The 144179-nt window shown below is 40.5% G+C and overlaps 1 protein-coding gene across 2 annotated transcripts; it reads left to right on the forward strand.

Moving 5' to 3' along the window:
- Nucleotides 1-34490: 34490 nt before the first annotated feature.
- MUC5AC (mucin 5AC, oligomeric mucus/gel-forming) lies at nucleotides 34491-102243 on the forward strand. Of its 2 annotated transcripts, none has more exons than XM_072985636.2 (49): nucleotides 34491-34624; nucleotides 38274-38396; nucleotides 40166-40246; nucleotides 40600-40861; nucleotides 41041-41155; nucleotides 42494-42584; nucleotides 44203-44312; nucleotides 44533-44749; nucleotides 45316-45441; nucleotides 45567-45684; nucleotides 46896-47034; nucleotides 49336-49446; nucleotides 50667-50736; nucleotides 52183-52320; nucleotides 52438-52602; nucleotides 53850-53944; nucleotides 55464-55590; nucleotides 56638-56890; nucleotides 57824-57876; nucleotides 60457-60557; nucleotides 61714-61865; nucleotides 61970-62108; nucleotides 62210-62323; nucleotides 63659-63841; nucleotides 66008-66247; nucleotides 66771-66927; nucleotides 67928-68056; nucleotides 69295-69445; nucleotides 70876-70922; nucleotides 71024-71251; nucleotides 71924-83050; nucleotides 83231-83418; nucleotides 84616-84787; nucleotides 85107-85357; nucleotides 86927-87110; nucleotides 87619-87817; nucleotides 88991-89169; nucleotides 90371-90440; nucleotides 91287-91387; nucleotides 92373-92404; nucleotides 92934-93114; nucleotides 93907-94011; nucleotides 94714-94754; nucleotides 95074-95196; nucleotides 95311-95409; nucleotides 96456-96584; nucleotides 98490-98535; nucleotides 99727-99838; nucleotides 101082-102243. In XM_072985636.2, the coding sequence occupies exons 1-49, from the start codon at nucleotides 34552-34554 to the stop codon at nucleotides 101347-101349; spliced, it is 17715 nt and encodes a 5904-aa protein (XP_072841737.2). In that variant the 5' UTR covers nucleotides 34491-34551; the 3' UTR covers nucleotides 101350-102243. The 2 variants fall into 2 exon arrangements, with proteins under 2 accessions (XP_072841737.2, XP_072841738.2); XM_072985637.2 differs by having other exon boundaries at nucleotides 40190-40246.
- Nucleotides 102244-144179: the final 41936 nt, after the last annotated feature.

The following is a 144179-nucleotide window of genomic DNA, read 5'->3' on the forward strand; positions in this document are numbered from 1 at the left end:
AATGTCAACTCCTTCACATTTAGCTATCTAAGTTTGCTGCTGATTTTGTTTACCATTTTAGTATGGTATTTGTTTGATTTTTGTATACTTACTGTTTTTGGCTTTTAAATATTGTCTTCTACTGATGTCAAGCATGTCTCCAGACCTAAACCGTATTGGGCATCTGTGAGGCATCCTGAAACGGAAGGTGGAAATGTGCAAGGTCTCTAACATCCACCAGCTCTGTGATGTCATCATGGAGGAGTGGAAGAGGACTCCAGTGGGAACCTATGAAGCTCTGGTGAACTCTATGCCTGTGACAGTTAAGGCAGTGCTGGAAAATAAAGGTGGCCACACAAGATATTGACACTTTGGGCCCAATTTGGACGTTGTCACTTAGGGGTGTACTCACTTTTGTTGCCAGCCGTTTAGACATTAATGGCTGTGTGTTGCGTTATTTGGAGGGGACAGCCATTTACACTGATAGACAAGCTGTATACTCATTGACTTACATTGTAGCCAAGTGTCATTTCTTCAGTGTTGTCACATGAAAAGATATACTAAAATATTTATGAAATGTGAGAGGGTGTACTCACTTGTGTAATAGGATTCTGTAATAGGATATGTTGTATCTTTTTTTAAACAAAGTGCAAGAAATTATTGGTTGCAAAACTACCCTCGATTAGATGCCATTTGCCTTGGATATAGCACAGGATCAGGAAACAGAGTTTTTTTCCAGAAAAAAAAAAGCAAAAGTGTGCTGCTTATATACCGCCCCATAGCGCTTCAAGCACTCTCTGGGCAGTTTACAAGTTAATTATGCAGGCTACACATTTTACTGACCTCGGAAGGCTAGAAAGCTGACTCAACCTTGAGCCGGCTACCTGGGATTGAACCCCAGGTCGTGAGCACAGTTTTGGCTGCAGTACAGCGGTTTAACCACTGAGCCACAAGGCTCAATTGGTAAGTGTCAGAGAATATCCAGCCAGCACTAATGTCAGAACATCACTAGCAAATCATTAGGAATTGTTTAAATGATTAGAAATAATTAGAAAAATAAAACATTATAAGGCCTTAAGGTCTGTGGGAAAAACAGCTTGTGGTGACTGTAAATTTGGAGCAGGAAAAAAAAAGGAGCAACAGCTATCAAAAAGGAAGTTGAGCACTTCCTCAAAACTACACTTTCCTCAGATTTTCACTTCATGACATTAAAAACTGTTGAACTTCGGCAGAGTACTTGCAAGTAACATGATTTGCCTTTTTGAGATTATGTCATTATACCTACTTCTGTGCTTCATTGCACTCGAGCTCCTGTATGGTGCTGAGGCATAGACCTTGCTTTATATCATGAAAATAAGCAAACAGTGTCTATTCCCATTGCGTTTTCAATAAATAAATAAATAAATTCTCATTAGTGTACTTATAACACACAAAATATGTGGAAATCCCTGTAGGTCTACCCACATGAACAATACAAATAGGAGGTATTAAAGGTTTTGTGCAATCTACTTTTGATGCAGAACTTTAAAAACAAATTCCACAGACTTTCAGAAACAAAGTATGACCTATTTGGCAAGTATAAACACACGGCCAAAGAGCCCGAAAAAGCCACAACAACCATAACTGCTGTTCATAGCTTGTGGGTCATAGCAAACATCTACCTAAAGGAACCTCAAGAGCTATTACTAACATTTATCTAAGAACATTAACGAGATACAAGCTGGAACAAAGTTCTGTCTTGCCCATCATCCTCTCTACACACAAAACCAGTTGCCTATTGAAAGTGGTTGAGCAGGACATGGATGAAAAAGCATCTTCCTGCTTGTGCTCCTCTGCAACTAATCTACTGAGACACAATCTAGCAGGTTACTGGAAGACAAATTAGTAGACTTTAGGTTACAGTTAAGGGCCATGTTGGCTAGTCAAAAAGTTACTGTACATTGCGGGAATTACAAGTAGTGGTTGGCCATCTCAATTTCATGTGCAAAGTAGTAGCACCAGGCAGAGCCTTCCTTAAGCGACTTTGCAAGGCCATGAAAGGCCTTTCGAAGCCACATGCCTTTTGGTTGGGATGAAGGAAGATTTGGTTGTATTGTTGCATTTTTTTTAGGTAGCTTCAATGGGGTATCATTTTGGAAGAATACAGTTTGCCTTGGGGCAGACTTACAGGTGCATTCAGATGTGGCAGGTTCCTTGAGCTATGGAATTTATTTTAAGAGCAGGTGGTATGCCGGGGTATGGCCCAGGGAGTGGAATGATTTGGGAATTACTAGCGACCTTACCTTTTTGGATTTTTTTTTCCCAATAGTAAGGGTGCTTTGGCTTTGGGCAGGCATGTGGGCCAATTCCATGGTAACCATTTGGTGTGACAACATGGCAGTGATTCACATAGTAAATTCTCTCTCCTCAAGATCTGGAAGGGTCATGGGGTTGGTTCAGGCCTTCACGTTGTGTTGTCTATATTATAATATAATTTTTCAGGCTCGGCACGCGCCTGGTGTAGACGATATATTAACGTGTTTCCCCGAAAATAAGACGGGGTCTTATATTAATTTTTACTCCAAAAACACATTAGGGCTTATTTTCAGGGGACGTTTTATTTTACAGTCGTGTCATCTTCTTCTGATTGCTGCACAATGCGGCACAATGGTGGAGGGAAGGGTTTCACTTAAATGGGGATTATTTGGGGGGTACGGCTTATATTATGAGCATCCTGAAAAATCATACTAGGGCTTATTTTCAGGTTAGGTCCTATTTTCGGGGAAACAGGGTACCTGACACCCTGTCCCGTGAACAGATCTAAGACTGACCAAATGGGAGATGGAAAAATAATTTTTGGGGGGGGGGCACTGTTCCATCTTAAAATTATGCCGTGTTAGGGCTATGCAAGATTACAAGTTGATGAGGGGGGAAGTGGCTGGTGAGCTGCTTTGCCATTCGGATATGTCACCATTGACTAAACACTAGTTTTGGACTGTTACGTCAAGGGCTTTACATAAGGCCAGCATTGTAGGTTGGAAATTTGGGAGCCACTCTTTCCGCATTGGTGCTGCATCCATGGTGGCTGCCCTGGGATATGGTGATGAGCAAATAAAGAAGGTGGGAAGGTGGTCATCCCATAGATTTCAAGCTTATGTTCGTTCATTGCCACAGTAGGTTCTGGCGATGTTTCTTTTTATCTTGCATATTCAGAGTTGCCAAGGAGATGGTTGAGGAGTTATTGTTTGTGGCCACAGTTTAATATTTTGGGCGTCCAAGCATGCTTCCCTGAGGAAGGTGACATTTAACCCATCTTCCTGACTGGTGGAAAAGGAGTTATATGAAAGGGGAATGGTTTAAGGGAATCTCCCGGGTGGCAGTGCACCTAGGGTCTCGAGGCTCTGTGACTGATTCACCGAGGGAGGATTCCTGGTTTTTGGAAGACTGAAGACACACTGGACAGGGGTCAGTGTGTTTCGGCAAGAGGAACTCATCCTTGGTGGCCTGATACGGTTAAAGTGGTACACCAGAATCAGATGAATTCACATTACGATAGGCTCCCTTGTGAAAGGGGAATTAAAAGTTTAAATAGTTTAATAAAGTTGTGGCCCTAGTTTTATCCAACGCCTGTGTCTCGACTCTTTCTTCCGGGCTGGGCGGGCAATGTAAGCTTTGTGACTAAGCAGGCGTTTAAACTTGCATCTTACTGTTCTGAGAGCAGCACTCTAACAATAACATTATAATGGCTCCCTCAAATCAGTGGTTATTATATAAGTGACTAGAATATATTGGTAGAAAAAATAATGCAACAATTAATCTGTTTAATTAGTATAATTAGAAAAATATAAATTAGACTGTTTAACTTTCATCCTATGCCCAGATTTTGAGAACTGGAATATACAAACCCTACTATTAGCCACCTGTACCAGCTGGTGACTATCACTATATTTTTTGATAGTGAGTTACATTGCTAGTTTCATGATGTGCCTTTGCAGCTTTATTACATAATATATATTATGAACTGTTTCCCTACAGCTATGTGTGAGGGAGATGCTCCAGCTGTCCCTCGGTGATACATCTGCCTCAGCTCACGCCTCGTAAAGTACTTCATAAAGATCCCAGTGGCAGGGTAGCCCAAGGGTATGGACAGCAAGGGCAAGGCCCTCGGTGAGAAGAAAGAGGCAGAGGCTGTTGAGCAGTGGGGCAGAGGCTGAGTTGGAGAGACCCAAACTTAAAGAAGAAGAAGAGGAGAGCTCAGGCATGAACTTGTCACCCTTGATGGACTCTGAGGAGGAAGAGTGGGCAGAGGCTGCAGAGGGGCTGAATCCCATGTTTTGTGCCCTCAGGGAGGACCATCTGCCGGAGATCCAGAACCCTTGGGCCAGAGAATGGGTCCAGTTCCAACCAGCTAAGGCAGGGGTGGGCAATTAATTTCTATAGGGAGGCCACATGAAAAATCTGAACTGTGTTTGGGAGCCAAACCAACTTTACTTAAAAATAACATGAAATTGTAATTTTTTCACTGCAGGGGGGAAAGAAAAAAACACATAACACTGAGCAAACTCACCTGTCCTCCGTTCCCCCACAGTCTTCCTCTCCGACTGTCTTCTATCCCGCACAGGTGACATGATGCATCATCACATCGCCTGCGCAAGGATCGCTTCTGGCCTCTTGAGCCACAGGCTCCACATCCTGCGGCTCAGGAGTAACAGTCAAAACCCGCGAGATTCCGGCATCGGATCTCACGAGTTTTGCTTACTGCCGTGCTGGGTGAACGGAGCCAGAGCTCCAGCTCACTCAGCGGTGATGGGCGGGCTGGACAGGAGTGGTGACGGGCGGGCCGGACAAGATGGGTCGTGGTCCACACTTTGACCAGGTCTGAGCTAAGGGGAGAGGATGCAGGGGAGGTACAGCACTCCTCAGCCCTTCAAAGGCACAGATTCCTTCAAGGCCAAGACGTCCCATTGAGCTTCCTGGGCCCACACCAACTCTGAGAAGACATAGGTGGAGAAAGCAGCCGGAAGAGAACCTACAGCAGAGCCACCAGTGGCAGGATGAATTGGGGGAACTCGTGGATCTGCCTCAGCCTGGCATTACTGGCCTTTCTTAAAGAAATAGACCCTAGCCATGACCTAGACTAGAGTCTATGCTGGCCCAGTGACTGAAACCTGGTCTGAGCTGAGACCAAGTTGACACAGGTCAGAGAGCTGTGGGGGCTACTAGCGGTAATTTAGCCCCCCGATGGACTGTAATGGGGAAAACTAGGTGTCTGATAATTCATTGTACCCCATTCCCCAACAATAATAAAAACCAGTTTGAATAGTGATGAGAGTCTGGATTTCATGGCGCCGATAACAGAAGAGGCCCTTCCCACCACCCCCAGTATGGGTTGGGGTCGCAGTAGTCACACTGTCCCTAAATCTCTCACCATTTATCATCATTGGATTGTCCTGAGTTGTAACAAGAAAAGCTTTTCTTTATCCTCTTTCCTCACTATGCCTAATTTTATATACTTCTATCGTGCATTGCTTATTATTTTTTGTAAGTTGAATAGCCCCAAATGGACTCTTCCCTTTTCCTCAGAAGGGAGTTCCACCACCTCTTTCATCAGTTTGATTGCACATTTCTGCACCTCACCCCCCCCCTCTACCACCAGAGGATTTGGACACATAGCTGACACCAATCCCATCTTTCATTCTTTTCATGTGTCAGAAACTTGCCTGACTTGATCAGTGTAATAGTTTACAGCAGTGTAGCTCTTCTTTGGACACGCATGACTGTGCATCATTAAGTTAGCTCAGGGACATGGACATATTCCAAAAGGGGTGAGCATTATTCATTTCTCCAGTGCACTGATTTTATCCCACATTCTTCATTAGATGTCATCACTAATATTTTCAGAAATGATCTTGTTAGTGATTCTGAATGAGTAGCAGTAGCAGTTATGTGTTTCTCAGAAAAGGTTTCGCTTATACAATTTTTGTTTGTTTCACTACTTATTTATTTTATTCCACCTTTATCCTTAAAAAGGATTCAAGTCAGCTTACATCATTAAAAGACAACATTTAAAGCTAAAACTGAATAGACAAAGCTGCTTGCATCATTAAAAAACAATAAAGCTAAAAGAATACAGTCATGCCCCGCTTTACAATTGCCCCGCATTATGATGAAACCGTATTATGACGTTCTTTTTGTGATCGCAATTGCGATCGCAAAACGATGGTCTGAATAGGGTTTTTTTGCTTTGCGATGATCGGTTCCCTGCTTCAGGAACCGATTCTTCACAAAACAATGATTTTCGGACAGCTGATCGGCAATTTCAAAATGGCCACCGGGTAAATAAAATGGCTCCCCACTGTTTTCTGGGACAGATTCCTCACTGCACAGGCACCGAAAATGGCCGCCCTATGGAGGATCTTCGCTGGACAGTGAGTTTCCAGGCCATTGGAACACATTGAAGGGGTTTCAATGCGTTTCAATGGGCTTTTTATTTTCGCATTACGACGTTATCATTCTACAGCCATTTCACTGGAACGAATTAACGTCGTAATGCAAGGCACCACTGTATACAAAGGCGGCACACATCATTAAAAGGTCCTTGCCTCCTTGCGGAAGGATAGCAAAGGTTGGGCTGGTTTCACCTCCTTTGGGAAGGGGTTCCAACATTTGGGAGCAACAACAGAGAAGCCCCCCTGCTGTGTCTTGTTCTTCTCCTGAAAGTCATCACTCTGATTTTTTTTTTAAATTTGTTATGCTAATTTGTTGTGAGTAAAGGAAAATGAAGCATCGGTGACTATACAGATTAATGAACAAGCAGGGCTAAGAATAAAGCAGGGAATCTAGTATTTTGAAGGCCAAGTGCCCCCAGTGGTTATAACCCTGGGATATGGCAGAATTGTCCATACATGATCACTAGATGTTTCTCAGCCTTTACAGTTAGTTACCAGGGCCTTGTTGCCAGGGCCTTGTCTTTTAAAAGCTTCAGTGTTCGGTACATAATGTGCTGCTTAGCTACATTTACAGCGATGGAAAACAGCAATTGTGAAATGTGATCCCCTGGAATTGAAATAGGTGTGAAAAACAAGATGTATTTTTAACACAAAAGCACCCTGTGTAGCCTACAGTTTAAAAGGCAAATTCTTTTTCCACCCCAGTAAGAAAGAACACGGGCCATACATAACATTGCTCTTTTACTTTCTGTAATGGCGTTGGGTCTTGGCTTGAGCCTTTCCTGTACTATTATGATCAGCCAGATAGGACAAGGCCTACAGAGGACTGATACTTCCAGTGCTGTTTGCTCAGGTCTGTGAGTAAACAGATTAACCGTGCGTACGTACCGGTTTCCAAGTTAGTGACATTTAACTGGTTGTTGTTATCAATGAAGACTGGGTGTTTCCAAAGGAATGCTGTAGCCGCCTACCTGATTTGATTTCAGAAGTTCATATTCAGTAGCACTGTTGCTGTGGGCAATTATCTCAAATCCATCTTCGGATTTTAATTTACTTCCTTCTGGTGGGAAGGGGGGCACATAGTGGCTACAGGCATATTCTTATGAACTGTATCCAAAAAATAAAATAAAATAAACAATTTTATGTGCATCTGCATGAGCATTCTTTTGCCAGCAAAGGGCAAAACCTGGCATCTAACATTTATCTGCTGTACATAATTAAAACAATTTCTAGGCACGGGATTTATTTATTTAGTTTGGGGCCATAAATCCCATAATGCATCCTTATTCTGAGAACTCGACAGACCCACACTTTCCTAAATATAGTGTATCTGGAGAAAAGGCTTAGCTGGGAAGGTTTTGTGGCCTAGCATAAACTTAATTTCTGCGTAGTTTCATGTTCAGAAAGGAAGCTTTCAGATAGCAATGGGGTAGCTTCATTTTTGAACAGGAAGCTAGGACAGAGCTAGACCTGTGCAAGACCACAAAGTCTTCTCAACGAGACTTTATCTCAAGGTGAACTACATTTAAGTGTCTATAGGAGTGGATCTGTCAGGTGAAACTTCCCAGAATGGAAAACTAGATTTGTAATCCAAGAAACCAGAAAATCCCATGCCTAGCAATTTGAGCCCATTGTAATTCTCATGGCTCTGTTGCATGGAATCCTGGGGTTTATTACCTTGTGAGGTGGCTAAAATTCTCCTCTGTAGTTCAGGGGAGATTCTCTAGCAGAGAATTCTGATAACATGCATGGCTACAGATCCCAAGCTCCCATAAGATGGAACCATGGCAGTTAAAGCAGCATGAAACTGCTGACTGTAACTGTGTCGTTTACATACAATCTACAAATGTGCAGCCAGCAGAAACTTGTGATCAGCTTAGTATGTACCTTCCCATGCTCATCAGTTCATAAAGCAAAGTTAATCAAGCCATTCAGCAGAGTTTCCTGATGGGAAAGCTGGAATCTTGACTGAAATACAGAGAACCTTAATGTACATTCTTATGCAGTACCTTTTTTTTGCCAGAGCTCCTATTTCTTTTTGTGCTCAGCTTTCCCCCCTCTTCATGGACATTTATTCTCATGCTATTGATGTGTTGAAAATATATACTATGGCACAAAACATGATACTGACTGAAATGTATGAAAGAATGTTGGGGGGAGAGGACTGAAACCAGACTGAAGCATTGATGTATACTATGCCATATGAATGAAGGTTTATTAAAAGATATATGACAACGTGGGAGCAAATATGCATAAACCTTTGTAGTTCAGTTATGGATGTGCATTTCATGTGGCCACTTTACAATGTTCCTAAGTAACAATGCATTTCATAGTAAGCATTTCACAAGTATGTGCTCAAGATTCCATTGATCCTATTATAATGGGGTGAACGCATAGGCTGAAATCCTGTTGGTGGAGGTGCATTGTGCAGGGAAGATGATGTAATCAACTGAAACTGCGCAACAGCCATTGCAAGGCAATAAAAAACTTCCTGGAGCACCCCCTCCAGTTTTGAAGATCCCTTAGGAACGTGGTGGTGCTGCGGGTTAAACCGCAGAAACCTCTGTGCTGCAAGGTCAGAAGACCAGCAGTTGTAAGTTCGAATCCACGCGGCGAAGTGAGCACCCGTCGCCTGTCCCAGCTCCTGCAACCAAGCAGTTCGAAAGCATGTAAAAATGCAAGTAGATAAATAGGTACCACCTTGGTGGGAAGGTAACAGCATTCCGTGTCTAGTCACGCTGGCCATGTGACCACGGAAACTGCCTTTGGACAAATGCTGGCTCTACGGCTTGGAAACAGGGATGAGCACCACGCCCTACACGAGCGCAGGGGGGTGCCCCGCCTTCCCCAGCCAGTCCGCAAGGCTAAAAAGGTTGGGGACCGCTGCTAGCAAGCAGAGACCTAGTCTTTTGCCTTCTAATCTATAGGAGTATATTATAAATTATTGTTAAAGATATTCTGAATGATGAAATTCATATGAATATTCAGAACTATCAGAAGATGGCATTGTTTGGTGAATTGTGAATATTCCCAAATCCAAATGCACATCTTTACTTAAAATATGTTTTTACTGGTTAGCACCATTCACAAAAAATGAGTCTGAGGGATAGCTAGGTTTTGAATCACACATTACCACATCAGACTGGCTTTCATTATCACCTATCCACTCTTTATATGGTAGTGCATAGGAATCCTCTGAAATTTCTTCCATCTCTCATAGGACACCAGATGATTGTTCTGCCTGCCCTATATCAACAGTCACAGTCATTTTTCAGTTCTCAACTCTCACTTTGCTGTCAAGTTTCCTTCTTTTCTGATACCGGCAAGCCCAGTTTAGCAACTAAAATCACAACTGCAGCTCAGAAAATACCAGATTACTGAATCAGCTCTTAATACCTATTGTTAGATGAATGACCAATGACGCAGAAAGCAAAATCCCATAAAAACTTTCATGGTTGGTATAATGAAGTTTAGACCTTCCATTTAATATATCTTATTCACCTTTTCCAGGAAATGCTGCTGATAATTTTTTTTAAAAAACTTCTTAGGCACTTCTCATACATTATCCTATGTAACCCTGCAATCCTGAAAAAAAGAATTGGATTGACTAAAAGTAGTTTCTAAACATCTATGCAGAGAAGCATAGAATGAAAGATTTTAACATTTGGTTGTATGATGGAACAGTAGCAGAGGGAGTTATTAAAAAACCTGTATAAACGTTATGTTGATGTAGGTATAATGTACATTAAATGCTTCATTTGATATTTGACAACTATGATGAGATGGGTAAACTTTTGTCTTTGATGGTTTTCATGCTTGTTCATTCAATATTTGTCTCTCACCAGAGCAGCTTATGTCACTCCCATTTGAAAGGGTTTTTGTTTTCTCACTGCTTACACTATTTCTTCATGAATTGTCAGCTCTTTTCTAGAAGGAAGGCCTCAAAAAAGAATATTCTAGAGGTTTTAGGGATAGCAAAAGATGGGTACAGGAAAGGTACATGTGTTAAATGGCTAGAGTTAATGAAGGCAAATAAACTCAGTGTTAAACTAGGAGTTAAGTAGAGCATATATTCCTTATGCTTAACCCATTTTTCCTCAAGATATCCTCAAATACATGTGCTTCAGCAATGAGGCTTCACAATTAAGCCTGTGTTTACCTTCCAGTGATGTGGGACGTGATGGTGCTGCAGGTTAAACTGCAAAAGCCTCTGTGCTGCAAGGTCAGAAGACATGCAGTTGTAAGATCGAATCCACGCGACGGAGTGAGCACCCGTCGCTTGTCCCAGCTCCCGGCAACCTAGCGGTTCGAAAGCATGCAAAATGCGAATAGATAAATAGGTACCACCATGGTGGGAAGGTAACGGCGTTCCGTGCCTAGTCGCACTGGCCACATGACCACGGAAGATTGTCTTCGGACAAACACTAGCTCTATGGGTTGGAAACGGGGATGAGCACCACCTCCTAGAGTCGGACATGACTGGACAAATTGTCAAGGGGAAACTTTACATTTATCTTTATTTATAAAGTAAATAAAAAAACCACTAAAAACACATTTAAAATCAACAATGGACAACAATCCATTAAAAGAAAACCCCCTCAGATCAGTAAGGGAAACTCTGCCTGAACAGAAAGGTCTTAGTCGGCTTGGTGAAGGACACTATAAGCAATAGATGTCTTAATTTATCATTTGCGGGAACATGTCTGAAAAAACATGACTAATGTATCAACCAACTTGACCCAACTGCAGTGGAGCATATTCCTATCCTGCACTCCTGGGATGTGAAATCCAGTAGGAGGGGCAAACCCCCTTCCCATTCTAGCTCCCTACGCACCCCGAATATCATATCCAGATGGTTGGCAGACTCAGTCCAGGAATAGTTCTAGGTTCTAGGGATGCAGGAGGGATGGAGAAGCCAAAAGAGAAAAAGAAAAAAGCACTGGTGCTACATTTAAGGCTGCAATCCTAAAAATAATTGGACTGAATAAATGTTATTTCTAAACCTCTGTGCCGAAAAGCATAGGATGAAATGTTGGTGCATGGCCTGATTAAATGGTTTTGAACTATGAAAGCTTGTACTGATTGGGTTTTTTTAAAAGTTGTCTAATAAATGTATCACTTTCTCCTGCATTTATATTGTGTAAACACCACATGGCTTTCTTTATTGCTTTAATCTACAAGCATCTTGTTCTTTAGTATTCAAATGTATAACTATTTTCTTGCTTGATTTCCTTCTTCATTGGCTAAAATTTTAACACTGCTAGATATAATGAATTATTGCCCATGTCCTTCATAATCAGTTAGCTGATGGGACCTAATGGCTTCTTTGGACAATTTAATTCGGTTGCGTTCAATATGTAGTATGTGGGCCCATCTGGCCTTCCCCTGCATGCCTACCTTAAAAAATATTCCTTGTTTAAACAAAATATCTCAAAAACGTCCCCTTACCTTCTCCTGGGTGCATGTAGGGCCATTATGCCACCTTTTAAGGGCCTTTCTAAACCCTTGTCCCCTGAAACATCCACCAAAAAAAAAAGGCATCCTGCAGAGATCTGACATATAAGGTAGCAAAGTGTCTGTGCTTGTTAATCCATCGCTCCCAAACATTTGTCTCTGTGTCTCTGTGCCTGCTATGAGGTCTAGAGATTTCTCCATCTATTTCATTGTGGGCACACTTTCTATTTTGCTCGAAGAGAGCTAATCATACGCCTAGTAAACTGAGAAATAAAAGGTGCCATATTGGTTAGAAGGCATAAATGTGGTCTGTGAATAGACTGTGTGAGAACGTGAATCATCTTATACTAAGTTTTGATAGTGTGTCACAACGTGTGTCCTTAAACTGAGTGGATGAATTTGTTACTTTCATGTTCTCTTCTTGTTGTTTTTAATCTCAAATTCTTGGCAACTCATATGAGAAAGAATTTGTGAGTTTAGTAAACTCCTGTTAAAAATGAACTGAAACAAAATTCTCATCTACTCAGTCTTCTAAAGTCTTGAGCTACAAACCAGCCGACAGCCTGGGACTGGAGAAGCAAGCAAGCAAGAGTGCATTTTTAACTGCATCCCACAGCCCATTTCTTTACAGGTCCTCCTCCTCCTCTTCCTCTTCCTCCTGGAAATATGTGTCACAGATTCTGTTTACATGTGGTGTTTCTAGCACCCAAGCCATAGGTTGAGCTGCTCATGCATCAGAAAACTATTTCACCTCACTTTCCTGGAAACCATCCCAGTTGCCTGGGTTAAAGGAATTCCCCAAAATAGTGAAGTGAAAGAATAACCACCCTCTCCTGACTCATCCAGCTCATTACCATTTAGTAAAGCTTCCCTCTGTATTCCTCTACTGACTCATTTTCAAATAGTCCTTGCATGAAGTGTGGACTTTTATATTTCATGGTTGTTTCGGAAGGAGAATGCAAGGCAGTGGGGAGAACACATCAACATCAAGAGATCTTTATCTTGACCTATTTCAGCACACTTTGCAGAAGGTGCTTTCACAGGCTGAATAGGTACAATGCACATGGGTTGATGCCAACCACCACGAGCATTGTCTCGAATGCCCAATATTTCATTAAGGACTGCTTTCACACCCTGAAACACAGCTAACAGTTTAAGTGCCTTGTTCTGAGGATTCAACAAGCATGGAAAGTGACTTGCCCTCCAAGAGCTAAAGTGGACTGTGACAATGGTCCTCTTTGCTCAGGCCCCCCACCCTCTATTGAAGTTCAACTGGTGGCCATTGTTATTCCTTGACAGACCGCTCAGATCTCTCGGCTGCTGTTCCAAACATTCCCTAGAACTGACTGTATATTTTAGATGTTATTAGGGGTTGTCTTGCTAATCTCTTCTTGTCACACTTTACACTGTAACTCAGTCATTGCTGATTGTATAAGACATGTCAATTCCTTTGGCACTCTTCATTCATTGATTCGTTTGCTATGTGGCCTTTCCCCAGGTTTCTCAAATATCAAGCTCTCCTTATTAATGTGCCTTATCAGACAAGTTCATATGTACAGGCAAAATCTGTTCCTACATCCAGTCTTGTGTGCTGTTCTATGTTATGGTTTTTAAATTTTGGTTCAAAGTTGCTTGCAAGGAAAAACAAGTGAGATTTTGGCTTTTTTTAAAAAAGAAAATTGGAAGCAGTTTTTGCAATTCTCATTTTTCAAAGTATGCACATTGTTCAAATGCATCCATCTACTGAGTAAAGCATGCTTGTAGGAACATTTTTTTCTAGGATTGCTTTCCAAATATGCACAGTAAAGCATGCTTGTAGGAACATTTTTTCTAGGATTGCTTTCCAAATATGCACAGTCTACCAAATGTAGCTCCAAAGTCTCTTCCCCAATGTGAAGTGTCTCTAGTCCGCTTCTGGAATGGATTCCTCACACATCACTAATTCATACTAGCTAAACTAAGAAATAGCATAAATCATAAACTGCAAGCAAAGAAGAAAACGGTGCACACAAATACTGAAGAAAAGGGAGAGAATAGAGAGCTTTCCTATTTTCAGCTGACGGTGCAGAAATTGTCAGAGACTGTTTAACCATTTGGTTGCTGGAAAGGCAGCAAGTAATAATCCATTCCAAATGATTGATGCTACAGATGGTAAGAAAAGGTGGAACAGTCAGTCTTAACCTGTTAGTTTATTTGCTTGCACTTCATTATAATAATAATAATAATAATAATAATAATTTATTGTCATTGTAAGTATATACACATACAACGAAATTCACAGACACCCAGAGACCAGACACATGCACACACATAAAATTCCCAAACACTCCCCACCCACTAAAAGTCCCCCACTAAAAATACAAACATCTACACCGCAGGCCAAGTTACACAGTCCAACTAATTATTCACTATTGGTGGTCTTTAAGCTCATTATTAATTGCAATTATAGCTCTGGGATAAAAACTATTGAGAAAACGTGTGGTCCGAGTCTTAATTGTTCTATATCTTCTGCCAGATGGTAACAGTTCAAAAAAGTTATAAGCAGGATGGGAAGAGTCTCTCAGGATGCTATGTGATTTCCTTAGACAGCGGGATGTGAAGATGTCATCCAGGGTTGGTAGCTGGAGCCCGATGATATTCTGGGCAATTTTAATGGTTCTCTGTAGAGCTTTTTTGTCCGCTACAGAGCTACTCCCAAACCATGCCAGAATGCCATAGGTTAGGACACTCTCAATGGTGCTACGATAGTATGACAGAAGCAAATGCTGAGATAAATTTAACTTGCCGAGCATTCTCAGGAAATACAGCCTCTTCTGTGCCTTCTTCATTAGCATGTTGGCATTTATAGTCCATGAGAGGTCCTCTGAGATGTAAGTACCCAGAAATTTAAAACTACCAACTCTCTCCACTTCCTCACCGTTTATGTACAGTGGTAAATGTACATATCTCTTCCTCCTAAAATCAATTATGAGTTCTTTAGTTTTTTTGATGTTAAGTGTGAGATGATTTTCTTTACACCAAAGTATCAACCTTTGTACTTCCTTTCTATAAGCAGACTCATTGTTCTTATTTATGAGCCCCACCACTGTCGTATCATCCGCAAATTTAATAATTGCATTGGTGTTATACAGTGGGGTGCAATCATGTGTGTACAGGGAATAGAGGAAGGGACTTAGCACGCAGCCCTGGGGAGCTCCTGTACTTAGTACCAGGGTAGAAGAATGGTGAGATCCCATCCTTACTGACTGTGGCCTATCTGTCAGAAAATCCTTTATCCACATGCAGATCTCCTGAGGTAATCCCAGGTTGATCATTTTAAAAAACAACCTATTTGGTAGAATGATATTAAAAGCAGAGCTATAATCCACAAACAACAGCCTCGCATAAGTTCCCTGATGTTCTAAGTGGCTCAATACAGTATGGAGTACAATGGACACAGCATCATCAGTAGATCTATTTTTCCTGTATGCAAATTGCCATGGGTCCAAAGAAGGTGGAAGACTAGCCTTAATGTAATCCAGCACCAATCTCTCAAAACATTTCATAACAACAGATGTTAAAGCTACTGGTCTGTAATCATTGAGAGATACCACAGCTGACTGCTTGGGGACTGGCACTATAATAGATGTCTTCAGGCAAGTGGGGACTGAACACTGCAACAAGGATAGATTGAAAATATCCGTAAAAACTCCAGCTAATTCTGCAGCACAGCCCCTAATAACTCGTCCCATGATTCCATCTGGTCCAGCTGCCTTTCGAACATTAATATTCTGGAAAGCGCGTCTCACATCTGAAATCTGCAGTACTAGTGGCTGTCTGTTGATGGTAGATTCTAGTGATGTATTATAGACAGTAGGTGCTGGAATAATGGTTGTTCCTGTTTCCACCTCAAAACGGCTGAAAAATTGATTTAACTGCTCAGCCAAAAAATCACTGCTGCTACACAGACTGTTTTTGTTACTCTGACCAGTGATTTGTCTTAGGCCGTGCCACACTCGGCGAGTGTCAGAACTTTCAAGGTGTTGTTCAATTCTCTGGCTGTACATAGCTTTGGCATCCTTAATGCCCCTTTTCAGTTTAGCTCTAGCCTCTCTGTACTGTAGTTCATCACCAGAATGAAAAGCAGCATTTCTGGCTTTTAATAAAAGGCGCACTTCTCTATTTAGCCAAGGCTTGTTATTAGAAAACACTCGTACTTGTCTGGTAGTAGTAACAGCATTGATGCAGCTTTTGATATAAAACAGTACTGTTGAGGCATAAGTATCAACATTGTCCTCCTCAAACAGTGCCCAATCAGTGCTCCTAAAGCAATCTTGAAGTTGCTCAGATGCATCCACTGGCCACACTTGTATTTCTCTAATTATTTAACGAATCTATGATTTACCAAGAATGATGGCTTTAGCTAGCCTCCAGATATTAAAATCTCACTACTGGGCACACTTAAGGCACTTACAAGGTATAAAAATAATTATGTACCATCAAGTGAGTTCTGAATTATGGTGACCCTTTCTAGATAGAGAATGCTCTTAAATGGTTTTTCATTCCCTTCTTCTGGGGATGCCCTGGGACTGTGCAGTTTGCCCAGGACAACACAGGCTGGCTCTTCTGGTAGGCACAGTGGAGAATCAAACTCCCAAACTCTGCCCCACAACCAGATAGCAACAGGAATCCCTTCAATCTGGTCCAGAAATTACAAAGTACAAACCCTCCCTGTATCCAGTTTGTTTGCATGCCTTTTCTTGATTCTTTAGTATTTGCTGCAAGGTATTGTTTATCATGAATGTGACCCAACTCTGGGAGGCAGTGGAAGACAGGAGGGCCTGGCGTGCTCTGGTCCATGAGGTCACGAAGAGTCGGACATGACTTAATGACTAAACAACAAAATTGTTTATCTCAGTGCTTGGAAATGCTACTTTCTTGGACTACAACTTTCAAAATCCACTAGCCAAAGCTTTAATTTATCACAGTGTAATATGAATGGCACTTTAAGCCACCTAACTGATGAGCCAAACACGAGAATCCTTCTCATTATATTCCATACAATGCCATATGGACTTTTCATAATTGAATCAACAATTCAAGGAAAAACCTAACTCTGTTTTTCTTAGTACTTACATTCTACAATGATCTCGAGAATAAAATTTAAAAATTTAAGAGCACTATTTGGGGCATTATGTGAATTATGAGTACAGTCATGCCCCACTTAACAATTACCCCATATAACAACGAATCTGCTTCACGACGATGTTTTTGCGATTGCAATTGCAATCGCAAAATGATGTTTTAATGGGGTTTTTTCTCTTTGCGATGATTGGTTCCCTGCTTCGGGAACCGATTCTTCGCATTACGACGATCAAAACAGCTGATCGTTGGGTTTTCAAAATGGCTGCTGGCTGCTCAAAATGGCTCCCCACTATTTTTAGGAGGCATTTTTCACACTACAGGCACCAAAAATGGTCGCCTCTATGGAGGATCTTCGCTGGACAAGCAGATATTCAGCCCATTGGAACGCATTGAACGGTTTTCAATGCATTTCAATGGGCTTTTTTATTTCGCTTGATGACATTTTCGCTCTACAGCAATTTCGCTGGAAGAATTAACGTCATCAAGTGAGGCACCACTGTAACTGGATCTTTTCAAATAATGGAAATATTTTGAAACAAGAGGTTCAGATATTTATACCACTGTAACACTAAAGAAATTCCCTGCTTACCTAATCCTGCCAGGACACTACATCCATCTATGCTTTGTTTCAGTTTTCATGCTTTTCTTCTCTCAAACAATAGCCAGACAGAACCTTGCATAATTCCATCTTCTTTTTAACTTTTCTTCCTTGGCAAGGCTTTTTGCTCCCTTTGGATAAATTAGTGTGAAGATATATGCTGACTCAGATGAGAAGTCTCTGAGCCACATATTTTGGGGGATAATTTGTGACCTGGCACATTGGTTCTGACATTTCTGACATCCTTCTGACATCTGTGCTAATAGATTGGAGCTCTCATAGGAGGATATTTTGTACACAAAACAAGCAAACCCCATTATGTCTGGCACTTAATATACAGAATTATCTCATTTAAATTGTTGGAGAAGATAAAATACTGAACTGCATACTTCATGTGATAACTTCACTGATGGACTATGCAGAATAATATACTATGATGGGCTGTGTTTTGTTTCAATGTGTACATTGCCACAGTTGATCTGAGACAAGGCTGCTTGAAACACGTTGCAAAGCATCTAAGAAAACATAGGTTGAGGAATCTGTCCTCCAAATATTGGGATGGTGAGAGGTTGTGTTGTAGGGGAGGACCAACCAATGCTAAATTCATTCCCCTTGAAGGAAACTGGTGATACCTTTTATTGGACCACTAAAAATAAAACAAAAAAGCAAGCTGTGGATAAAATGTACTTCCTCAGGCTCTAAACACACCTCCTTCGTGGATGGTGCAAAATAATTTCCAGAAATTGATGTTTTTGCACCATCCATGAAGGGGGGCATGTTTAAAGCCTGAAGAAGTGGATTTCATTCACAAAATATTATTTATTTTATTTTTAGAGGTCCAATAAAAGCTATCACCTAATCTTGCATTTGTGCAATCTTCTGGACTGCACCAGCCCTTTCCTTTCCTATTCCTTTTCCTTTCGATCTGATATCAACTGGAATCTCTGGGTTTAGACTATCCTCTAAGAACCAACTTCTGAGACTTACTGAAGTCAAACCAAACATTTGTTCGCACTGGGAGGCTTTTCCACCCATTTGCTTTAATGATTCACACTCACAGTGAGACAAATGAGCATACAAAGGTGTTCCGAATCATCTAGCCCCACACCATAAAAGCAAATTTACCCTTTCCCATACTCTCAGGCGCCATGGAAAAGAAGAAAGGTGCGGCCTGTGGCAGATCATCCACAATGGTCTCACCATCCCCCACCTAAGGATCCAACTCCTGCTCTGATATTCATGTGAACTGTGTTCAGTGTCTGTCTGGATCATGGTAACCTGCCATGCCTACACACATCTCTACAAAAATATCAGGGGAAATGGAATGCTTGCAACCAGCTTTGACACTTTATCAAGAATCGTACTGAACTCCTAAGTTGAACAACTCAAACCATCCCTTTCTGTCAATATTAATATGAGATAAATTTTGCGTAAATGGCCACCGGCACACAAGATTGTGTACTGTGCCGATAGTTGCCAAGAAAGCCGCCTTCTCACAGAAAGCCATTCTAGAACTTTCTATCTTTTTTTTTTTAAAAAAAAATCATCATACAAATGTAGCAACTCCCTGCCCCCATACAGAAATGTGAAGGGTTTATATATATATATATCTGCTCCTAACTGCTCTTCTTTAGTTCTTATTAAATGCAGCTCAAGAAAAATTAAAGGAAGATAAGGCTATCAGTAGCTGACTATGAGTTATGAAAGTTGTGTTATTACATCCAGCGGCAGAGGCAACACTACTGGGGTTCTTAGGTGGGAAAGTGTCTAAAAAGTCCAACATTTCTGCTGGACACTGGAACCACAAGGATGCTAGAGTGGGCTGAGACTAACATCACTGCACTCAGCCATTTCAGGGAGTTTGGGGATACAGAGAAAGACTTATGTCCCACTTCTATAAGATGTGTATTAAAGTGCATATAAGTAGTGTTGTTTCGAAAGCTAATACAAACGTGTCTGTCTGTCTTTTGATAACCCTTTACTTGTAAGACCTTGTGCTTCTTAGATTGGTGTGCAGTTAGCCCTATGTAATAATGATCATGTGCCATCACGTCAATTATGACTTCTTGTGACCCTTTTTCAGGGTTTTCCAGGTCGAGAATACTCAGAATTGAGTATTCCCTTTATCTGGGAGCACCCTGGGATTGTACAGCTTCCCCAAAGCCACACAATCTCACAGATGGCACAGTGGGGAATCAGACTCCCAAACTCCATCTCTGCAGAGCTATCTAGCCAGCTAAATCCCTATAACACATCCTACAGAGGTGCTCCTGGTTAGTAGGAAGAGAGATGAGGGAATAGGGATACTACCTGTGCTGGATGGGGTTACACTCCCCCTGAAAACTCAGGTCTGCAGCTTTGGTGTACTCCTGGATTCATCCCTAAGCTTGGATGCCCAGGTCTTGGCGGTGGCTGGGAGTGCATCTGCACAGCTAAAGCTGGTGTGCCAGGTGCACCTGTTCCTTGAAATGTCGGATCTGGCTACAGTGACACATGCCTTAGTTGCATCCTGTTTGGATTACTATAACACACTCTATGTGGGCCTGCCTTTGAAGACGGTTCAGAAACTTCAGCTGGTGCAAAACTCTACAGCCAGACTACTGACTGGGGCCAGCTACAGGGAGTATATAAAGCACCTGTTACAAGAACTGCACTGGCTTCCAGTCCATTTCTGGCCCAATTCAAAGTGCTGGTCATTACCTACAAAGCCCTATATAGCTTGGGTCCAAGCTACCTATGCGCCTTCTCAGAGATTAAGATCAGCAGAGGAGACCCTCCTCTCAGTTCCATTGCCAGCACAAGCACAGCTGATGGGGACAAGGGAGAGGGCCTTCTCTGTGGCAGCTCCCAGGCTATGGAGATCAGGATGGCCCCTTTCCTGTAATCCTTTCAAAAAAAAAAGCTGAAGACCCATCTCTTCATCCAGGCATTTAACAATTACAACTGAATCCCTGAACCCATTTTAGAAGATAATTTTAATCTTTTTAATATTTTCATGTTTTAATCTTTTAATTGTATTTTCAATCATATATTGTTCAGTTTATCTTTTAATAAGAGCTCGGGCATGTCATGAGAATGGCTGATGGTTGGATTCCAGAAGATCTCCTATATGGAGAATTAGTGCAGGGAAATCACCCCAGAGGGTGACCACAGCTGCGATACAAGGATATCTGCAAGCGGATCTGAAGGCCTTAGGAATGGACCGCAACAGATGGGAAACCTTGACATCTGAGCATTCAGCCTGGAGGCAGGCGGTGCATCACGGCCTCTCCCATTTTGAAGAGACACTTGTCCAGCAATCCTGAAACCAGCAAAATCAGGGAGCTGGACAGGGGACAGATTGTATTTGTCCTCAGTGTGGAAGGGATTGTTATTGTTGAATTGGCCTTCTCAGCCACTCTAAATGCTGTTCCAAGCGCACATTACCATAGTCTTTCAAGACTGAAGGATGCTTAATCTAATCTAATTTATTTTTTAATATTTAAGTTATTGTGTTTTTAAATTGTGTGAATTATAAATGTTGTGAGCTGCTTTGGATCCCTTGTTGGGAGAAACGTGGCATATAAATAAAAATAATTATTAAAATAATAATAATTATTATTATAATATATAGTTTTAGGCTGTTGTTTTAGCCTGTAACACATTAATAGGGTTAGAGGCATGCATAGGTCTGAGGTCTGTTCCTTTTCAAAGTCCTGGTATGTCATGATGTAGATCTCCCAGTATTACAACAACAGTATATATTTCTGTTATTTTCAGGTTAACAGAAGAGCGTTCAAAAGTTGTGTACACACAATTGCTGATAAATGGCAAGAGAAATACTGTAATAATTGTTGTTGAAGGTAATTTAGCCCGCAGACAGCTTTCTGGTTTTCAGGCCATAGAGCACAAAAGATTTTAAGATGGATGAGAAAACATTCAATATATTTAACAGCCCTACAGCTCAAGTTTCACAACATTTTTGTCTTGTTTTGTGTCCCAGCATTCCAAGGTATGGACTTGCACAAACCCCTGATCCAAAAGTCATCAGTATGATGCGTTTTTACAAACTGATCATATGAATTGCTACGTCATAAAATAAATCCTTTGAAAGGAGAAGAAAGACCAGTTTCCATTTCAAAGCAATATTGCCAAACTTGATGGAATTCAAGTATTGCACTTGTGTGGTGTTAGGAGACACATAATACGTCAGCAGTTTTATTTTATTTTTTTAAATGGGTGCCATCTGGGTTGCTTCATGCAAAATACCCTTTTTGGGGTATTCTACTTTGACAAGACCTCTTTGTGTTACAAGAAATGAATGTGAATGAGACAGACTTATATTGGTAGATGTTCGTCTTCTGGGTCCAACAATTTGTCCATAGATCTATAGTCCCATTATATAGTACATGACTATCCTATCACCTTTCACGCACAGAAAAATAACCAGGAGTTCTCTGGCATACTAAAAACCAAAGCCAGACTCCTCTTGTGGAAATTTTAAAAATGCATATGCAATGGTAATCATAAAACCAGTTTCCACCATTTAGCTGTGTGAACAGCGGTGCATGGGTTGTGAAATAGGTCATGTGACAGATGAAGTGCCAAAGAGTAGAAACCCCTTATTATGATGACACATAGATCTTATTTTCCCACAACAGGATTCTTGCTTGACCATTTTTATAGCCTCTGGAGAAGAAGCCACCTTCTTCAGAGACATGGAATGCAGTGTCTGCAGGCTGATTTTTAATGCAAAGGTGGGGAAGGGGTGTCCCTCCAGAAATTATTGGACTCTTAGCTCCCATCAACTCTGACTGGTAGCTGTGCTGGGTAATGATGATTGGAGTCAACATGTGAAGAACCACGCAGTCTCAACCTCTGTTTTGATGCATTATATGTAGTATGGTGAGTTTTCTGAACAAAATCTGCTTCAAAACATTGGGGCAGCCAAACATGTCTAAGACTGAGGCCCATCTGTTTGCCTGAATCCAGGAGTTCTGTGAGCATGTTTAACCCAATAGGAATACAGAGCTCACTCGACATTTCAATGCACAAATGTTTGTGAAATTGCCAGGAGCATAAAGACATTCAGAGATGGAGCCTATATGGGTGCCCACCCTCCACTAATCGCTGTGTGCAAGGAAGGGAATGCCTTATTATGACTTTAAAAATTCATAGAGTAAACAACATAGAGAATGAAACACAGTGTATAGGGCCAATGGTAGAGATGGACATGGATCAGAAAAATTGTGATTCATTTTGATTCATGATTTGTGAAGACTGATGAATCACAAATTACAAATTTACGATCACAAAATTACAAATTTAGTTTTTTTTACTTTAAAACACTATAAAATGCCCCACCAGCACCTAGAGAAACCAAATTCACAGGGAAGCTTCCCCTGACTGTCCTCTACAAGCTAGGCAGGTTTGGTGAAATTTGAGTTTCAGACATCTGAGTTATATATCCACAAAGAGGACCCTCCCAAGAAAGTTTCCCCCAGGCACCTAGAGAAACCAAAATCACAGAGAGGCTTCTCGTTTGGTGATGATTGGGTTTAAGGTATCCAGCTTATGCAACCATAAAGTGGGTCTCCCCAGGAAGGGGCCCTTTAGCTGCTGGCTTGGGGAATCCCAATCTTCCCTAAACATGAAGGGATTGTACAGGAGATTTATGAGATGCTTTGTTGTGATTTTGGTGTCTCTAGGTGCCTGCGAGAACTTTCCTGGGGGGAACATTCTTTGTGGGTGTATAACCCAGGCATTTGAAAACCAGACTTCACCAAACTTGGAGTGATTGTAGAGGAGAGTTGGAGAATGTTATCCTGCAATTTTGGCATCTCTGGGTACCTGGAGTTGTTTTATAGCCAAACAAATTGATGAATCAAAAATAACTAAAAATTCATTGAGTCGTATTCATTGGGGGCATTGAGTCATATGAAAACAAATGGACAAATTAGCAATTTTTGATTGAATTTGGCAATTCGTTTTTTAAATTTGTGCCCATCTTTAGTCAATAGTCTTCAAACTCTGTACCCAGCAATGGTTGCAATGCCTGCCACAGATTGATAATAAGGCTAGGAGTTTTTTTTTACTCCTGATTTGCTTCCCTTTTCTTAATGAAGGAAAAAAGAGGCCCAAAATTCAGTTACAGGACACATGGCATTAAGTCGACAGATGCAAAACATGGCTGCCTGGTAGCACAGGAGCTAAGGGCCAGAACCCTACAGAAGAATATGCTTTGGCCACACAGTTTCATGCAATCTCCAGCTTGCCATCACATAAGTAGGGGCTGCCCCATTGAGAGAAAAGGGCTTATGCTTACTGAGTAGAATACCTCCTTGTACAAGTTCAGAAAATCATGATCCCTCATACCATTGACCATTTCACAAGTTGATCTTGTGAACTGGGTTCTGGCCATTATTGTTGCATTTTAGAAAAGGGAAAGAGAAGAAAATTGAGGCACAGAGAGTAACAATACAAAACCTTGTAAATCTCCAGAAGAAAGAGATACCAGGTTATGGAAGAAATTATGGAATAATTTTATGTATCCAACTTTCCTATTATTTTCTAATGCTACTTTATTAGTTAAAAAAATCAGCAGCATTCTAAGAACAGCTATTTATTTCAACCAAACAAAATAAACTGATTTCTAATATATAATAGTCAAGCAAATAAAAATAATATCAGATTCTTTGTCCCCCAATCCTACCCCCTTACAGCAGGTAATGGAATATTTTTCAAAATGTTGTATTATAGAACATGTTAGCTGGGAAACCAAATGAGGCAATATGGAAACACCATATTTATTTCTGTACACAACTTCTGACAGGATGAAGATCACCTGAGATTTCTGTTTTAGACTCATTGACTGTATTTCTGCATATGAATAGATATAAAGATAGACTACTCCTAGAAGGAAGCACAAGGGCCAGTCAAAAGAGGGAAAAGGGATGACTGCAAGCCAGGCTTCCATCATGCCTGGATCTAAATCCTATAGAGAAACCTTCTAATGATCCTTGCCCCTCTGTTGATGAAGACATCAGAGACAGAATAGCCATAGTGGTTCACCCTTCTAACAGACTCGCAGACAATACTATATTTTATTGTAACAATTGAATGACATATGAGAACCAGGTTTTGTCTGACAAGCAGCATGAACATAAATTAATAAACAAAATAAATACTTCTAACTATTGTGTTTCCCTGAAAATAAGACAGGGTCTTATATTAATTTTTGCTCCAAAAACACAGTAGTGCTTATTTTCAGGGGATGTTTTATTTTTTTCATGGACAGCAATCTACATTTATTTCAATACAGGCCTGTCATCTTCTTCTGGTTGCTGCACAATGGTGGAGGGTGGGGTTTCACTTAACTGGGGCTCATTTTGGGGGTAGGGCTTATATTACGAGCATCCTGAAAAATCATACTAGGGCTTATTTCCAGGGTAGGTCTTATTTTGGGGGGAAACAGGGTAGTGACCTAGTTAATAAATAATGAATAATTAAACAATTTAAGAGCATTCAATATATTTGCATGACATTTTGAAGCCCATCTCTGCTCCCGTTGGTCAATGGCAGACTGAATGACTCATTGCACATATCTAGAGCATTAGCTCCTATCCAAGAAATATCCCAGGCTTTTATTATTACAGTAAGTGCTAACTGTTGAAGGAAAGTGATAAAGAGGTCTAAGGGGGTCTCCTTTAACATTTGCAGACACACCTGAAATGCAAATATATGTCAAAATGTTTTTCATTATGTGTTATCAATGCTGCCTTTGTTCCATGCCGTTCTTCAGTGCTTTATCTACAGTTGTCTGATTGAGATTGCATTTCTAGTTGGTTTTGTACAGTAGTTTTGGAGTTCTTTGGGGGTAAAAGATAGGAAGTAGCTTTAAGCAAAAGGTCTATGCTCCCAAGCACTGTGGGAATGGAAACAAATGAAACTTGCTGTACAAATAACATGATTTAGCCGGAGTTAAACACTTTGATTTCAGTGGAATATCTAAACACATTGAATTCTCCCATTGAATTCAATAAGAACTTTAAGTTTTTATTCTTTGATTTGACTGCAGAATTTCTATCATAAATTTTGTAAAACCTATATGCATACACAATATAGAGTCACTATACTTTCATTCATTAGCAATGGACAGAAAGCCTCATTTACCCAAAAGAGGGGACAGAACTAGATTATTTTCTTTTAATTCTTTCAGGTGCAAGGGTTTCAATATAATATCTGCTTTGAGAACTAGGAAAGTTCTGTTCTTCATGACCTTCAGTCTAGACCAGAGTCTCAAACTTAGCCATCTTTAATCTGCATTTTTAAGTTGTGAGTAGGAGTCTAATGCGCTTAGCATTTCTAGAAGGGAAAATATTTTATTCATATTGTTGTTATGTGCTGTCAAGTTGCTTCTGCAATGGCAACTCAAACAGTTTGCAATGCCTGTGAGATGTGCATCTCTTCAGTGAAATTCCATGGCAGGAATTTGAATCCTTTTCTCCTGATCCGTAATCTGACGCTCTACCCACCACATTGCATTGATACTCTATTTTATCCCTATGCTAAATATGGTGGCCATGAGTTTGTCAGTTACTCAATTTTGCCACAATACAATTGTTACAAAACATGTTCCAAGGATCTGCTTTAGAGAGCCTCAGTTTGCTTTCACCCTTTACTTTGATTTGATCTCTGCACTTCAAAGGTTCAGAAACATGTTGGAATCATAAATTTAACCCTGAAGGAAGCCTGGAGGGAAAGAACTAGAAACCGGGCCTTCTCGGGGGTTGCCCCCTGCCTATGGAACAACCTGAAATTCATCTGGCATCCTCACTAGGTGGATTCAAAAGAGCATTGAAGACCTGGCTCTTCCACCAGGCTTTCCTGGAGTACTAGGATCATGCCCTCCCTTTTTACTATTCTTTTTGCTATCCTCTCCTTCCCCCTTTCCACCACCTTACTGCCATCTGTTTTAATTTCTGATTTGTTATGTATTAACGTATTTTTATCATGTTTTTAATATTTATTTTTCTCCTTATATTGTTGTTAGCCACCCAGAGTGGCCTCGTTGCCAGATGGTGCAGGATATAAATTCAAATAAATAAATAAATACTGAAAAACAGTAAGTCTTGTAATGCATTTGAAATATACATTTTCTTTAAAGCTGCTTTTTCATTCTTGGATTTTCCATTGTACACACAAGAAGCTTAACTTTCTTCCCAGCAACCCCATCTCCCCATCTAGCAAGAATCTAAAGGGAAAGATTTAATTTTGAAAAGCAATTGTAAGGTGGGGGGGGGGGGGAATTTTCAAAAGTAACTTCACAGTACATAGGATATCACAGGATATGAATTTTAGGGGTCTTTCAGAGGGCATATTATTTTTTTTCACTTGGTAACAGAAGATCATAGAATTTATCAGGTCTTTGTCTTCACTATCCTCTTGTCTAGCGCTTCAGTGCTTCAGTGCTGTACTTCCTCTCTGAAGCTGAATGGTCCCACCAAGTTTGCACTTGTCTGCCAAATTCCCATTGATTTCGACTACAGTTGATGTGTGCTTTCATATGCTTTGTTGGCTGCTGTCGTAGTGCTAACATTTGAGAAGCGTCATAATGCTAAACCCTGCCCACCAAGAACAAATGATACAAAATTAAACCTTGATTTTATGAGGAACCAAAAAAAATTATTAGGGTGAAATTTTACAAAGTGAGATAAGAGGAACATTGCCTGCATGGCAAGGAAATTTCTGATAGAATAAATGAACAAGCCATTTGTTAAATTGGAACAAATGCTGCATCTGGAAGATGCCCTCCACCAGGTTAGGAGAATACAAAGGAGCCCAAGATGGAGGGCTGAGTTAGAAACTATGAATATAACCTAATCCATCTCTGAGTGTCCGAGTGTGTGACTAGGACAGGAACTTATACTGAAGCAATTCTGTATTTCATATCATAGGGCATCTATTTGGCAACAACAACAACAAACTCTTGAGATTTCAGGCCAATCCATCCAATTCCATTAATAATTTTCCCATCTGACTGATGTTCTTTCCAGCTCCAGCCAAATGGGAAAGTCGTCAGTGAAAACTGAAGCATGTTACAAATAATGTTTCTCAAAAATTAGGCTACTTCCCTAAAATATGTGCTTTAGCTGTTTTTAGCTTATGTAGCGCTAGTCTAGATGTTTATTCATCATATGACATGGTATGCTACGTTGTATTCTTCACACTTCAAAGCCTTTGTCCAGCATCACATGGTTGGGGATCTGCTTTATTCTGGTAGTTTGAATTGATCATGTGCTGTTGCCTTAACTCTAATGCAGCGTTCACACACTGCCCTTCAACTCCCACCAAATCCAGGAGAAACCTTGTTCAAGAGCTAGATTTGTCCTGCTAACCAATCAAATGAATTACTATCTCCTGGTCCGAGCCTGCATTTCCACAGTCAAAGCTCAACAGGCAACACAGGTGGGCACTGCATTGTTTCAACACTGCACTTCTGTAGATGGAAGTCGTAGCTCCACAAGTGGAAGCACAGTCATCCGGTTGACACTCCTCCTGATGGATGTGGGGAAAAAGCTATCCTTACCAATTTCCCCTTCACTTTGCAGCCACTTGCACTGCCTGCCACACAGGTCTAAGGAGTCCTCAGTTTCATACCTTTCAGAATATATTTAGGAAGAGTAGAAAAGAATGCAAAGAGGGAAGGGAAGCTGTGAAAATGTTTCTTACTGATGCTCACGTCTGTGAGTGGGGGCGTCCTCTGAGTGGATATCAGTCCAACTCGGCGAGTGTTCTTGCCCGCTATCCGTGACAGTAAGATTTACCAGTTGTGAACAGGAAATAATTGTGCAATAGCCCCTGACTCATTGTGAGTTGTCTTAAGCAATAGGGCTAGAGAAGAAAGCTGGAAAGCTGTAACAGGATGCCAGTTCCCATGGTGAATACAAACTGTGGGCAGAGACCATGCCACTGTGTCTGTACTGTGCCTTTTACATTGCTATATAATTTTATATACATGCTACAGTGCCAGCAGAATATTAAATATTTGTCTGCTCCAAAGCAAGTTAGCATCTCAGTATCTTTACTTCCCAATGTCAGTTATTTAAGTCATACTGACTGTATTTCATTACACCATAAAAAATGGCAATGCAGTTGAGCAATGTCTTTTCCTCCTCTTTCTTTCATTCCTCAGATTCCTTCTACCATGAAGATGACGATCTACATACATAAACAGTCACCCAGTCTGCCGATCTCTGATAATCTGTTGCATAGATACATGAGAAATATTGAGGTTGTAGGATCTGGATATCGTATTAAATTCCAGCAATAAATGTGCTTAAAACTCAGACTACATTGTGCATTGTTTTCCAGGTGAGCCCTATAGTGGTGGAATTATTTCTTGAAGCAATAAAGCAGACTGATAGCATTTTAAAACAATTTGTGTAACAAGCCTTGGGGCTTTTATTTTGTTTTGTCTGTGTAGTCCTTTACTGTGTCTGGTGGTAGTAAGGTTCACAGGGACTGCCTCCCTTGTCCTGTCATTAAGGCATGATGTTACATGATGATCCTATTTGGCATTCTTCCCAGATGCATCTTGTCTTCTTCTGTCACATTTGTCTTCTTTAAATGGTCCAATAATAGTTATAGATAACTATGCAACTGAAATGATGAAGCAATCATCTCACATTACAAGTACCCGGCTGGCAAATAATCCCACCCATGTAAGTGGTCTCCCAGATGGCCGAGCAATTTTCCCAAACAGTTTTGGAAGAAAGCAGTGGAGGTTGTGATCAGAAATAACTTCCCTCCCCATTCTGTTGATGCATGCCTTTCTTATGCAGAAAGACACTAGCTGGATACCATCCAGGATGTTTTACAATGAGACTTCTGACCCTAGCTTCACAAGGGACAAAAAGTGTAAACAGGTGTGGACTAAAATAGAGTGGGATTGCTTGAATAACGTGAAATTTCATTGCAACATGATGTGCCCTTTGATGCACTTGACAACTAAGTACTAAAGGAAACCTATAATAATCTCACACAGTTTTGATAACAAGGTTTTCCAGCCATCACTGTCAAAGATGTGTAATTTCAAATCCTTTCCAAGAGTTTAGAAAGGATCAAGCAAAAGGACCAAAAGTGGTTAGATTCAAAGAGCAAAGGATATGATATTGAGCTAATGAATGAATCATGGGCAGCCTCATCAATTTTGACAGCATCAAACCTGTACCAAGAAGATTTAACCCAAGTTCTTCTTCTTGGCAGACTGGTACAACTCTGTGCAGCTAAATCTCAAGACTACAGTCTTAATGATAGAATAGCTTTTCATTTCATTCTCATGATGCAGCTACCAAAGTAGCTGTGCTAGTCTGTCTCAGCAAGTGGCAAAAAGGAAAATGAAAGAGAAAATGGCTATATATTATAGCACTTCAAAGACTAACGTATTTATTTCAGTGGGAGCTTTTGTACACAATCCAAATTGATTAATATATGCCAGCTTTCAGCCATGCATAGGTCTTTATCACACTGGGAACCACAGAGCTGTGGCTGATGCAGAAGAAAAGAGAAATTCCAAAACTCCAAAACTTAGATCCGGTGGGATTTCACCTCCAGATATATCTCCCCCTAATAACTTTGAGCCAAAATAAAAATGTAGTTTGAATGAAATTGTTCCTTACCCATAGCTCTTACCACCTTTGAGAATAGTATTTACAAGTTAATATCTACTTTCCTTTCCATCACATTAAAATGAAGGTCTTATCCATTCCCAGTGTGTGTGGTCACTCATTACACTGCAGAAATTAGCACCCCAAATTTACTTTTTATTTGTACCCAAGTGCAAAAAAATGGGTCCTTAGAGGGCAATTTAAAGTGCACTTTAGTTGGTGTAGTTTCACTCAGGCCATTCAGGAAAAACACATAATCACAGGTGGGCATACTTTGAAATGAAGAAAGGAAGTGAGGAAAGTGAACAAAATGTTTCATTAAACTCACCTTATTTATTTATTTATTTATTTATTTATTTATTTATTTATTTATTTATTTATTCATTCATTCATTCATTCATTCATTCATTCATTCATTCATTCATTCATTTATATTTCTATCCCGCCCTTTTAGACAAAGTCTACTCCGGGCAGGTTCCATCAAACATTGTAAACCAAAACAGTTAAACACAATTCAAAATAATAATAATTTAATTAGTAATGCTTGCTAGTGCTCAAGATGGGAAAACAGAAATTAGAATAAAAATAAAATCAAATATTGACAGGAGGGAAGGCCTGCCTAAAGAGCCAAGTTTTTAATTTGGTAGTTTGGTGGTTTTACGGTGTTGACCTGGGATCCAAGGCAACCTGCGTAGCATAACCATTAATGCTTGTTCTTAGATGGTATTTACATCCTTCCAAGCTTCATTACAAATATTTTTGTTAGAGATCTGGGGAAGGTACTGGGTACTACCCTATGTGGTAGAATGGTGGTGTGCTAACACATTTTGGACCCGAAGATATACTGAAATAAATAATTATGTTGTATTTAAGTGCATTAAATGATTTATAGGAGAATATTGTTATAATTGTGCTAAGAGCTTTGCTCATTATGAGCCATGAAGCCAAAATTTTAAGTACTATAAATTGCCGTTTTACCTTTAGCATCCTTCCATCACCAGCCGTGTCTTATTCAGCTTTCTTCTTCACAAATCTTAAAGGGTGGTGCATTGAAAAATACATCAGGCCACTTGGCTTTGAAATTTAACAGATGCATTTAAATAGTTGACAAATTGTGTGATGATTGACGTCAGAGATATACTAAGATGTAGGGGGAAAATGGGAAAGTAGGAATTGAGAGTATTGTAGTTGTTTGCAATTTGCTGGTGCTGTGCAGATGTCTTCTGATTTTGTGGGTTATGCTTTATAATTAGAATCAATTTAATATCGCTGATCTAAAATTTCAATTGAACTTTTGAAAGGATGTCTAAATGTTCAAGTATAATCATGGTTGGTATGGATTGGTCTGGGTGTTCTGGTGCCGTGAGGCTATAGAGAGTGCATAGTAGTGGAAAAGGCTGTATGGTACCTGTTAGTGGTTCTTTTTTCATGCTGTGGGGCAACATTTGTGTTGTTCTGCATTACAGAAGCTAGAGAAAAGTATGTAAAATGCCATGATTACTTACAATTATTTGATTCATAGAAATTGTGACCATGATGACTGTGAGTTGTGTAAACATAGAGTTTATCTTCCTGCCTTGTAGGAGCATCCAAAGACAAACAGGCAAATAGATAGACAAATCATATAGTTTTGTTCACATTGGAATGAGAGACTGCTCTCAAGTGAGTAGCTTTCATCACATATAAGAGTTTGGATGGGTTATTTTGTCTTGTTTGGAGTGTTCTAGGAACAGCAAGGCATGCCATTATGATTTGCACCTTTCCAGTCATTTGGAGTTCTGTTGACAAAACAATTTACAAGGTAATTTGTGACAATGTCCATATTTGTCTGAACCCCATTCTTCCAATCTGATATTTTGTGTAACTATAATCCAGCCAATAGGTTTTTCCCAGAGGTGTAATTCATTAGGCGGAATGTGATTGATGGTCTTCACAGAGTAATTCTTATGTACAGTACATATATTATTATACCAGTGATTGCAGTTCAAGGAAAACATTGTTTTCTTTGCCACTTTGAAAAAAGGAAAAAGAAAGAAAGTTGGGTGAGGTTCATTTCCATCACCAGCTCCCAGTTTAAACAAATTCTACAAGCATAAAGAAGTCCTCATGAACAAGAGTATATTTTACCAGCTGGAGCCAATGAATAAGTGAATATTTTTATTCTGCAAGGAATGCAATATATTATTAAGTCAAATGGAAAAAGATAATAGTTTCCTGAAAAAGAAAAAAACACAGGCCAGATACAAAAGAGAATTTACTTTGTTCTTAACATGATGAACCTTTCTTAAATACCATTCTGAATAAGTACAGAGCTGATAAATATTTCTGCTCTACAATGTAGGAAAAAGTACTCGTGAAACTGTATGTGGAAAAGTAAATTTAATTCATTGGAGACACCTTACACGCCTATATATGCTATACCAAATGTTGTTAGGTGCTGTCAAGTTTCACCTCACTTCAAGTGACCCTAATAAGGTTTTAAAGGTATCTGAGACATTTAAGGAGTGATTTGCTACTTCCTAGTGACTTTCCCTGATTGAGTAGAGATCTCAACAACAGATCCCCTGAGCTCTAGCCCCATCACTCTACCCATTACACTACACTGCAGTGGCCCTCACACAGGCAAATCCTGCTGTGAGGGGATCTCCACTGGCACCCTGAATGGTCGACCTGAGGCCATAGCTCCTAGGCCCCTAATAGGCAAAGGGGAGGGAGGACAGTACCATTGAGGGATCTGATTGGTGAGGGCCTCCTGCAAGGGAGAAGGGGAGGCTGAGATAAAAGAAGAAGACAGAGAAGACACAGAGGGTTCTTTCAATGAAACAGAGGGAGAGACGGAGACTTTGGAGGAGGAGGAAAGATGGAGAGAGTCTGTCGAGGCTTGGGTTCTCCAGTTCTGTGTTTCAGTTGAGAGCTACTGGGAAGAGGTGTTCTGAGCTGAAGTTCTCATGCCCCACCCACTGGATAGAAGAATGAGGGATCCCAACCAGGAGGACTTCCTCACCTCCCACTTTCAGAGACCAAGAATCTCAGGGCACTCTGTGCCTTTAACAAGTGACCCTTTTGAAAGGAGATTCCCTGAAGGGTTAGTGCAGGGAGCTCAGGACAGTGTTCCTGCTTCTGTTGGTTCCTAGGTTGCCATAAATTCTGTTCTTGGTCATTCTCACATCTGGGAGCCCTTCAAAGTATTGCCAGTATATCATCAGCACCAGCCGAGATAGAATCAGTTGCCTCCAAATATGTTAATCTGGAAAGACATCCCTAAATTTGGAAAACACTTCTGTAAGTTTATCCAGAGCAAAAGACTCAGAACAGAATGAAATCCCTGGAGGTAGTATTAACATTGAAGTGTGAAGAATCGAAGAGTTGTTTGTTCTAGTTTTGAACGCCTTCCCCGATATGTACCAACCCATGCCTTGAGATCAGCAAGTGAAGTCCGACTTAATATTCTGCCTATTGCCTCTGTGAGGACCATGAAGGGGAACAAAAGACCTCTTCAGTGTTGACCACCACTCTCTGATGCCCCCTGTCAATGATGGTGTAACTGACCTTCGTTCTCTGGGGTTTTTACCATCATTAAATTGCTCCCATGATCTTGGCCGATGTTCACATTGGCCTGTGTTGGTTGAGGGCATGTTGCTATGAAACAGCTTTGCAGTATCTTCATTTTTGTCTTATCTGGCATTGTTTTAAATCACTGTCAATTTCCTTTCGCTCGTTCCTTTGGGGAACGTGACACAAACATTTTATGTACAATTTTTGAATTCGGAAACCTTTATCCTGCTAACCTGGCATTTCCACAAGCAGACAAACCAACCCCAAACCTGTCCTGAAATGATTCCAGCTGTAGACATGAATGATGCCATTCCATGTCTGGGAATATTTCTTTTTTTAAAAAAAGTTGATGTAGGTCAACCATTCCCCATACTACCACACTAGAGAAAGATACTCAAATCACATGTGATCTAAAGCTCTGCTTCACATCATCAATGGAGAACATTAACCCTATGGGGACAATGGTCATTGTTGTTTGTTCCTTATGAGTTCCTTCATCAAAAAAGGAAGGGGGAAAAAAACCTCTCAAAAATTACTCCTCCTCCCTAAATGCAAATACAGTTGCCCGGCCCCTAATAGAGTAAAAGACCATCCTCTGTTTACCTGTGCACCTGCTGAAGCCATCGAAGCCCCACCTCTCTGGGAACTTGTGAAACAATCTGGGAACTGAGCCAAAATCCACACTCCAGCTATATAAGAGTCATCAAAAGACAGGTGCCTCCTCAGGAGCCTGTCGTTCGGTACATGCTGCCGAATTCCAGCCAGGATGGGGACAGGCAGGGGGTCATGGATACCACTATGGATACCATTGCTAATGATCGCCTTAACACACCATAAAGGTAGGATTCTTTGACAGAACTTCATTTCCTTGTGCATACAGTGTGTGACTGACTTCTCCTCTAGTTCAAATGACTTTACAGTGGTTTTGTTTGCTTTGCCTCATTAAAAGCTAATCAGGAATTTAAACACACACTAGTTTTGAATTTTTATAGTCACCAATACACCCGCTCTAATACTGGTGTGTTCACATTTTACAGCCGCAGTGCCCAGAATAAATAATTTGATCTTTGCAGCTGTGATATCTGCAGTATCTGGTTGCTGAACCAGGGACTGGGAGTTTAGTTTCCCACTGTGCCTGCTGAATAGTGGCTGGACTTGATGATCCGTAGGGTCCCTTCCAGCTCTGCAGTTCTAAGATTATGATGATTTTTATATTTTTGAGGGGAGGGCACAACCTAATCAAGGAAAGAAACCCAATTGAAAAAGACATGAAAATTAATTCTAGCACGCGCCAACCTGATTATTTTTTAAAAAATAAAATAAAATAAAATGAGATTTGCAAAAATATGGTATTTTGAGACTTATAAACCTGATAGATGGGTCAGGCAAATGGGAATTCAGCAAGCAAATGGGAATTCAGATTGCTTGCAACAACTATTAGGCTGTGTTGGAGAGCCCTTTGAAATCAGTGGCAAAAAGCCTATGTTGATTTCAGAGAACTAAATTTCCATTTAAATTCAGTTGAATTTGTGATAATCATAAAAACAGGAGCACCAAGGTAAGAATAGTTTATGCCAATCAAACTTCTGTTCTGTATCTTTTGTGCATTCTGAAAGAGGGCACCTAATCTCCCCCAGCCCACACCATTGTGATCTATGGAGTTCAGCTGGACTAGAAAAACATGGTAATACTTTGAAGAAAAGCCATCCCTTGAAATGAGGCAGCTCTGTGTCAACTCCACACACATAAATGCTCCCTTCCCCTTTTAGTGTCTCTTATTGAGATCCATTTTAAGGGGACTTGGGAGGACCAGATTGACTAAATGTATTATCTCAAGTCTAAAGGAAAGGTGGATGGAAACTGCACACATTGAAATAGCACCAAAACACACACATACACATAAACCCCTGACCACAAGGAAAACCAGAGCTAATTATTTTCTCTGCAGTGTATTCATAGTGATTGTTCTTTTGTAAATACTTTCTCCTTCCCCTTCACACTCTAAACAATTGTAAATAACTGCTGGAACTGGATGGTCACACCTATAAAAACTATCTACATTATCACTAGGTGTGATGAATAGTATTTCACAAACAAACATGGAATGAGCCGTACTGCAATCGTTCATTCCTAATCTGCCTTACGTTATCAGCTCTTGACTATCGTGGAGAGCTAACATGAAATTCAGCATAGTTGTTTCAGGTAGAACTGTACTCGGTATACACTAAATGCAGAAGCATGTTTAATGGAACATCATAGTGTCATCCAAAAGATACCAGAAGAGGCAAATGCTGTAAACTGGATCAGCTGGATTGTGTTTTAACACAAGTCTTCTTAAACATAACAGCAACAGCTTTCTTGCAGCAAGTATATATGAAAATATGTTTTCATTTTTCTTATTTTGATTTATGGTTAATGTGCCCAGAACTTTGTAAGATTTAATGATGCACTCCAGGTTCGATCAAACTTTTCATCTGTATCTTTAAGTAGTGATTTAATAGTTCAGTGAAAATGATAGCTCAGATAGTGCAGGCATTTAAAAAAAAGCAAATCTCAACATTTGGTGTACTGGGGGATAGCCTGAAAATAAAATGAGCTTGTCTAGCTATCATAACGTTGTTTGAGAGCTTCTGACAGTTACCTTCAGGGGTTCCATGAGGGATTCTGGGATTTGTAGTCAATAAAGTAACTTTTCCAAATTTGTGATTCTATGTGAATCCATAATGTGGCTCTTTTTGTAACACTATCTCCCTTCAAGAAATGGGAATTGTGCATGAAGGGATAACAAAACCTATCAGCAGATTGGGAGCATCTTTCACTTAAGGAAAGACTAAATTGGCCTTTAAAAATGTGGACAAAGAAAGGAGCCAGAGGCAATTTTTTAAAAAAACATTAAAGGGGTCTTCAACACCCTCTGTAACATTCTGAGTCTCCCAAAGGCTTTTCCAGGCCCAAAAAGAGCCCTGGAAAGTTTTGGAACCTGAAGGGAGCAGGAGATAGGAAGTTTTCAATCCATTTAAATTAAATCTTTCTGTTGGTGGATTCAGTTTATGTTGTGAAATTTTATTCCAACAGGAATTTGCTGATCAGATTGAATGGCTGAAATCCTATTGCTTTGGTACTCAAGCAGAAGGCACAATATTCAGCCATCAGCAATAAAGGAGTCACCACTATGATTCTCAGGGCACACATCCACACTGACCTGGTGCACACTCAAGAATCCCAGCAGAGATTCTTTAATTGCAGTTGGAAACAAGTAAAATTGATACCTTTTGCCTTCCACCTGAGTAGCAAAGCAACAGGATTTCAGCCAATATCATATTCTATATGATTTCATATATGTATTAGTCTTTAAAGTCCCACAGAATTCTGCTGTTTTTGCTGCAACAGCTCTATACCTATGGAAACTGTTAAAATGATTGAATCATAGCAGTTAAAAATGTGAAGAAAAGTTCATTTCACTCTCTTACTAATAGGGAGTCACCAAATAAAATTCACTGATAGTAGATTGAGTGCAAAGAAAATACTTTTCTATAATGCAATACCTCAAGAAAAATGGAAGGTCATTTTTAAAAAGTGCTGGGGTTAAAAACTGAAGGAACACACATTTACTAGCTACCATTCTTCAGATCCCAGGCAGCTTACATTTCCCAGAATCCTGCAGCCAGCAGGCGTTGATCATTTTCCCAATACAGACTTGGTCCTCACAGACCTCATGGCTGCAGGTGCTGACTCCCCAAGAAGTTTGGGAAACTGGGCTTTCTCAGCAGTGGCACCTTCCTAGTGGAACGGCCTCTCACGGGAGGTATGGTAGGAGCCATCCATTAGCACATTCAAAAAGCTCTTAAAAACTGTTCAGAGGGACTTTTGAGGAGGCTCTTTCCAAGTAGCTGGGGCAGTGGACAAAGGAGGAGAAGAATATTGCAATTTTTTATTTGGTTCATTGCCCCCGTCTAGTTTTTGTCCTTTCAATTTGTAGCATTGTCTAGTGTTTTTATTGATTATATAATTTATGCTTTTGCTGTACACCATGCTGAGTAGCAAGTGGCTAGATGGGTGGTATATAATTTGAATGAATGAATGAATGAATGAATGAATGAATGACATACAGAAAATGAAAAAATATTCATGGAACTTCGAAAGATATCAAATCTGTTTCCTCATCCATAACTAGGAATCAGACTATCCTACCTCTTGACATGCAGGTTTCATATAATTCTTAGTATTAGTAACGAAGATTGAAGAAGCTGCTCTTTTCAATGACAACTCCCAGAATTCTATCCACATTCATACAATTCTGGGATTTTAGCAGCTATTGCCCAAAAAACTCTGGATAAACTCTGGCCTGGATAAAAAAATATTTTAATTACTGGCTGGAATCCAATTGGACAACAATAGGATTCTGGTAATTTTAAAAAAATGCTGATAAATATCATAATGAAATCCATAATCATTATTTCTGTCTTGCTCTTTTAATTTTTGCCATAGCTTATTCCCAGTATGAACAGCAGCAATCCCAGTATGAGGATCAGCAATTTCAGTATGAGGACCAGCAATACGACCAACAGCAAAATTATGAGGAACTTCTGTCTGTGCAGCCGACACATGACCGTAGGTATTTTTAATGTTAGTCAGTTTGAGAAATGGGCAAAATGTGTGAGTTGGTTTCTCTCTGTCTATGAGCTATACAGAACCAGATGCTTGTTGACACAATCCCTTTCATACTAAGGAAGATATGATGTCCAAACATGTGCATGAAAATATAACTAAGCACGAGCAATCTCTCTTATGGAGTTGGGGATCAGCAGGGCACCAGTGGCTCTCCCAATAAAATGGGCAGCAGAATGTGGGCAGGGAAAAATACAGTAGGGGAGGAAGCAAGCTGGACAGACAGACTGGCAACATCTAACAATTTACAGGGGTTCTCCTCCCAGTGGGCGTGCTGGGGTAGTCGGACATCGAAAGAATGAAAGTGTAATTTCAAAAGCAAACATGGGAAAAAGAGGAAAAAATATATGCCTGCCATCCTGCATAGAGAAAGCAGGCGCTTACAACCCCATGCAATACCAGCTTTCATAGTGTCATCTTCCTCCTCCTGGGATATCCTAATGGATGCTGCAAAATAGAGGCATCATTGAGAAAAGGTGTATAGCAGGATTCTCCATGTATGTCCAGAATCTGTTTACAATACCACTCAATTTCAACAGCTGCTTCTTCCTCCATCCTCTCTGTCTCATAGATTTATGTCCTTGCCTAATGGCTAGCAATTGTGTGATAATACTGGAACACGGGCTGAAACACTGTTGCTTAGCTTCATAAGGCAAAATTAGAGTAGGCCCATTGTATCAATGAGGTTTTGATGCACCAACTCCTCTGTAAGGTTCCATTGATTCAAAAGGGCCTACTCTAGTTGGAGCCTCTAAGCTGAAGCTGCAGCTGGAGTAGACGCATTTGAATCAATAGAAGTTATAAAGGAGTTGACTCACCAAATGCTCACTGACAGAATGAGCAACTCTAATGCAACTTACTACACTAAGCAACAGAATGTCAGCTAAAAACTGAACATTCCCCTTTCCATGCAGTAATCAATTTCAAATCCTGCATTAATACTTTTTGATGTTTTAAAGTGACAGTGGAGCCTTTCAAAGTGCTGATTTGCTTACCTAGAGAGGGTGATAAGGAGAGCTCTCAGATACTGTATAGGACAGGAAATTCTGTGTACATTAAGATTATATTAATTTTCTTTGGTTACAAACCACACAAACATGCACATACCACACAGATATCTAATCTGGAACAATATTTACATATTAGAGGTGCGCAAATAGACTCTGAGAGCTTGGGTGTATAAGTGGAACACCCATGGTAGTGAGTAATGTTGCTTTTTCTTTTATAATGTCTACATCCATCCCAAAAGACTTACAAATATTCAGCATATCTATATATGAGGAATTCTGAGGATTAGAAACTTTGGCTTTTAAGGAAAGTTTAGTGATCTAATAAAAGGTGTTGCCATACCTTGATTCTGAATTTTATTTATGATGTATAAGACTAAATCCTTCCCTTTTAATAACACATTCATATACTAATTTTATTTAAAACATTTTAATGTGCTCCTGAATAATATCTGTTTATGTTGCTTGTAGGCAGTGTCACTGTTTTTTCAAGAACAAATCATAGGCTGTCTTCCTTACCTAATATGCTTCAAAATGGGTTCACTTTAGCTAAACAACAATAGGTTTGATAGAAATGACAGAGAAAGGAAAAAGTGAAGAAGTTCAAGTTTGAAGATGTCTTACCTTCTGTTTGTTATTATTCTTTAGGAGAAATATTGTACTAACTGTAATTATATTTTTTTCTCCTTTTTAAAATCAAATCAGCTCCTTTTGTTGTTTCTACCTCAGCTCCTATAAGTAAAGTGACCCTCATCCCTTCAATGAGAACAACTCTAGCAGTCAAGGGTAAGTTGGCCAAAGATTAGAATTATGAGTTTTAGATCTGTACCCTTCATGTCAATTATTTTATTTTCATTTCACTCACATCCTCAGATCTTCAGCAACAAATCCTCCAAAACAGAAATTTGGAGAATGCGGGCTGTCATGTATTAATGAGAAAAGGGCTGGAGACGAGAGAAGGGGATATTAGTGGTGGTCATAGGGATATGTGAAAAGTCATAAGATTGAGATCAAATTGGGGGATATTATATGGCTCCAATGAAGGCAATTTCGAAGATAAATCAAAATCATTGTTATTGAATGGAAGGATGGGAGGCAAGACATTGGATGAAGCCTTACAGATTTCTTTGAATCCACAGCTGGAAATCCTGCTCACAATGAGAGGGTGTGCAGCACATGGGGGAACTTCCATTTCAAGACCTTTGATGGAGACATCTATTATTTCCCTGGGATGTGCAATTACATCTTCTCATCTCATTGCAAGGCCTCCTATGAAGACTTCAACATCCAAATAAGGCGCGCTGTGGTTAACAACGCTACCGTTATTCGCTACGTGACCATCAGACTTGATGGTGTGGCCATTGAACTGACCCCAAACGTTGTTACAGTCAATGGAGAATCGTAAGTTCACAATCTTAGTTTCGTTATTTCACTGTTAGAAATTCCAGTAATGCCAGAACAAAGGGGGGAAAGGAACCACAAAAAGATGTTGTGCTTAGAAGTTTAAATTAGGTATTTGTGAAAGAGATGTTTTCTGTATGTCATCTTCCACATCAACTGCAATTTGTTTTATTCTCCAGTGTGAAGCTACCTTATAGCCACTCTGGAATCTTGATTGAAAGAAGTTCAGGTTACTTGAAAACCACTGCCAAATTAGGCCTGGAGCTTATGTGGAATGGAGAAGATGGACTTTTGGTAAGGATCAGTTCCAGATATTACAAAGAAATCATGGAATTTGGGGTTTTGGGAAAGACTTACTGACTAAGTGGCACATGTTAGGAACAGATCATGGCATTGCCCCCCTGCCCCTTTATTGGCGTCTTGCACACGAGAGCTGTATAATAACTATGTATTATCCTCCAAACCAGTAGTCCCTAACCTTAGGCCTCCAGATGTTCTTGGACTTCAACTCCCAGAAATCCTAGCCAGCAGAGGTGGTGGTGGAAACTTCTGGGAGTTGTACTCCAAGAACATCTGGAGGCACAAGGTTGGGGACCACTGCTCTAAACAACAACTGTAACATGAATTAGTGTACATTTATATGTGCATGCTTAGCAAGCTGGCGGTCATTATGAGAAGCTGCAATTTAGATGTTATGATATCCAGGAGGTTTCAGATTAGGTAAAAACAAATTTGCACATCCCTAGCCCTGAACATTGCATAATGTATCATTCTCCTTTCTTCTTTATAATGAAGAAGAGAACCTAAAATTGTTTTTCTCATGTCATCATTTTTAGCTGGTGGCTGTTTGTGGAAAATTCTTTAGTTAAAAACAGTTTGGAATATGAAAGAACAGGGACTGTTCATCACTTGTCTTCTAACTGTTGTTTTTAGGTGAAGTATAAACAAAATGACAGTATATCTGTTAGAGAGTCTTGTGTTTTTAATTTCATTGGCTGATAATAAAAACCAATCAGAACTTAAACATATAATATTTCCCGTTGGCCCTTTGAGCACTTGAATCATTTGCTTGGTCTGGTCATTGCCTGCATTTGGGCATCACCCTAAACCAGTGGCTCCCAACTTTGGGTCCCCAAATGTTCTTAGGCTATAACTCCCAGAAAGCTTTACCACTAGCTATGCTAGACAGGATTTCTGGGAGGTGCAGGAACATCTGGGGACCCAATGTAGGGAAAAACTGCCCTAAATCATAGTTTATCACAGTGAAACAGGATGCAGAAAATCTCAGGTTCACACCCTCCCCTCTTCTCTGCTGGGATCTGATTTGGATTAAAGATAGATTGTTGTGTCACCTCGCACCAACAAACAATGGTCAGTGTTAATCATGGATTATTTGAACCAAACCAACTTTAAACAATGAGTTATGAAGTATATTGTTGATGCAAGCCATAGATATATTAGCCACAGTTTGGGATTTGCATAGTACTGAAACACAATTAACTGAAATCAGGGGAAAAGATTTCAAACGCCTTTTTGAAGCTATGACAGCCATCAACTCTGATTTTTATTTACAATGCTCATTACTATACATGTTCATTACGGCTGCATTGTGTTTCTTTTATCTTGATTTAGCTGGAGCTGAATGAGAAATATGCTAATCAGACTTGTGGTCTTTGTGGAGACTTCAATGGAATCCAAGAATACAATGAATTCATTTCAAATGGTGAATACAAAAGCAACACATGCAGATGTTTTTATGGCTTTTAAAAGTGGGATACTTATCAGTTCGTTTGTACAATAACAATATTTACCTTGGCAAACACTGTAATGAAGACTGATTTTATAGCTTTGTAGCAGCAGCCCGTGTTTTAAAAGGGTCAGTGCTTGTCTGTTGAAGTGACTCCTTACAAATATAGTTAATATTTGCAAGTTAACTTGTAGAGTCTTTGTTTCAGTTCAAATATTGTTAACCTGTAAAATTTTTGTCTCACTTCACTTCTGTGTGTCCTGTTTTTTTTGTAATTAATTGTGTATAAATCCTACACAGTTTAAAACTTGACTTCTTTTGAGAAACAGGATCCTCCCAGTTTTAGTCATTCATCCATCTATTTATATTGCACTATATTTTAAATCTGCCTAATTAGAGAAGTCTGGAAGGGTTGCGAAAAAGTTCAGAAAATACAACAGAATGCAATGCAATGCAATGTGTCTTTTTAAAAAAAGGAAAAATATTAAAATAAATATAATATATAAACATCTAAAACTTGGACATCTAAAATGCCTCAAAGAAAAGAGCACCAAAGAAGTAACAGTGTAAGCACCAAGCAAACTTTTTTAGCAAAAACATTTTATAATGGGTCATCATCGCTAGGAAGATAAGAAATAATTTAGTGAGCACCAGGTCCATAACTGTGTGCGGTGAAGATCCTCCTTCAGGATATTGTGCCTTGCAGTCCAGATTAAGCTAGATCCTACTTCCCTTGTGAGCATAAAAGTATGAGCTTGGATCTGGCAGGATGGTCGTCTTAAAGCAGTGGTTCCCAACCTTGGGTCTCCAGATGTTCTTAGACTTCAGCTCCCAGAAATCCTGGCCAGCAGAGGTGGTGGTGAAGGTTTTTGGGAGTTGTAGTCCAAGAACATCTGGAGGCCCAAGGTTGGGGACCACTGTCTTAAAGGACATTTTTCTGCAAGGTTCATTTATGAGGCATTTCAAGAAAAGCACCCCTCAGGCTTGACAATCTGCTCTTGGTCACATGCTCCTGTCCATCTGTCCTACATGTACAGCATTTCTTACAGGGAACTGAATGTGGATCTCAATCAAGTGAGATTATAATGAATCCATTTTTTATGGGATTACCAATTAACTGAGGCAGATCTGAGTGTTTCTACCTTCCTTTCAGGGAGTTGCATTAATCACCTTTTGGTGATTATGATGTGAGACAAATATCGCAGCATTATAGATATGAAAGGGTAAAGACACCTTTGGGCCTCATGAGAGATGACCTCTTTAAGATGTCACCTCAGCACATGGTAACTAAATAATACCTATAATTAGAGAAAACTGAACACTATGCCCTGCATGGTGGTGAGTAAGATAATGGCACTCCTCCATCTCCATCTTTCTAACATCACAATTCTTCCAAGAGTCCATTTGTTTACCATGTCATGTGTGTTCATGCTCTCATTCCTGATTCAGTCTACCAAATGTACCTGGTCTAAAGCTAACAAACATGCTGCCAGGTTCAACCCAGATGGGCGGGCTGCTTTCTCCATCTAGTCTCACATTGTGTACAAAGATAGGGTGGTTATTTTGAAAATAACACTGTGCAATATTTGTGCAGGGTTCAAGCTGGATCCGGTGCAGTTTGGCAACATGCAAAAGATGGATGGTCCCACAGAACAATGTGCAGATCCTCTCCCTTCATCTGCAAGCAACTGCAGTCATGAGTTTGTAAGGATCTTTGTTTTAATTAATCCTATTTAAGGGAGATATTGTCTTCTCTTTGTCCTTGGGGTATGCCAAATAAATAGTTTTTCATACATGTGTGTGCAATGCTCCTATGAATAAGTGCTAACTTACCAAGATTATCAGTCAAAATCAGTAGTTGCTCAACAGTTAACAGTGGTGGATTAAGCCTATTGTCTTAAAGCAATTGATTTCTTCCTTCCAGGCTACTCTCTGTGAAAATATTCTGACTAGCGAAGCATTCATGGGCTGCAATGCACTAGTGGAGGTGCAGGATTATGTGGATGCTTGCATACAGGATCTCTGCAGGTGTGAGGCATCTGCAATTGATGTCTGCGTCTGTGACACCTTTGCTGAATATTCCAGGCAATGTGCCCATGCGGGTGGATTGCCGCTTGAATGGAGAACTGAAGACCTGTGTCGTAAGTTTGCCTGAAAGGAACTTTCACCTCTTGGGGCATCCCCTGGTATCAAATTCATGGAATCATGAAATCAAAAGTGGGTCATCTAGTCCAATCCCATGGTCAGTGCAGATCACCTCCAGCACAGGTGACGTTCATGTTCTGTTTCATGACACACAGAGACCCTACTAGGGAGTGCTTCCCTTTCCCCTACATGATTTATTCCATTGTCAAACTGCTATTACCATTAAGAGGCTTTTCCAGGATGCAGCCAAAATCTACCCTTCTGTAAACCTCCTTAGATTTAGCCCTGTACTTTGTGGTAGCAGAGAACAAGTTTTTAAACTCTTCTGCGTCATAGCTCTGCAGCTCTGTGAAGAGTGCTATCACATCCCCACTGTATTTTTTTTTCAGTCTTTCATCATAATGCTTGGTTTCCATGCTCCCTGCTGCATGAAAAACTGCACAGGGCCACAACCTAAGCCAGACCATGAATATGGCTTAATCCATTTAAATCTGTGTGTGCGTCACACACCTACCCAATGTATGAGGCTATGTAACATGTCATCATTTATTTCTCCTTGCAGCCAAGACCTGTCCTTACAACATGGAGCACCGAGAATGTGGATCCCCATGTTCTAATACTTGCACCAATCCTGAAAGGTCCCAGCTCTGTGAAGATCACTGTACGGACGGCTGCTTCTGTCCCTTAGGTGAGTCAGCATCCATGCTTGCACCTGACTTTATATACCAGCATTTGATTGTGTCTTCTCTAGCTTTAAAGAAATAATGAAATCTACAAGAACATAATAATGTTAACCGTATCTCCTTCTTTTAGGCACTGTGTTTGATGACATTAACAATTCCGGCTGCATTGCCCTGGAGAACTGTCCCTGTACTTACAATTCAGAAACCTATTCTCCTGGGGCTTTCTTCGCATCCCAGTGCAGTTCATGGTAAGAAGCATTTTGACCCCATTCATCATGAGTTATTTGGATTGTGGGTGGAGAGTCGTTTTAAACAACGTTATTTGAAATAATATAATGGGTTGAGAATATAATGGGTTATATATAATTAGCCAAGGTAAATTACGCAGACCGTACAGAAACACTTAGCTAATTGTGACTCCCTGATGAGGTGCTGGAAAATGGCTTGCTTATAAGAGGGGAAGGGGGATAAAGAAATTCCAAGGGGTACCATGACAGTCTGAGGCTGTCAGCATCTTTCACATTCAATTCATTTTGTTTCTGGTATTCTTAAGTTTAATTCTGTTTATTAACTATTTACTAAAGTTAGCAAGACAAGAAATTCTACTTGTGCTTACTTTTAGTTTAAAAGATTTAACTAGTTTTTTTTTTATTGTACTTTCACATTCTGGATTGAACTGTTTGTTAAAATGGAGCTGGATAATGATAGAGTTGGGAGGCACTGGTATTTATCAATAAAGGGAGCATGGTGCTGAAAAATTTAGAAGCCACTGCCTTAGAGAATACAGATACAGTAGGGTGCTATCTATGAATATATATTCCTTTTATTTTATAAAAAACAGGTGTGATTTTAGCTCCTTAGAAAACAGTGCAACACAACATAGTACCTATAAAAAGTGATTTATTTTCTGAAAAGACTAGAATCTATAACCTGACAAAATAAATGGAAGCCAGCATGTTGATTGACCTAGTTTTATTTGTACTATTTTTATTGTTTTGTTTATGTTTAGAATTATAGAATAACAGAGTTGGAAGGGGCTTATAAGGCCACTGAATCCAACCTATTCCTCAGTGCAGGAAATCAAAATCAAAATATATCTGACAGACAGCTGTCTAAATTTCTCTTGAATGCTTCCAGTGTTGAAGCACTCACCGCCTCCCAAGGTAACTGGTTCCATTGTTGGACTGCTCTAACAGTAGGAATTTTCTCCTGATATTCAGTCAAAACCTGGCTTCCTGTGATTTGAGTCCATTATTACATGTCCCACACTCTGGGATGATCAAGAGCAGATCCTGCCTTTCAAGTATTTGAATAGTGCTATCATATCTCCCCTCAGTCTTCTTTTCTCAAGGCTAAACATGCCTACTTCTTTCAGTCTTGCCTCACGGAGCTTGATTTCCAGTCCCTCTGTTTACATTACCATCAGTTGACAGAACATTTCTCTTTTTTTCTCCCCCAGCAAATGTACTGGAGGTCAGTGGGCCTGTGTTAGTCTTCCATGCCCTGGCATGTGCTCCGTTGAAGGTGGCTCCCACATCACCACACTTGATGAGAAACGATATTCTGTCTTTGGTGACTGCAGCTATGTTCTAACCAAGGTAAATTTTGTGGGAGAATTTGACTGAAGGAGCTGGTTTAGCTCAGTAGGTTGAAGCAGCTGGCTGTGGAGCCAAGGGTCTACACTTTGAATCCCTGCTGTGTCTCTTCGTAGAGAGGATATCTGGTATCACCTGGAGCATATGTGGCTTACTGTATGAGGTTACATGCCCTGTCACTTGTGTGGCCATGGGGAAGCTGCACAATTTCCATGCACTACAAGAGGTGCTGTTCTCTTGTGGTCTAAAAATATATAATTCCTGGAAAATCAGGGAGTTGCCATAAGTCAAAACTGACTTATTATTGTTGTTTGCGGTGGTGGTGTTATTGTTGTTGTTTGATTATGATTATTTATAGCAATAGTAGTATGTGAAGTCATCTTACATCAAGGGCAGGTGAAGAATGGTCCATGGACTGCATGCATCCCCCTTAGACCTAAATGTGCATTCCCTACTCCTGGACCCCAGAAGCATCCACATAGAAACCCCAAGATTTTTCCATTTTTATTTTTATTTAAAGTTATGCCCATCTCCCCTTGTGCCTTCTAGGTGGCATGGGGTAATTTTGCCATGTTGGGAGGGGAGGTCAACTGTTTTAGCTGAGAGGGAGAAACGTTTTTGAAAACTGGAAGAAGGTGGTGAGGGGAAGCAGAGAGCAGCTATTGAAACAATACAGGCTAGAGAGAGATGCAAAGATGGAAAACCACTGTATCATTGTAGGAGTGGGGGAAGGAAGAGAACCCTGATTACCCCCATTTCTGTTACAATGGTCCCCTGGGTTAAAAGTACAGAAAGCCAGGTCAATGAAAGGGAAAACATCAGCTGTCCAGGACTTGATCCTGGATGAGCATGCTGACTTGGCCTGTATTATGGAGGCCTGGTTAGAGGAAACTGGGCAGTTAGTTTCTCCCAGTTCTGTCCATCTGGGTTCTCTATATAGCAGCAGGGGGGTGGGTTTCTGTAACCTATAATGATTCTGTTCCCCTCACCATGTGCCTTTCCCCACAATTTGCTGGGTTTGTATGTGTATACCTGAAAGTGGGTGCGCAGGAGAGAGTAGGCATTCTGTTGGTATACTGCCCATCCTACTGCTCAACTGTCTCCCTTCCTGAGATGGCTGAATTGGTCTCAGAACTGATGCTGCAGTCCTCTAGGCTTGTAGCATTGGGAGACTTAAGCATCCAAGCCAGGGCCACCTTCTGCATGTCAGCCAATAAATATTTGCAGCTCTTTTATGAAAAAGTATTACAACTACAACTTTTTAGGAGTTCCATTGGTGGAACACAGTAACTGTATCATCCATTGTTGTTTGAAAATTGCAGTTTATTCTACAGAGTGTGAAAACAAAAGGTCTCGTGGTTAAAAAGATGAAATGGAGTCTCCAACATCCTGAATTCTAGCCCCTACTTATTATCCAATGCAGCCATAATATGAATGACACAACCACACAGACAGGCGATCATATAGTTTTTCTCCTTGGAGTTATAACAAAAGCAAGTACTGTAGGCCCCTACGTCATCCTCAAGCAGTAATACATTAGAAGCCATGAACTAGGCAGCTATGTGCAAGTACTCCCCTTAATATTCTTTAGTGGAAAGGCTGTGGTTTTACCAGCAAAGAAAGCACGTGCAGGAAAGCTGATGTGAGGACACTAAAATTCAGACCCCTCTCTCAGTAATGAAGCATGCAGAATAACTCTGGCACTTTCCCCAGCCTTCCAGAAGTTATTTTACAGGGTTGTTGTGATGCTGTATTGCACCATATGTTCCTTGGAAAGAAGAAAGAATGTAAAGATACAAAATAAGGGAAGTCTCGAATTCAATCCCTGAATCTTGAGTTAAAACACTCAGGTACCCAATAATGGGACGTGGTGGCGCAGTGGGCTAAACCGCAGAATCCTCTGTGTTGCAGGGTCAGAAAACCAGCAGTCGTAAGATCGAATCCACACAATGGAGTGAGCTCCCATCGCTTTGTCCCAGCTCCTCACCAACCTAGCAGTTCAAAAGCATGCAAATGCAAGTAGATAAATAGGTACCACCTCAGTGGCAAGGTGAAACAGCATTCCCTAGTCATGCTGGCCACGTGACAATGGAAACTGTCTTCAGACAAGCGCTGGCTCTATGGCTTGAAAATGGGATGAGCACCACTCCTTAGAGTTGGACACGACTGGGCTAAAAATGTCAAGGGGAATCTTTAATTTTACTAGCCGATAATGGAAACAACATCTGCCGGTGGTGCTGGACAGCAGACAATATCAGGCTAAAGGGAGAAAGTCTTGCTAATGCTATGTTCTTTCACTTGCAGGTCTGTGACAGCAACGTCTTTACTGTACTGGGAGAAATTCGGAAGTGTGGCCTGACAGACACCGAGACCTGCCTGAAAGGCGTAGCCATCAGCGTAGCTGGAGGCCAGACAGTAAGTAGAAAAATCAACAATTCTAAATCCATGTCTTAAAGGTACATAGCACACTGACATAAAGATGTACTATTTTTGTAATCCATTAGTGTAGGAAGTATGATATTCTGCACAGGAGAGTAAATCCACCGTCACTACAAGAAGAATTACTAACTCAACTAGAGAGAGAGAGAAAAACCCACATATGCCATGACTTACACAAATGGAATAAAAGTATTGGAATCCTCACTTGTGATTCAATTCCTCAGTGGAAGAAGAAGCTTTCAGATTTAACCTGAAAATAGAATTATTCCTATTTGATCTCCTACCTACCATTCCTGTTCCTAGCAAGAAAGTTATACTAGAGACTTGAAACAAACCAACTACCTGGACAGTTCAGTATATGAAATTCATTCTCCTGGTGTGACCCTTAGCTGGTTCTACTTTCACCTTTAAGATTTCCCACTAGCAGTCCTTCAGTATCAGAAGCCATAACTTCTAATGAATTCCTTTTCTTTTAGTTACATATGCCTCTTCACAGATTTTATATGCAGGACCCCAACCCACAATTTGAATCTCTCCATATTCCAGTTCTTATAGACTATGCCCCATTTCTTCACTTGTTTATTTTCTTGGCTTCTTTCCTCAGGCCTGCTCCTTCATCATCATCATCATCTTCCCTTAGGTTTACATTCCTTAATCTACTATGTATCCCATTAACGCCTTCCTTTGATGACCTTAGCTTTAAGCTATCAACCTCTTGGCTTCTGTTGACTTCTTGTATGTCTTTCATTCTTAGCATGCTCATAAAGCCAATGTAGTCCATAAGGGTCTATGCAAAGGTTTTAATCACAGAAAATTGACAGTTATCTCTTCCGCCACAAAAACTCTTCCAAACATTCTAGTATGTTTCAATATGTTTCAAATTGATTACATGTCTATATGCTTTTTTGATATTTCAATTGTATTTTGAGCTGGATTTGCCTTTTAAATACTGTATTGTCTACACTGCTTTGACTGCCTTTATTAAGAGAAGGATGGGATATAAAATGAATGAATTAATGAATGTCTAAAACTCCATCACCACAAATACACCGCAGTACAGATTCTGTTGACTTGCATGTCAAATTAGGAATGTGTGAATACTTCTCACAGTGGATAATGGAAAACACAGTACAGTAGTGCTTCTTTTTTCTAAATATACCTAACCATTACTTATCTTGCCATTTCTCCTCTTCCAGGTAGTTGTGATCAAGTCTACTGGGGTTGTGTATGTGAATATGATCCTCAGTCAACTGCCTGTCTCAGCATGTGAGTACTTTTCACTCCACTCTGTTTCTGCTGTGCTTTAGATATTTACTCTATATAGTGCCAGGTACTATTATCTTCAATCATGGCTGATAATAATTTATGAAAGAGGTCTAACTGCATTAAGTTCTATGTTCAAGTAAGCTTTCCAATAAATTCTAAGTGAGAGACACGATCTGTGCGCATGCTCATTTGTGAAATGAAATGTATACAAAAGTCAGAATCCCACAGGGTTTGCTTGGCTTAAATGGGCAATTGTGCAAGTGACCCAGTCTATGTAGCCGGCCATCCATCATGCTTCCCTCCATATTTCAGTCGGGAAAATAAATGTGTGCCAGGTCACATCACCACCCCACAATGGGTGGTGAGCTAGAAGGAGGAATCATCTTGTGTGTTTGACATGTGTAATTTACTACAATATAATTTTGACTGGTAAATCTGATAGGTGGAGTTGCTCTTGTCGCTAGATAACTGTATGTTACTGGAAAGCTGGCTGAAGCTGGAATTCTGCCTGCTATGGTGTTGCAAACTGTCATTGAAGAGAGCAAGTCTGAATGTAAAGTTTGCCACATGAATGGCTTTCTTCTCTTTGGTGAAAAAAGGGAAACAGGAGAGAAAAGAATTATTTAATGAAGGAACTAATTCATAATATCCATACTATGATGTTTCCAGAAGCTGTAGAGCCGATTATCATCCATGTACTTTAAGTGTGAAGGAACTATTCATTCATTCATTCATTCATTCATTCATTCATTCATTCATTCATTCATTCATTCATTCATTCATTCATTCATTCATTCATTCGCTGCCTTTCTCCCCATAGGGTCCCAAGGCAGCTCACAACAGATAAAACAACAAAATTAAATATCACATTTTAAAAAAAAAAAATAAACATACTGTACATTAAGATTAAAAACTGAAGTATAAAAATGATTCAAAAGCATTTAAAAACCTGTAAGTTAAAAAAAATCAGCATTTTCCAGACAACATACTGTTTAAAGGCCTGCCTGAAGAGGAAGGTCTTTGCCTGACAACAGAAGAACAAGAGGGAGTGGGCCAACCATCCTGGCTTCTCAGGGCAGTGCGTTCTGAAGCCTGGGAGCAGCCACTGCGAAGGCCCTCTCATGTCTTCTCTAGTTATTTCCATCAAAATATGGCAGTATGCTAACCGTGGTCTAAAAATGTACAGCTCGACTTCAGAATGCCATTTCTTAGGAGTTTAAACTTAAGTTTAGTGCCTTCCTTTTAGGACAAGTTTGCTTCCTAACCACAGAAAACTATTATGCTTGGTATAAGCAGTTGTTTTCTGCTTTAATTATTTCAAGTGCGCCTCTCCCTTATCACCTCATCCCGTCCCTGTGGTAATTACAGACCATATGAACCACAGATAGGCCACAAATGAAATCTTTAGTCCCTCTTGAGATTTGCTTACTTCTGTTCTGTCTACAGCCAATGTTACCATCTTCAAACCATCATCATTCTTCATCGTTGTACACACAAATTTTGGTCTCCAGTTAGAGATCCAGCTGGTACCTATCATGCAACTCTTTGTCCGCGTGGATCCATCCTACAAAGGGAAGACATGTGGTAAGTGAGTCAATGAGTTATTCCTGATACATAGAGGCCATCTTCATTGTAATTATTTTTATTTCTATAAATCATGCCTTCTATGAAGGTTTAAAAATCTACCTGGTTTTGTCTTAGGTCTCTGTGGAAACTTCAATGATGCTCAGGCAGATGACTTCAAGGCTGTCAGTGGGGTGGTAGAAGGAACCTCAGCTGCTTTTGCCAATACCTGGAAAACACAGGCGGATTGCCCCAACATCAAAAACATATTTGAGAACCCATGCACTCTCAGCATAGAGAATGGTATGTAACATGAGGAAAATGTTTTGCTACTTCCCTCACAAAATCCCAGTATGAAAACCTTGGCAGTATCATCTTTATTATTGGCAAAGAAAGTAGAGACTCTGAATTATCGGTTCTTGCATGGAACGGATTAACGTCGCTATGCGGGGTACCACTGTATTATATTATATTATAGTAAGATGCCCTCTTCCTTCCAGAAGTTCAAAGTAAGACACAAGGGTCAGAATCCTATTGAATAAACTTTATAGACAATGGTTAATTGTGTAAGTGCTCCCCTCCCCATTTGGCAGAGTGTCCATCATACAACTGGTCACACAAAGAATGTGAAATCAGTTATAACCTCATTTAGAGCAAGTGCCCAACCAGTCATATGACATTCTATACAGTAGGGAACACTTATTAAATAACATGTATTTCATCCACAGCTTTATCCTAAAGGATTCTGGTCAGGATTGTTTTCTCTCATTTTATCCTTCTAATCAAGTGGGTCATCTGCAGTGAGATCTATTGCACTGATAGATTGTGACGGGCTCAGGCTTGTACCCAACAGTGGCCACCTGCCAGTGGAAGTCAGCTTGTACAATGTTAGATGTCACTCTTTTGGCAGAGCAGGGATTTGAAGCAGATTTTACATTGGTCCAGTATTAAGAGCAAAAATTGTATATAAATGGCACAGTCCTTACAAAATAATTCCACATTATCTAGACAACAGGGAACAGAATAAATGCCAGAAGTAGCCCAAATCCTTGAACTAATGGGCCCTTGAACTAATGGAATTTGGTGATTCAACTCTTCCATAAGATCCAATAACTCAAATGGGCCTTCTCTAGCAGTGATTTATTTTAGTAAGTTACATTTAGAGTAGGCAAACTTGCATCAATGGAACTTACAGAGGACTTGATTAAATCTCTGTTGATTCAAAGGATCTACTCTAGTGCAATTTACTATAATAAAGCCGTAGTATTTTGACCAAGGATTGATAGACTGTAGCTATGTCTACCTTTCAAAGCTGTTCTTGTGAATATGCATATATGCAGGCATTATTTAGGGGCAATTGAGTCTTCTTCAGAAATAGTTTGGCAGAACTAAACCTTGCACCTGTATTTTCCTACACTTCTAGACTAGCACCCATACATGATTGTGATTTAGTTCCATTGCATTGGTTAGAGTCATTGCAAACTGTGCCCCTGATAAAATATTGCTGAAAAGAAATGAAGTAAAATCACACTTGTCTTCTTTATTTACAGAAAAATATGCTTCCCACTGGTGTGGGCAACTCACAGACAGCAAAGGACTCTTTCAGAAATGCCATTCTGTCGTTGATCCAGCTGTTTACCATACGGTACATTAAAGCCCTCCCCCCCCCTTTGAAATGCCAATAAGAGTAAATTCTACAGAGGGAAAAATAAGTTAACAAACTGGTTATGACACTTTAATGATTTTGCAAAGCTTTTGCCAAGTTTCTGAAGTGTCATTAATACTCCTCATTAATCCCTACCCTTTGTAATCCAACATATGCATTTCTTGCTCTATTACTAAATATAAACATCTCATGTTTCTCTTCTGTACACTGGGCCCCATTGTTTGCCAAGTTATGGCAAACATGTGAACATGTCAAATGCTAGCTCAGAACATCTACCTTTGGCACTTCCCTGCAAATGTATAGAGTGAGTCTTACAGGTAAACACACCTGCCAACCTGCTAATGTCTTAAAGTACTAGGATACATGCACTAAAAAAAAAACCCCACCCAATAACCTCGCTGATTTGCAACAAATTTAGGACCTAGATTATGTGACAAAGGTGGTGCATGGAGTGTGGCATCTCCCCCTAACATTTCAGGGCAGGTGCTCCACTGCTCAGTCCTTCAGTCACCACCCGTTTTAATAGGTGCATAGCTACCACTAACTTGCATCTCCCTCATGCAGTGTTGTGGAAGTACCTGGCAAATGGACTGCATAACACAATTGCCCTGGTTAGTCATTTGAGAAAGGGTAATTGGAGAGGAGGTTTTAGCCCTGCCTGCTAAAATCGTTCACTATTTCAATGGGGAGAAGTATTTTTGAAGAGGAAAGCCTCTATGACCTGTGCAATGTCTCCATATAATTGAGGATGCTGAAAAGCACAGTTGTCAATTGGAGGTGATCCATATGTAGTCAAGAGGCTACGTCCTTTTTGGTCTGTCCTTCATATGGAGACGGGATGTGGTGGCGCTGCAGGTTAAACCACAGAAGCCTCTGTGCTGCTGGGTCAGAAGACCAGGAGTCGTAAGATCGAATCCACGTGACGGAGTGATCTCCCGTCGCTTGTTCCAGCTCCTGCCAACCTAGCAATTTGAAAGCATGCAGAATGCGAGTAGATAAATAGGTACCACCTCAGTGGGAAGGTAACGGTGTTCCAGGTCTAATAGTGCTGGCTACGTGACCATGGAAGATTGTCTTCGGACAAATGCTGGCTCTATGCCTTCGAGATGGGGATGAGCACCGTGCCCTAGAGTCAGACATGACTGGACTAAATGTCAAGGGGAACCTTTACTTTTACCTCATATGGAGACAGTGACAGGAGAAGGGTGGGATTAGAACTCTCTCCTTGTTGATGCTTTCAAATTAGCCCTTTCTTAAATGTCTGAATAGGGCTGTTGTTGTTATATTCAGCATTAGACATCCCCTTTCAATGAATATAAGTGAAGAACTAAACACTATGATGGCATCACCACAATTTTGTATTAGGAAATGTTACTGTGGAGGTATATAAGGGAGATACAGGCAGATGGCACCCACACATCTCCATAACACCACACAAGTGTATATTAAAGGCACATTTCCACATTATTTGTTAATGTCAATGGATATTTATTCCTAGAACTGTATGTTTGACACCTGCAACTGTGAAAGGAGCGAAGACTGTATGTGTGCTGCTCTCTCTTCCTATGTCAAAGCATGTGCTGCCAAAGGAGTGATGCTGAGTGGATGGAGAACCAATGTCTGCAGTAAGTTTTATATTATTCAAGGAGACTTAAGATTAAACTGCAACTGGGAGTGTAACCAGACAGGCTTTTAGTCTACTGTGTGGTCTGGTGAGGAGATAGGTCGGTTCACTCTTTTTTCCAGTGATTGCATGATGTAATCACTAAAGCGATCAAATTGTCCCTAGTGCATTCCTATGTTCACTTTTCTGAACCCCTGCCAGAAACTTCTACTTTTTTGGTGCTAGTTGGATTGCTCCAGTTTAGCCCATTCCCTGCACATTTGATTCCAGGACATGGACCCAAAGCAAGCCTTCCTGCTGTCAAAGTTCCTTCCTATTGGAATTTCAGAAATCATGAAGTAGCTTAATAAATAAACCACTTCAGGATATCAGCAAATTGAATACTTTCTCAGTTCCTTGGCAGAGGGGCAGAGGAAGTGAACTGAAGACTGTAGTAGACCATCGCTGATGCACTGCAATGCCGTACTTTTTTCAAAATTTCATTGTCTAAAGGGCCAGTTGAGAAACTGTCCACAGTAGATTTGGCTACAGGCAATTTCTTGATTGAACCTTCAGACAAAGCAAAGAACATTTTAATGTGTGTTTTTTTAAAATTAAAAGTAATGTAGTGTATCAGCAATGGTCTACTACGATCTTTTTTTAAAACAAAAATCACTTCCCCTGCTCCTCCACCAAGGAGCAAAGAAAGTATTCAATTGCCTGTATCCTGAAGTGGCTTGTTTATTAAGCCACTTCATAATATTGGAAAATCCGGTTGGAAGGATTAGGACCAAACAAGTTTGCTAGAGTTCCAATATGCCTTTAGGATGTGAGGATCATGCCAAATGGTAACCAACCCCAAGTAACCCCATTTAGCCTGCACCATTGTCCAAAAGACACTCTGTAGAAAAAAATCTGATCATGAAAAAATTAATGCAGTTTTCAAAGTTTCTACACATGTAGCAAACATTTTTGGATATTTGTTGAACCTTGCCTAATCTAGTACTTTTTACTTACAGAGACTGTTGTCTCAATCTCTACAATAATTTGTTCTTCCCCTCCTCTCAAGGCAAATATCAAATATGTCCCAAAACCATGACTTACCGTTACATCATTGATTCCTGTCAACCTACCTGCCGATCTCTGAGTGAGCCTGATGTCACCTGCAACATTCAGTTTACACCTGTGGATGGGTGTACCTGTGAAGACGGGACCTACCTGGATGAAAATGGCAAATGTGTGCCTCAGACTAGTTGCCCTTGTTACTACAAAGGGTCTCCTATACCATCAGGGGAATCTGTTAGTGAAAATGGCATCATGTGGTAAGAGATTATTTGAAATAAGCAGTGTTATGAGGTGACAGAATCAATTAATGTCTGTTTGTAGGAATTCTTTGGAAATCAAGCATTGTAAAGAAGCATTATCTACAAAAGGGAGGGGGGGACAAAGAAGATTATTTGCCTATGCTTGTGAACTATCCTGTCACATTTCAGGGCTACTTCTTTCAGAGATCAAGTAGGCTAAGGCATCTTTGGCCCAGGTATTAATTTGGACAAATCTTATTTTTGTAAATAGGGATAATGACAAAATGAAGGTTCTACCCATTTATTTGGAAGTGCTGGCTAATAATAAAATGTTTTGTACTTCAAAATATATTTCTTAATGCTCAAAACTGTTTGATTTTGAAGCTCACAGTGTTTGAGGAGGGCTGTTCGCAGGCTGTTTCTGAAAATGGGGTGGAAAATTTGGTTTCATCGTTTTTATCAGCTTTGCTCACTTTTGCAATATGCATAGAAAAGTGAAGTAATTAAATAGGAGTTGGATTGCAACAAATGGAGAGGAATCAAGTACATGATTCTGTTTCTACTGCCAAAAAAAGTTTCTATGGAAATTCTGTCCATGCAAATGTTGAAGTTTCAAAAAATAGTAGCAAGAAAATCCATGTCCTTCAACATGGAAAAAACTTTTGCTTCACAGATTCATAGGACTAGCAGCAAAACAGCTGGACTGTAAAGGTTTGTAATCTACTGTTGTTCAAAAGCCTTCAGCTCAGGCCCATGGGAGACAGATTCTTTGGTAAAACCACCAAAGTGGTATTTTAAAAGAAAGCTCTTAGCTTTTGGGCACAAGGTGATCTTTTAGCATTCTGTGTTCTGCAGGGTTTGCTGTTATTGGTGCCTTTAGCTAGGAAAGATGAACTGCTTTTAATCTTAGTTTGGATTTTGAATTTAAGGAACATTTTTGCTCTTTTACAGTACTTGCACACAAGGAAAACTTCAATGCATTGGAGAAGTAAAACCGAAACCAGGTAAAAAAAATCACTATTTTATTTCCCTTTTGTTTGATATCTTGGCCTTTGGCCTGTGGCATCCCTCAGGGTTTTGTTTTGTCCCCTGTGCTATTTAACACGTACATGAGACCACTGGGAGAGCTTGTCTCAAGTTTTGGAGTTCAGGGTGACACCCAACTCTCTCTCTCTTCTTGCCATCTAAATCTAAGGAGGCTGTTTTAGGTCTCAATCAGTATTTGGTGTGAATAATAGACTGAATGAGGGTGACTAAACTGAAAACCTAAACAAGATGGTGGTACTCCTGGTCAGTTGAAAGGCAGAGCAAGGAACAGGGATGCAGCCTGTGCTGGATGGGGTTGCCCTCTCTCTGAAAACACAGGTATGCAGGTTGGGTGTGCTCCTAGGATTTGTCTCTGAGCTTCAATGTCCAGGATTCAGCAGTGGCTTTGCATAGTTAAAACTAGTGTGCCAGCTTTGCCCATTCCTGGAGAGGACTGATCTGGCCACATTGAAACATGCCTTAGTGTACATCCCAACTGTATTCCTGTAACATGCATTACTTGGGGAAAATGCCTAGAAGTTTCAGTGGGTCAAAAATGTGGCAGCGAGATTGCTAACTGGGACTGGTCATAGGGATCACATAACCTCACTGTAACAGCAGCTCCTCTGGCTGATGATCCCTTTCCGGGCACAATTCATAGTGCTGGTTTTAACCTATGAAACCCTAAACAGCTTGGATTCAAACGATCTCAAGAACCGCATCCCCCTAAATGACGCAGCCTGGGCTTTAAGTTAATTAGGGGAGGCCTATCTTTCAGTCTTGCCACCTTCAGTGGTGCTTTTGGGGGGACATGACAGACGGCTTTCTCTGTGGCTCCTCTCATGCAGTAACCTCACTCCCACAGGAGGCCAGGCTGGCCCCATCTTTGCTGTCCTTCAACAAGCAGACAAAGACCTGTCTGTTCCGGCAGGTTTTCCTTTAGTATCTGACTGTCTGAGAGGATTTTTTTTTTTAATGGGTTGTTGTGCCTTCCTGCTTTTAAATGTGTTTTAATATTGATTTTATTTACCATTTTAATATAATATTTGTTTAACTCTTTTAAATATTTGTATACTTACTATTTTTAACTTTTAAATATTGTCTTTTTAATGATGTAAGCCACTTTGGTTCCTTAAGGAGAAAAGTAGAAAAATATTTTCAATTAATTAATTAATGCATATTATTATTATAATTATTCCTTATTTTGATGTACATGATATGTCCATGGAAGCAATTCCGTTGCCATGGCACAGCTAAGGCACAGGTGTACTGAACATACATTTTCATCCACATTGTTCATTCAAGCATCACCAACTGAAATCCTGTTCTCTCAACTACACCATGTAAGAAGGTTGATGATGCTGTCAGCTGCAGAAGGTTTTTGCGAATTAAACATTTCTCTCTTCTGTCCTGAGGGTCCCCACTTTCTGCTGCATAATTATTTTCTTCATCAGAAAGCCTTGGGAGCTAAGGGACAGGAAGAAGTCTACAATTACTGAAAATTACCATTGCCAAAAAAATAATCATCCTTACACAATATAGCTGCATGAACACAGTTTCAGCCACTATCTGTTATTGATTTGTTTATGAGAGCTGTTAATCAAAGGCAAAAGAATGTTTTTCTTTCACCTGTATGTGTGGAGAATGTACCCCCCATTGCCACCTCCCATGCTTTTCCAAAAGGCCCCCATTCTCTGACATAGTTTCCTTGGAAACACAGGAGATTTCCATTGAAAAATTGTAATTTTTTAAAATTTCTTTAACTCATATGCCACCCACACTACCTGAAGGTCTCTGGGCAGCTTACAACATTTAAAATACAATAAAAAGGCAAAAATAATTAAAATGCAATTAAAATATATACGTACTCTAAAAATTCCCATTAGACCCACAGCTGATATTATTTCAATTAAAAGTCTTCTGGAACAGGAAGGTTTTGACCTGGCATCGAAATGTCATCAGCGTTGGCGCCAGACGAATCTCAGTCGGGAGGGCATTCCATAGTCTGGGGGCAGCTGCCAAAAAGGCCCTTTCTCCCTCTTATCTCCTTGAGAGACGGCTCTTTCAGAAGGGCCCCCTAGTTAGATCTTAACTGCTGGGTAGGTTCATATGGAAGGAGGCGGTACTTCAGGTATCCAGGGCCCAAGCCGTTTAGGGCTTTATATGTCAAAACACATGATTTTTATTATGTTTTTATTATTTTATTATTGTCATAGCACATGATTTCCTCTATTCCTATCTTGCATTTTGTGTGTTTTGTTTTGTGGCTGGTCACTGGAAGGTAAACTTGGGCTTAAACTGCTACTCTGATGACTGAAGCATATATCTCTGAAGAAATCCCATTTTTGGAACAAAAATAGGCCAATAGGAAGGCATACACATTCTTCTTAATGTCCAGCAGAATCCTACGGAATATTGTTTTGATTCAGCCAGATGGATAGCTCAGTGGCTTAGGCATCTGGCTGTGGAGCCAGAGGTTGGGACTTAGATTTCCCACTGTGCCTCCTTGTCAGGGGTTGTCAAGCTGAGAGATTTCATCAGATTCTACTTTCTTTCAGTGTGTGATGCTCCCATGATCTACGTTAACTGTGACAATACCACATTTGATATCACGGGAGCTGAGTGTCAGAAGAGCTGCCAGACACTTGACATGGATTGCGTAAGTGGAGAACCACAACTGTTCCTTACTTAACCAGATTGTTCAGCTTATGTATTAATGGCAACTATGATCATTTCTTAACTGCCTAACACTGCCTACAGCCACAAAGAACTAGGATGGCAGATGATGACAGACAATAATGAGTGCTAACTTGCAGAACAAATATATTAACAGCCCATTGGGGCAGGGAATGGGGAAGAGGGGTGGTGAATGTTATAAATTTTGATTCAGACTGTTAAGTTTGTGGGAAGGTATCTCAGAAGATCCCTCAGTTGGCAGAGAAAACAGCAGTGCTGTTCTTGTGAGCTTTTAAATTCCCCTTATTGTCCCATTCACTGGAGCAATAAGCCAGGCAGAAGGTAAAGTTTAAACAAACTTTCAGAAAAACATTTAGAAGACCTTGTCTTAAGGCATCAGCACATGGGCCAGAGGGGAGACATATGGCCCACCCTCAAGAAAGAGATGTCAGTATCCTGAGATTTAGAAAGGACTGCTACCCTGTTTCCCTGAAAATAAGACCTAACCTGAAAATAAGCCCTAGTATGATTTTTCAAGATGCTCATAATATAAGCCCTACCCCCCAAATAAGCCCCAGTTAAGTGAAACCCCATTCACAAAAGATTATTGTACATGAAAAAAAATTAAATATCCCCTGAAAATAAGCCCTAATGCATTTCTGGAGCAAAAATTAATATAAGACCCTGTCTCATTTTCAGGGAAACACAGTAGGTGGAGACAAGAAGCAGTGAATCTTTAACTTCAGAAGAGGCAATAGGATAGTGAGAGATAACCAATACTTACAACCTACACTTACTTCCAAAATGCCCCTTAGGAGGAAGGATGATCATTACTCAACATACTCTGATGTCCTGTTTATTTAGGTTTTCAAAAACATGGAAAATCACAATCTAGAGATTTACCAGAACATTATCAAGAACAGCTATGTAATGGAATTTCTCGGGGGAGGGGGGAATACACTTGAAACAATTTGGTATATAGTCAAAATGGCAGACTGAACTGGATCTCTGTGGTGATTCAGCTGTGGCAGCTGATCCTAATTTCAGTTCATCTTGAATCTGTTCAGTAGCTTAAAAACTTTGCTTGAGTCTCACTGATTTGTGAAATAACACCTTCTGTTCACCCTGTTTTGCTACAGTACAGCACACAGTGTGTCTCTGGTTGTGTGTGTCCTAACGAACTAGTATCTGATGGCAAAGGTGGATGTATAGCTGCTGAAGAATGCCCTTGTGTCCACAATGAAGCTACATACAGTCCAGGGGAAACCATCAAAGTGAAATGCAACAATTGGTACGTATAAGGCAATTGGTTACAAGCTAAACTAGCCATGTTGAATTCCTCCATCTCCAAAGAAGGAGGACATACCAAATCCAAATATATTTCTATCTGTGCAGTACTTGTAAGAACAGAAAGTGGGAATGCACCGATGAACCTTGTCTGGAAACTTGCTCAGTTTATGGAGATGGCCATTATATCACCTTTGATGGCAAACGCTACACCTTCAACGGAGACTGTGAATACACATTAGCCCAGGTATTAAACCTTTCTCTCTATATGTACATTTGTATAACTTAGCACGTTTGGTATTGAAATGGAAACTGTTTCTGAACACTAAATAATACTCTTTTCCATAGGATCATTGTGGTAAAAACAGTTCAAATGAAGGATCCTTCAGAATTATCACAGAGAACATCCCTTGTGGTACCACCGGCACTACCTGCTCAAAAGCAATTAAGTTGTTCATGGGAGTAAGTAATAACACGAAAAGCAAACATAGAAAAATTACATGTGGCGTGTGATTGTGTTTTATTTATTTATTTAAATTGTTCTGTTTTTCAACAGAAAATCCCTCGGGTGAACACAGATTAGCTGGATTACAAAGGCAACCACCCTTTCCTATTCCAGGCTCCAAGTTATAACTAGTTCTGAGACACAGTGGTGGGTTAGAATGATGGTCAGGTTTCCAATATCAGCAGCAAACACACACACACACACACACATGCACGCACACGTGCATGCACACACACACACACACACACACATACAAGCAAACAAAGAAACTGTTCTTTTGTTGCTACTAATGGCAACACTGGTCATTGGAAGGAGTTCTTAGAAAATTTCTTGTCTCCAGTCTCTTTGCTCACAGATGGAGAATTTCAAGAGACTATTTCTGTCACAGCTCTAGTTAAAACACAGAGAACCCTGAAATAAGTTCTTTAAATATGAAACAGCCACCCTGCCATTTTCTTGGCAAATTGTTTTTGAATCTAGTCCAAATTTCACAAATGCTGTGATTTGCCATAGAGATTTGTTCTTCAGCAAAGAAAGTAGGTCAACCATTCAAGGGAGCTAATGCTAACCCTGGGTGTGAAGCAATGTTTTAGAACTCAGACAGGATCTTCTTGGAGAAAAGTTCCTGTACATCTTAGTAACACTTACTGACAGAGTAAGTTCTGTAAGCATCCTATGATATTCTAAATATTTAGTTAGGCATCCTTCAGTCTCGAAAGACTATGGTACCGTGCTCTGTATGGAGGACTTGGAACAGCGTCTAGTGTGGCTGAGGAGGCCGATTCGAGAGTGACAGTCTCTTCCACACTCTAGACAAATCCAATCTGTCCCCTGTCCAGCTCCCTGGTTTTGCTGCTTTTGTGACTTCCTCTTTGCCTCAGCCTGCTGGGCAAGGGTCTCTTCAAATTGGGAGAGGCCGTGATGCAATGCCTGCCTCCAGGCTGAACGCTCAGATGTCAGGGTTTCCCATCTGTTGAGGTCCATTCCTAAGGCCTTCAGATCTCGCTTGCAGATATCCTTGTATCGCAGCTGTGGTCTCCCTCTGGGGCGATTTCCCTGCACTAATTCTCCATACAGGAGATCCTTTGGAATCCGACCATCAGCCATTCTCACGACGTGCCCAAGCCAACGTAGACGTCTCTGTTTCAGTATTTTTAATAGTTTCATCCGCTCATCCAGAATTTGCTGATAGCAGAAATGCCCTGTTGAAGAACTTCTGTGCAGCTAGTAGCTCTCATCTATCTGTCACTCTGCCTAATCTATCTACTGGTTGTTTAATTTCCTTATTTCAGAATTATGAATTAATACTTGCTGATGAAAAATTTGAAGTGATACAGAGGCTTCCAGGTGGAGGTGAAGTGCCATTCAAGATCCGATTCATGGGCATCTACATGGTGGTTGACACCGCATTTGGACTTGTTCTGTTGTGGGATAAGAAAACCAGTGTCTTCATCAAAATTAGCACAAACTTTAAGGTGAGCTCTGGATGACAAGGGACAAGAAAAACAGCATGAGGCCCACCCTTCATTTCTGAAGAATCCAGTCAAGGTTGTACTGAGATGTGTGTTGTCTTAGAAAAGAAGAAGCAGTACCTTGGAATTTGTGTAGCAAATTCTCAGAAGAAGCAAACTTTGAAAGCTAGCATTTTAACATTCCAAATGTTTCAGTTAACTGGTTTATCAAACAGATCTTGTGATTGCCTCACTTCACAGTCCATTTAACAAAGGCACTGAACAGGAAGAACAGTTGATAGCTCTAGTTCGAAATGTTGAAGACAGATATAAATGCAATTATTGCCATTGATATTATCTTGTTCTATAGAATCTTGTTCTAGCTAGCATTTTTATTGAGGAAGTAAATGTTGTTCTGCATGATCAGTGCAAAGAGCTGGTTATAACTGCTTTATTTTTATAGCAATAAATATACATTATAGTTAATGTCCAAAATTCAGAGAACATTCACCTTCACATGTCAACATCTATGCCTATTTTCTCACTGTTCTGACTAATTTAAGGGAATGGTAACAATCATGTTTTGCCTGGCCATGTTGCAAACCATGTGTTGACAAGACATCAAACAGGCCTAGCTTCTCCTTGCTTTTGCTTTTGCCTGACTGAGAGGATGTTCATCCTCCATTTATGGCTAATTACAGTTTGACACATTATCAAAACTGATAAACTATGATTATCATTAGACTGGCTTTTGAAGCTGGCTTGTTCAAACTAAACATACTTACATTGAATAATACTTTTGGATGTGGACAACCTAACAAAATATGATTAACCAGAAATGCATGTCATAACTGCCAAAATCCATGGCAATGTGAAAACAAAATAGTGGCAGGCAGAAGCATCTTTATTTTTTTAAAAGCAATAAAGGAATCTAAAGTTCATTCAAGGATCAAAGTGTGAAGCTAATAGGTTTTTTTTAATGGGTGTGTAAGTTATATAAAGATCACCTAATTCCACAGAGCAAAACCACTTTTTCCACTTTGTTTTCATTTGTTATATAATGGCAAGCAAACTGCAGCTGTTTGTGAGAAAACTGGCATAGTTACACAGAGCAATGGTCAAAGGATAAAATAAAGAGCAGTATGAGAGAAGTGGAACTTAATGTCTTTCAAAATGTTTGTCTAATCCTTGGGCAAAGGGAATAGCCATGCTCAAGTTGCATGTGTTAGATGTGCAGGCAGAGCTCTGAAATATCCGGGCTTCTCCATTTATCTCAAAGGAGACAGCAAATCCAGCTGGTGAAAGTTTGACATACCATCAGTTTTCCTCTATGCAAATGAGTTGAACCAGGCTTTGTGTGCGCAACACCTATTGGGGACTAAACCAGAGGGTGCACAACTATACTGTAGTTAGGCCTGAGCTAAAACTGGCCACAATTTTTGTTGACTGCAGCTTACATACTTTTGGAATTGCATCCAGAAAGGACCTGCATGGTAGATAGTTCCCCATCTCAGCCTCCATAGTGGTGAAATAATGATAGTTGCAGGTGTCTTCAACACATCACAATGTGAATAATTAAAGGAGTGCCTGTCCCTTTGCCACGGTATGTGGCAGTGAACCAGGGTGGAATTTTGAAGCTCCACTCCCCCCCCCCAAAAAGGACTACTATCACCACTGCTTACTCTGAAAGAGATCTGTCCCCACTTCCTATAATGAAGAAGGTGACAAAATAAATCAAGTCTATAGACAACAGGGCCGATCCTGGCCCAAGGTAAAATTCCTTCCTAACCCCATGAACTAAGAGCTAGCCTTCTCCCATAGCGTCATGAATTATTGAGGACTGGGAAGGTAAGTTAGTGGTGACAAATGGCCTGGGCCACATATGGAACTCATATGGACCAGAAAGAAGGGGTTTCCTCATTCTGCCCCAGGAACCAACGGCACTGCCAGTTGGAGCCCAGGGTCTATCACGGCTACACCACATTTTCCTGTGAGAGAGGATGCTGGCCAGGTCCCTTTTATTGTGGTGTAAAAGTGCCCTGGCCTTTTGTGAATGGGGATGATTCCAAACTTGTAAAGAATGCTGATGTCTAAAAAAGAACATACACTTCAGTTTTGAACATGCATTGTCTGTAATCTCAGAGAAACAAATGCCCTCCTTCTCACTCATTTGCTCTTGTCTCTGTGCAGGGTAAGGTATGCGGTCTCTGCGGAAATTATGATGGCAATGACCTTAATGACTTCACCACTAGGAGTCAGTCTGTAGTAGGAGATGTGCTGGAGTTCGGTAACAGCTGGAAGGTGTCTCCTGCGTGCCCATCTAGTCCAAGCCCGAAGGACCCTTGTACAAGAAACCCATATAGGAGTTCCTGGGCCCAGAAGCAATGCAGTATCATTAACAGCCGGACATTCGCTTCCTGCCACTCTCTGGTATGGACACATTCTCTGTTGTTAGGTCATGTCAGTAGTATTTCCCAGCGGTGATTTTATGTATCACTGAAACAATTCCAACCATTAATTTGTAAAAAAAGAAAGTCACAAGTAAATCCAGAGTCAGTTGGTTTCCCCATACAGTAAAATTCGAATATTAACACACTTAATAAATAACCAGTGTGTGTCTCGTGGGGGTGCCAGCTGATCACAATTTTTCCTTTTGTGAATGTGTAAAATATCCACATTGCTTCCTCGATGAGTTCCTTCCCATCTTTTTCACATCTGATGGACATTCTGGAAAGGATCCTGCTCTTTACTATCAGAGCAACTTATGTTTGGGTGGAATTCTGTTACTGTGGCAAACAATGTGATGTGAAAAGAAGAACAGAGACTCGGTCACAGATTCTCCATGTTGAGTTTGCCAGAGAAAAGAGAATGGGAAAGAAATGCCCATCCTTCTTTAATGATAGCCCACCAAGACACAAACAGAAATTAAACTGGGCTCCTAATTTCCTTACAGGTTGAACCCACCAAGTATTATGAAGACTGTGTGTCTGATTCTTGTGCTTGTGACACTGGGGGAGACTGTGAGTGCTTCTGTACAGCTGTTGCTGCCTACGCTAAGGCATGCAGTGAGGCTGGCACCTGCATTTCCTGGAGATCTCCATCCATCTGCCGTGAGTATATCTGCTACATTTTTGAATCAGAATAAAGGCGTGTGCCAAAATGCATTGAGGATTTTTGAATCAGAAAAAGAGATAGTTTACATTTTTCTACATCCTGCAACCTAGTCTTTTATTCTGATTTCTGATGCCATTGGATATCAGTTCCTTGTGTTTCTGCCCTGGCAGATCTTGAAATGCTGACTGGGAAATTCTTGGAGCTAAGCCAAAAAGTAACTTTACCAAGCTCTGGTTCTTGGAATATGCTAAAACTCAAGACCAGTTCTTTGGAACTGCTGGATAGCTAAGAGGTTTAAGCATCTGGCTGCAGAACTGGAGGTTGGGAGTTCAATTCCCCACCGTGCCTCTTTGGCAGGGGATGGACTCGATGAACCATAGGGTCCCTTCCAACTCTGCAGTTCTCAGATTATTATTGTTTATTATTATATTTCAATGCTCCTATGAGTCTTCCTCTCTCTCATGTCTCCATCTCACACTATTTGGCAAAATATAAAACGATGTTGTTTGAAAGTTGATTCTCCACTCCTGGGATATTAGGAATTTTTGAAGCACCTCTTTTGAGGAAATGTTTGTCTTCACCAACAATTTTAAATATGTTCAGTCCTTTTATGAGTTAAGGCTCATATTGGCAAGATTTCAGCCAGTGCCTGTTGTTTCAAATCCTGCCGTTTCATTCAGTGTATAACTGAAAGTCAGATGACATACAGTGCAATCCTAAACAATTGCTGAAATGTACCAGAAAGCTCACTAAAGTAAGCCCACTCTACACAGAGGTTGACTCACCAAATTCACACTGGTTTAATGGCCTTACTCTGGCTATGACTTGTTATTGGATCTCAGCAAGTGTGCTGAGAAGTCCCATCTTAATTGGATAAAATTATCAAACTAAGAATGAAAACTTTAGTATTCATTGCATGAAGGAACAGTGAAATGACAGAAGGCCAGCACAGCTTAAGGATATATCTTGACTTGGTATTATTTTCTCTCCTTTCAGCTCTGTTTTGTGATTACTACAACCCAAAAGAGGAGTGTGAGTGGCACTATCAACCATGTGGTCCTTCTTGTCTGAAGACTTGCAGAAATCCATATAAAAAATGTTCGCATGATCTACAGGGCTTGGAAGGTACAAGGATTATGGACTTTACCCTTAATTTACAACCAATCATTGTCAGAAACTAAAAATCCTACTATTCTATAGCATTTGGTCTATTCATTGTGATTTCACAAAGTTAGAAATTTGACCTCAAGGGAACAAAGATAACTCAAGGAGCTTTGTGACAACTATTGACAGTTGAAGACGAGTGAAGCTGCTTGAACTTTCTTCATCCCAAGTATTGCTGAAATTGGGGTATAAATAGTAATAACAAGAAAAGAGCGCCATCTTGCAGGAAGTTTCAAAGTCTGTTTATGGATTAAGGGTTTTTTAAGTACATCAGTTGTATAATAAGTAGAATGTTTCATTTTCTGGAAACTGATAAGTTCAGTAATCACATTACTAAGACTAAGGATTAACACATGTGCCATGTATAATTTGGCACACGCATAACATCAGCTTAGAGTTTTCTCCTACCTTGAATTGATATTCTCAAACAAAAAGAACTACATTTATCTAGCATTTATATAATGTTTATGATACAGAAATTACCTTCTCAAATCTTATGTTCTTTCCACTATTTTTAATGTCTCACGCAAAAGAGAAAACAAAAAGAGAAAACACTTTTACTGCATATTGCCAGTCAACATTTTCACCACATTATTTCTAACAACACAGCAGTTTAGCAACTAAGACAGGGGAAAGCATACTGATGTTGACTAACCTGGTTTTAGCAGTAGATTCTTTTGTGTGTTTTTTTAATATCAAGGAGTAGATTTGAAGTTGTTCTGGTTAGTTGGGCATTGTACACTATAAGTACCTGTTTAGGAATATGGAAAGGAGTAGTGTGTGACAAGATGCTCAATTTCAGAAGAGTAAAAATGAGAAATATTTCAAAATTTCTCATTAGGAAGGAAAAAGAAGATATATTTATTTCAGTGTGTTCTTATGATCAATGTATGCTTTAGAACTGTGAGTTTCATTTGTTATGGAAGCAAGCAGACAGATTAATGTCTAAAAGAAATCAGAACAACAAAGTGTTGAATAACTCAGTAGTTTAAGTATTGGCTGCGGAACCGAAGGTTGGGAGTTCAATTTCCTACTATGCCTCCTTGTTGTGGGCTCAACTTAACAATCCATAGGGCTGTTTCCAGCTCTGTAGTTCCAGGATGATGATGATTTAAACCATCTTAACCTCTGATCTCAGTACAAAGTACTGTAAAGGATTAAGTATCATTACTTAGACCTAGTGTTGTTTCTTTCTGCAGGCTGCTACCCGAAATGTCCAGATAATAAACCCTATTTGGACGAAGATGACATGGAATGTGTTGCTCTTGACCAGTGTGGCTGCTTTGATAGCAAAGGACAGCATTACAAGCCAGGAGCAAAGATGGATTTTAAAAAGAAGTGTGAATCATGGTAATGCTTGTTTTTAAAATACGAATTTATTTATTTCTGTGTTTAGTTTTGTTATACTACCATCCCTAATTTTCTCCACTGAGTTCAAATCAGTATGTAGTACCAAGCTCTCCTCCTCCTCCCCCACCCCCATTTTATTTGCACAGCAAAGACTGGCTCAGGATCACCTACTCAGTTCCATGGCCAAGTGGGTATCTGAATCTAGATCTCCCTTGTCCTAATCCAACACACTGCAATCCCCTACACAAGATTAAAAATGGTGATAGAAATGTGACATAAATTAGCATTCGCTTCCATAATGAAAGTGGTGGTTTAAACTCTTCTGTGGAGACGAATTTCTGGAAGTACATAAGGGTAGAGGTTCCAGTTCGCTAGCCATCCTAACTCCAATGTTCACCTCTCTCTCTTCTGGTAAACTGATGATATCGGTTGTTCACTGTCATTTCTCTTTTTCTGTGAAAGTATACATTATGGTGTGTCCTTTTTGTGTATCTGAGAGGCAGGCTGAGATTGATCATGTGGTTTAGCTGTAAAAAATAATGATAAATCAGCTTTGGGGACAAACCTATGGAAATCAAATGGACAAGTTTGATTAAGCCTATTAACACCAATATGCTGGAGTGAAGCTATACATTCAGTTGGGGCTACGTGTTATATTGGGGTCCTTCCAATATATTATTCAGTCAATAAAAGCATCTATTGGCAGGAGAACAATTTTGGATAGAGCCTGTGATGCAAGGTGAGAAAAATCTGTTATTTCCTCCTTGGCCTGCATCATCAGCCTGCACCCTTAAGCCATTTGGAGCTGCTAACAATGTAAGGCCACAGGTTCCCTCCCCAGAAGTAACAGCAACTTGGAGGGCTGCAGCAAAGGAATAAAAATTACAGTTGTCAAATGTGCTTTGCAAGGACTACGATCACATTTTTAAAAAGAAAATTCACTTTAAGTCTTGCAATTCAACCAAGAGAAATAATGCATACATTTTAAACCCTGGTGCAGAGGTCTGGTGTAGAGAGGGGGAATGGTTTTTTTGTAAGGGAATGAGAGAAACTTTGTATCCTATTTAAAAAGATTATCGCCTCTCTTGGGGCTTTTGAAGAGTTTCTGAAATCTAAAGGGAGAAATCCTATACATACTTTTAAAGCAACACACAAGAAAAATATCAAAATGGAGCACATTTCATGTTTGTTAAAAGTAAGCCCAGAACAAAAATTGGAAGAGCATTATGAAGTGTGAAGAAAATGTAATCTTATTTGCCTTGAAGCGTACTTTCCCCTGGAGAATCTGAGGGTACCTTTCTGTGCTGTATGCCTTGAACTGCATCTACATTATCTAATGGGTGTGCATTAGATAAGCGGCATTCTTGCTGCCTTCTGTGGTTCCTAAAAATGTTAACCACCTTCAAATGTGTGTTTGTGCTTCCTTACAGCTATTGTTCAATGGACAGCAAAGAGGTCTGTGAATACGATGAAAAGGGTATGTTGAAACTGCAAGTTTCTATACTTGATATGGGATGAGTTGGAACAACCTCTTCCATTTTAGGAAGCATAACCCTGACATTCTCTTTTGAATCACAGCATGCTACTGCACCTACGACGGGCAAATATACCAGCCTGGGGATACCATTTACAACACAACAGATGGTATTGGAGGATGTATTTCTGCAACCTGTGATAAGAATGGAACAATAGAGAGGAACATCTTTCCTTGCCAAACATCTACTCCTGCCGCCACCACTGCCACTCCCACCGCCACTACAGTATTTGTATTTTCATCAACCACCTCACCAGCAACCACTACTCCAGGTAGAAATCCTCATGTCTCTGTTGTCACATGCTTTTTTCCCAATTAAATGAAATTCATCTCCAAACCAGGAACATGATGTTGACTACAGTGCAAGAGAACTGGAAAAAAAACTATTATTTCTTACCTTCCTTTGTAAATTTCTAATATATAGGTAGTACAAAGACTCTTGCAGAGTGCAGGCAACATACAAGTCAAATAAATAAATAAATAAATAAATAAATAAATAAATAAATAAATAAATAAATAAATAAATAAATAAATAAAATACTATCTAATGTCACAAGAGGCAGAAAAAACTGTGTATTGCTTCACTACAGGATTTCAATTGTCTTCAGCAATCTAAGTTCCTTTGAAAGAATCAAAGACACTGAATGTAGATGAAGGGGTTGACAATTCCATTCAGAAATCTTCAACCTTCCTCACAGAACAACATTTCTCAGGGATACCTGAAAAAAAGAGAGCAACATTAAACCAATTTCAGTCTATTATTTAGATATGACTATAGGGCTGTACTACCAAATTGAAAAGTGGCCATCCCAAAGGAGCTATAGGGAAAACCATGGCCTGTCTCAGCAGTAGCCTCTGAAGTTAGATGCTTGACTTGAATAAAAATAAAATATAATCAGGAACCCAGATTGTACTGATTTATGTTTTTCTTCCTCCATCTACAGTGCCTTCAGCTACTTCCCAGTGCGTTCAGGAAGCTTGCCGGTGGTCACAGTGGTATGATGGGAGTCAGCCAGGTTCTGGAAATGATGAAGGAGATTTTGACACCTTGGATAATCTGAGAACTAAAGGATATAAAATCTGCAAAACTCCAAAAGCTATTCAATGCAGAGCAGAAAAATTTCCCAGTACACCATTGAGTGAACTAGGCCAAAAAGTGGAATGCGATAAAACAGTGGGACTGATCTGTTACAACAAAGACCAGCCTTCAATGAGCTGCTATAATTATCAAATCAGAATCCTGTGTTGTAGCTTTGTACCATGTGGTTATATTCCTCCATCCTCACCTGAAATTACTACAGTCCCTTCAACTCCTAAAACAACCACAACACCAACTACCACATTGGCTACTACAATTATTTCTACAACTCCAGTTACAGAAACCACGAGAATCTCAACTACACTCCCAACAACAGTGACTACATCCACTGGGACTGTGAAATCTACCACAGAAACTGTTCCTCCTACTACAGAAGTAACCAGTCCAACTCAGTGTAAACCCATATGTAAATGGACAGAATGGTATGATGTGTCTTTTCCTACATTGGACAATAAAGGGGATATTGAAACATATGACATTATTAAAGCTGCAGGAAAAGGTATCTGTAAAAAACCTGAACGTATAGAATGCAGGGCAGAGAAATTCCCTGAGAAGAAAATTGATGAAATTGATCAAATAGTCCAGTGCAATGTGTCACTTGGCCTTATTTGCAGAAATGAAGATCAGACAGGAATACTGCAAGTGTGCTACAACTATCAAATCAAAGTCTACTGCTGTGATACAGTTTGCTTGACCACTACTCCAGAAACTACAGTTGCAGACACAACAGTTTCAGCAACATCTTTACCCGTTACAACTTCAACAACTACTTCAGTAGTTACAACTAAACCAACTACACCGAGCACTTCATCCATTCCAGAAACCACAACACTTACAACAACTATTCCTAGTACTAAATTAACATCTACTACTGCTATACACACAACTACCACAACTCCAGAAGCTACAACAGAAACAACCAAACCTTCTACCACTCAATTTACAACCTCACCCACAACTAAGATAACAACTCCACAGATTACAACGGTTACAAGTGCAATACCAACAACTTCTGAAACAACAGTTCTAACCACAACATCATCTCCAGTTTCAACACATCTACCAACAACAGAATCAACAACAATTGTGCCAACAACAACAAAACGAACAGAAAGTACAACACCTTCAACAACACTTCCCTCTACAAGTGAAGCATGTACCGAAGAAGTCTGTGAATGGTCCCAGTGGTATGATATTAGTTATCCAGGATCTGCACCTGATGATGGAGACTTTGATACATTTAAAAATATAAGAGCCAAAGGATACAAAGTTTGTCAGACACCAAAGAATGTTGAATGCAGAGCAGAAAGATACCCTAATACACCACTAGCAGAATTAGAGCAAAAAGTCATATGTAGTAAAACAGAAGGATTAATATGTTATAACAAAGACCAACTTCCACCAATTTGTTACAATTATGAGATCAGAATTGAATGCTGCAAACAAATTGTAGTACCATGTTCAACCAGCACAAAAGTAACACCAACACATCCAACTTCAACCTCAAAAATAACTAGTACAATTATTACAACAACAAAGGCAACAACACTTCCAGAGACTACCACAACGACATTAGCAACTCCCACTACACCAAGATCAATTGTGACACAAATTCGAACAACTCAAGAGCCATCTACCGCAAAACAAGTAGAGTCAACAACAACCATTGCAACAAAGCCTCCAGAAACAACTGTCACTGAGAAAACAACTCCACCAATGACCACTAAAATCTCAACAACTAGTACAGCACCAACACGAACAACCAAACTAGTGACGACTACAATACCTGAAACTAGCACAACAAAGCCAATTGCTAAAACCACTACCACAAGACAAACAAAGGAACTCACAACTGAAACTAGGATCACAACAACTTCCAGACCAAAAACAAGTCTGTCCACTACGACATCTCCGCCAATTACAACACAAAAGATAACTACGTTGCAAACATCAACATGTGCACCAGTCACCTGCCAGTGGTCCCAGTGGTTTGACATTGACTACCCTACCACTGGACCAAAAGGAGGAGACATTGAAACGTACAATAACATCCGGACAGCAGGAGGCAAAATCTGTTCCAAACCATTAGACATCCAGTGCAGAGCTGAAAATTATCCAGATCTAAGCATTAAGGAAGTGGGACAGGTTGTTGAGTGTGATGTTAATTTTGGACTGATATGCAACAATGCAGATCAAACAGGGAAATCTAAGCAGTGCTTGAACTATGAGATCAGGGTATGGTGTTGTAAAGAGAATCCAGAATGCAGAACTACTCCTGCCCCACCTCTCCCCACCACCACCACGACCACCACCACTGCTGCTACTCTTACTACACCGACTACACCAGTCCCAACCACTTCCACCACAGTGGAAACCAAGCCAGTGACAACAACAGCAGAATCCACCATGACAAAGACAACAACTGCCACCACCACGGGTACTACCACCCGAGAGAGTAGGGCCGCCACAACATCTACTACCATCAGTACCTCAACTCCAAGACTGAGCACAACACCTTTACCCACTACTACCCCAGTTGCAACTACAAGGACAACAGAAGGGACAACCACAGCCACTACTACTACTCCAACAACTACACCAGTCCCAACCAGCTCCACCACAGTGGAAACCAAGCCAGTGACAACAACAGCAGAATCCACCACAACAAAGACAACAGCTGCCACCACCACAAGTACCACCACCCAAGAAAGTAGGGCTGCCACAACATCTACTACCATCAGTACCACAACTCCAAGACTGAGCACAACACCTTTACCCACTACTACCCCAGTTGCAACTACAAGGACAACAGAAGGGACAACCAAAGCCACTACTACTACTCCACCAACTACGCCAGTCCCAACCACCTCCACCACAGTGGAAACCAAGCCAGTGACAACAACAGCAGAATCCACCACAACAAAGACAACAGCTGCCACCACCACCAGTGCCACCACCCGAGAGAGCAGGGCTGCCACAACATCTACTACCATCAGTACCACAACTCCAAGACTGAGCACAACTCCTTTACCCATTACTACCCCAGTGGCAACAACAAGGACAACAGAAGGGACAACCACGGTACCAACAACAACAACATGTGCACCCATCACCTGCCAGTGGTCCCAGTGGTTTGATGTTGACTATCCCACTTCTGGACCTAGCGGTGGAGACATTGAAACCTATAACAAGATTGAAGCGGCAGGAGGCAAAATATGCAGCAAACCCGAAAATATTCAGTGTAGGGCTGAAAGTCACCCCGATTTAAGCATTGACCAATTGGGACAAGTGGTCAGTTGTGATGTCAAATCTGGACTGGTGTGCCACAATGCGGACCAAACTGGGAAATCTAAGCAGTGCTTGAACTATGAGATCAGGGTGTTGTGTTGTACAGCAAATCCAGAGTGCATAACTACTCCTGCCCCACCTCTCCCCACCACCACCACCACCACCACTACTACTACTACTTCTCCACCAACTACACCAGTCCCAACCACCTCCACCACAGTGGAAACCAAGCCAGTGACAACAACAGCGGAATCCACCACAACAAAGACAACAGCTGCCACCACCACCAGTGCCACCACCCGAGAGAGCAGGGCTGCCACAACATCTACTACCATCAGCACCACAACTCCAAGACTGAGCACAACTCCTTTGCCCACTACTACCCCACTGGCAACTACAACAGAAGGGACAACCACGGTACCAACAACAACAACATGTGCACCCATCACCTGCCAGTGGTCGCAGTGGTTTGATGTTGACTACCCCACTTCTGGACCTAGCGGCGGAGACACTGAAACGTACAACAAGATTGAAGCGGCAGGAGGCAAAATCTGCAGCAAACCCGAAAATATTCAGTGTAGGGCTGAAAGTCACCCCGATTTAAGCATTGACCAATTGGGTCAAGTGGTCAGTTGTGATGTCAAATCTGGACTGGTGTGCCACAATGCGGACCAAACTGGGAAATCTAAGCAGTGCTTGAACTATGAGATCAGGGTGTTGTGTTGTACAGCAAATCCAGAGTGCATAACTACTCCTGCCCCACCTCTCCCCACCACCACTACCACCACCACTACTACTACTTCTCCACCAACTACACCAGTCCCAACCACCTCCACCACAGTGGAAACCAAGCCAGTGACAACAACAGCAGAATCCACCACAACAAAGACAACAGCTGCCACCACCACCAGTGCCACCACCCGAGAGAGCAGGGCTGCCACAACATCTACTACCATCAGCACCACAACTCCAAGACTGAGCACAACTCCTTTGCCCACTACTACCCCACTAGCAACTACAACACAAGGGGCAACCACGGTACCAACAACAACAACATGTGCACCCATCACCTGCCAGTGGTCACAGTGGTTTGATGTTGACTATCCCACTTCTGGACCTAGCGGTGGAGACATTGAAACGTACAACAAGATTGAAGCGGCAGGAGGCAAAATCTGCAGCAAACCCGAAAATATTCAGTGTAGGGCTGAAAGTCACCCCGATTTAAGCATTGACCAATTGGGACAAGTGGTCAGTTGTGATGTCAAATCTGGACTTGTGTGCCACAATGCGGACCAAACTGGGAAATCTAAGCAGTGCTTGAACTATGAGATCAGGGTGTTGTGTTGTACAGCAAATCCAGAGTGCATAACTACTCCTGCCCCACCTCTCCCCACCACCACTACCACCACCACTACTACTACTTCTCCACCAACTACACCAGTCCCAACCACCTCCACCACAGTGGAAACCAAGCCAGTGACAACAACAGCAGAATCCACCACAACAAAGACAACAGCTGCCACCACCACCAGTGCCACCACCCGAGAGAGCAGGGCTGCCACAACATCTACTACCATCAGCACCACAACTCCAAGACTGAGCACAACTCCTTTGCCCACTACTACCCCACTAGCAACTACAACACAAGGGGCAACCACGGTACCAACAACAACAACATGTGCACCCATCACCTGCCAGTGGTCACAGTGGTTTGATGTTGACTATCCCACTTCTGGACCTAGCGGTGGAGACATTGAAACGTACAACAAGATTGAAGCGGCAGGAGGCAAAATCTGCAGCAAACCCGAAAATATTCAGTGTAGGGCTGAAAGTCACCCCGATTTAAGCATTGACCAATTGGGACAAGTGGTCAGTTGTGATGTCAAATCTGGACTTGTGTGCCACAATGCGGACCAAACTGGGAAATCTAAGCAGTGCTTGAACTATGAGATCAGGGTGTTGTGTTGTACAGCAAATCCAGAGTGCATAACTACTCCTGCCCCACCTCTCCCCACCACCACTACCACCACCACTACTACTCCACCAACTACACCAGTCCCAACCACCTCCACCACAGTGGAAACCAAGCCAGTGACAACAACAGCAGAATCCACCACAACAAAGACAACAGCTGCCACCACCACCAGTGCCACCACCCCAGAGAGCAGGGCTGCCACAACATCTACTACCATCAGCACCACAACTCCAAGACTGAGCACAACTCCTTTGCCCACTACTACCCCACTGGCAACTACAACAGAAGGGACAACCACGGTACCAACAACAACAACATGTGCACCCATCACCTGCCAGTGGTCGCAGTGGTTTGATGTTGACTACCCCACTTCTGGACCTAGCGGCGGAGACATTGAAACGTACAACAAGATTGAAGCGGCAGGAGGCAAAATCTGCAGCAAACCCGAAAATATTCAGTGTAGGGCTGAAAGTCACCCCGATTTAAGCATTGACCAATTGGGTCAAGTGGTCAGTTGTGATGTCAAATCTGGACTGGTGTGCCACAATGCGGACCAAACTGGGAAATCTAAGCAGTGCTTGAACTATGAGATCAGGGTGTTGTGTTGTACAGCAAATCCAGAGTGCATAACTACTCCTGCCCCACCTCTCCCCACCACCACTACCACCACCACTACTACTACTTCTCCACCAACTACACCAGTCCCAACCACCTCCACCACAGTGGAAACCAAGCCAGTGACAACAACAGCAGAATCCACCACAACAAAGACAACAGCTGCCACCACCACCAGTGCCACCACCCGAGAGAGCAGGGCTGCCACAACATCTACTACCATCAGCACCACAACTCCAAGACTGAGCACAACTCCTTTGCCCACTACTACCCCACTGGCAACTACAACACAAGGGACAACCACGGTACCAACAACAACAACATGTGCACCCATCACCTGCCAGTGGTCACAGTGGTTTGATGTTGACTATCCCACTTCTGGACCTAGCGGTGGAGACATTGAAACCTATAACAAGATTGAAGCGGCAGGAGGCAAAATCTGCAGCAAACCCGAAAATATTCAGTGTAGGGCTGAAAGTCACCCCGATTTAAGCATTGACCAATTGGGACAAGTGGTCAGTTGTGATGTCAAATCTGGACTGGTGTGCCACAATGCGGACCAAACTGGGAAATCTAAGCAGTGCTTGAACTATGAGATCAGGGTGTTGTGTTGTACAGCAAATCCAGAGTGCGTAACTACTCCTGCCCCACCTCTCCCCACCACCACCACCACCACCACTACTACTCCACCAACTACACCAGTCCCAACCACCTCCACCACAGTGGAAACCAAGCCAGTGACAACAACAGCAGAATCCACCACAACAAAGACAACAGCTGCCACCACCACCAGTGCCACCACCCGAGAGAGCAGGGCTGCCACAACATCTACTACCATCAGCACCACAACTCCAAGACTGAGCACAACTCCTTTGCCCACTACTACCCCACTGGCAACTACAACACAAGGGACAACCACGGTACCAACAACAACAACATGTGCACCCATCACCTGCCAGTGGTCACAGTGGTTTGATGTTGACTACCCCACTTCTGGACCTAGCGGTGGAGACATTGAAACCTATAACAAGATTGAAGCGGCAGGAGGCAAAATCTGCAGCAAACCCGAAAATATTCAGTGTAGGGCTGAAAGTCACCCCGATTTAAGCATTGACCAATTGGGTCAAGTGGTCAGTTGTGATGTCAAATCTGGACTGGTGTGCCACAATGCGGACCAAACTGGGAAATCTAAGCAGTGCTTGAACTATGAGATCAGGGTGTTGTGTTGTACAGCAAATCCAGAGTGCGTAACTACTCCTGCCACACCTCTCCCCACCACCACCACCACCACCACTACTACTCCACCAACTACACCAGTCCCAACCACCTCCACCACAGTGGAAACCAAGCCAGTGACAACAACAGCAGAATCCACCATAACAAAGACAACAGCTGCCACCACCACCAGTGCCACCACCCGAGAGAGCAGGGCTGCCACAACATCTACTACCATCAGCACCACAACTCCAAGACTGAGCACAACTCCTTTGCCCACTACTACCCCACTGGCAACTACAACACAAGGGACAACCACGGTACCAACAACAACAACATGTGCACCCATCACCTGCCAGTGGTCACAGTGGTTTGATGTTGACTACCCCACTTCTGGACCTAGCGGTGGAGACATTGAAACCTATAACAAGATTGAAGCGGCAGGAGGCAAAATCTGCAGCAAACCCGAAAATATTCAGTGTAGGGCTGAAAGTCACCCCGATTTAAGCATTGACCAATTGGGTCAAGTGGTCAGTTGTGATGTCAAATCTGGACTGGTGTGCCACAATGCAAATCAACCTGGGAAATTTAAACAGTGTTTCAACTATGAGATCAGGGTGTTGTGTTGTACAGCAAATCCAGAGTGCATAACTACTCCTGCCACACCTCTCCCCACCACCACCACCACCACCACTACTACTCCACCAACTACACCAGTCCCAACCACCTCCACCACAGTGGAAACCAAGCCAGTGACAACAACAGCAGAATCCACCACAACAAAGACAACAGCTGCCACCACCACCAGTGCCACCACCCGAGAGAGCAGGGCTGCCACAACATCTACTACCATCAGCACCACAACTCCAAGACTGAGCACAACTCCTTTGCCCACTACTACCCCACTGGCAACTACAACACAAGGGACAACCACGGTACCAACAACAACAACATGTGCACCCATCACCTGCCAGTGGTCACAGTGGTTTGATGTTGACTACCCCACTTCTGGACCTAGCGGTGGAGACATTGAAACCTATAACAAGATTGAAGCGGCAGGAGGCAAAATCTGCAGCAAACCCGAAAATATTCAGTGTAGGGCTGAAAGTCACCCCGATTTAAGCATTGACCAATTGGGTCAAGTGGTCAGTTGTGATGTCAAATCTGGACTGGTGTGCCACAATGCAAATCAACCTGGGAAATTTAAACAGTGTTTCAACTATGAGATCAGGGTGTTGTGTTGTACAGCAAATCCAGAGTGCATAACTACTCCTGCCACACCTCTCCCCACCACCACCACCACCACCACTACTACTCCACCAACTACACCAGTCCCAACCACCTCCACCACAGTGGAAACCAAGCCAGTGACAACAACAGCAGAATCCACCACAACAAAGACAACAGCTGCCACCACCACCAGTGCCACCACCCGAGAGAGCAGGGCTGCCACAACATCTACTACCATCAGCACCACAACTCCAAGACTGAGCACAACTCCTTTGCCCACTACTACCCCACTGGCAACTACAACACAAGGGACAACCACGGTACCAACAACAACAACATGTGCACCCATCACCTGCCAGTGGTCACAGTGGTTTGATGTTGACTATCCCACTTCTGGACCTAGCGGTGGAGACATTGAAACGTACAACAAGATTGAAGCGGCAGGAGGCAAAATCTGCAGCAAACCCGAAAATATTCAGTGTAGGGCTGAAAGTCACCCCGATTTAAGCATTGACCAATTGGGTCAAGTGGTCAGTTGTGATGTCAAATCTGGACTGGTGTGCCACAATGCGGACCAAACTGGGAAATCTAAGCAGTGCTTGAACTATGAGATCAGGGTGTTGTGTTGTACAGCAAATCCAGAGTGCATAACTACTCCTGCCCCACCTCTCCCCACCACCACCACTACTACTCCACCAACTACACCAGTCCCAACCACCTCCACCACAGTGGAAACCAAGCCAGTGACAACAACAGCAGAATCCACCACAACAAAGACAACAGCTGCCACCACCACCAGTGCCACCACCCGAGAGAGCAGGGCTGCCACAACATCTACTACCATCAGCACCACAACTCCAAGACTGAGCACAACTCCTTTGCCCACTACTACCCCACTGGCAACTACAACAGAAGGGACAACCACGGTACCAACAACAACAACATGTGCACCCATCACCTGCCAGTGGTCGCAGTGGTTTGATGTTGACTACCCCACTTCTGGACCTAGCGGCGGAGACATTGAAACCTATAACAAGATTGAAGCAGCAGGAGGCAAAATCTGCAGCAAACCCGAAAATATTCAGTGTAGGGCTGAAAGTCACCCCGATTTAAGCATTGACCAATTGGGTCAAGTGGTCAGTTGTGATGTCAAATCTGGACTGGTGTGCCACAATGCGGACCAAACTGGGAAATCTAAGCAGTGCTTGAACTATGAGATCAGGGTGTTGTGTTGTACAGCAAATCCAGAGTGCATAACTACTCCTGCCCCACCTCTCCCCACCACCACTACCACCACCACTACTACTACTTCTCCACCAACTACACCAGTCCCAACCACCTCCACCACAGTGGAAACCAAGCCAGTGACAACAACAGCAGAATCCACCACAACAAAGACAACAGCTGCCACCACCACCAGTGCCACCACCCGAGAGAGCAGGGCTGCCACAACATCTACTACCATCAGCACCACAACTCCAAGACTGAGCACAACTCCTTTGCCCACTACTACCCCACTGGCAACTACAACAGAAGGGACAACCACGGTACCAACAACAACAACATGTGCACCCATCACCTGCCAGTGGTCGCAGTGGTTTGATTTTGACTACCCCACTTCTGGACCTAGCGGCGGAGACATTGAAACCTATAACAAGATTGAAGCGGCAGGAGGCAAAATCTGCAGCAAACCCGAAAATATTCAGTGTAGGGCTGAAAGTCACCCCGATTTAAGCATTGACCAATTGGGTCAAGTGGTCAGTTGTGATGTCAAATCTGGACTGGTGTGCCACAATGCGGACCAAACTGGGAAATCTAAGCAGTGCTTGAACTATGAGATCAGGGTGTTGTGTTGTACAGCAAATCCAGACTGCATAACTACTCCTGCCCCACCTCTCCCCACCACCACCACTACTACTCCACCAACTACACCAGTCCCAACCACCTCCACCACAGTGGAAACCAAGCCAGTGACAACAACAGCAGAATCCACCACAACAAAGACAACAGCTGCCACCACCACCAGTGCCACCACCCGAGAGAGCAGGGCTGCCACAACATCTACTACCATCAGTACCACAACTCCAAGACTGAGCACAACTCCTTTGCCCACTACTACCCCACTGGCAACTACAACAGAAGGGACAACCACGGTACCAACAACAACAACATGTGCACCCATCACCTGCCAGTGGTCGCAGTGGTTTGATTTTGACTACCCCACTTCTGGACCTAGCGGCGGAGACATTGAAACCTATAACAAGATTGAAGCGGCAGGAGGCAAAATCTGCAGCAAACCCGAAAATATTCAGTGTAGGGCTGAAAGTCACCCCGATTTAAGCATTGACCAATTGGGACAAGTGGTCAGTTGTGATGTCAAATCTGGACTGGTGTGCCACAATGCCGACCAAACTGGGAAATCTAAGCAATGCTTGAACTATGAGATCAGGGTGTTGTGTTGTACAGCAAATCCAGAGTGCATAACTACTCCTGCCCCACCTCTCCCTACTACTGCTACAACAGCCACTACAGTTCCTGTTACCACGTCTGTTGCAATTAGTACTTCTGCACCAATAACTACACCAAAAATAACACCAACCGCCACAACTCCATGTTTCTGCAAAATTGGAGAGCTTCTAGTTAAGCCTGGTATGTAATGAAGTTGTTATTTATTGAATTGAATAGTTCTGCCGAATTTAAAATCTCTATCTGCCTCTTTTCAGGCAATTGGACTATATCCTTCTGAAATGTAATCCCAGATGTTGAATACTTACCTTGCAATGTACATAGGACTTCACTTCTCTTATCATTTTTTGTGTGTTTTTGCAGGTTCAACTATTTACAACAAAACAGATAGTGATGGTTGTATTTACCATGCCGTTTGTGGCAAGCAGTGTACTGTTGAGAGATCCAAAGGGCCATGCCCATTAACAACACCGAAACCAACTCCAACAGTACAAACCACAACTCCCACTACCGCCATAGTTGGCTGTCCTGATAATAAACCACCCATGAAGGTACCATTTTCTTTTTCATCTTCTTTTCAACTACTGGCTGTTAAGAATTAATTCATAAATTTATGGGTTATGAGCATGTAGCCACCTCCAAGGGCAGGGTACTCATCATCATAATCTTATTGGTGGAGTAGTATATTAGATGGTGGTATAACCTCAGTGACACAATTTGAGGAAACAGGCTAAGTTCTCCTCCACATTATTGTATGGAAGAACTTGACAGGCTACGTGCCCAGCAACCTATAGAGTTACTGAATAGTAGGGTAGTGGGGCAATGATGACTGTCTCTCTTATCATTGAAGTTTTTTAAAAACCAGTAAGAGCACTCTTTTCTTTATGTCATCTCTTTTCCCTGACTCAGTTCTCTTCATTTTTGCTTCTCCCTACGTTAGTGGCCACCAGGACCTTTCATTTTTTAAAAAATAATTTGTAAAGTTCTCTTTCAGCAAGAGGTCTTACCTGTCTTTTGCTTTTAAAAAACTTTTCTCTTCAAGGTAATTACTTTTCTTTTTTTAAGTTATTTTTTTACCTAGTTAGTAGTCTCTCCCATTGTTAAGGAGAAGCTCCTACATCGTCTGTCGGTAGTTTTGTTTCAATACAAACATTTCTCAGTACGTTCCTGTGGTAGGTATGCAATATGCTGGCCATTCAACCTCATCAGCTATTTGACAAGTACTCTTCAAAAGCTTTTCAAAATTAGAATGGCTGACAATTTTGTTTCTTACATTAATATTTGATTGTCACTTCAGGTTCCCACATTAAATAAAGCACCATATTATATGGCTATATCTCTTCTCAGAAACATTGTAAATGGATAGCCATCCTTGAAAGGGGCCAGAGTAGGTGTAATTGACTACAAACCTGCATATGTATGTAAGCCAGACAAAGTAAGATGGCTATTTTAAGAAGCTACATTCTGCAGATAGGAAAATTCAGAGGTGATTTTGGGATTTTAAATGTGTAATACAGGAGTGTAATGGAATAACTAGGTTGTCTTGTGCCCCTTGCTTGTATTCTTGAGAAGAGGATACAAATCAAAAGAACAAGACCAACACATGTGCTTCTGAAAAGGAAGACGAAATATGGACCTCTTTCCTTCACACACAATAAATATTTGTCTCACTTTAATGGGACACAGATGTGCATAGTTACCCAGGCCTAATTGAATGCTTCACTAGTGACATGACTTCCTCTTTCCAGGTGGGTGAGACACGGATAGCAAACTGCGTCAATTCAACTTGTGAAGGAAACAACAAAATTGCTGTAAGCCATGTGAAATGTCCAGAAGTACGGCACATTGAATGTGCAAATGGATACCCACCAATAAAAGTCTTCAGTGAAGATGGTTGTTGTTACCAGTATCAATGTGAATGTAAGTGCAAATGAATCCCTAAAGTGAGTCTTATGGCAGTAAGGTCATATTTTTTATCATAGGTCATAGGTTGCAGGGGGAGGGAGTATCAAAAGAATGCTTACCTTTGGACCTTAGAAATGCAGAGCTGGACGGGATCCTATCATCAAATCCTGTCCCAGACAAGTGGGAACCAAACTCCCAACCTCTGGCTTCACAGCCAGAGACCGAAGCCACTGAGCTATTCAGCAATCCACGTGATTCACATCATTGTTAAAAAATTTTGTTAAAGGCTTGTTGGTACCCCCCATCACTGACTTCCACTCCCCTCATTTTTCAGGTGTCTGTAGCGGCTGGGGTGATCCTCACTACATCACATTTGATGGAACGTATTACACCTTCTTGGACAACTGCACTTACGTGCTGGTGCAGCAGATCATACCTAAATATGACAACTTCAGAGTTCTAATAGATAATTACTTCTGTGATGCAGAAGACGGTCTCTCCTGTCCTCAGTCTATCATTGTGGAGTACAATTCTTCAGTCGTAGTACTAACCCGCAAAAACTTTAATGGAGTAGAAGCCAACAAGGTAAATATTGTGCAAAATCTCTTAAGTACTTTCTTACCCTTCATTCCCACATTTCAGCTTAGAGAACCTTTGGCCCACCTTCCATAAATCCTTGCTATTGGCCTTGCAAACTGGGGCTTCTGAGGATGGAAGGCCTTCTGAAGGACCAATGGTTCCCCAACTCCATGACACTTAGCAGAGAAGAGATCTTTATAAGACTGGGCTTATTTGAAGAAAATACAATAGACTGTATCCACAGATCTGGATGGAGTAGGTGGAGGCTTCATATCCTGTGTGCTTAGCAATGCTCACAACCAGCTCCCCAAATGTTCCTCCCGGGAATGCGAGACTCTACTTAATAGGTGGTCTGTGGTACAGGGCATTAAAGAAAAAAATTGCACAAAACCAAGCAGAAGGATTTCTTTTGAGCATTAGGGGCTTCTGGGTTCCTTCCTCTGTCCTGAGAGAGTTAGAGGCAACATCTTCTAACAGAATATCTTCTGTATGCAGATCTGAGGGAGCAATACCTTAAACTCTTTAACAACTGAGATCTAGAACATTTCCTCTTTATGTGTAGTTTTATTCCTGCTAGTTGGCAGAGACTACTATATATCCTATAGGACTGCAAAATTATTTAAACGAGTCATGGAGAGACAGAACTTACTGCCTGCTTCACAAATTCTCCAAGTTAATTTCACATCTTGTTAATTTTTTGGAGAATGCTTATTTTTTATTTTATTGATGTTATTGTATTATGCTTCTGCTTGTTTATGTGCATTACATTAGATTTCAAATACTGTTTTCAAGACTAGTTTAATCTATGTTCTTATGTACAGCCTGAATGGCTACAAAACAGTAAAGTATGTATGTATGTATGTATGTATGTATGTATGTATGTATGTATGTATGTATGTATGTATGTATGTATGTATGTATGTATGTATGTATGTATGTATGTATGCATGCATGCATGCATGCATGCATGCATGCATGCATGCATGCATGCATGCATGCATGCAAAGAAACACATCAAATATAAGACAGGTAGATAAGAAAAGTCATGCTATGACAAACAGACATCTTTCACCATTTGAGGAGCACTTCTCAAAATGTGCTATATAATCCAATTTAACCCTTCAAAGGATACTTAGTAGGAGCACAAGAGATGGCTGCTCTCAGGTTGTGTTCCTTCATAACAGAGGAAGACAAGGTCCATCAATGCTGTTTCAGTAACATCAAGTATATACATTTTTATTCTGACAAGACTGCTGGCATTCATGCTAGCTTGCCGCTAGAATAGTTTTTAAACAGGTGAATACTGATATTTCTTTCTTATTAATAGATTTTTATGATGTAATATGAAATTTTATTTGTTATGCTTTCATTTTCATTTTAATGATGACTTTTTTATTTTCTTTGTATTTTATTGTTGACCGCTTTGAGTATGATTGTAGTGAAAAGAGAGGAAAGAAAATTAATGAACAAAAACACTAAATGTATAAAATAAACTTGTGCAAAGGGGGTAAATATATTACTTTTACAGTAAAAGTTAAAGTTCCTCACAGATGTAAAAATCAATCTCATTTGCAGATCTACTTCAACAATAAGATTGTGAACCCAGGATTCCACAAAAATGGCATTTTTATCTCCATGGTGGGAGTCAATATGCTGGTTGAGATTCCAAAGATTGGGGCTACCATGATGTTCAGTGGTTTAATCTTCTCAATAAAACTTCCATATGACAAATTTGGGAATAATACCGAAGGACAATGTGGTAAGAAAGTTAGATTTGTAGTCAATTACCAGTTTAACAATCTTTTCCAAACAATTGTTTCCATTTTGCAATGGTTGGTTGGTTGGTTGGTTGGTTGGTTGGTTGGTTGGTTGGTTGGTTGGTTGGTTGGTTGGTTGGTTGGTTGGTTGGTTGGTTGGTTGGTTGGTTGGTTGGTTGGTTGGTTGGTTTTTCTTTCATTTCCTTTTGTTTTGCTTTGTTTCATTTGTTTGCTTGGTTTTTTTTTTTTTTTAGAAGTGCCACTGTCTTTTGCCCTTTTTGTTATAGCGCTCTCAAAATTATATCTGTGTTTCATTATTCAATATTCTGGATACTGATATAAGATTAGAACAACACCAGAAATGTACTTTTAAAGAAAAGAGAATATTTGATTAGTGAGCTCTTCGTAAAACTGTCAAGAATCCTTCAAATTTCTGCAATTTTAGCGTATCATTTGACCTGAATGTGAAATTAGCTTTCTTGTCTGATCATGTTTTTCCCGTCCATTCAGGCACCTGCACCAATGATAGAAAAGATGATTGTCGCTTACCAGATGGCAAAATAACCAGCTGTTCCCACATGGCTCCCTACTGGAGAGTCCCAGAGGACAAGAGAGACCACTGCTTTGGACCACCACCTACTCCTGGACCCACAACAGGCCCACCACCAACCTGTCCTCCAAACACTCTCTGCGATCTGATCTTAAGCGAGTAAGATGAGATTTGCTTTTCTAGCCTCAATTTACTTTTTCCCAGATGGAAAATATAATAATTACAGTAGCCTACAAAAGAGGAAGAGAAGTGTGTGATTTTCTCTTTAATGAAGAGGGTTGATCGTCATGCAGGGGAATTCAGTGAGAGGGGGATATTCTTCAAAGTAGTACTGAAGTCACATAAGCCTCAGCTACGGATCTTGTCCTTTGTTTTCAACATTGGGCACTTTAAAGTTTCAGTTTTATGTACATTTTCTTAGGTTAAGCCCTGCTAAAATGGGTTTTGATCAGGCATAAATAGTACTAGATTGCATTAAGAAGTACAACTATTTGAAATATAAATCCAGTGGATAATCTAAACACTCTTACCTCCAGCAGCAAGGGCCCAATGTCTGGAGTGAGATGTGACTTCACATCAAGCCCACAAGCATATACCCAGGAACAAACCATGAAAAATCAAAAGACCACAATATTACAACATCCCCACTGTTATTAGAAATTGGGTTTTTAGAAACGTTATATAACCATAATATAGGCAGCAAAAGAGACACGACAAACACATTTGTATTGCACATTAAAAACATATATACATTTCCTGGAGAAAGAAGCACTTCTGCTATGTGTTTAGGTATATTTTATTCTTGGGGACAATGCTGGGTTGTATGTCCTTATAAGAATTTTCTCCAGAAGCAGCTTCAATGCAGGACAGTGGGGATGGGAAAAGGCTGCATGGAGATGCCACCTCCTGAGTTATTTCTTTCCTCCGGAAGAGATTGGGAGGGTGCAAAGGGTAATCAGGGAAGGGTTTATTAGGAAAACTCACCTTCTGCTCCTTCTTTTCATGGAGATCTCAGCTGAGTTAAAGAGCCTTCTGAGAACAGAGGGACAATGCCGAATAAAGCCCACAATTCTGTACCATAGTCTGTGAAGACACAATTTTCAGACGCCTACACTTTAAATGAGTAAAAGCTGGCTTTTGCCCTAGTACTCTTCGATACAATCTCAATACACATTTAAGTTCTGGGAATTTCAGATTCCCAGCCATTCTTTTCTCTCTTAAAAATAATCTATGGGCCTCGAAAATTCCCATAAAATGAGATTACAGTTGTACTATTAGTTTTGTTTTGTTTTAAATGTATTTTCATGTCAAGCATGTCTGGTACCTTTACAGCATCTTCATAGATTGCCATGACGTCATACCCCCTGAACCTTTCCACAAAGGGTGTCTCTTTGATGCTTGCCACATGACAAATACCACCATGCAGTGTTCCGGATTGGAGATATATGCCTCTCTTTGTGCCTCTAGAGGCATTTGTCTTGATTGGAGGTCAAAGACCAAGGGTCAATGCCGTAAGTTCTGGAGTGTCTAACCAATGGCACAATCCACTTATAAATTATATGGGAATTCTTTAAATGCTGCTATGTCACAGTAATGGATCAAACTTGGAAAGTACAGAGAGGACACATTTCATTGTGTACTGGTGGCAGTATGAAGGGTGTTAACCTTATAAATGCTATCCAGAGCCTAGATGTGGTTTCTGATGTATTTGGCTATGAGATAGCATTCCCATCAATAATTACAAGGATCCATCAAGTGTCCCCATTCACAGGAAGCATGCTTAGTAAAAAGTGAAACCAAATGCAGCTGCAATGGCAATAGGAAAACTCCAAGATCCATATTAGTCCAATAGAAAAGCCTCCCCCCCATCCTAACAAAAAGGACAATACTAGGTTTAGCTAAAACAGCAGGGTCTACACAAAATAAAACTGGGGTTTTATTTACCAAAATTTCATCCCTTTCAGTCACTAGAAAAGCTGCCTAATTTGTTTTCTATTCAGTGTTTATTTTTTTTGTTTTAATTCTAGGCCATCATCTTAAATTATCTCCAGTTTTTAAAATAAAAGTCTAGGTCTTTCCTCTTCATTTTCCACTGAGAACGGAGACTGCACCCATTGTGCAGAGTGGAGACAATGATGACTTCACAGCTGATTTTCTATTTGCAAAAAGGGGGAAAACCAAGCCTTTTTATGTTTTCTGCTCTCAGCTGTCATTCAGGATATCTTGCAGACACCTAATTTCAACAGGAAAGCAGGGTGTTCTTTTGCTCTCTTCCCTGCCAATGTCTCACTTCATCCTCCCACCAACCAGTCATCTCCTCCAAGCAGGTTTCTGTAAGAAGCTTGCCTGATCTAGAGATCTCGAAAGCTTGCACCCATTTTTCTGCCTTTGTGGTTGGCCCATTAAAATTAGCACACCAATGTGGATAATAAAAATTATTATATGACCAAGAGGCATGTACAATTACAGGGTGTTTCACTGAACACTTTTTCCTGTGATTGCCATCTAGCACAAGGTTGTTGTTGACTGTGCTTATTTCTGTTTGCTTTGTCTTACTTTCCCTCCCTTACAATTTGAGTAAATTTAAATGAGTGAGCATATGTGGAGGAAAGGAGAATGTGTTTAGTATACACAGATTTAGCTGCATATGCATAATATAAGAAAATATATTTTTAAGTTTTTACGTTTGTTCATTTCTCTTGACACTTACAGCATACACATGTCCTGAAGGCAAAATATACGATCCATGTGGTCCTCTCAACCCTCCCACATGTCATAACAGGTAAGAGGATATGGGTGGTGGTGGTATTTAATCTATTTTACTCTAGCAGTTAAGGCAAAGGATAAAAACCAGACTTGGAATTTGGGGAGCTGTAGCCCCAGAAAGTACCTAAGCTCTGAATTGAAGCCAATGTTATATAGCAGACAGTATGCCAGATATGAATCAGGGAGAAATGGTTTAAAACTCCTGGACTGCCATAAAACATACCCTCTGATCTTGGGTTAATCATCACCTCTCACTGGGGCACATTTCTCTGAATAGTAAAAGCATGTTTTCACAGATTTACACCACTTTATGAGGTATTCGGTGTGATGTAGTGATGGAATAGGACTCTGGAGACCAGGGTTCAAATCCTCACTTGGCCATGGAAACTAACTGGAGGAGTGGAACTAGTAAAAATATATCACTTACCTTGAGAAAATAGGGTTGGTTCTGACTTGATGGGCACATAACCAACTAACCAACGTTATTTTGTGAAAAGATGGAGTAAATTAGAGGTTAACTAATGATTGTATTACTACTTTAAAGACATACTGTCCCTTCCACTACTATTTAATATTAAATAGGATTATTGTGGCTTTCATCAAGTAGCAGCTCATGGTCTAGACAGGGAGAATGACTCCCCCTCACCTTCAGAACAATGCATCAGCCCCCAGCCCAAGGATCACAGGGCACTCCTTTTACCTTAGCAACAAGTGAAAACATTTCCTACTAAACTCTGCTAACCAAGTACAGTATGTGTGTGCTCTTTTCCCTTTATCCTTTTTTTTGTGTGTGATAAGAATTAAGGGACAGGTGAGGTGTCTGAGTTGTGAGGATACTGACTATGCCTGTTTTTCATCGTAGTGCAATTTATCACAATGGCAGTGGAATAGCTGAAGGTTGCTTCTGTCCAAATGGAACCCAACTCTTCAGCAACTACAGGGATATCTGTGTCTCTCAGTGTGGTACGTATTTTTTTTAAAAAAAAAAAAAAAAGACGAAGTGACCCTCTACAGCAGTAAGAGGTGGGTGGGTTTCCTGAGCATTCTGCCAATAAGGGTGTAGCCCAGGTCAGTTCAACCAAGGCTGTAGCAGCAAAATGGATATGTCCTGGGAAACCCAAGCACAAGGGGTTTCCCATTAAAAAAGAACAGCAGTTACTCATTCATGGCAATCTTCACCTCAGTGACAATCGCAGTATTATGTATGGAGAAAGGGTATTTGACAACAGTTGCTGCTCTGCACAATGAAACAATTAAAATAAGCTGTTTTATAGCTTTTGGTTCTCATAAGGAACTGAGTGGGAAACAATGCATCTCAGACTTCAGGTGGGATTTTTTTTTTTTAATGGTAGATGTGAATGTTTTGTAATTATTGAGAATAATGGGCAAGATTTGCCCCACCCCTAAAAAAAGAAAGAGAGGGGCAGTGAAATGCAGAGAAACTTTTGCTCAGAGTGGCAGGATTTATTAGGCGGGATAATAAATAAATAAATAAATAAATAAATAAATAAATAAATAAATAAATAAATAAATAAATAAATAAATAAATAAATAAAATTAAACAAGGCATCCTACCAAGTGTTCTTTTTACCTGGGGAATACTGTACGGTACACAGTGGCCTTTCCAGAGTATTCAATCTGTTCTAGATTGAATGCCTTGCAGGCTGAACATCTTCCAGTATTAGTTCTGCATTAAAACTTTAATCATCGCTTCCTCGGTTACTTTATTATGGACTGCTTCAGGCACCTTCCTCAACTAGTTCAGACTCAACAAAACTTCCAAATCACCAAACACCATTACAATGCCATTTGCCTCAAAAAGACTAAGTTAACTATATTAGATTTCATGATATGTCTGCAAATCGGTGACCTCTGTGGTAGCTAAAATAGACCCAGGGTTCTTTAATACCATCAGTGTGCAATATCTCCATTCTTAAATTTATTTCAGGTTGTACAGGACCAGACGGGATGCCCAAATCAGTAAGTATCAAAAACCATAATATCACTTGAAATTAAGAGGAGTAATCTCAAAGGTCAGGGTAGGGTAGTGTAGTGGATAGAGTGTCAGACTAGGACTCGGGTGACCTGGGTTAAAATTCCTGTTCAGCCATAGCTGAACTAATGGGGGAAGGAGAGGTAGCACTGGCAGTGCCACCCCTTAACTATCTCATATACCTTGAAACCCCTGCTAGAGTTGCTGTAAACTAGAATGGATTTGATGGCAGAGAACAATAACTCAATTTCTTTGTGAAACTAAACATTTTTGAGATTTATGTAAGTCTCAGAAGTTGTATTGTGTCTGTACATGACAGCAGCAAAGGTTTCTGTCATTGTACCACTAACAGCCATTAGCAGCAGGAGCACAGAAATGGGAGATGCTAAGATTGCAATCTTAATATAACTCTTTTGAGTATAATCTCCCAGTAGGCTATTTAGGAATACAGTAAATAAGTCTGATTTAAAACAAAACAAAACAAAACAAAAAACCCCAAACCATTGTTTTTCACAGCCTGGAGAAACCTGGACCAGCAATTGTCAAGAGTGCACTTGTGAAAAATACTCTCTTGTGGTGCGGTGTACACCAAAGCAATGCCCAATATTATCTACTCCAGCATCTTGCCCACATGAAGGATTTGTACCTGTTCCAGTAATGACACCTGAAGACAAATGCTGTCCTCATCTAAGCTGTGGTAAGTATATGTCCTCATTTGCTTGAAACAAAATATGTATTTGGCTAGATCTAGATTTAGGTGATTTAGGCAGCTAGGCTGCTGGTGGTGGATGCCTCTGTTCTACCTCTCTCACCACAACAATCCTTTCCAGCCCCTCTCTCAATGCTACAATGAGGTCTAGGGACCTTCCTAAGTGGGGGAAAAGTCAAATTCTCCTAAAATAGTTGGAGGTGTCTTCTCTCTCTCTCTCTCTCTCTCTCTCTCTCTGTGTGTGTGTGTGTGTGTGTGTGTGTGTGTGTGTGTGTGTGTGTGTGTGTGTGTGTGCATGCGTGCATGTACGTGTGTGCATGTGCATGTATGTGTGCATGTGTGGAGCCTCCTGCACAACAAAGGAGCCCTTCCATCTGTTGAAGATCCAACTCATTGTGTATAATGGAAACACACCTTCCAAGAATTATAGGAATCTTAGTCCTAACCTGACTGAGTTAGAGATACTGAGAGCTATGGCGGAGGAAGTGAGATCAGCAAACCAAAGTGTATCAGTCTAACTTAAAGGAAAGTTGGTATAAGTAAGAGTAGATTAAGAATTCAAAGAAGTTTCTCTCTCTCTAATTGTTGTTCCCCATGCAAAGACATACCTCTTCAGTATAGACTGAATTGCATTCATCTAATCACCACAAGATCCACAACAATAACACTGGGCAGCATGACTGTCTTCAGTATTCACTGAAGTGCTGTGAAAATATCTTGAACTGTTTATTTAATTCATGGTCTCTTCTTTCTCTTCCCATTTTGCCTTATATTACATAGTGTGCAACACTACATATTGTTCCAAATCTATTGAGGTCTGCCCAACGGGATATGTCTTAAAACAGCAAAATCTGCCAGGAGGCTGCTGCATTAACACAACTTGTGGTAAGTATTGTGCCACAAGTAGAGAAGGTTGTATTGGATTTAGTCAATCTTCTCTTTCTTGTTTTGTCTCCCCCACCCCATACAAACAAACATGCACGTATGCATAGGCAGAAAACATAGCCAATCCCATGAAATTCAGATGAAGGAATTCGTTTGTTTTGTTCTCATTTATTCCTTATCCATGACATTCTCATGTGTAAATCACCAGGCTATTCTGTTCTATTTCTGCTATAATCTATGATGTTTTTTTAAAAATAATCTTCCTCTGAGTTCTCATATGTATACTAAATATATTTTTAAATTGCAGGTTTTTTTTCCTTTTCTAACACCCATTTCTAAATGTATTTTCTCCCAAATTGTTAATTTTTGATAGGCTTATGCTGCTATGACTTCTCATTGCAACATTTGTAGAAGTGAGAAATCTAGCCAGCACCCGGTAGAATTATTTGGAGGCTTCCAATGTCAGAATACGAGCCTGTCTAAAATTTTCCCTCCCCCTGCATGCTCTGAGATATTTTACCTGAACAATTCATTTTGTAATGCACATGACCACATTTATCAAGGATCTTTCCTGAACCATGAGAAACTAGAGCATGCTCCTCCCTCTGTGGTATTTCATGGTTCGTTTACCTCCTTATTCTATCTCGACCACTCAAGAGAAGACGTGTTATTTAATCACAATTATACCTTTCTCTCTTACAGAGAAATTACCAGGTTGTGTTGACCATGATATCTTCTACAAGGTAAGTGCATCCCATTTCCATTTTATAACAGATCAGTAGAGATGTAAAATATGTGTGGAAGTTTTTTTTTTTTTTTTTTTTTTTTTTTTTTTTTTTTTTTTTTTAGTAAGCCTTCTATTGATAAAAGACTTTGAGGAATAGAGATTTTACTATCTTGACTTGACTGAAACTATATGTTTTAAGCTAACAAATTCAGCCAGCTGTGTTTTGTCCATCCAAGAGACAAAAAGTATCGCTCAGCTTTTATGGCATTTCTGATTTGTAATTTATTATAATAAATAGAAGTATTTGCTAAAGTTTCTCTGTTGCATTTCTTTAGCCTGGAGCACTTGTTTCCAGAGGCCTTTGTGAAGAATGCAGATGCTCTGTTGAAGAAGACCCAAAAACCAACTCACACAAGGTGGAATGTGTGTCACAAGTCTGTAACAGAAAGTGTTCACCGGTGAGGAGCATGGTTTTGTTATTTAATTGTGTTTATTCACCCACACAACCAGTTTGCCTTCTGAAAGTTGATACCCTTGAACTTATGAAATTCCTTCTATATTTTCTCAAACAGGGCTATGAATACAAAGAAATACCTGGACAATGTTGTGGCAACTGCACTGCAGCAGCTTGTGTGTTGAAACAAGGACTCAATGGTGTACATATTATTCAGGTAGCTAAAATATTATGGATACTGTCCATCTCTCATGCTTGTCAGTGTCATGTGTCTTGTGCAAGATTGTTAAAAACAGGAACAGATTTTAACTTAAACCAATAAATATTTCTCCTTAAATTCTTTTCTTTTCTTTTCTTCTTCTTTTTTTTTTTTTTTTTTTTTTTTGTTGCTATCTTTGACACCCTGTTTTGCTATCTCTGACTCTTTCTATTCTACCTGGTTGAACAACCCTTATTAGGAGTTACATCTCGTCTGTTCTTGGTCTGTGAAAATGACAGTGCTGATAGTCAATCAATAGCACAGCCTCATTAGACTACAAATCCAAGTTAGCGGGTAACATATAATATCACTGACACAGGCATCTCAAAGACTTGGAGATCCTTCTCAGTCCTGCAGGATTAGATCCTTGAGAGGTACCTGCTCTATCCACTCCAGATAACATTGTTTAAAATACAATATTTTGTAGATGGCACAGGTTCTCCCTTCAGACATGCTAACATAACAAATTATTGGTCTTTGATGGGAGCCTTCCTAAGTGTTTGAGAATACAAGTTCACCTCAACATATCTAAATGGATACTTGATTAGATCACATATTTGTTTCAATAAATCCAACAAAAATTATATTGTTGCAGGTAGTAATCCCACAATGCTAGCTGTCAAGGTATTGACAACTTGCTCTTGGAAAAAACAAAAGCAATATGGTATTATAGTTTAATAATGGCTATTCAACAGACCTGAGTGGAGATAGAAAAGTGCATTAAACGTCTAAACCCAGAAGAATGGGAGAACATTCTCCTCTACACAGAGGACAGTTTTCTACCCTTTGTATATCATAACATGTTAGAAGTAATACCCATAATTCCATTGATCATCTCTTTCCAATTTGGGGCTCTCCAAATGTGTTGAGTATGATGTCCATAATCCCCAACAATCATGGCTACAAAGGGTAACACTAGTCTCAGTGATTTATTCAAAAACTTTTAAGGACATAAAGAAGACATGCTTACTTCTAATGCCATTAAAACTCTTGTCTGTTTTCAGAGGGGAGAAACTTATTACCCACCAGGAAACAACTGCACCTTCTATGAGTGTGATTTTATTGATGGCCAGTACGTTCTTGTCACTACCAAGAAAACATGTCCTACATTTGACCCATCTACCTGTGAACATGTAAGTCTACCTGACCAGCTGTATGTTTGTTCGATCTGCTTCCCAATGAAAGCAAAGTTTGCCCAAGACAAGGGGGAGAATTGGTGGCTATATTAGGATGGTCACAATAGGCAATGGATTGGATCCAGACTAAGTTTTACTAAACATAAATTCTGCTGAATGTAGTAACAATTAACTCATTTTTCCCACTGATTTCAGTCGAATCACAATTCAGTTAAATGAATCTGTGTCCTGTTCTCAGTATCTAAACAACTGTGAAAAGAAATTCAGTTTATGATGGATTAAGAAGCAAATTTCTTTTTATCCCACATGCTCTTCTCTACATACTCCCAGGCCACTTATAACTTTTTAAATTCCTAGTATCAAGTAGGAGTCACATACTCGGTGAAGGGCTGCCAAATCAGTGCTAGATTTACAGGCAGACTTGAGCCTTGAAGTGTCTCAGTTAGACTAAAGCATATGAATTGAAAGATAATCTTTCCCCTCCCAGGAAAGCTTTGGACTCTCAGCATCATCCTACCACAGATGTATTATGAACAGCTTCAGCATATCATTATATTAAATCTTGCTAAAAGTGGCTAGTAACTCTAGTAACGACTTTAACAGTTCTGTTCTGGAATGCTGCTTCTCTCTTTTCTTCCAAGCCAGCCTTCATGGAAGCTGTTTGGCTTCTGTATTTGAAAAAGTCCAACCAATTGAGAGTTGTATCCCTGTATTTAAGCATACTGCAAATGAATTTGACTCTAGGTGGAAGCTGAGGTCCACAAACCACTCCTGTCAAAGCCTTGTCATTGGAAAGCGACTGCCGCCTGTAAAACTCAGTATCGCTACTTTGAAATAATTGCCTTAGTTTGCTGGCTAGGTTCACTGAGATAGTGGAGTGATTGTATGCTAATAAAACAAGGCACGTGGTATAAAACAGAATAATCGCTAGAGAGTTTTGTTTCCCTCTGGTTGCGTAACTCTTGTTACAGTATTTCCATATTATTTATTATATATTATTTATATAAATATTTTTAATCTATTTGTTTGTTTCTTTATTTGATTGATTGATTTTTATCCCATCTTCTTCCCCTAGTGTGGACCCAAAGCAGCATAGAAAAAAATTAAAATCAACAATTTATTGAAACAAACTGATTAAGATTCAAACTATAAGATATGCACAGTTAAAACTTTGTTTTAAACATATACCTTTCAAAAGACCTCCCATCTCCAATTGCCTCCTGGCTCCCCAAAAGGTTCTCTAAAAAAACAGATTTTCAACTGATGGTGGAAGGAGAGGAGAGAAGGGGCCAACTGCTTCTCCCAAGGGAGGAAGTTCCATTATCTGAGAGCAGCCACAGGAAAAGCACTCTCTTGGGTCTTTACCAGATGCACTTTTGAGAATATTGAGACTGAGAGAAGCTACTCCCCTGAATATCATAGGTGCTTGTATAGGAGAAATGGTCTTTCAGATATCTCACCATTTAGCAAACAAATCTCAAGGATAGTTAAAAGCAGCAAAACTTTAAAGTTATTTGAAAACATCTTAGTGGCAAAACATGTATAGCTGAAGAGAACAGTCACTGAAGAGTTTTAAGAAAGTTAACCTGACAATAGGCTTATGTAGATACATAAATTGAAACAGTATTTATTTTATTCTTATTATGTATTAAAATATGTCTATCCGACCCTTCATCAAAAACATCTCAGGGGAGATTACAATAAAATAATGAACAACTGAAGGGGTCAATACTGTATGGTTTTGTTCTGTTGGTTCAAATGTTATTTATCTGCCTTTGCCTGCACCCCTCTAGGAAATTCTGATTCCATCGTGAATCTCCCACTGACACAAAAAAATAGTCCATTTGTTCAAGTAAATATGATTGCTTTGGCTATAAATCTTAAACTATTTTGTCCTTCTAGGAGCATATTTCTGACGATGGCTGCTGCAAGGTGTGCACTGGTCCACGTAAGTCATGCTAAAACATTAAAATTTATCTCAAAATGTCCCTGCCATGTACCAGAATACATCTCCTGTAAATGCTAGCTACATCTGGAAAGTAAGCAAATAAAAATTACTTGAGCAGTGAGGAAATGTTAAGCCCTGTCCCTTTGCAGCATAGGCGCAGGCTGTAGAAGGAAAGCCTAAATACAGATGTTAGTAACAGCTAGCATAGAGCTATTGAAGCAAATGATGAATGGTAAATACATTCGTATGTAAATCCCGCTGCTTCAATGATCTTATTCTAATTGGGGCTACAAACTGGAATTACCATAACATTTAAGAGAAGTCCCGGGGTATTCAGATATACAGCACAGGCTTTCCTGTTCCTAATGTCTAATTTATTCCACTAGACATGCAAATTCAACAATCTTCTCTATAAGCCCATCCCTCCCCATTCTGACTTTTAGACCATGTGGTGTTTAGATACAGAAGGTGTTACAGTAATTGTTCCACTGGTTAGACATAGATAGGAAACCTCTGATGTTGATCAGCTCCTATCTCGATCAGCCCCAAGCTTGGTCGATGGTCAGAACTGACAGGGGTTTTAATCCACCAATCACTGGAGGGCTACATTTACATACCCATATTCTAGCACAGGGTGGGCAACCATGGCAGAGCCAGAGACCCACTTTCTACATTAGGAGGTAGCTCTGAGGGCCTAACAGCCTGTCAAAAAATACAACTCTTCACACAGAGACACATACACGCCTAATGAAACCAAACATGGCTGCATGTCTCTTTTCATTTTTGAAAAATGGCTGCTAGGAATGATTAAGCAGCACTAGAGGGTTATAACCATTGAACCACCACTTCTAGAGGCTTCAGGGGTGCAATTCATTTGTTTTGCTAGGAAAAAAAAATATCTTCAAACCATATGTAACCCCCAAGACTTCACTTTGCCCAACCCTGTTCAAAGAAGTTAACACAGATTCCCATCTTTTCTGCATTTCTGAAAGCATAAAGAAAATCATCCTGCTAAGTTCTCATAAAATTAGGTGGACCCTATCATTTATCTTCCTCCTGCATCTCCAGAATAAGTGTGTGGTTCTGTACGTGTGCTTGTGGGAGCATACTATATTGCCTTCCTCAGCTTTTTGTTAACTGGCAATTACACAATTATATTCTTAATATTTCTATTTCTTTGTCTCCTCACAGAGAAGAGTTGTGTACCAAAATCCATTCAAAAGGTCATCAGGCACAAGGACTGTGAAGCTTCTTTACCTGTTGAGTTGACATATTGTGAGGGCCACTGTGGTAGCTCTTCAAAGTAAGTGGAAGAGAGAACATTTCTCACCCCTCTAACAAATTACTTTCACTTGTGATTTCTGAAGTCTTAATTGTTTCTAATAGCTGGAGTCTAATGAATAGATCAGAAAGCCATTAGGTTGAATTTTGGGCTAGCAAGACATGGGGAATGGGGAGATGGGCCCTCAGGTGAAGCAGTTCATTTCAGTCCTAGCTAAGGTGCCCATTTAACAGGTACCTTGAGTGATTTACAAGATGGTACTGTCCAAAACAATTGCAAAGACATTAGAAACCCTTGGAAACTCAATCCTCGTCCATCCTGTTATTTAAACAGTCTAGCAGCTGTGCTTTTTAGGAGCTTGCACAAGCAGTATTCACTAATTCACTACTACTTGGAGGGAGCTGAAGATTACACTTACTATTTGTCAATTCCCCTGGAGTTAACAGAAAGTACATTGTGGCATTAAACAAACAAACAAACAAACAAATAAATAAATACCTTGTTTCCCCCAAAACAAGGGGGATATTATATTATTATAATATATTAATTTTTGCTCCAAAAACGCATTAGGACTTATCTTCAGGGGATGTTTTATTTTTTTTTCATGGACAACAGTCTACGTTTATTCAAATGCAGTCAAGTCATCTTCTTCTGACTGCAGCACAATGGTGGAGGGTGGGGTTTCACTTCACTGGGGCTTATTTGAGGGTAGGGCTTATATTACAAGGTAAAGGTAAAGGTTCCCCTTGACATTTTCGGGCCAGTCGTGTCCCACTTTAGGGGGTGGTGCTCATCCCGCTTTTCAAGCCGTAGAGCCAGTGCCTGTCCGAAGACAGTTTTTCCATTGTCACATGGCCAGCATGACTAGGGGACGCCGTTTTACCTTCCCACTGAGATGGTACCTATTTATCTACTCGCATTTACATGCTTTCAAACTGCTAGGTTGGCGAGGAGCTAGGACAAAGTGACGGGAGCTCACTCCGTCATGTGAATTCAATCTTATGACTGCTGGTCTTCTGACCCTGCAGCACAGGCTTCTGCGGTTTAGCCCACAGCGCCACCATGTCCCTATATTACAAGCATCCTGAAATATCATACTAGGGCTTATTTTCAGGTTAGGTCTTATTTTAGGGGAAACAGGGTAGGTAGCCAAACTTACTGTGTGTAGGATCGTTACAAGCTTGTGAAACCTATCCATGTGGCTAGGCTTGATCCTGCAGCGAGCATGCCCCTAAGCCTTTGCCTTCCCTTTGTGACCACTCAGATATTCAGCTGATGCTCAGGCCATAAACCACACATGCAACTGCTGTCAAGAAGTCAAGACCAGCAAGAGGCAAGTGACCCTGATTTGCGCCGATGGCACCACCACGGATTATTCTTACATCCATGTTGAGGAGTGTGATTGTCTGAGCTCTGAGTGCTTTCCTCAGCCCACGCCCACACCAGAAGAGCAGCAGCAGCAGCAGCAGCAGCAGCAGGAGGAAGAACAGCAGCAACAAGAAGAGCAGCAGCAAGAAGTGAAGCAGCAGTAAGGACTGGAATATATCTTTAAAGAAAAATAAGGACCAGCAATTAAAATGAATCTTGTCTTAAGTAGAAAGGTATCCACAGCAGCACCATGAAAAGACCGAGGAATACTTTTGTTCACAGAAAATGTCTCTCCCCTCACTCTTCCTTCTTCTTTAGGGTGCTCAGCAAGAAAAATTCAGAGGTGACGTGAGACTCTTCTCAGGGGCTAGATCTGAGGGAAGCTATCACAGAATGCAATCATTTTTATTTCACCCCCAGCACAAGCCAGATGTTATTTTGGAGCACAATCATTATTAAGAGAGTCCAATTCCATTTCATTGCAGCTTTGTTTCACAAAATGTTCTGTGGAAATCCACCACCATTTTAAAAATGTGGCTCTCGCCTCGCTAATTAGTTCTTCCTCTCTTTCATTTCAAATGTCTTCTTCTATGAATTTCATTCTAAGATGTGGGGCTGCAATACTACAAGATGTATTTGCAGATTTATTTTTGTGCAAAAAAGGAGGCTCAATAAAAAATGGTGGCTGCTGACGAAGACTCTCTGTTTACATGATTTCAATAACATAGTAATTTTATGAAGATCTGAATGTTTTTTGTATAACTGTTTACAGAATGAATAATAGATTGGATACACATTTATATTTGCGAAAGGGTCATATGAAGAATTTTTGTAAACCAAAATAGCAATATAGAACAATAATTTAAATCCTGTTGTAAGACAATGAATTATTTTTTAATGTTGTGCCAGTACTATTTATTTGCTTCTGAAAAATAGACTTTAGAGGCTATTTTCTTCTGAATGACTCCTGAACAAATGCCTGGTTGGGGGATAACTTCACCTTTTTACAATTTTTTTTCTTTAAAAAAATAATGATTAATTAAAAAATTAGCATTTTGCTACTGTTGTACCTACTTCTTTCTTTGTATCTTACACTTCTTGTGTCAATGCATATTGCCTGGTTTCAATGTAATTGTCAAAGCAGCCCAAGTGGGAGACACCGAGGATCCTGTTTCCTCCTGCAGTTGCATTTCTTTTACAAGTAGCATAGACAGTAGCACAATGGAATGCCAGATGCCCACAACCAAGACATCAGCTGGACTAGCCCTGATGCAGACTGCGGAAGTCAAAATAAGTGTAGAAGGAATATTTGTTTTATCTATTACACTTTTGACCCTGCCTTTTCACTTGAAACAATAGCACTCAAGAAAACATAATTAAAATAATAAAACCCTTAAATTTAACACAGTGTATGGTCAAACTACATATTACATTGTTTTATGACTGATCTTTGGCCTTAAACACAGATTTCAATTCTAAGTATGATTGCTCAGTCATGAAGGTGTTCAACTCCAGTACATGTACCTAAAACACTAAAAGATTTCTTCTTTCTAATGATGGGCTAATATATAATGTGGGCCTAACACCAAAACAATTAACATAGTGAGTTTGCCAAATCTGTCTTCACATGCTTCCCAAAAACATGAGCATGCAAACTCTAGTGGAAGTGCATTTCATATCATAGGAACCATACAGGAGAATACAGGCCTTCTCCCATTGCTTTGTGAAGTGGTCTCCTCAGATTATTGTATTTTCAAAACATCCTGGGTTATAGCTCTTAATGTTCTAAATGGGACAAGGCAGTCCCTCAACTAGCCAAACCACTGAGGGCTTTTGATGTTAAAACCAACACCTTGAACAGAGCATGGAGCACATTCTGCAACTAATGCAGGTCTTTGAGCATGGAAGTAATATGATCGCAACACTCTCTGTCAGCTAGCAGCTTAACTAACACATTCTGCACCAGTTACAGGGCAGAGAGAAGTAGAGACATGGTGAGGTTCACATAGGTTGCTGCAGGAGCTTTCTTCCTACTATTACCATCCAGCCCCAATCACCGCACCCAGTTTTTCCTCTGGCAAGGTCAGGGAGAAAAAACTCTTTTGTGGTGATCCCACCCTCAAAGTCTCAGAGCTTGCTCTCTGATGCCAAGCTCATGCTGGAGTGTAATGGCACAAGAAGAGTGACCAGCATGGGCAGAGAAAACTTCTATGTCGATAGGAATTCAGACTAGGATCAATCAAATTTGATTGGTCCAGGCTAGTGGTGGAGACCCAGAGTAAAAAAATCAGATGGTGCCCATATTATCAAGGATCACTATGTTCAAGAAGGTCCACTCAACCACTCAGAAAGACTACACTCATTGCCTTGATGTGAGTGAAACCAGGATGGCCAAATGTACTGATAACTGGGGAAATCTAGCTACCTGGTGCCCTCCCCACACTTTAGTCTGACCCAAGATAACAGTGCTTCTGAGAGTTTTAAAAATCCACAAGATTAAGCATTGTGACTCTTATGCTTGCCCTGCAAAGTAGAAATGCCATCACATCCAGAAATCAAACAGGCTTCCAGTAGGCGGTTGAGTAAAGGCCTAATTTTAAGCACCACAGACAGTCTTAATCCAAAAATGTCTTCTGTATGAAGATATTTCATTTATTTAAAAGATGGTTACATTTCCAAAAACAGTCTCAACAGTTGCAAAGACAGTAAAAAATGTTTTGGAGCAAATGCTCAATTAAAAGTTTGAGATAGGAGCAAACACATAAGAAAATAAGAAAGCTAGATAAATTATTCTAGTACTTACGTTCTAGCATATTTTCAGCATAGTCTCACAGCATACACAAAATGCATTCCTTGCAGCAAGGCAGCAAATGAGCATAGCATCTTTCCTAAGAGATAACTAAGCCCACTAAAGTAACTTCTTGTCATGAGTTCAGCTGAAGAAGGCCTGGAATCAGAGGGGTTAATTACAGCTGAGGAAAATGTTGGGCAATTAGTATCACAGACAGCGGAATCCCTGACAGATTCTCCTCTCCCACTAGCCAGAGTGATAGATAAGCTTTGGCAGAGACCCACAACACAGAGGTCTGAGGCTCACATGAATGTTTTTCACAGGAACATCAGGTCGACCAGCCGAGTTTTAACAGGATGGAATGTTTCTAGGAATTAGATGATTGTTGCTGCTATATAATTTGTACTCAGAGGCTTGGAAGCTTGTGGAAGCAACAAGTCAATTCCCTGGCTCACATCCATGCTCCTGCTTGGCTTGAACCTTGCTCTCTTGACCCTTCGCTTTTGGACTCTGACTTCTGACTACGGTTTGTGTTTTGGCTTTGACAATTTGGCATCTGTTTTGTATCTCCTGGACTTTTGGCCTTGGACTAGCTTATTAAACTTTCACCTGCTGAATCCCCTGGGAACGTGACACTTCTGTTCCTATACCTTAAGCTTCAGCTATTGGACTCTTCTAGAGGGTCTTATAATCAGGCATCACATTTTCTTGAACATTCACAAAGCCAAGAGCAGTTTCTGCCCCCTCACTGAGCTAAGACCATCTTCCCAATGAGTTTATTATCAAGGAATGAGCTAGCTTATCCTTGAAGATTGCTCTCACACTGTTAAACTGCAGATGTTTCTCCCTTCAAATTACTGGTGCACATTACAAATATACCCCTCACTCACCAGCTTGTTCCAAGCGCGAACTACAAAGCCTGAATTTTCCAAAAGAGTACAAGAATCTGTTATTCCTCAATTTCCCAGTCTCTTGACACATATTATGGTCAAAGACAGAACTTAGTAAAGGTTTTGCAATGGATGGATGGCATCAGCCCCACAATATGATGGTTACCCATTCCCCAAAGCACTCTCACTTTGGGAAGAAATGTGCAAGCAGTGCAACAGCAGAGTTTCAATACTCATTAAATGGTGAATGAACTGGTAACACATTCATGTGTCATCCCTTACTCCATGGATCCTCAATTGGGAAAGAGATGAACCTCCTTTGAGACTTGCAACTCAAGGCTATCATGTGGAAGATAGAGCAAATTGGAGTATGTGGGAGATGGAGTAAATGTTGGAGATGAACTAATGGATTCAAACTACAAAAAAGGCAATTTTGACTAAACATCAGGAAGAACTTCCTGACGCTAAGAGCTATTGACAATGGAGTGGGCAACTTGTGAAGGTGGTGGACTCTCCTTCATTGGAGGCTTTATACAGAGATTAATGGCCATCTCCCTGGGATGATTTGGCTGTGGATTTCCTGCTTTAGCAAAGGGCTTGGGTTGATTACCCTTGTGGCTCTTTCCCTCTTTTCAGCTCCTTGATTCTGGGACTTTAAGGTCTCTACACTCAGCCTATAGAGAAGAGAAAAGAAGACTCCCTGGAAAAGACCCTGATGTTGGGAAAGTGTGAAGGCAAGAGGAGATGAGGACGACAGAGGACGAGATGGCTGAACAGTGTCATCGAAGCTACCAACATGAATTTGACCAAACTCTGGGAGGCAGTGGAAAACAGGAGGGCCCGGCGTGCTCTGGTCCATGGGGTCCTGAAGAGTTAGACATGATGTAATGACTAAACAACAACAAAGCTCATCCTATAGGTACCTGAGAGTATTTGCACAGCTTGGCTGTACAAGACAAATGTGTAAATGTTTGATTTTAGCTTAACATAAGGCAGGAACTGTGCTGCGCAGGTTCTACTCTACTGGCATTCTACAACTCAAAGGCTCTTATTCATAGAAGTTTCCTTTCCTGTGACAGAAGAGCTGTTGCCCTTGAAGCTGCAACCTTACAAATTAGCAGGCAATTACTCTTCTATAGCCCCAGAGCTACTTCTGGTAATACTTCAAGGACTGCTGTTACTATTAAGAGCTTGCAAATGTCTTTTAACAAGAATGAATTTAATGACATACTAAAGCCATTCACAGCTGAGTAGTGATAGGGTGATTCTCTGGGTAAAACTGAACATAGCAGTCATTGCTTAGTTATGGAACTTCCAAGCCCTATTACTATTACTTAGGAAGGTATCATCTAGTGGAGGCAATCAGCAAAGTTGAATTTCAACTACAGTACATTGAATTAGTTTCTATAAAGGGTTTACCATTCCATTTTCCTGGGAGTGCTCTGGAACTAACACAACTTGTCAAGGTTAAACAGGCTGGCTTTTCTCCAGGGGGTGGGGTGGATAATTGAATTCCCAACCAGTTGGAGATTAAAAAATTATTATTATTATTATTATTATTATTATTATTATTATTATTATTATTATTATTATTATTATTATTATTATTATTATTATTATTATTATTATTATTATTATTATTATTATTATTATTGATGATGATGATGATGATGATGATGATGATGATGATGATGATGATGATGATGATGATGATGATGTCAGAATGACTAAGTCAAGATCTTGTGGGATTTCTGGATCCAAACAGAAAGACACCTTGAACATAACACACCAGACTTAGTAGTAATAGAATGAAGAAAGATCTGGATCATTAACATTATAATTCCAGGGGATGCCAGAGTTGAAAATAAAGAATGGGAAAAACTAACAAAATACAGAGACCTGGCAATTGGAGCATCTCGCTTGTGGATGAAACCCACTTCGGTGGTCCCCATAGTCATCGGGGCTTTGGGAACAATATCAAGAAATTTCACACAGTATTACAAGCAGTTGCAGATCTTGGAAGTAACACTATCACTTTAAAAAATGGGAATATTAGGAACAGCATAGATACAGCATAGATACATGCACTGATATTTAACAGATACTTTGGTTTTTGGTTAAAAATTGTTTCTCTTGTATAATACCAATCAATGTTTTTATATTTTTAATTGACTGTGTCTGGTATTTTTGAATATTTTTGAATAATAATAATGTGCTTTCAAGTCAGTTTTGACTTATGACAGTTCTTATTGGGGTTTCCTGAGTAGAGAGCATGCAAAAGTAGTTTGCCATTCCTTCTTTCTGGGGATGCCCTGGGACTATGCAGCTTGCCCAAGACACACAAACGGACTCTTCTCCCATAAAGCACAGAATAGAATCAAACTCCAAACTTCTGTCTGACTCACTGGGTTATCCAGCCAGCTTTCTAGAAATATAGCAATATCAATATAGATAGGAAGGCATGCAGGAGATTTTCATCAAAATTGCAGCATTAATCCTGATGAAAATCAGCCACTCACTCTCTGAGCTGTGATTACCCTTAGGGGGAAAATCCTCCTTTGCCATTATTGTAATTTAGTCCTTGGTTTTGAAACTTAGATTCCTTTTTCATTAGCCCAATTGAGAATTACAGAGGAACTATAAGTGGGCCACATTTAGACTAGTGATCATGTAGTTGGAAATCAAGAATATACATGCGCTACATTCACAGCATTGTACAAAGGAGAAAAGTAAAAGGGAAATCTTCTGCTTCATTAGTTTCCTTTCAGACACATTTCTAAAGGTAAAGGCAATGAGGTAGGTTCTACTTGTGTGTAACCATCTGTAAAAGCCATTGAATTTAATGGAAGGTATAGCTGAACAGGGTCAGCCCAAGGTTTACTCCAGCTGGAAGTGGGAGGTGTAGCCCCACCTCATTATGTCATGGTGTCCAACAGTAAAAGCCTGGAGAGCCCTATGTAGAGCTCTGCCAGCCTTCAATCAACACTGGTCTCCTCTGATTCTTGTGATAAAACTGAGACTAGAGGCAAGAGGAGGGACCTCCAGTTGCCAGTTCAATTCCATTCTTACCTCATTTTGTGCTTGCACCATTAACAACCCATAGGTGCAAATCCTTCCAAATCTCTCTCTTCCATCTGTTCCTCAATGGGACGCAAAGTCAGGCCTAACCAAACTAACCCTCACCCAAGTTAGAAGCAATAATAATAATAATAATAATAATAATAATAATAATAATAATAATAATAATAATAATAATAATAATAATAATAATAATAATAATAATAATAATAATAATAATAATAATAATAATAGTAGTAGTAGTAGTAGTAGTAGTAGTAGTAGTAGTAGTAGTAGTAGTAGTAGTAGTAATAGTAATAGTAATAGTAATAGTAATAGTAATAGTAATAAATCCAGAGTTGAGTGCCTAGGGAACAATATCAAGAAATTTCACAATGATTTGGCTGATGTTAAAGAGTAATTTTCCTAGTAGCTCTGCTCCACTCCCATCCTGCCCCTGTAGCTTTACTTTGGGGAATGAGATACCACTGAACAGAAAACTGTCTTTTCACGGTCTGTTCACCTTACCTTCCTTACAATCTTGCATTTGACACAGAATAGTACTTGCCATCCCACTGCCAATAATACTCAATTAAGTGACCAATAATAATTTGGTGAGAAATGTCTGTTTTATACTTATAATTCATGTCCTTCCATAATTGCCCTTCCCAACAACCAAGTGAAGTGAGAACTAAGATAAACAGCTAGCTGCAAGTGGAGCACAGTTGAAGGCTGTATCCCTGATGGTATACTTTCCCTCACCTAGATGTGTAGTTATCTGCTCATTTGAAATAGCGAGAATGCTGACTGTGAGAGACTTTTAGCTCACCTGCTTCACCGTGGGATTGGACAGAGCTGGTCATTCTATGAGTGTGAAGCAATCTGATCCAGGGGTACCATTAGGAAAGGGAATAGACAAAAACTGAAACTGATGACTGAAAAGTACAGGAATAACTTTAACATATTGGCTGAAAATGGCATCATGTGTGTGCCTTCTTGGGCAACACAATGTCTTGGGCCACGGTATTAACACCAGTACTACAGGATCTTAATACATCATGGAAGTCAGATGACAGAACATTCTTTCCAACAGATGTTTCTGTTACACTCTGAGCTAACACCAGAGGGCAGTATGCTCATAGTTATACTATATCTCTCTACCTGAAACAATCACATTACAAAAGTCAATTCTGTGGGACTGAGGTAAATGCTGCAATTATAGTTTAAACACAGAAAGTCAGAGTCTAATAGAAAAGGACAGTTCCAGATAACAGTTATTCCCAGTATGATTCTTGGTACTGAACAGCCATTTGGTGACAAGGAAATCAGAAAAATCGGATCCGACATTTCAAATCCAGCACTTGAAAAGACAGAATAATTATGTTCCAAATACAAGGAATCTCACTTAGAACAAAAGGTTTTCAGAACAACTTCATTCGAAACATAGGGATTTAAAAATAATACTAAATTTGTCTTAAAAAGCAAGGCAAGCTTCATTTTTAACAATATTAGTCTCATTGCTGAATGTAAATCACTCACCCAATCAAAGCTTTTGCAGAATGATGGATTATTCTTCTGCAATTTCCCCCCTCCTGAATCAAAAGTTTTAATTTCAATTTTACAGGTAACTGTCCCAAGCAAATAGCAGCTTTCTGGATATTATTGTTAAATTTACGCAGCTCATATTTATGTAGTGACTCAGCTGAGCAAGCTACTGTGCAACTAACGTACAACTATGATGTTAAAATGTAAAACAAACATGGTTAAGCTAGATAGATTAAAATCCTAGAAAAATGCAGTTAGTCAAAACACTTAAGACCACAGAGTTCAAAGCAACCAGTTTAATACAGGTTACAGGTCTCTATTTCAGTTGAAAAGTAAGTTGGATTGGAGACTCTTTCAGCAGAAATGTATGCTGTTTTCTCTCACCTGCTGAAGAAAGCCTCAAAATATTCAGTGGTCAAAATGTGTAAGTGCTTTTGTTGTAACACCTTGAGCATCTGATGGTTATTGTGGGTTTTTCGGGCTCTTTGGTCATGTTCTGAAGGTTGTTTTTCTTAACATTTTGCCAGTCTCTGTGGTGGCATCTTCAGAGGACAGCGCTCAGAGGCCGGCATCTTCAGAGGAATGCTGTCCTCTGAAGATACCGGCAACAGAGACTGGCAAAATGTTAGGAAAAACAACCTTCAGAACATGGCCAAAGAGCCCGAAAAACCCACAACAACCATCAGATCCCCTCTGTGAAAGCCTTCGAGAATACCTTGAGCATCTCTTTCATGCATGGGAAATTAAAGCTATAGTCCTATACTTACTGCCGCCCTTGCTATATAGTTAGTTAGTTAGTTAGTTAGTTAGTTAGTTAGTTAGTTAGTTAGTTAGTTAGTTAGTTAGTTAGTTAGTTAGTTAGTTAGTTAGGTAGGTAGGTAGGTAGGTAGGTAGTTAGGTAGGTAGGTAGGTAGGTAGGTAGGTAGGTAGGTAGGTAGGTAGGTAGGTAGGTAGGTAGGTAGGTAGGTAGGTAGGTAGGTAGGTAGGTATTACATTCCCATCTTTTTCCTTAAAAAATCTGGATGGTTCGTGCTTCTTCCTTTCCCTATCCTTCAATAACGCTGTCAGATAAGTAAAGTTGGGAAGACCAACGTCATCCAGTGAAATATATATCTGAGGAACTGAGCCTGGATTTTCCCATTCCTAGCCCAGCACTGTAGTCACTGTACAGCACTGGATTTGTATAAACCTCTCCACACTCACACACACACTGCTGAAACAACCTTTACTGCAGGGGTTCCCAACCTCTGGTAACCCAGGTATTCTTGGGCTGAAACTCCCAGAAATCCCAGCCAGCACAGCTGATGGTGAAGACCTCTGGGAACTGCAGTCCAAGAACACCTGGGTCACCCAAGGCTGTAAACCACTATTTTACTGCATACCTCATTCCCCCCCCTGCAATTGCCGTTATAACTATTTTCGAATAATATCACCCATGATCCAAATTTTGAGATTTCAAGGATGCACACTAGAGAACTTTCCAAAAGCCCAATTTACACAATGGGCAAAACTATCAAAGAGATGGGTGAAGAGATTTTTTTTAAAAAAAGTCCCATTTGAATCTGGGTGAATTATGTTGCACAGTGCTTTGGTTTGATTAGATGAATTAGCAATGGTGTATATACTTTTTCCGGGTTAGGTGACTATGCCTTTCCTATAACCTGAAAAAACCTTCTGTTTGCCAGGCACTTTTAGTAACAGCAGGGAGTTCTGGAATTTAATTTGGGTTTTGTTTTAGTTCATGCCTTCTAAGACCTTTGGGTCTGGCGGATACCCTGTACATAACCAGCAACACTTCCCCATGGCTCTGTGCACATGAGGAGAGATAGGTAAAGGTAAAGGTTCCCCTTGACATTTAGTCCAGTCATGTCCAACTCTAGGGGGCGGTGCTCATCCCTGTTTCCAAGCCATAGAGCCAGCGTTTGTTCAAAGACAGTTTCCATGGTGACATGGCCAGCACGACTTAGACACAGAACACTGTTACCTTCCCACCAAGGTGGTACCTATTTATCTACTCACATTTTTATGTGCTTTCGGACTGCTAGATTGGCAGGAGCTGGGACAAGCGACAGGAGCCAACTCCGTCGGGTGGATTCGATCTTATGACTGCTGGTCTTCCGACCCTGCAGCACAGGGGCTTCTGTGGTTTAACTCGCAGTGCCACCACGTCTTACAGTAAATATTAGAGTCATGTCCCCACATAACATGTTAAGAGGAACTCCATGGTTCCTGTACTGCGTGACCCATTCTGATATATTTTGGGTGGAGCATTGTTCATTTTAGGGCAGAAATAAAAGGCAAAGGCAAAACTATTGTTTATGAAACTTCACGAATGAAGCATTTACTTATGAATCTGATAAAAAGTATGCAAATTAGGTAGCTGAGGCCCACAGTGATTTGCTGCCTCCATTTACTGGTAAAGTTTCCCAATTTGCTACTGACTTTTTAAATATACTGATTTGTCATTTAAACTTCTCTCCAGTATTCTTACTAGTTTGTCTGTTTTCCACTGTGACTCAAGTCAGTCTGCTTTGTCCATGATGAAGACTGTTCTGAGTTTACAGCTGGTTTTATATTTGTAACAATGGAGGATCAAACCTTCCCATCTTCCTTGAGTTCAATATTCCTATTTTTTACTTTAGGTACAAACTAAACTATCTCCTCACCTTTTAGCTTCCATCTTATTTGAATGTCCACAGCCTCTTCATCTCTCTGGTGATCTTCTAAAATTTAGAGTTCTTTACATTTTGGAATGCAAACAAATTTATCCTAAGGGTCAAACTAGGCAATATGAATTCTACTCGGGAGTTTGTTGGAGTAAGGAGCATAACAATATGCACAAGCAAAAAAGACCTGCCTAAAAGTGTTCCATGTTCCCCACAACACCACAGATCTTTGTGCACAGAGCACCTAACGTCTACAAAGGACTCTGTAATCACATTCAGCTGACTATGGATACATAGAATCATAGAATAGTGAAGTTAGAAGGGGCCTATGAGGCCATCAAATCCAACCCTCTGGTCAATGCAGGAATACGAATCAAAGGATATCTGCCAGGTGGTTGTCTAAGATTCTCTTTAATGCCTCCAGTGCTGGAGCACTCACCATATCTTGAGGTAATTGGTTCCACTGTCATTCTGCTCTAACAGTTAGGAAATTTTTCCTGATATTTTCTGGATACCCAGGACTTGAAGTCATTACTCGTATCCCTCACCATACACCAGTCATACGAGTTGTTCTGCCACAAAGGATACAAGTAGCAGATTGTTAACTAGTGGCTACTCACCACTGCAATTCATACCTCCCCATTTATGTTGGGGAGGAACTAACCCATAAGATTCCGGCCCAAAGACCTGAGAAAATATAAATTCAGGAGAAAGAAAAACTGACTGTTTTCACTATACAGTACTTAAGAGAGAAAAAATCACATGGTTTGGAGAGAAAGGAGAGTTGATGAAGGTCACCTTCTCCTTCCATATAGAAGTGAAGCTAAAGTCAACCCCATTTCTGTGAACCTAGATTGTATTAAACTAATGAGAATTGGAAAAGACAAGAGACTTCCAAAGCCCAAGGGCAATCTTTAAAACTCACAACATTTTTACAATTGTTCAGAATAAAAAGAATGATTTAGAATTAATTTGATGTATTATAAAAGGATTCAGGGGAAGGTTTCTTCCCATAGCTTAATATAACAGACTGGAACAGAATTAGCCAAGAGCAAGAACCTTATTGCACTGAGTAGGCCGGCATCTATAGTTAAAAGAACATGACTAGTTTTTCTGCCATCCATGTGTGCCATGCAACTGACAACCACACCCACCAAAATTTAATGGAAATGTATAAGATTGCTGCTTGACTACTTTGCTTACTTAATGCCTGTGTGCTGTCAAGTCGATACTGACTTATGGTTACCCTTTTCAGGGCTTTCTAGGTAGATAATACTCAAAAGTGATTTACTCTTTCCCTTCTTCTGTGTATGCTTTGGAACTATGTAGCTTGCCCAAGGCCACACGTGTTGGCTCTTCTCCCAGGAGACACAGTGGGGATTCAAACTCTCAACCTCTGGCTCCACCGGCAGATTCTTAAACCATTGAGCTGTCCAGCCACCTAGCTGACTACATTTGCTTTGATTATTTTTTTTAAAATTGAAAAGACAACTGTATAAATATTAGAATTCAACCACAATATGTGAAGCTGATTCTAATCCTCTTTGAAAGAACTGAGTGAGGAACACCAAAAAGTGACTGTTATGACTGAAAAGAAAGAGGGAGATGCTGGTCTTTAGATTAACTCTTTGCCCACAACTTTTCCGCCACACATGAAGTGAACCTAATGCAAAAGGAAACTGGAAGGTTTTTGAGTTTCCAAATCTTCATCAGTCAAACAAGCCATGGTCAAACCATACAGCTAAGCTTGGGGTAGCTTCAACTCTGCCAGCAGTTGCCCTAAATCCTTCAGTTAATCCATGGTCTGATAAAACAAGCAAGTATACTGAAACAGCCAATTTTGAAACAGATGCATCAGGAAGAGTGTAAATTTGCCAATGCCCCGGTTGGAATCCAGTTGCTATGAGAAAAAAATATTCTTCTTAGACAGTAACAAGATGGCCAGTACACCCTTGGGGTAACCCAGCATCAATAGGGTAGGATGGAGAGCATGCTTCCTATCTCTCTGAAGCGAGCCCGGGTCACAAGGGAGAAGGCCTTATAGAGATCTGCTTCAATTTCAAATATTTGGGCTTTGAAATTCATAACAACCAAACTTGCTGGCCATGGCCAGACAGTCACTACTTCCTTTTAGTGCCATGCCAGTTGTGCGGTGAGCCCGGGGTGGTAGGAATTGTTCACCACCTGCTGCAACCTCTCACTTCTCCATGATTTGTTTTTCTGGTGATGATCATCCCCATTCCACACAAGGCTGCACAAGGCAGCTACCAACAAGCAGTTCTTCAGAAGATAAGAATAATTGGCTGCTTTATGAAGACAGGACTTCGTAAGTGCTGTACAACCCTATATGCGTCTACTCAGAATTCAAAGAGACTTTTATTCCCTAAGGGTGTATACCATTGCCGCCACCCCCCAATTTAATCTAGTTTTACGTCTGATGGGAAGTAAGTCCCACAGAACATGAGTATAAAATGCTAGTTCCACCTGCTGTGCTCACCTCTCATTGCGATGCCTGCTTTTATTATTTTTCATTTCATTTTTTCCTGTTTGTTTATACAAATATTTAAAAATCTGAATTCTTCTAAGTAAGTAATGAATTCTCTACTGCTTTCAAACAATAGATGATCCCACTTAGCATTCTGAAATGTGTACATTGTAGATGGGGAATTTCCCTTTCCAGTCTCATTCTCCAGCAAAAAGACAGATGGTAGATGATGATACTAACTGAGGATAGATTTTGAAGATGTTGCTGTTATAAGTAACAAAATGATTGCTGTTTGACTAATCATTCTCTGTGTCTTTTTTTGCCTAGATTTCTATGAAATATGGAAGTAGTCTTTAGAAATTCATTTGAAAAATGCGGAAGGAAGAATTAGATAACCCATTCTCAAGGAAATCAGGCATATCATTTTTAAAGGCATGTGTTACATTGCTTTTCACTGAAGTAAAGACAAGTAAACTGATCTGTTTCATTAGTATCTTACATCTGGAATTCCACAGAAGAGGCTGACGAAACTCATAGTATTGTTAATGCTGGGGAAAGCAAGCAAAGATGATGGTAATTGAAAAACTCATTTTCTTGCTTTCAGGAGTGAGCAATATAATTATAATATCGATTTGTACCCCTTGTTCCTTGAAAATAGCATTTCTCTACTTGAAAAAAAAACTCTCTGTATGCTTGCTGTCAGAATGTATTAACTGTATCAACTGAAGCTATGTTTTTTTTTGTGAAGATACAGCTCAGCCAACTGCAGGAGAAACCCTACTGTTGAAACTGCTGATCAGTACTGAAAGCACTGGACAGCCTTTGATCAACACTGACAAAATGAGGATTAACACCTGTATCCTTCTGCAGTCTATTTAGCAATATTACCTGACAAGAGAACAGGTGACATACCCAGCCCATGTCTAGGATGTGGAGTGACGGAATGCCATATTTAGTGGCATCCTGGTAAATGAAAATCCTAGTATTGCACAAGGTAGCCCTTGTTTCCTTTCACTGGTGTTGCAATTTGTTTGCTTTGAAAATAAGCTTGAAAGGCACTGCTCAGCACTTATAATTATTTCTCAGATGCCCTTTTTTTTTTAAAGTTGGAAGCCTGTTGCATAGGTAGAAAAATGTTCATGAAATTGACTAGATCTGTCAGAAAGGATCTCTTTTTTTTCAGCAGCCTCAGAACCTGAAGCCATTCTGATGGGAGAAACAGAACACAATAACTTGCCTGAAAACTATCACATTCTGGGGTGTTGGTTTTTTTGTGAGATGTGGAAAGAAGGTTTACAGGATAAGCAGCTCTAGTAATGTTGATGGTACACCTTTAAAATACCAATAGTAGGCTCATTCTGCAAAAGCATGCTTTCAGTGCACGTAGCCATCTTCAGAACCCTCCTAGCCATATTAGAAAACCAAGAAGGCCCTTAGCACGGATGTCATCATTGGCTTACTCCATTTCCATCACTGCCTCACTCCATTTGCAATTACAATGAGAATTTTACTCAGATGGGTCAGAAGAATCTGTTGACTTGTTCCCCCCCACCCCGTCCTGCTGCAATTGATATTTGAATAACAGAAGAAGGACAATACAGCACAAGTAATAGCCAAGCATCCCAGTCCCAGATGCATAAGCTACACATAATTGTGCATCCACATGAGAACATGGTATGTACAGGTTTCTGCAAGATGGCATATCTAGATCATGCCCCATCAAAGAACATCTCTGGCACCAAAGAGTCTTTGCATGTTATAAATGTGGAGACAGGGCAACAATCTAGCTTGCAAGTCACCTCTTCACACTCCTTAGAAATAAACTCTGCAAGAAAGCCTCTGAACCCATGATCATTTTCAGTTGTGCCATCTGAAGTGCAGTGTATCTGCTCAAGCTAAAGACAGTGGCCTTGGAAGGTTATTGAAACGGAAAGGGCTGAAATAACACAACTGACCGATTAAGTTAGAGTACAAGAAATGCACAGTGCTTCTAAGAGTAAATTTTCCAGCTCCGGTTTTCATTTTGATACCCCTGGGTAAAGAACTATAAATTAAAAATTAGGCTGTTTAAAAAAAAATTTAAAAATTAATGTTTTAAATTAAAATATTTTAACTGATTAGTTATCTGCCTTTTAATAAACTGATCGATTCACTCATACCAAATGTTTGGCTATCACCAAACCTGTCATAAAGTGCCTTTTAGAGCTGTAAGATAACATAAAATTGAATGAAAATAGTTCCCATTCATTGCTGAAAGAAAAGAGCATGTTAAATGTGCTACGTTTTAATTCCATATCCCAGTGTCACATCAGAACTATAAAAGGCACAAAAACAAACCATGCACTTTTAATGTTCAACCCCATAAAGTAAAATCTGTCTTGGGCAAAATAATCACCTCTGATAATTGGCTCAAGAGATTGGGATCCTTAGCTTTAAAAATTAGCAGGAAGCTCTGAAGCCCCATGGGTGACCTTGGATCAGTCGCTTTCCCTTAGTTTGATCCTCTTCATAGTCTTGTGAGCAGAAAGTGGGGAAGAAAAGAACTACGAGCGTATTGAAGGAAAACTGGAAGAATAATGAAACAAATAAAAATATAAGCAAGCCTTTCCCAACCATATTATGGCAGTTGTGATTATGTCCTAGCAAGCTAGCAAGTATAGTACTTTTCCCTCAATGATCCAGAAACTAAGAAGAACACCCACCTTGTCTTTACATTCAATTCTTTAGCCAACCTCAGCTCGACTGTGTAGCCAGCTTTGCACAAACAGAGTTTGCACAAAAGAAGGAGACAGAACTGTCTATTGTCGCAGGACTTGAAGTAGTCTCTCACCTCATGTCTACCAGTGTAATTGAGGTGTGGTCCTGCCTGTATCACAGAATGGTGTGCATGCATACTATACTGTATTACCAGCCTTGGTGCGTCATCCAGGATCTGCAGCAAATCCTTCTCAAAATACCACTGTCAGAGGAAAAGATTATATGAGATGAATTGCAGAGACATCCTATATCGTAGGTGCTGATTGAAAAGAAATCTTCTTCCTCTTGTTTCCCTTCAGTTAGACAGTGGATGTCATCACAGCTATCTTGACTTTGGATGCAACCGCTCTAAACAATGAAGTTGTGTTGTACCCAAACCAGCCTCCAGTGTTTTTCAGCCAACAAATTTTCCTCCTTCCTGCATTTCCTTTTCCATTTATTTAACCTATGATTAGTTGTAACTATCTGTACTTTTCTTTTCTTTTCTTTTCTTTCTTTCTTTTTGGTTCTACAACCTTCATATTTGGCTTTTGGTATTTGGCTTTTTTAAAAATTTCTTGGTCTGTGATCATTTCCATTGTTCAATCTGTATGCAGAACACATCATATGGAAAGCCAGACTAGATTCAGATAAGGAGGAGTGCAAATTCGTAGAAGAAACATCAATAATTTACGATATGCAGATGACACCACCTTACTGATAGAAAGCAGCAATGACTTGAAAGGACTTTTAGCAAAAGACAAAAATGCCAAAGCAGTTGAAAATGAAGAAGACCAAAATCATGGCTGAAGAGAACTACACAGCTTTAATGTTGAGAACAAAAGAATTGAAATAGTGAAATATTTTGTATACATTGGTTCATCTTCAGTCCAATCAAGACTGGAGCCAAGAAAGCAGTAGAGGGCTGAGACAAGGAAGGGCATCAATGAAGAAACTAAAAATCATCATGTGTAGGATGTGTCACTGGAGACCCAAGACCAAGATCATCCACTTACTTGTATTACTGATTACCATGAGCAGGTATGAAAGCTGGACAGTAAAGAAAGCTGTCAGGGGAAAAATTGATTCATTTGAAATATGGTGCTGAAGGAGAGACTTGTGGATATCCCGGACTGCCAGAAAGACAAACAAGTGAGTCCTAGATCAAATTAAGCCTGAATTCTCTCTTGAGGCAAAAATGATGAAACTGAGGGTGTCCTACTTAGAGCACATCTTAAGGCAAGATTCTCTGGAAAAGACAATAATGCTGGGAAAACCTGAAGGCAGCAGGAAAAGAAGAAAACCACATATGAGATGGATTGACTCCATAGGCTTGATCTTGCTAGGTAAAGCAAGAGCTGCTCTGCTTGAATTTTTGCCTGTTCAAAGTGAGGAGAGAGGAGACTTTGGAGACTTTTAAACAATGCCTGGCCCAAAAATGGTCACCTGTATCTGAAGTAGGTGGCAAATCATGTCTATAATTTAAGAAGCATAACTCTCAATCTATTTAACCAAATGTTACCAAATGTGACACAAACCAACATTAGACTGTTTTCATCAACTGTGCCAATGTGGTGCTGATCTGATGTCCAGTTTAAAATTTATAATTTTTCTGTTGGAGCTACCCCTTTTTTAGAATTGCCTTATAGAAGATTGCTTTGTTTTGCTTTGTTGTACAATATCATTTGCTGCACTCCTGGGCATAATCAGCCAATTGTTCTCTGCCTGTTGCATGTGTGCTTTGCTTCTGAAATAGAAAGGGAATTAGTTTTCCTCAGAAATAAATGTGCAAATTATGGAGGCACTGGCTGGAAACAATAACATTCCCTCTAATTCTTGTCTGGAGATGAGGAACCTCATGGAGTTGTTGTAGGTTTTATTGGGCTGTTTGGCTATGTTCTGGAAGTTTTTCTTCCTAACATTTCACCAGTCTCTGTACCTGGTATCTTCAGAGGACAGGAGTTAGAATACAAACAGAGTTCTAACTCTTGTCCTCTGAAGATGACAGTTACAGAGACTGGTGAAACATTAGGAAGAAAAACCTCCAGAACATGGCCAAACAGCCCGAAAAACCTACAACAACCATTGGATCCTAGCCATGAAGGCCTTCGAGAATACAATCTCATGGAGCTTGTAAATTACTCCTCAAGGTGTCTCACCAGTATAAAACAGCCTAAATCCATGTGAAGGAAGAATTTATCCAGTGTTCTTTACATTTTTCATATAAAGTGGCCTTTAACCAATTGTGGCCAGAAAGGAGTGTGCAGCTTTCCCCTTTTCATAAGGTAACAGCATGAAAAGGTAAACTAGACTCCTGTAATAGCTGTGTGGAAGAGGGCATTTCAGAAGGTATGTTGCACATGACAAGCTACAGCTGCCAGCTGCTGAATTACCCTCTTTCAAAGTTTTAATGTTACAGAGCCCTGACCTTTCTGTGTGGCCATTTGAACTACAGTGGGGCCTTGACTTAAGAACGGCTTGAGTTAAGAACATTTTGACTTAAGAACCACTCTCATAGGAAAATATTGACTTGACTTAAGTACTTAGATTTGAGTTAAGAACTGAAAAAAACCACGTGGTTAACTGTTGGCCAGTGAACAGGGTGCCTGTCTGCTTCCTCACTCCTCCCAGGGTTTAGAGAGTGGATTGGGAGTCTTCAGATTGCCTGGTACTGCCTGGACTGCATTTTTCCTGCCTTCCCTGAACCTTTCTTGACCTAAGAAAAAAAGAAACAAAATATCCCCCTCTAGTGGTCGAAGGCGGAATAGCAGCTTCCCATTAGTTTCTATGGATGGAAAAGAGCAGATACGGATCAAATGGTTTGCAATGCATTCCTATGGGAAATGCAGATTTGACTTGAGAACTTTTTGACTTGAGAACCGCCTTCCAATACGGATTAAGTTCTCAAGTCAAGACCCCACTGTACCTAACACTATAGGCTGATGCAGCATGTTTGGCCAGGCTTCTGGAGGGTCATGGTTCTTTCCCTAGTCCCTAGGTTTTCTAACATTTAGGCTGAGGAAGAGGTCTAGCGAATATGATGGCTTATACTGTACATATTTTGTGCTACAGTGGATCCTTGACTTACAGACGGCTTGACTTACAGACTTTTTGAGTTACAGACTTCTTTGGCCGCAAAATTTAGGTTTGACTTGCAGACTGAGATTTGACTTACAGACCAGAAAAAAACCAAAATGGAACAAAAACAGCCTGTTACGGGATTAATTGGTTTTCAATGCACTGTAGGTCAATGGAGACTTGACCTACAGACCTTTTGACTTGAGAACTGCCTTCCAATACGGATTAAGTTCTCAAGTCAAGACCCCACTGTATTATAGGTAATCCTAATAAAGGCATTGCTTAACCATAGATTCCTCCTCATAATGGAGGAATGAAGCATGAAGAATCACCCAATGTTCAATTTTTTAAAAATGAGAAGTGATATTCTTTTTTGTAAAACCTGTCTTCTCATCTCCTATGTCTGGTTCTTATCATTCAGTGGTAAGGAAATTATACTTTGCACATGCTAAAAACACTCTTCTTTGCTAATCATTTCATGTATTCCAGAGCTGGCACCAATAGGCCCTATGAGCACTACTAAATAGCAAAGAATAAATTAAAAAAAAAAGAGATCCTACCTCATAAAAATGGGAAACATCAAAGGCTGTCCTTATGTAGAATTGGCAGACAGCAACTTAGAAAGAATCATGAACAATTCTTAACATTGTATGAAGCAGCAATTGTTTGTTTGTTTGTTTGTTTGTTTGTATTTATTTATTTATTTATTTATACTTTAATCTTTCTTCTCTCCTTATAAAGGACCCAAGGTAGCTTAGGTCATTAAAAAGACAATATTCAAATGCTAAAAACAGTATGCAGATATTAAAAAGAAATTAAAGACATATTAAATTAAAAGCAGTAAATAAAATCAATACTCAACACAGAGCACAACAATTCATTTAAGACTCCTCTCAGCCCAGTCATTAAGGATAAGCCTGCCTGAAGAGAAAGCATCATACCATGTACATCAAAGTCGCCAGTGGCATTGCCAACATTTCAAATGTATGGTTCCATGAAGACTACCAAGTTTATCCAGCATAAGGTTGTGTCAACTGTAGCCCACCTGTTAACTCTGTATCTCAGGTGGCTCCAGTACAAGAAACCTCATGCCAAACAAACCTTAATAATCTTTAAGGTGCCACAAGCTTCTTTGTTGTTTTTGCTATGACAGAATGGCAGTTCAGCTTCAAGTACCACTGAGTTTCCACCAGCAGGAGCTTCTCCTGGCCTACATATATGCAAAAAGATAAACGTCACTCCTCTTTTTATCACATTGTCTTCATTCAACAGTGAGTAAAATGCAGAACTATTAAAAAAAACCCAAATAAATTGTGCTGTTCAGTGGGGTATAGCTTGTGTCCTGTGACTGATGGTAGCGAAAGTGAGAGGAATGAAATTCAGCTTCTAATTGATCATTTCTATTCCTATTGCTTTTTTCATTGACTGCTGCAAAGCTCTTGACAAAGCCCAGCACAGCAAGCTGGGTTGTTGGTATACAAAAGTTATAAAGAGAACTTTGTATAATTGGAGAGCTATATTGGCAACCAAAAGCTGCAGTAAATGTTGAAAAATCAGCCAATATTGGACATCGAGAAGCAAAGTGGAATACAATAATGATGTGCACTTCACCACTGTTTTTCAATTTGTACAAAACAGTATTAATATTGGACAGTTAAGATGGACTTCAGAGTCATATCGTCAGAAAGTGAACAAGTAAAGAACATGATAAGTTATTGCTCTGTGTTTGGGTAAGAAGTGGTTAACTGCTGAAAAACGGAGTCTGGTTCTGGCATCTACCTCTGCTTGGTGTCTCTTTCCGAATGGTAGTGAGCACAAGAGGATATCCTGCAGACCATTGTAACTGATGACATTGGTGTCATCAACATTTAGGCTGCCCTTTGCTATGTAAAGTTTGCCATCCTTTTTCCTGCTGGCAGCATGGGCGTGATATTGCACAGCGTTTCCTGGCATTTTAAACTGTGGATACAGAAACACAATATCCCACATTCATAAACCGGAGGGTTTTTTGAAGAATTGAATTGCTTCAGAAGGCAGAAAGATTAAATAGTCTTTTGAAATCCTTGGGGTATCGTATGCATTTTGTCCTACCTCCAAGCCTTCCCTCATGGATCTAAAGTCCAAAAAAGTTTATGCCAAATAAATTTCTTTTGTCATTTAGGTGCCACAAGACTCTATGTTAGTTTTGCTGCAACAGACTTGCATGAGTACCTGCCCACCCAGAACATTATTCATGCACATATATTCCTGCAGAAGATGAAGGCATGATGATAACCTGAACCCCATAAGAGGGTTCCTATAAAACAGGGGTGGGTGAAGTGCCCTCATGGCCCATAGCTGCTCTCTAAGGCTATCTTTTTCCACAAGAAATGCTAATTTGGTCTCCCTAGAAGTGTACACGTCTTTAAAATAGGTCTCAGGGCTCCCAGTCCTTTTTATTAACAAAAAATTAATAACCAGTTTTTCAAAACCAAAAGTGGATTTCCTACCACTTGCAGTTCTATTTCCATCTTTCTTTCTTTCTTTCTTTCTTTCTTTCTTTCTTTCTTTCTTTCTTTCTTTCTTTCTTTCTTTCTTTCTTTCCTTCTTTCCTTCCTTCCTTCCTTCCTTCCTTCCTTCCTTCCTTCCTTCCTTCCTTCCTTCCTTCTTTCCTTCCTTCCTTCCTTCCTTCCTTCCTTCCTTCCTTCCTTCCTTCCTTCCTTCCTTCCCTTTCCTTTCCTTTCCTTTCCTTTCCTTTCCTTTCCTTTCCTTTTCTGACAATTTTGGCAATCTGTATGTCCCTTAGAGAAGGTTTTTGGAGCACAAAAGTGGGCCCAAAGACACCCCAGTGGTGCAGTGGTTAAACTGCAGTACTACATTCAAGACTCTGATCATGACTTGAGTTCAGTCCCGACAAATTCATGAACCTGGCTCAAGATGATGATGATGATGATGATGATGATGATGAAATTCAAAGTGTATACTGTTCATCTGGCTACCAAGGCCACTCTGGGCCTTCGACTGACAGCCTTCCATCCCTCCAAGGTTGCTAGAATGAGCACCCAGCTAGCTGGGGGGGGGGCAGCAAATTGTTTTTTGCATAATTATGTTGTAAACCCCTCAGAGAGTGTGCTAGCACAATGGGACACTTTATAAGTCAAAACAACAACAATAATCCAAGTTGCCCATTACTGCTACAGAAGATAGCGTTCCCTGAGGCATCTTGTTGCATGTACTTTCCCCCTCACATTGAATATCCTCTGTATCAAAATATCATACTTTAAGCCGGTCCTCACATACAGGATAATCTGTTTTCTACCTTTCCACAAGGGCCGGAGCAAAATATCTTTTTTCATGTTCCATATTAAGTGGTATAGATAACTCATTGTTGAAAGCAACAAGATAATCGACTGTCATCTCGTGTACATTTCTGATCTCCTCCACTTACAAATTGTTTGAGTGAAGGGTCATTGAAACATGGGCTTCAGTTCCATTCAAGCTTAGAGGGGTTGCATTCTTGAAATACTAGTGGACTTCCAGTGTTGTACTAATTGTAGCACCTGATTTGACTCTGAGGCTATGATTTTTTTGCCTGCCCCATAAGAGCGTAAGATTATTGTACAATGCTACTTTATGTTTGCAAAAGCTGCATTGTCTTGGGCACTGAGTCTGCTCCATTTGAGGATGAAGTGGGAATGGAACACCCATTCCCCAAGAGGGAGACCCCTTTAAGGACAGCCTCAAGGCTCCAGCCTAACTCAGGATCTAGCAAGTCTGCCACACTCCCATATTGCTAGAGAGACCAATCCTTTCCACAGATGGACCCAGAAATGCTGCCAACAGTGTCCCATATTGCCCAGCACACAGACTGAGGAGGGAATCAGCTGACAGCTGGGCTGCCTGATGAATGGGCCATGCCTTATGCCTTCCCCATAACTCTCTCTAGCTGCAACCAGGGAAAGTTGTGACCATTTATAAACACAAAGTGGCCCAGAGTGTACACTTTGACATCTGGGTACGTATTTCCAAGTACAATTCATAGCAGGCTGCTTTTGATTGCCTGTCTGTAGTGATTTCTAGGAAATATAGGTTTCTTCAGGCTTGGCAGGATCAAGAAAGAAAAATTCCAGCTGTAAACATAATCATTATTTTAGCCCTCAGCAACATGAAAGAAATGGCAATTCAAAAGAGCTTCCAATATACAAGGATGTCACCACGCTGTCTACAAGATAAATAAGATCCATCTCTTATGGCATTTCTTTTTCATCAGCCATCCCAGTGACAATAATATAGAACATATATTACAGAGAAAGGTGTACAAGATGACGTCGGGATTCCATAGAAAACATGATGCTGTGAAAGAGCCATTAGGCTAGACCTCCTTCAATATCTATTATTGTATTACCTGCATGTTGCATTTCCAGGCAAAGCAGGGTTTTAGGAAACTTTAAAAGGATGTGTCAGGACTCAGAACACACTGCCCAGGAATAACTAACCTGCTCTTTAAAGGTGCCAGCATATTCAATAATAATTCATGCCAGGATCAAATCACACATTACATTAAACATGTAATTTGCTCTTCAGTTCAAGACCTTTTTATTTCCAAATGAGGAAAATAGAACAGTATACCGGAATATGAAATAAGAAGCATTACCCTATATGAGGGTCCAAAATCTAATTCAGGCACCCCATTTTGGTTATTTGGGAAAGAAAAAGCCTGTACTCAAGGGCAAACCACACATTTAACCTCTTAACTTGCAGGCTAACTGATGGTATTGTGGAAAGCCCAAAAGAAGGACTACCAACTAAATGTACAACCACTGTGACATTCAGTGAGACCTAAACAAGGTAACATTCTGGAGAGCTGAAGCTGGATCTTCCCATTTCCATTTCTAAATGTGCATTAATGTTTTCAACAGGAAAAATTCTAGCCTAGAGTGATGTTTCAGGAGGGTGGAAACACGGATGTGGCAGAGAATTTCACTTTAAATGAGCTGTTGCTATTCCAGCCTAATATACAGACTAGCGTATCCTTCAGATATTGCTCCCAATTTTGTGATAAAGTTAGACGTTCAAAAACTGCAGAGAAAAGTTATACACTGTTGAATTTTACATATAAGAAGCATAACCCAGGGGAAATTATGCATAAAAACAAATGTGTATTCTGAGACATTTTGTTACATTCACAGACCAATGTGGAAACTGGACGAACAAAACAGAATTATATATGCAAAAGTGACACAGGCTAGAAATAGAGTGGTTCACTCCTCTAGTGTAAGGAGTCAATATGTAAATGTCTGGAGGCTGCCCATGCCCCTTCTTGAAGCTTTGGTGGTGGCACCCGCTCCTGTGACTTCCTATCCTCTGAATTATTTTTCTTTTTTAAAAAAAATATACCCCCAATGGAACAGCCTCTTGTGCCCCTTAGTGGCCAATTTCTTTTTCTTTTCTTTTTTAAGTGGGGGATGTTTGTGTGTAGGGGGGTGCTTCAGGCGTTCATGGCAAAATGGTTCATATGCATCTGTAGAGGGCACAAAGGGACCTTTTGTTTTTAAAACAAATTTGTAAAACGTTGGGGTGGGGGAGCTTTGAGGAGCTGAGAGTTGCTGAACCTGATCTAACTATACATAGTTTTCTTCACTGAAGACAACCATGCACAGATGCAGTCTGAATTCAGGACCAAATGAAATGCTTGGAACTGGGGATAGTACCCAGATTGCCCCTCCCCCTCCCCAGTAAGAGTGTGGTGTTCCCTTAAATTAATAACACACAATGAAGGTTAAGAGAAACACTGAACACTTGGAGGGGGTGTTAATGCCTAAGTGTTGGGAAGGTTGTTAGCTATTATCCCCAGAGATCTGATATATAAATTTCAGCTGCCCATTGTAGCCTTTACGTGCTGAGCTCCACCTATGTTCCATATGGATACCTGTAAATCTTTGGGTTCTGCAAAGAACAATAACTCTGCTATGAACTTCCTTGTACTATAAAGGAATCCAAACTTGGTCCAGTCGTCGTTTAGTCGTGTCCGACTCTTCGTGACCCCATGGACCAGAGCAGGCCAGGCTCTCCTGTCTTCCACTTGGTCCAGTAGCAACATCTAAGAAATAGTGGTGAGAAACCCCTGAAAATAAGATTCCAACTGCTTCACACTGGCTACAACGTTTTCTGCACACACCTCAAGCTCTAAATATTAAACCAAATGTGGCTAGGCTAAACCTATGGGAAACAAAAACAACACATTTTGATGAATGGATGAATGCTGAAGTCTGTCTCCCATCAGGATCATCTGGAAGCCACTTAATAGACTTTGAAGTGAAGCAGGGAGATCAAAGAATAATGGAGTAAAATGGGGCAAATTTGGATGCAGAACAAATTTTCTGGGACTGTGGGGAAATTCAGTCAATGCAGCACTTAGGTCATACTCCACCACACGTACAAAAGAAGATCTAGCGAATGCCTGACATGACACTATTGAAGTAGCTCACTTCAAAAATAGTCCAATTATCTCAATAATGTAATTTGTTTTAATTTTACCTATGTTTCATATATGCCCATATTTTTCAATTGTGCAATACTCTGATATGAATAAAGGAAGAAGACTGGCTGTAACTACATGTCCAGTAAAAAAAAAAGTGTGTGTGTGTGTGTGTGTGTGTGTGTGTGTGTGTGTGTGTGTGTGTGTGTGTGTGTGTGTGTGTGTGTGTGTGTGTGTGTGTGTGAAATGTGAAGTGACTCTTGTCGCTTCACATGATGCAAGCCCTATTGTGATTAAATGCTTGCTATTTTAAATTGTGGCAGGGCTTCCTGTGCAGTCAGCTGGGAGAGACGGCAGCGGCCAGAGAGCACAGTGGTAGCAGCAGTGGCAGCTCTGTCTTTGATGGCTAAGGAGAGTCCGTCACCACTCTTGCTGCCAATACACTCCTTGGCTGCCACTGCTACAATCCAGCTGTGTGAAGCACACAAATTAAATCAGGACATGTTATAAGCAATTTCACTCCAGTTTGCAGTAAGCTTTTTACTGTAGGTTGTCCCTAAACTGGGGACATGTTTTAGGACATGAGTTTCATATCTGTAAATATATAGTTTGTGCCACTCCAACAATAAGCCCAAAAATCGTTGGTCCTATTGAAAATATGCTTTATCGTCTATCATTCATAGTCCAAGCAGAATTACAAAGCCAAAGTTTCAGCTTTCCTAATTGTAGTAGTAAGCCCAATTGAACACAGTAGGGCATAAACATGTAAAAGGATTCATTGTCTGACTCCATTTTCCTTTTCTAGCTTGCTTTTAGCTACACCTTTTGTTTGAACCCTTGAAAGCTCCCTGCAGAGTCCATCAGAAGGAGAATTTTGATCCTACAAACTCACAGACTGAACAGGAGAGAGCTGCAGTTCCCTACCACCCAAAAAAAGCTTGAACCAGAGACCTGGAGGACCCCAGAACAGAAGGACAGATGGCTCTGGGGACTGCACAGAGATGACTAAGCAAAAGTCCCCTTGCTTTCTCCCGAGAAATATAAACACACTTTTTTTCCCACCAATAGGCATGTTCTGAATAGAACTTCACTCAGGGGCTCTCTTACCTGTAGACTAGATACCTGAGATCCAGTTCCCTGGCTATCCATTCTTCTTTTTAAAGGCATCATCAGGGCAATGTGTTTATTCAGTTCCAAGCATCATCACTGCTCTGTTTCACTGTTCTGGGAAGAGGGGATGCGCAAAATTTTTAAAAATTAACAAAGGTCGGCATAAAACTCATGGTATGAGGTTGTCACACTAGCTGGTAGTTTTCCATCTCAACTCAAGTTTGCCAGAAGCAATTATTTCCACCTCTGTTTATCCATAGATTCTTTAGTTGTTGAACATGGAGGTTGCTCTGTATTCTGTATTTCGGTTTTAATTATTCTTTTGACATTATTATTTTGAAATAAGCAAATTCTTATTTTTCAATAACTCATCAGGAGGAATAGGTTGGCAATGTTCTAGGCTACATATACACAAATAAATTTCAGGTAAGTGAAGTAAAATAAGTAACTACAATGAAAATTCTTGGAATACAATGCTTTTTAGTTTTTTGACATATACACATACATAGCAACATATAGCTACATCTTCCATAACATTGTTAGGGATCCCTCACTCCTTGTGCTGAGACCCTACCAAAACTTTGAAATAGAACTCCTTTGGCTTTCATAATTGCCAAGAAAAAACTGGATATGAGCTGCAGTGTCAGAGGAAAGTCAGGTGTGGATTTGATATTTCAACAAAGCTCATTTTAAAACTTACCCCAACTATATCAATTAGGTCGCTGTTCTTATTCAGTTTCCTCAAGGTACTGCTGGAATATTCTGTTGGAGGTTTCATTTCATTTCGTTACAACCTTCCATGCTGTGTCTAGCAGATATAGCTGGAAGGGACCTTTCTGGGCTGGGGTGAGTGTCAGTCTATCAAACAGTAACCAAACGTTCCTTCCAGCCTCTAAATTCAAAGAGAGCCTTGCCACTCTGTTCTGTTTCTCTTTTTCCCTCTCTTTTGTCTGTTGGAGTCAGTCAGTCTGTTGAAATCAGTTAGACTCTTGAAGCCTGCCATGTTTGTTAGCTTGCTGTTTTATCTGTTCTATTGGAAGTAATGGAGCTTTTCATTCTTTCTGCTTCAAATGTCTCGGAATGAGTTAGTGCCAGACTAGTCTGGGGAACTTGAAGCTAATTCTGCTCTGTGAATCCCTGCACTTCTGCTGCGTACCTAGAGGAATGTAACCAAAAGTAATTCAAAGCACTGTGACATATTCTACCTTTTATTTTCCTATGACTTCCTAATCTTTACCAAAACTACTGACATCATGATAGAGAAAAATGTCTTTCAGTCTGCTCATTTGGACTTTTAAAGATACGTGTATTTGGGGGCAAAGGGAAGAAATAAGCAGAAAATATAGAATGCTACCAAAAGGTTTATTTACTTTTGAATTAATTGCATATTCTGCGTACTATCCTTGATGAAAATGGGTATGAGCTGTCATCTAGATCTTGGCTCTTACCTGGATTAAGAAATGATCAGGAGTATAAGACCATTCTTCCTGGTGGACAACTGTTCAGTACTTCTGGGTGGAATACTTGGCTCTACTTTGTGTTCCTACACTGGGTGGAATATGGGATATAAGTGAAATAAACAAACAAAAAGTATTTGAGGGTTCTTATATTGGTGTGAATTCCACATAGTTTCAGATTCTTCTCCAGGTGAAGATATACATATTCTTCTTTCTCATGCCTGCCTGAAATAGGCCCCACATGTGATGTGTCCTGTTGCCACAAACTGTTTCTAAAGGGGCAATATTTCATCTAATATTTATTTTGCTACCTTTGGCTGGGCAGCTTTCCTATATCGAGGGAACTGAGGCATCACTTGACAATGCCATCTACAGGCATCTACATTACTGAATAGTCACATAATCCTACAAGGTAACGCAAACATAGCAATATACATACATGCACACCCATTTTGTTCTCCTTTGTTGTTCAAATATTAGCTAAAATAATGCCAACTTAATAGCTACACCCACAAAAATATTCACCTGGTGGCAAGATTGTTCTCAATGTGTAGATCCATGTTTCGAGACAATGAAAGCATAGTTGGATCACAGTGAACATAAGTGTGTTCAAGGCTCACCGTTGGCTAAATTTTGCATTACAGTTTTGTTTTCCTGCTTTTCTGCCACCATTCTCCCTCTTTTCAAAATCTAGAAGGCATATAATAAAAGGAACACATTTTTGAAAAAACAAAACAAAAACAAAAACCTTGCACTTATACTGGGGCAGGTGCTATAAGTTTATTAGGGAAACGTGATGGATTAAATCAAAGCTAGTAATGGTTAATTAAGGGGATTCATACTATGGCAGATGGATAGAAGAAAGAAGACATCTGGACATGTCAACTAAAAGAGGACAGTCCATGAACTGCAGAGGAAAGTCAAACCACATTTGTCTTTGTACATGAAAACTGAGTAAACCATTGCAAGTTAAGAGAAGTATCCTATCCCAGGAGACATCCGAAGGAAAAAATGTGGGGAAGGATTTAGTTAATCCCAATTGGATGAATATGAGGAAACGGGGTTTATACTGAGTGTTCTAATTCCATATCATGCTGCTTGGCTACTGAACACTGAGGAAGGTCAAAGAAGAAAGTGAAGAAGCAGCTTTACAGCTGAACATTAGGAAGACAAAAATAATGACTACAGGGGAATTATACAGGTTTAAAGTTGACAGTAAAGAATTTGAAATTAATCATTATTTTCCATACCTTGCTTGAATCATCATTTCAAATGGAGACTACAGCCAGGAGATCAGAGGAACATTACAACTTAGAAGGTCCTTTATGAAAGAACTAGAAAAGGTCCTTGAAAGTAAGGCTGTACGAGTGAAGAGCAAAGCCAAGGCATCTACTGTATACTATGATATTGTTGATTGCTATATATGGATGTGGAAGCTAAACAATGAAAAAAGCTGGCAGGAAAAAAATAGATATATTTAATAGAGCTTTGTGGGTACCATGAATTGCCAGAAATATAAGCAAGCGGGTGCCAGATCAAATCAAGACTGAACTTAGAAGTGAAAACAACTACCATGAGGCTATCATACAGTGAACACATCATGAGAAGAAGAGACTCACTGGAAAAGGCAATGAGGCTTGGAAAAGTGGAAGGCAGCAGGGGAAAAGGAAGACGGATTATGAGATGGATTTGCTCAATGAAAGAAGCCAAGTCTGTGATTTTGCCAGACCTAAGCAGCTCTGTTAATGATAAGAACATCTGGAGGTAACTATTTCGAAATCATGTGCTGTCAATTCTGACTTATGACTATCCTTTCGGGGTTTTCCAGGTAGAGAATACTCAGAAGTAATACATCATTCCCTTCTTCTAGGGGCACTTTGGGACTGTGCAGCTTGCCTAAAACTAGAGGTGAGCAAGGAATAAGTCACAAAGTTTAAAAAACAAACAAACCATGAATCGGGCCATTCCATGGTTCGTTTTGGGACACTTCTAGGAGGCACAGTGGGAACTCCTAACCTTTGACTTCATGAGCCAGATACCTAATCCACTAAGATATCCTGCCAGCAAACTCATTCATATGGTTGCCCAAAATTGGAAGCAATTTGACAGCACATAACAGACAATCCTACATTAATGAGTTTACTAATATACAGTAAGTAGTATGTAAGCCAAACTCTTTATTAATATACAGTAAGTAGTATATAAGCCAAAATGTAGGTATTCAAAGAGTGTTACTTTAGGAGGCAAACTTTCTCAGTCTAAGAATTCACTGTAAACGTTAATAGCTACATGCTGAGTCACGCAATTCAATCTGCAACTGATAATTTCAAAGGTGAATTCTTAACTTGGGGCAATTCAACCCCAAAAGTTACATCATTGCTGTTAACTGGGAACTAGGTAAGAGAGGGTCATGAAGAGAGAAAAGGCCTTTGTCCCTGTTCAAGCCAAAGGAGATCATGCTGAATCCTTTGACATATTTCTTGGCTGTTGCAGGTTTTTTGGGTTGTTTGGCCGTGTTCCAAAGGTTTTTCTTCCTAATGTTTCACCAGTCTCTGTGGCCGGCATCTTCAAAGGACAGGAGTTAGGACTCTGACTGTGTTCTGGTGTAAAGTGTGTGGGATAGTTGAGTATTTGTAGCTTTGGGATCAGCTTTTTCTCCATAATCACCCGATCTCCTGAAAAGGACAAAAAGCTGATCCCAAAACTACAAATTCTCAACTATCCCACATACTGTTGTATCCTACAACAACCATCAGATCCTGGCCGTGAAAGACTTCAATAAGACATATTTCCTGTTCATCTGGGGTTTTTTGGTAGCTGTCATTGAGGGTCTTTTGTCCCAGCACGTCCTTAGAGATTGAAGTGCTATCCACTGGGTTTGGAATATAACTTCTCATAGTTTTGATTGGTGTTCCTTTATTATTTTGTGGAGGTGCTCAACAAGCCTCCTAATCAAACTGAAGAGGGGTTCAAGTGAGGTGTCAGCAAGGCTCAGCCCTGATCCTGCTACACTTCACTGTTCTTTATCAGTGACTTCCATACGCAGGTGGAAGGACTTGATTTCTGCAAGGAATAATACAATGTTGTACAAAACAGCCAACAAGGGGCCTTCCAGAACTGTGACTGTATGTGGGCAAATATGGTCTTCAGCTTTGTTGGTTGCAGGGAATTTGGAAATCAAAGTGAAATTGCCATTCCTCAAGACAAAGACTATTTGTTCCTGTGGTTTGTAGTGCAGTCAGTTCCCATTATAACATAACAGTGTTTATACACATGGACCTAAAGAAAGGCTTTGGTAGGCAAATATTAGATAAAATAAAGGGCAGTTTATAGTTCCACCCGAAAGCATACCTTCTTCGTGTGAGATCCTGTTGACATACTACTACATCTCAATCACGCCCTGAAGCAGACAAGGGATCATATCAATTACTGGAAGTTATAGCTGCTAGATACACACTAGGATTATTCAGAATTTAACTCTTTTGTTAGCTATGTTTTTAGGATATCCCCTATCAAAGGTCTAGTGATACTAAACTGTAAAAACAACTGTATGTGAAGTCTGCAAAGCTTTATATCCATATTATATGTGTACAGGGCACTCACACATAAGAAAGAAGACTGGTGTGTCCTTCATGCCTGGAACAGCTTCCCCAACTCTTTCTAAAAATTAGTACGCATGGTTGAAGAAGAATACCTACAGAAGGTTATCCCTGCTTGTCATACTTCTGTCACCATGCAACTGGGACCCAGAGGTTCCTCCTGAGCCATCTCTATTTTACATGCAGGGATTTGGGGGCAAGGCTATCCCAGTTCTGCAGTGTGGGAGGTGAGGCCAATAAAGCAGCTTTTCTCCTTCTTACACACGAGTGCCTTATATATGTAAGAGTAACATTTGAACAGAGTTTTAGAACTATCCAGCTTTAGAGGCAGTGAAACATCAGCCTTAATATTTTGAAATGCAGCATCCATATCCAGACATAGAGTACCACCAGTCTGCTAAATACAAGGACCAAAGGATAGTTCTCTTATTTAGGTGTTAACTTTCAGAATCTATTCAGCCACTATGGTATCAGCAGGATGCTAGATATGAGGAACAGTTGGTGTCCTTCCTTTACTTGGGTTAGAAAGCAAGCCACTGAAGGCATAATAAGAGTAGTGAAGTCTTTATAATATACATAACATTTTAAATTTAAGTAATGTTTTATGAACTCATTTCATTTGTTCTTGCAACTTTCCTACAGCACAATTACAGGGAACTCTCAACAATGGATCACTTTATAACTCTCTCTCTCTCTCTCTCTCTCTCTCACACACACACACACACACACACACACACACACACACACACACACACACACACACACACACACACTTCTCAACCTTTCCACTATTAGTTTATCCCCCACACACAGTGCCCAAAATTCATTGTGAATAGCACTATAAATGGACACATATCATTAATTGGGACAGCAAGGGACAAGGTGGAACAGACAAGAGAGAAGACAGGAGAGTCAGAGGAAGAGTACCTACCAAGCAAGCCAGAAAGGAGTGATGGGAGGAGGAAATGAGAAGACAGTGTCAGTTAGAGGGGACCACCCAGCAAATAAAGTAAAGAGAGGAAGTGTGAGGGGAAAGTGACAGGCAGCAGAAGCGTCAATTTTAAGGCATAAACATTCTTCAGGAATCAAGCTTCTGTTTAAACATCAAGCCTAATATGAAAATAGGACTGCCATCAGCAGGGAACTGATTAGAATGCAATGGTGAAGGTCTGTTATATTCCATTTGCTGATAAAGTGTTACAGCTAAGGCATAGAGACAGGCCCCAGAGTCTAGATTAATTAGCTCACCGGGAAGTAGTATGTTCCACATTCACACCGTTCTTTGCCTTTACATCTCAGCTCAGAGGGAACTATCAGTCCTTCCAAATCCTGGGATTATATTATTTATACAATATGGATACAGAACAATATCCTATGTTGTTAACATATCCCAGCTTCACAGCAGCCTTAGAGCTGGATCACTTTCTGTTGCAGATTAATAATAATAATAATAATAATAATAATAATAATAATAATAACAACAACAACAACAACAACAACAGCAACAGCAACAGCAACAGCAACAGCAACAGCAGCAGCCGCCGCCACCACCACCACCACTGGACATAACAAAGATTAAAGACATTTGTAAAGAAACTCAAGGAAAAAATGGGTGATATTGTAATAACAACTGAAATTATTAAGAAGCAAGTAAAGGCTGTGAAAAATTGGAGTGCACCTGGTCCAGATGAGCTGCATGGATCTTGCTTAAAGCATATAACAGTGTAATTTAATCACTTACTCCAAAAATCTACAACTGAAGTTTGGATGACAATCTAATCTGCACATTTCTGATAATAAAGGGAATATATCAAAAGACTGGAAAATCTTAACATAAAATTAAATGGGAGAAATACAATCAAAGACATAAACACATGGCTTTAATTAGATATCCAACTGGAATAACTGATTGGACTCAAAACAAGTTCTAAATATTGGATCAGAAAACACAGAAACTAATGAACATGCATCATGCACTATGTCTGAAAAATGATGTGGACAGATTATATTTACCATGAAAAACCGGAGGCTGTAGATTACTGCAAGTACATCAGGTAGTAAAGGAGGAAAAAAGAAGTCTAAATGATTATATCAGTACAAGCTGAGAAAAATTACTTAAGGCAGTGAAAATGGAGAATATTTTAAAAACAACAGAAACAAAGGCTCAGTATTAGAAACAACAATTTGAAAATAAATTGAACAGCTGGAAAAATAAACCAATACATAAACAACACCTGAAAAATATTGATGGAAAGCATGATCATAATTCAACATGGGCATGGCTAAAACTAGGGACCCTTAAGAAAGAAACCATGACCATGGAGTCACAACCAGCCCCTCCACATCCAAACCACCATCTTCCAGTCCCATTGAGAAAACCAGGCCCAAGGTATGACCCTTCTCATGTGTCCGGCCGATGACATATTGAGACAGCCCCATGGTTCTCATGGCGGCCATGAAATCCTGAGCCACCCCAGTCAAAGCAGTCTTGGCATGGATGTTGAGGTCCCCCAGCAATAACAGCCTGGGATTCCTCAACACCAGGTCTGAGACTACCTCTGTCAGCTCAGACAGGGAGACTGTTGGTATGCAGCAGGGTAGGCAGTACACCAACAGAATCCCTAATCTGTCTCGTAAGACCAACACACAATACAAGCCCTCAAGACCTCCTCTCAAAGGGATAGGAAGCCTGGTCAAGGAGATAGAACTCCTATAGACTATAGCAAATCCCCGTCCCCAACCCCCCAAGCGACATTGGTACTGGACCAATGGGAGAGGGGAACACCACCCTCCTATCCCAATCAGGTCTCAGTAATGCACACCAGGTCAGCACCCTCATCCAGAATTACATCAAGGATGAGGGCAGTCTTATTTTGTACTGGCATTCATCAACAGCACCGTGCGGAGGTCCTTTGCCATCAGTGAAGAGACTTCCTCTTCGCTGATGATGCAGCTGTTGTTCTCATCTACTGAAGTCCTCCAACAACTCATGAATTGTTTTAGCAAGGCCTGCCAAGACTTTGAATTAATAATCAGCCTGAAGAAAACACAAGTCATGGGCCAGGGCATGGACTCACCTCCCTCTATTACCATCTCCACACAAGAATTGGAGGTTGTTCACGACTTTGTGTACCAATCTCTGACACTCTCTCCCTAGATGTTGAGCTGGATAAATGCATTGGCAAAGCAGCTACCATGTTCTCTAGACTCACAAAGACAGTATGGCTTCATAAGAAGTTGATGGCATATACCAATATCCAGGTCTATAGAGACTGTGTCCTGAGTACACTCCTGTAGTGCGTAGGTCCTGGACACTTTGTGCACGGCAAGAGAGGAAGCTAAACTTGTTCCATATGCATTGTCTCCGATGCATTTTTGGAATCACCTGGCAGGACAAAGTTCCAAATAGAGTAGTCCTAGAACAAACTGGAATTTTTAACATGTGTACATTACTGAAACAGCGATGTCTACGTTGGCTCAGGCATGTTGTGAGAATGGCTGATCGTCGGATGCCAAAAGATCTACTGTATGGAGAATTAGTGCAGGAAAATCACTCCAGAGGGAGACCACAGCTGTGATACAAGAATATCTGCAAACAGGATCTGAAGGCCTTAGGAATGGACCTCAACAGATGGGAAACCCTGACATCTGAGCGTTCAGGCTAGAGGCAGGCAGTGCATCATGGCCTCTCCCAATTTGAAGAGATACTTGTTCAGCAGTCCAAGGTAAAGAGGCAGTCCTGAAACCAGCAAAATCAGGGAGCTGGACAGGGGACAGATTGTATTTGTCTTCACTGTGGAAGGGATTGTCACTCTCGAATTGGCCTTCTCAGCTACACTAGATGCTGTTCCAAGTCCTCTATTCAGAGCACATTACCATAGTCTCTGGAGACTCAAGGATGCCTAATTTAATCTAAATCTAAAATCTGTAATCCCCTAACGAAATGGTTTTCTTTCTCCTTTACATTTTCATGTCAATAGTTACCCTTTATTCCTATGAGAAAAGTCAAATTTATTTAGATGTTCAAGTGGCAATAAAAACTACTTTCCCTGAAACAGGGGGTGGTTCAGCCTTGACCATCAGGGATATGTAAATGAGTGATGTTCCTCTTTTCCATTCTAGAGGAATATCCTTAGTTGTCAGAGAAAGGGCACAGAAAATAAAAAGATTCTGGCCCTGTCCAGATGGGTGTGTGTGTGTGTGTGTGTGTGTGTGTGTGTGTGTGTGTGTGTGTGTGTGTGTGTTACTGCTGCTACAGTTTGGTTCAAACTAAATTTTGTCATCCAAAAAAAAAGAAAAGAAAAGAAAAGAAAAAAGAAACAGAGGAAAGCCACTGTAGCCGGATAAATGACGGCTGCAAGAAAAGACAAGGCAAGGGGCTATGACTCCATGGGATCCCTAACAAGGCAGTGCAGCCCCAGCAATGCCCTGACTGAAGAGAAAGGCAAGAAAATGGGGAGTTCTCTCTCATCTCCCAAGCTCTACCCAAACCTTTTTCTCTCATGCCAGTACAGACTCCGTTGTCCCCATACTTGTGAGTAAACGAGGAAAAAACCTTACTCATGAGTAAACTGGCTACACTTACACATAAGTAAACCAATGATACAAAAACTTATGTGGACCTTTCTCACAGGAGAATAAACATCTCCAGTGTGAAAGGAAGGAAGTGAGAGATTAAATAAATTGCACTGAAGATAAGAACTTTTTAAGTGGAAGCAAGATTGCTCCATATTCCCCCAACCTGTACGTGCCCTCTGTCTCAAATAGGGAAAATATTTTTTTTTCTCCCTTCAGGATTTATTCTCCAGATAAGCAGTCACAGTGAAGAGCATGCTAATTTGCTAACTACAAAAACATGAAAAGCGCTGATAATCAGAGACTTAGATGTTAAGTGATTCTTCTAATGTATAATTTGACCTTAAGATGTTCACATGTGTATGAAACATTTTGGAACCAACAGACAGCCTTATTTCTTTCCATCTCTCCTGTCATGTTATTTAAATCCAACTCCAATATTTCTGAAACAATATTCTTCAAGGACTCTTTAAAGCTCTCCCTCTTTTTTTTTCAAGAAAGGCATTTGTACAGGTATCAAATTCAGCTGAAATGAGTATCAAGTTTTATTGACCTCAGGGGTAAATAATTTGCCAAAGAAAGTTAAGGTTAATTTGTTCCCTAAGCTACAATAACTCTTTGTTGGAAAAGGAAGTCAATCTGTTTCTCACACACAATAGAAAGTATGAACAATACAGTGTCCCAGAGTTTTGTACTTTGCCATATATCTGTATATACAAGCCAATGGGGCAGTCTCAGCTTGGCCAGATGAAAACTGCAGAGCTCTTCCATACACCTCTGCAGCATGTGGTGACTGGTGAAAGTTTGAGATTTCTGTTTTTGTATTCTATTTTGTATTTGGCCTCATTGTATTTTACATATTAACATCTCTGCAATCTGATAAACACATAGCTTTGAGACGATCTATGGAACTAGAACAAATTATATTTTATGCTGCTGGAGATTAGTAGTGCAAATGAATAGTGAGAGAAATACAACATTCCTCTGTGTGCTGCAGACTAACACAGAGACCCATCCCAGTATAGTTCTTTTTATTGGAATTTGTGCAAGATATTCAGACGTGAACCAAATAGAACTCTTTCTCACCCCCCCAAGAACCTCCTTTCCAAGGGCACCATTTTATCTTTTTTCCAAAGATGAAAATAGTAAGCATTAGGCAGGCTTAACTAATCACCATATTGGGAGTGAGAAATGAATCTTCTCTCAGTCAGCTTGGCTCAGAGTCTTGGCGAGTTTTCCCCCTAGCATGCTTGAGTCATCTACGGCTATTTGTTCTGCTGGCATTGGTAGAGAATGAATTTACTCTGGCTCTGACACCCATGGTCTGGAATGTGCAAGTTCATAATAAGGGAGTTAGTCTGTGGAGGGTTCTTCCTTGAGTGGCTGGCTTCAGCTAGAAAGACTTTTGTGTCCTCTTACGCATGATTCTATATCTACACAACTGGAGTATGTTTCTCTAGAAGTGGAAAGGTAAAGTTTATTTTTCAAATCATTGTTTGTCTTTCACAAATTTCTGTAGCACAACCTTCATCACTGAAGATCTTAAGTTAAATCCAATTCTAAAACAATAACATAACACTTACCAACTAAATCTCCACCCATTCAAACTAGCTGAAAGTTAAGGTCTCCAGCTATACAGAAGGAAAGCCTCTTAAGAACAAAGGGGGAAGAGATTTAAAAAGTCTCCCCAATGTGCCACAGAAATCTGAAGGTCTGATTTTTATGGCTCAGTCAAAATCTGACCTTCCTTGAGATCCCAGACAAAAGGGTCCAAGAGAGACAAACCAGTCCAGGGAAAGTGGAAGAAGATTCTTTAAAGAGGAGAGAAATGATAATAAGAAGAGGCAAAGAAAAGTCCAAAGGCCAAGACTCTAGCTCTAAGAAGTAACAGAAAGGCTAGAAGAAATGGGTATTAAAGAGAAGATGGGGAGGAGAAAAATGTTTTCCCCTGAAGAGAAGTCAAATGTAAAGTGCTACAAGCAGAGAAATTCAAGAATCAAAGTCGGGAGGAATAAGACCTACGGCAACTCTTTGCTCTCCGCTCAGGGTGAAGAGGCTTTTTGTTCTCTTGGGTTTCCCTTATGTTTCCTACTTGGTGATTGTCCCTGCTCTCAGGTTCCCAGTTACCCTTCAAAAAGGGGCTCTGGGATGATACATGACATGATGGCAGGGGAGAGCTGTCAAGACAGGACCCGATTGTTTTCAGGGGATGACTCAACAATAGGCCCTAGCGATGTATACAGATCATCTCAGGCTCATAAAACACAGGGCAGTAAAGTGTATGTCCATTTTCTATATTGGTCCATTCAGGTCCAAACAATCTGGGGAAGGACAATTCTTTTCTGTCCCATTTTCCAGACAGCTGACACTTCCTACCTTCAGTGAGAACCAGACCATTATATAAACCATACATTTGTCCTTTGTCTTTCTGTGGCAGAGTTCTCCATATATTTGAGCCCCTTTAAATAGGTCTGAGTGAAAACTGCTATCATACAATTATAAAATATCAAAATATAAGTTTTTTTAATTAAATGCTTGCATGTACAATAATATTTTGATTTGGCTCCAATAGAGAAATATCAGCCTTTCCAACCTGATGTTCTCTAGACAGGCTGGAGTACCACCCCATCACCCCACCAAAAGGATTAACCTCCGGGGACATACCAAAGTCATCACTGTAGGTGAGCGTCTCTCAATTTGTAATGCGTCTTTCCTAATGAAAAAAGGGACAACAAAAATCAAAATATCATAAACCTTTCAAGATAAATTATTTCAGTGACAGCTTTTGTGAACGCAAGACACTGTGTCTGAAGAAATGAATTGTAAAACATAAAATATCACACTGCATTAAACATGTCAGTCTTGAATATGCTGTAATACTGTATTTTTGTTTTTGACTACATTGCTACCTCTCTGAAACTTTTTCTGATCCTTCCTCTGTGTGGATGCTGCCCGAGAGGGAGAAGGCACTTTGCCTCCCTCCAGGAAGAGGTGGGACCGTTGGGGATGCTTAGCATCCTCATGCTGTCTTCTCTAGGAGTGCATAAGGGCCCCTAGAGCATAAGTTATGTGTAAATTACATAAGGACCTCAGGACAGAGCTCTCACCTGTTGGTCGGAAGAGGAAGACAGGAAAGATCCCTTTACATGCTAGGATAGTTTAAATAGTTAATAAAGTTGTGGCCTATTTTCATCCATCACTTGTGTCGCATCTCTTTATTTCTTGGTTAAAGGTAAAGGTAAAGGTTCCCCTTGACAATTTTTGTCCAGTCGTGTCCAACTCTAGGGGGCGGCGCTCATCCCGCTCTTCAAGCCATAGAGCCAGCGTTTGTCCGAAGACAATCTTTCCATGGTCACATGGCCAGTGTGATTGGATGTCCCAAAAAATGGAAGGTGAGGAAAAATGTGAATCCTCAGATCATTGGGTCTCTAGATCTTTAGGGCTTTGAAGCTGACTATAGCTCAACTGAGTTTAGAAATCACCTGAGGGCCAATGTGATTTCCCGCCCTGTCCCCTGAATATTTGTCCCCTAGTCCCCTAATTCCAGCTAAGCATAGTATTCAGGATTACATAGCTGTGCAGAAACAGCTTCTCGAAATTTTGCATGCTCATCAGGAGCAGAGAAAATTTGTCAAAGCTAACTAGGAGCAATTAAATTTGTCTCAAGGAAGGAGCATTTTCTGAATGCTGCCTGATGCCATTCTAGGGTTCTGTGCTATTGTTGATGGGGAGACATCCCGTACATAAACAGTGTGAAATTTTGCACAAAGTTTTGCAAAGTGACGATTTATTTCTTGGGGAGCCAGGACTGGGAGAAGAGAGCAATACCTTGAAATGTTTCTAAGACGATTCTCTTTGGACAAGTATTTGCTCAGCACCAATTGTCATTTTTCAACACTTCAGCACCTCCCCAAAGGTCACCCAAATGTTCCTCCTTTAAAGAGTTGTACGTAGACATTTTTTCTCTACTGCAAAAGATACTCACAATACAGCTGCTTCCCTGTAAGCCATGTAGGAGGCATGAGGGAAGGGAGTGTTTGTAGTAAAGATAGGGCCATGCCATCAATAGTCTTTCAATCCCCTGAAAGTTTTCTTTACTCATGAAAAGGGGTTCCATTGTTATGTCTCATTCTTAGGATTCCATGGAGTTTCTTTGGTTGATGTCTTTGGAATTACCATAACATTGCAAGGCAGCTAAGAATGCTGTATCCTTTTCTTCTTTTCTATTATGCATCTTTCTATCAAGCTGCAGCTTCCCTACGCTTTGTAATCTGAAAAGGTCCTGTGGGAGGAGTTGTCCTATGTGGTCTTCCACTGGACTTTATGGAAAGTGTGGGAAAAGGTGTGTGGGTGAGCTGGGCTGAGTAGACTCCTGCTTGCCAGAAGGATGATTGTATGTGAAAGACAAGGTGTGTGTGCATTCCCAGCCACCTCATAAGATCATGTGGACAGCCCTTTCTGTTTGTCCATACCACAGTGAGGCTACAGATCCACAAGGCATGAAGCAGAAAATCCCATGTGCTTTCAAGAAACCTTGGGATTTCAGATGTCAGCTGGGAGGATTTATTTTCTGAATGCATCAGTTCCTGCTGCAGAAGGCAGAAACCATTGCTGATCTAACTACCACCATTACTCTACTATATGATATATATATATAATTCAGCTTAGGATGTATGCTACCGGTGGCTAGCTATTGTCTGTGCTATCCCATAGCTAACTTAAGGAATACATATCTAAACAGGTATTCCAGGTATATTTATTTAAAGCATTTCACTGCTTCCAGGAGTGCTGTAGTTGAGGTGTAGGGTGCATTTCTGACATACAAAGACATTTGCATTCTTTTTTTTCAGGTGCTGGTACACACGCAAAAACTTCTACAGGCAGGAAGTCCAGGTCTTTTTCTTTTTCTTATTCTTTTTATCAGGCTTGATGAACTGTGACGATGTAAACCTAGGATGTGTAAACAGTTAACCACTGATTCAGAAAGAGCTTCATCAAACATCCTGGTCTATTGGATAAAGATCACGTAACATTGCGTAATAAGAAGGCAAACGTGTTGACCTACCGATTAAGCCTTTTTAATTTAACCACCAGCCACCCAGTAGGCTGTCCAAATGAGTGCAGTTCTAGAGCAACTAGTACAAGAGGACAGAAACAGATTTATTGAAACTTCCAAAAAAAACAACAACCCCACAACAGTTCAAAAAAGGCTACTATCAAATCAGAGAAATCTACAACAAATGTTTACCTGACTGTATACCATATAGCTCAAAAAATGAGCAATAATCATAATTAAAACATCATTGTCTTTCTCTGAAATATTTTTAAATGTTAATGATGTAGGACACAATGTGAGCCATGGTAATCCTTGCAGGAAAATATATATATTTAAAAGATTTATGGTACTTTATTTTTCTAAAATGTACCTTCCAGTTTAAAAGCAAGAATTCGACAGATGTAAGGAGTGGCATGACATTAAACCAATTTTGGCATCTATGTATTCTTTATACAGTACTTGTTGTTTAGTCGTATAGTTGTGTCTGCCTCTTTGTGACCCCATGGACCAGAGCACGCCAAGCCCTCCTGTCTTCCACTGCCTCCTGGAGTTGGGTCAAATTATGCTGGTAGCTTTGATGACACTGTCCAACCATCTCATCCTCTGTCATCCCCTTCTCTTGCCTTCGCACTTTACTAGCATCAGGATCTTTTCAAAGGAGTTTTCTCTTCTCATGAGATGGCCAAAGTATTGGAGCCTCAGCTTCAGGATCTGTCCTTCCAGTGAACACTCAGGGTTGATTTCCTTTAGAATGGATAGGTTTATTCTCTTTGCAGTCCAGGGGACTCTCAAGAATCTCCTCCAGCATCACAATTCAAAAGCATCAATTCTTCAGTGGTCAGCCCGCTTTATGGTCCAGCTATCACTTCTGTACATCACTACAGGAAAAACCATAGCTTTGACTATTCGGACTTTTGTTGGCAAGGTGATGTCTCTGCTTTTTAAGATGCTGTCAAGATTTGTCATTGTTGCCCTCCCAAGAAGCAGGCATCTTTTAATTTCGTGGCTGCCGTCACCATCTGCAGTGATCATGGAGCCCAAGAAAGTAAAATCTGTCACTGCCTCCATATCTTCCCCTTCTATTTCCATATCTTCCCCTTCTATTTCCCAGGAGGTGATGGGACCAGTGGCCATGATCTTAGTTTTTTTGATGTTGAGTTTCAGACCGTTTTTTGCACTCTCCGCTTTCACCCTCATTACAAGGTTCTTTAATTCCTCCTCACTTTCCGCCATCAGAGTGGTGTCATCTGCATATCGGAGGTTGTTGATATTTCTTCCGGCAATCTTAATTCCGGCTTGGGATTCCTCCTGTCCAGCCTTCCGCATGATGTATTCTGCATATAAGTTGAATAAGCAGGGGGACAATATACAGCCTTGTCGTACTCCTTTCCAAATTTTGAACCAATCAGTTGTTCCATAGCCAGTTCTAACTGTTGCTTCCTGTCCCATGTATAGGTTTCTCAGTAGATAGATAAGGTGGTCAGGCACTCCC

The sequence above is a fragment of the Pogona vitticeps genome, chromosome 1 (genome assembly GCF_051106095.1).
Source record: "Pogona vitticeps strain Pit_001003342236 chromosome 1, PviZW2.1, whole genome shotgun sequence".
NCBI classification, from domain to species: Eukaryota; Metazoa; Chordata; class Lepidosauria; order Squamata; family Agamidae; genus Pogona; species Pogona vitticeps.

What these genes read in the sequence shown, in the direction of transcription:
- MUC5AC (XM_072985636.2), top strand. Translation starts at nt 34,552, where the DNA reads ATGGGGACAGGCAGGGGGTCATGGATACCACTATGGATACCATTGCTA. An exon ending in ATGGAGTAGAAGCCAACAAG is followed by an intron (nt 85,358 to 86,926) that starts GTAAATATTGTG and finishes TCTCATTTGCAG; the next exon opens with ATCTACTTCAACAATAAGAT. An exon ending in TGCGATCTGATCTTAAGCGA is followed by an intron (nt 87,818 to 88,990) that starts GTAAGATGAGAT and finishes GTACCTTTACAG; the next exon opens with CATCTTCATAGATTGCCATG.